Genomic DNA, 138,425 nt, shown 5'->3' with positions numbered 1-138,425 from the left:
CCTCAAAGAATAACTGAGGAAGACACCCACCTCTATGCCCCCCTCAACACACAATGTATATTAATGCACAGCAGTACACTTGTGAACAGGTGTGAACAGGTGTGAACAGGTGTGCACATACTTATACACACATGCACATACACACAAAGGGCTCAGCCTAGAAGACCATATTGCCCTTGAAAAGTCTGCTTGGGGCCATACTTCTTAAATAGATGTAGGAGGAAGCAGTAAGAAAGGGGGCCATTTCTGAGCATGACTCTTAATTCTATAAGCAAACACCCATAACACTAGGGTCATAATGGTGGGGGTGCTTTCCTAGGACACAGAAAGACCCAAGTTCGATTCCCCCAGGATGCTCACAACAACAACAACAAAAATAGTAATAAGTATCAAGAAATACAGAACCTCGCCCTCTACTCATTCCTTCTGTCCATGAAATAGAGTTGACAATGACAGTAGAGATGATCTCATAGCTCCACAGCAAGGGACCCCCCAGGCTGGGCTGGTGGGTCTCATTGGACCGTCCTTTTGTGCAATATCCAGGCCCACTCTGTGTGGGTAGAGGAAGGAGGCAGGACAAGGATCATGGCAGGCACACAGTGAGCTCCAACTCTGTTAGTCATGTAGAAAGGGTTTATTTAGAAAGGACGGTGTGGGTGGTTCAGAAGATGACATCTGCATAATGGCCTCCTCCCTTTCCAGGATGTCCAGGGGACTCTGCACCCAGGATCCCACCTTCTATACGGCACTATACCCTACCTACCTGCGGGTACGTCCCCTCCAGCTTCCCACCCAGTCTTGCTCTGATTTTTAGAAAACCAGTAACAACAGAAAACGGAGGAAAGTCTCTCATGAGTAACAAGATAAAAGTTGGACATTAAACATCCATTGACGGAAAGTTGATGCTGTTCTTGTAAAGTCACCCACAGAGTCCCCAGGCCCAAGTGGGTCTTCAGTGGACACCACTTTCTTCTTCTTGGCCCACATCCCTAAAGCAGAGAAGAGAGAGTAGGGCTGCAGTGGAGGAAACAACAAACCGCAGGATCAGGTGGTGAAGGCCTTTATCATTATAGCTTCTCAGGAGACTGAGGTAAAGCAGTAATATTAATAATAAATAATAATAAAATAAAAATCCAAAGTTCGAGGTCTGCCTTGGTTACCAGATGAGTTCAAGGTCAATTAATGAGACCCTGAATCAAAATTAAAAAGTGAACAGAGGGCTGGGCATGTAGCTCAGTAGAGTACTTGTCTAGCAGGCCCAAGACCCTAGGTTCCATATTCAGTAGTAAATAACAAATAAATAGAATTGAAATTACAATCTACCTAATTATATTCACTTCTGGGAAGCCCAGGTGTATTTTCTCAAAAGCCAGCATCAACGAGAGAAAATTGCTGTTTCAACTGCATACAAATGCCCCCAAAGCACACTCCAGGCCAGCCCCAAGTCCTAAAACCAGCCAGCGCTTGAGTCTCCTCAGAGGAGACTACTCAGATCCCAGGGTCTTAGTGGCAAGGAAGTGGGCAGGTAGAGGAAGTCTGCAGGGAAGTGGGACTCCCCTAAGGTCACAGGGTGGGTGAGGAAGAAGTGATGAGCTCCTGGCTGGTACCTAACCAGTCGGAGCCCTATAAACAAGATGGCTCTGGGGACTTGAACAAAGAAACTGGGTCATAAATCTACTTTGTGAGCTGCTGTGTCTGCTCTTCTGAAAATGCAAATTGCAGGCTTCGGGAAAGGAGGAAGGAGCCCTGCAGTGCTCTTCAGAGGTACCCTGGTGCCCTCAGAGAAGAGCCCTGGTCCTTAAGCGGGCCTCAGAGGCAGATGGTACCGGCCTGGCCTGAGACGTCTTGACCCCACACCCAGCCCGGTGTCCGGAACTCCACCCTCAGCCTATGCCTGCACAAGAGGTCCAAGGCCTCTCTGTTTCTCTGTGTGTCTGTCTCTCCCTTTTAACTTCCAGTTTCATGAATGCCTTGAACCTTGGCCAGGGCTGAGCACCAGGCACACAGTAACCATGCTTTTCCTGGTGAGGTGAAGGAGACAGGGGTCACACACAGAATCACACAGCCTTTAAAATATTTGTGTGTGTTCATATTAGGGATGTGTATGTGTGTCCTTGCATATGAATGTGCAACAATGCCAGAAGAGGGACTTGGAGCCCCTGGAGCTAGAGTTACATGTGACCCTGGGAGCCTAAGCAATGAGATCCCTAGCGTGCCGAGACATCTCTCCAGCTCCTCAGTCGGCTGTTTAAAGTTTACATGTGCTCACGATACATAGAATATAGGGCACAACATGAGGGTTGTCCAGGCAAATGAGAAGTGACCCTTGCCTAGAGAGGAGCTAGTGTATGGCTAGCACGGGGGCATGAGGGACAGGTGAGTTCAAACCCAGAGCTGAGAGGGAGGCCTCCATGCAAGGGTGGCCGAACAGACCAAGGTAGACAAACCTCTCGGAGTCAGGATCCTAGCTTTGAGCCCTCAGGCTTGCTTTACCTGCTGCCCTGTCACTTCGTGTGGGGGGTGACAGGCACCCAGGCCTGAGTCGGCATTGCCACTCCCCACCAATAACATGTAACATGTCATGTGTTTGCTGTCCTCCTGCCACCTGCTTCATTCCCTCACCAGTATCACTGGGTCTCCCAAGACTGCTCCCCTCACACTTCTTGTCTGCCTCAGACACACCCCTTGGCACCTGGCATGTCAGGGCAGGCTCAGATAGATCTTAAAGAGAACTGGAGAGGGATAAAGACAGACTAGCCATATGCAGCTTGCCCACGCTTCTCTGGTGATGGTTGGACCTTTGTTCAACCATGCATGCTATATCTCTAGGCCCTGTGCTGGGAACATTCCTGGAGGGAAAGAGAAGGAGCTAGCTCACATCAAAGCTGAAAAAGAAACACTACACTGACTGCTTCTGCTAAGGACCAGTCATAAGAGGAACTGTAAGGCCAAGCATACACTCTAAGAACAAGTGGCATCAGTGACTGTGGACCAGAAGGGACACCTTGAACTCTCCCACCTGGGTGTGAACTACTGCCCATCATGAGTTACCTGTGATTGGAGAAATGGACATTGTAAGTCCAGGAGCAGAACCCACAGACAACATTTGACACTTTGTCCCCTTGAGAGCCATTGAGGGGATCTGCCTTCCAGCTGGGCTGACCAGACAAGCTGGGAACAGAGGCTGCAAACAGAGGCACTGTGTCAGAGTTTAAATAGGTAAGCCACGGTTCTAGGCTCACCTTGGCTTTCTTAGTATTATTGGATGTACACCTAATGGATAGTTTTTAGTTTTGCTTTTTACATTTTGTTGGTGGTGGTTTTTTTGTTTTGTTTTGTTTTTTTGTTTTTGGACACGATGTTTTACTACATAGCCAAATCTAGCCTAGAGCTCTATAGGTAGTCCAGGCTATCCTTGAACTAGGGTGGCAATCTTCCTGTCCTAAGTTCCCAAGTGCTGGCATTATGATCCTGTGCCATCATGCCTTGCTTCTAACAGTCACTTTAGCACCTTTGCTAATTCCATCATCTTTGTTATGTCTTGGGTAGTCTCTATGACACTATTTTCCAGATTATAGGTCACATGGTCCACCTGGGTGTTTTTTTCCCCCTACAAAATGATTTACTCACATGGCTTACAACTGGTGGGAGCTGGTAGCCAACACCAGCAGCCTGTACTGCACTGGAGAGATGAAATCTGGTAGTTCCTCTGTCCTTGAGGCTGAAACATGGTCCAACTTTCAACATGTCCAGAGATTTTTGATAAATGATGAACTTCACAGCAAAAAAAAAAAAAAAGGGGTCTCTTCTGGGTTCTACTGGGCGTCTCAGTGATAGATCAGTTGAGGGCTCTTCATCACCGCTAATACGGCCTTAAGTGCCTCCTATTCCTGTGTTAGTCCAGGGAGCCAATTAGCTCCTCAGCTGCTGTTGCCATGGCTACCTGAAATTCTTTCTGCGCACTTGCATCTTGGTGCTAATATTCAATTTCTAGACTTCTTTCATTCTACGACGTCTCCACTTAGTATAAGTCTATCCCCCCAAGTTCTAGCTTCCTTGGTCTCCCCGAGTTTTTATATGTACCTCTTAAGCATCCAAGACTGCTATGTTTTGCCTTATAGCCCCCACCCCACCCCCTTTCTTACTTCCTAGATGGGGACAGGGCTCCAGGCAGAAGCCCCAATGCCTTGGAGCCTCCCAGTCTTTGTACTCAGAAGCCCAGGCTGCGCTATATCCAATGTTTGATGATTATTTAACAAAACCTTGCCTGGTTTCCTAGTTATTGTATTTGGCTCCTGTTATTTGCCAAATTAATCTTTCATAAATTAAAATCATGTCATGTTTAAAATTCTTGCTGGGAACCTTATTGTTCTTAGTGGAAGTGCCTCTCTGCAGCACTCTCCCTAAGGGTCTGGTCCAGCCGGTCACATTATCACTCTCTGCCCCTCCTCCTCCTTCTCTCCCTCCACCTGTGTGAACTTTGTACCCAATGCTTCATCTATCTAGAATGTTCTTTTGCTCTCTCAGTCCCCAAGGACTCTTGTTCTTCAGCTCCAGGTCAACTGCCTTTTTTTGGGGGGGGGGCAAAGTTTCTAAGCTGTGGTTCTGTCTGTATGAAGCCATGTCTCTGATGAGCACCTGTCGGTACTTTTCCATCTGCTAGGACTGGATTTTGCTTATTGCCCTTGAAGGCACACAGGGGGCCCAGGATGGGTATTCAGAGAGGATTTATTGAAGAAGCGGGCAGGAGGCCTTTCTCAATTTGCAGCTAGCTGGGACACAAGGAGGGGAAAACCATCTAGTAAAGTCAGTGTCTGGACAGGCTCTGAGGGCAGACATTGAGGGGCAAGCAAACCCATAAGCCACTATGGTATCTTTGTGCCAGGGAGAAGACAGACACTTTGAAACTTCTGGCCTTCAGCGACAAGGAAAGGAGTGGGAGTGGGTGCGTCTGAAGCGGACCCCTGCCCCTGGAAGCAGGATAGAATAGGGCTCAACATTACCAAGTGCACCCTGAGAACAGTCTCCTGGAAGCAGATAAGGATGCAAATACTTGGATGGTTGGCAGATTCTGACCCAGTCCCCAGAGTCTCTTGACTAGCCAAGGGCCCCTGCCAGCAGAGCCTGTGTGGGTCACTGGTGCAGGTATCGATGCCCACGCCCAGCTGCTTCCACATCCGGGCTTCAGAAGAGCTGCCCAGTGTTTACCATGGGGACCAGTGGCAGAGGCAGATTTCACCTAAGTGATGGCAACAACCGGCCACATGGCTGAGACTCGAGCCCAAGTCTCCCCCTATTTTTCTCATCTTGGATAAGCTCCACATAGGTGACACCAGAGTGATTACTCTGCTGTCGTTGGAGGCATGGTGACATATAATAAGCCACTCAAACCATAAGTCAACATTTATCTGCAGGGAGCCACCTTCTGCACAGTCTCTGGAATGAGACTGTCCTGGGAGCTTTTCTACTTGAATGGTTTGCATCCACACAGCCCAGGGCCGTCTTTCTTCTTCCTCTTGCCAGGCCTTGTGTTTTGCAAAGATTCTGTCGTCCAAACCGCCTCCATTAAGCGATAATTAATTTGTTTCCCAATTGTTCAATTAATCAAAGACATAAACAATGGCCATCCTGAGCTTTTAATCAGTGCCTGTGCTGGGGAGGCAAAAGCTGGTGTTTGCTCGGCAGCTGCCAAAGGGCCCTTGAATTGCATCTTGTCCTCACACAACCCATTGAAAAGGGATGGGGAGGGATGGAGAGGTGTGCCTGCTTAACCAAGGTCACTCAGCAGCCAGAAGCAAAGCTCAGGCTACTTCCTGTGCTTCCCTGATGCTAAAGGCACTCCAGTGCCTTCCTTTTACCAGCTCTTGCTTTGCCACTCTGAGATGAGGTAATTCTGGCCCAAAACAAAAACTCAAACCTCTGCAAATGTCCCCTGGCTGGTCAAGATTTGTCGAACTAGGACCAGCTTGACTTAAACAGGAGACACAGGTGTGGAGGCTGGCTGCCTCGGGTAGAGTCCATACTGGGCACGCCCAGGCAGTTAGCATGCTGTGCACCCCATCACACCCCACCACCTCCAGACTCTGACCACTTCACTTCCCACTTCCTGCCTCCTGCCCAGTCTCCTCTACCGCATGCAGATGTGCATGCTGTGCATGCGGGACTGTCTCCTCAACAGCTCAGTGCATCTTTTCTTCCAGTGGGACTACAGCACAGCTCTCTGACATCCTGTCCCTAGACCTGTTTCTTCCACCCTCTCCACCTCTGATGTCACATCCTGGCCACGCACCCAAAGTTCGTCTATCTCCTGTCTCCTACGCCATGTCCAGTTCTTCCTCCCATCATGCCTGCTCTGACCGGACAACAGACTACCTTTTTTTTTTTTTTTGCTGACACCTCATCTTATCCTATGAGACACATCCCCTGGTGTATGAAGGCTGCGTCGGTACCTCACTGGTTTAAGGTTCTCTCCTATCCTCAGAACTTTCTCCCCGTTTAGTGAACAGGAGAAAGATGTCCAAGTGTGGTAGAGTCACTCACCCTTGTCCTAGCTTCATTTCTCTTGCTGTGACAAAGTACTCAGGCAAAAAAAAAAAAAAGAAAAGAAAAAAAGAAAAGAAAAGAAAAGAACTCAAAGGGGAAAGGGTTTGTTTCAGCTTACGGATCCAGGCTACAATCTATCACTGTGGGGAAGTCAAGGCAGGGACTTGAAGCAGCTAGCCATGTCCACAGCCAAGAGCAGAGAAGTAAACTCGTGCTTAATGTTCTATTCACTTTCTCCACTCTTTTACAGCTCAGGACCCATACCCAGGGAATGGCACCATCCACAGTGGGCTGAGCTCCAGGCAATGGCACTGCCCACGGTGGGCTGAGCTCCAGGGAATGACACTGCCCACGGTGGGCTGAGCTCCAGGGAATGGCACTGCCCACGGTGGGCTGAGCTCTGCTGCGTCAATTAGTAATGGAAATCCACCCCAGACACTGCCACAGCCAGCCTGATCTAGCAACCCCTCATCAAGAGCCTCTTCCCACCCCTTTCTACACCAGAATCCTCTAAAGGATTTATCCATACAGCACTTCAGACAGAATTTTCCTTCCCATGGCCCCAGCCTTGCGGGATTTGGTCTCTCTTGCTCACCTTATGAGAGTTTCTAACACCATTCCCCCACTGTCATTTATGGCCTGCAGCCACAGCGACCTTTCTGCTGTTCAAATCTGCCTCAGACCCTTTGCACTGACTATCCCTCTGGCTTCGTCTTACCACTTGTGTCTCAGCTCAGATGTCACTCCCTTGAAGAGCTGTCCCTGTCTACACATTCTTAAATTGTAGTCCTTTGAACCTGCTTCCTGACTCTTGGCTCTGATTACTTCCTCTGAGCCTTGGTCACAGCACAGAATATCTTATTAGTGAGTTGGTAGCTCATTGTCTGCTTTCCCTGATTAGAGCAGACCCTGTAGGGGCCACGTGCCTGACTGTGCAGCCCACCTCTGTATCCACACTCAAGGACACGACCCTCCAGCTTTGCCTACACCTGGGCAAATGGCTTTTGTGGCTTCGCTGCAGGCAGTGGGAAGTTTGACTCCCTCTAGGGGTGTCTGGGGATCTGATCAACTATGTTGGCCCATGGTAGAATGTTCTGGAAAATCAGCGTCTGGGGTTCAAGTGAAAGGTGTATCACACCGGATATGGCTCACCCTGTGTGAAGCTGAAGTAGGTTTCAGGGGGTCTAGTCTGTGGATGTGGTGATCAAAAACACATTTCAGCCTCCGAATCTAATGGGACTAGGTACCTCTGAAGCCATCACCAAAGGAAAGGCATGCGGTGGGAGAATTAGGCCTCGTTAGCCACGGTCTTGTCAGTAATGAGGCAGCTGCGCAGCAGCTCCTTATCCTGCTGTAGTCATGACTGCCAAGCACACACAGGGAAGGAGGGGGAGGCAGTAGGGCTCTCAGCCTCTGCTGTCAAACCCTGGCCTGTTAGGATCCCTGGCTCCACTTCCAGCTCTTCACAGGCAGATCCAACACCAGGTCAAATGCCCTTTCCTCCACAAAAGCCCCAGGGTCCCCAAAGGAGAGGTGTTTTTTCCCTTTCAAAGCTTATAGGCGTTCCCACAAGGACAAAAATCCTTTTTCAATCAGAATCTGGTTATCTGTACTGGGGAGGTGGCCTTAACAGTTCCCCCAAAGTCTCTTCAAAGATCTGCTAAAGTCTGAGTACCGTTCCCTGGCATGGAACTCTCCATCTGGTCACTGCTGTCCTGGCGGCCACTTGCTTGGATATACAGATGACAAATAAATGGGCAGGTAAATGGGAAGATAGATAGAGGGAGGGTGGCCATATGGGTAGATAAAGAGTAGACCGACAAAACGTACATGCTGGGTAGGTTGGTGGGTGAAGTGGTAGGTGGATGAGTGAGTGAGTAAATAGGTAGATGGGTACACGGGTGGGTAGATGGGTACACGGGTGGGTAGATGGATGCACATGGGGTAGATGGATACACAGGTGGGTAGATGGGTACACAGGTGGGTAGATGGGTACACAGGTGGGTAGATGGGTACACAGGTGGGTAGATGGATACACAGGTGGGTAGATGGGTACACGGGTGGGTAGATGGGTACACGGGTGGGTAGATGGATACACAGGTGGGTAGATGGGTACACGGGTGGGTAGATGGATACATGGGTTGGTAGATGGATACACGGGTGGGTAGATGGTTACACGGGTGGGTAGATGGATGCACAGGTGGGTAGATGAATACATGGATTGGTAGATGGGTACACGGGTGGGTAGATGGATACACGGGTTGGTAGATGGATACACGGGTGGGTAGATGGGTACACGGGTGGGTAGATGGGTACACAGGTGGGTAGATGGGTACACGGGTGGGTAGATGGATACACGGGTGGGTAGATGGGTACACGGGTGGGTAGATGGGTACACAGGTGGGTAGATGGGTACACGGGTGGGTAGATGGATACACGGGTGGGTAGATGGATACATGGGTTGGTAGATGGGTACACGGGTGAGTAGATGGGTACACGGGTGGGTAGATGGGTACACAGGTGGGTAGATGGGTACACAGGTGGGTAGATGGGTACACGGGTGGGTAGATGGATACACGGGTTGGTAGATGGATATACAGGTGGGTAGATGGATACACGGATTGGTAGATGGATACACGGATTGGTAGATGGGTACATGGGTGGGTAGATGGGTACACAGGTGGATAGATTGGTACACGGGTGGGTAGATGGACACACAGGTGGGTAGAAGGGTACACAGGTGGGTAGATGGGTACACAGGTGGGTAGATGGACACACGGGTGGGTAGATGGATACACATAGGGTAGGTGGATACACAGGTGGGTAGATAGATAGGAAGACAGATGATGGATAGATGAATAAATAGATGAGAATGAATGAATAAATGGGGGAATGAGAGGATGGAGATGGATAGACACGAGGAGACTGCGTAGGTGTAGAGTCGGCTGGACAAGTGTTTATGTGGATAGTTGAGTGGATGGTAGTTCACTGTCATCTTATAAAGTTATTCTTGATAATAGGGTAATAAATGTCAGATTGAGTCAGTGTATCTCAGACTGAGTTCCACAAAAGCCTCATCCCACAGTCTTATGAGAGGTGTATTTTAAAACACTCCTACTTGAGTTTGAGATGCACTGTACACTACAACCTGCTCATGGAGGGCTCGTTACCATGTTAGCCTGAGAATTCCCATGGTGACACATGTGTTCTGCTCATCAGATAGAGTTCGTTGTTGTGGTAGCCCAGCAGAGCGTCCCCCATCTGAGAGTGGGTGAGTGTCCCTGGAAACAGATAAGCAAGTGGAGTAAGGGGCTTGCTGGCCCAAAGTCTGCTAAATGGGGTCTAAACAGGACCCTGGGAGGCGCCAGCGCCTAGTAGTCCTTTTTCACTCCCAAGCTGAGGGGCTGGGAGGGGGGTGCCATCTCACTTCTCCCCAGCCTTTCACTACCCAAGACTGAGTCATCCCACTTTATCTTCCCTTTGTCATCCTGGCAAGCACTCAGATGGCTTTTATGCAATGCCGCAGTGATAAAAAACTGCCTCTTCTCCTCAGAACCAAGGGTCAAAAGGAATCTAATCATTCTCCCGGTGGAAGTCAGCTTGCATTTCAAAGCAGAGGCTCTCCAACCTTTCTTTCTTTTTCTTCCCCATCCCCTCTCCAACCTTTCTAACAGCTTCAGGACACAAAAACCTCAGACAAGAAAAGATGCAGGAGGGAGAAGCCTGCTGGGATGCCCCTCCCCCACTCCCATTCAGGGTAGAAGGCGAGCTGCACAGACCCTCTGGGGGCTCTCTGGACTCTCTCTGCCACCCCTACCCCCTACCTCCACATTGCCCCCCCCCATCTCTCCAGCTCTGGGGACCTGTGCAGTTTCTTAGACACCCCCATTGTCTGGTTTCTGCATCCTTCCTGCTAAGAACATACCATGGCTTCCTCCGAAGGCAGCACAGCCACCCTTAAACTCTGCCAGCACTGGCAAATGTCCCCTCTTTCCAGTCTTTAATTCCTACATTTGTCCATATCTTTCCCTTAGTAGGGTACACCTTATGGTGGCTGGACCTGTGCTTATAGCCCTCCCCTGTCCATGGTACAGGGTCTGGCACAGCAGATGTGCATAGCTGATGTCTTCCCTAAGTGGCATGTCCAGGCGTGACAAGAGGGCACTGTCCCCCAAACAGCACCTCTCACCTCTGGAGGGCCACTCTGAGAACAGGCTTCTATTCTCAGGATAGGCTAACGCTTGCCTTGCATAGACGCTAAGGGCACCTACCACAAGGTGTTGCCACTTCCTAGCAGCTCTTCTGCTCATGATGGGATGGGTTGCTCCCCCTGGGGCTGACCCAGCTCACAGCATGACACACTCCCCGCCCCTAGGTCTCACTTACTTCATGTGACCACACCCCACACTTGACACCCCCCCCCCCACTGATTCGACACTGGATTCCATTTTGGAATCACTCTGTTTCTAAGGCCCACGATATTTTTCCCCTTTGGTGGACAAGAATCAGAAATGGAGACCTCAGCATAAGATACAAGAATCCCTCTGCCTTTTGAGTAAGGTCTGTAGTCAGATCACTTCCTTCCTTTCTCTCCCTCCCCTTCTGGATCCTTCCTGAAGGGTGCATAGCACAAATAACCCCTGGGGAGGATCCCACTTTCCACCTGGAGAAGCCCCAGCTTGAAAGGCCCAGGTCACAGGCCACATGGCCCTGACACCTCAGCTGTGGGCCTCCTACACAGATACCTCACTGAAACTTATTTTGCAATTCCAAACTCGGTCAAGACGCAGTCGATCGATCGCTCAGCAAAAAACTCCTGCAACAGCAAAACTGGCCAACACATTCTAGAAGGATTAATCACCTACTCCCTCCAAGACATACAGTTAAGCAAAAGGTGTGCAGAGTACCTCCTCTTCTGCCCTGGAATGACAGCCCCACCTCAGGGGAGTATCTTTTGTGCCTTCCCGGTCCCCACGCCCCCATAGCCAGTCTTGCTAGCCCCTGTTATTTGTGTCTCTGTTTCTAGGGTGTCTGGGTGGCAAGTGGCAGCGCTCTGAGCTTGAAGAGCCTAGTGTAGTGTCTTCAAGCCGACACAGGTCACATATGGTTGGATCATTCAAGCTCATAGTCGTGTGTGATGGCTGATGCCTGTCACCGTAGCATTCTCATGGCGGCGGCGGGCGGGGGGGGGGGCTGATGAAAGTTTAAGATCAGAGTAAGACTTGAAGGGAGGGAGGGAGGGAGGGAGGGAGGGAGGGAGGGAAGGAGGAAGCTAATTTAAGCCCATACAAAACCATGCCAAGCACATACAGGAAAACTAACATTTCCTCCATTTTCTCCCTTTCAGCCTGTTTTCTCAGCCACTAAATTGGGCCTGTGATGTCCCACCTCACAGTGGCACCAGGAACTGCTATAGATAAACTCAAGTACAGGGCCCGGCTCTTCAGGACAAGTGTGGCTACTGCTATTACCATCCTTGTCAGGACAGACAGGTACACCTCATGGGCAAGACGGGTCTATTTGTGTGTGCATGAGTGGGGTGCACACACACACACAGAGGCCAGAGGTTGATACTGGATGCCTTCCTCAGTCACTCCACCTTATTTTTTTGAGACAGAGGCTCTCACTGAACTCAGAACTCAGTGACAAGGCTGCCCATCACCTCCTGCCTCTACCTCCCGAGCTCAGTGGTTTCAGGTGTACACCGTCGTGCCCAGCTACCTTCGTGGTTGCTGGGGATCCTCCAGACCCTCATGATTATGCAGTAAGTGCTTCACTCATGGAGCCATCTTCTCGGCCAGGTGGAATTTATTTTGATGAATACCATGCTGGAGCCTTCCACTATGGCCCTTGTTTTTGGAGGAGCAGCCATAAAGAAACACCTGTGGCTCGGGGAGACAGGCCACGGCCAGTTCCCACTCACACCAGATGCTTTTCACCACAGTGAGACTAAGATCAGGCCTGTGCAGCTGTTGTGAGTTCCAGTCAGTCTAGAGTCTGATGGCTTTGAAGAACCTGAGGCTCCTCACAGGCAGCACCGTTCATGGATGATGTCAAAAATACATCACGGGATGGGCAGCAAACCCAGGGCCTTACAGCGCTCATAGAAAGGTGAGAATGGGCAAGCCTCTAGAGACGGAACATGGCTAGAAGTTACTTCAGGTAGGGAGATGGGAGTAGGGGTCAGGGATGGTAGCTGAGTTTTGTGGGGTTTCTCTAGGCCTGGTGGTACACACCTGTAATCCCAGAACTTGAGGAGCTGTGGCAGGGAGAATCACAAGTTCAAGATCAGCCTAGTCTACATAGGGAAACCTTTCTCAAAAGAGTAACAGAGTTTCCTTTGAAGATAATAACAAGAACGTTCTAGAATGGACTGGGTGAAGGCCACACACCGAACACAAGTTTTAAAAACCAAATGTTTTCACTTTAAACAGCTGAGCTGCCTGTTATGTGCCTTGCATGTCAACAAGGGCTAGAGGATGAGAAAAAGAGAGGACTGAGGGAAGGACAGAGAGAGGTGGGGGAGAGGAGGCACCTGGCTTAAGTCTGTCTGTCTTGCAAGCCCTATGCTATGACACCAACGCCATTCTTACCATCAGCTCTGGGGTCTCAGAACTTGGAGAGCACAGATGCTTCCAGATTGAATCAACAACGTAAGACTGCATTCCTAATGGATGATTCCTTCAACCACCTCTCCCCCTCCTTCTCTCCCTCCCCGTCCTCTCTCTGTCACAAACACACACACACACACACACACACACACCCTTCCTCTCTCTATCACACACACACACATGCACGCACCTCCTCTCTGTATCTCTCTTACACACACACATATACACACACCTCCTCTCTCTATCACACACACACACACACACACCTCCTCTCTGTATCCTCTCTCTAACACACACACACACACACACACACACTTCCTCTCTGTATCACACACACACATACACACTTCCTCTCTGTATCACACACATACACACACACACCTTCTCTCTGTATCCTCTCTCTACTACACACACACACACACACACACACACACTTCCTCTCTGTATCACACACACACACCTCCTCTATCACACACACACACACACACACACACACACACACACACACACACACACTGCTTAACTGACGTGGCCGGCACCCACAGATGAGCCGTTTCAGGCTGATCCATCTCGATGAGCCACTTCTGAGGTCATGTTAAATGTGCCTCTAAACCCCAGCCATTCCCACCCTGGTCGTTATGAGGCACTAGCTTCAAAACCACCCACTTTCAGCAAGAGTCCAGTTCTGAACAGATCCCATTTTCATTCCCACTGATGTTTTGGACACAGTGACCAGGGCAGTATCTGCCTGTATGGGGAAGAACGCATTCAAAGCATCATGTTTCAGTGTGTTGCTTTCTGGCAGGCAGGTAAACCAAGAATAAAAAAATGTGTTTTTCATTGGTCATGGCCCTAGAGATTGTCAACGGAGCTTAAGCATTTACACTTTGTTAGTGTATACAGGCATTCCAGGACAATGTTGATTAGTGATAGGGGCTTAGCCAGCAGCCAACATCAGGCTTGTAGCCTCCCTAGAGAGGCCTATTAACCTCCCAAAGAGGAAGATTCAGCTTAGGTGAAACTTCCTGCAGCCCACCATTGATGTGCTCCCTGCTCCAGCCATCATCTGGCCACTGGCTGGAACTCACTGGTGGATGAAGTGCCATGGGCCAGCATGCAAAGAGTGTGCCCTTTGTAGACTATCTATGGGGCGTGCATGCAGCATCTGATCCCATTAGAAGCCCGCTCTCTGAGACAAACAGCAGGGACATAGAGGCCTCAGCACCGGTGCCTGGCTTGGGAGAGTGGGAAAGGCTGACCAAGCTCTTGCTGTTTCATGAGAGCAGGCCTTGATCCTGTCCAAAGCTCTGGGAGAAGCTTGACAGACACAGGGCTCTCAGGCCACATGGGGCCCAGCCAGAAGGTTCAGGGCGTGGCAGCCACAGACCGCAGTGGGGCTAATTAACACGTTCCCAAGATAGCACATGAATACTGAATATCTTTTTAAAGGATTGATATGAATTGGGAAGCATTTCTCAGAAACTGTCTGCTTAGCACATCCCCCTTCTGAGCCCTCCCCCATCTCCCAGGTTTGAATACACCCTCATTAATTTCATAAACATTTTTTGCAGAAACCTATCGTTCTTCAAGCTACACAGGAAGAAAGAAAATGCGAAAGATGCAGTCTGAGCCTCAGGGGCTTCTACAGGTCCAGGGGGTGGGGTGGGGGGAAGCAAATGCTGGTAAGAAGCCAGACAAGCAATGTCCAGCAGGTGCCAACAGCAAGCCCAGAGGAAGGCAAACTACTTTGGGAGTGACAACTATGAGAGCTATGGGAGCACGGACTGTAATTCAACATCCAGGGTCCACTGCCGTTCACAGGCCAAGAGAAAAAGGCTCAGCCAGAGAGAGTGGCTAAGTAAGTGAGGAGTGGATGTAGAAACAGCGCCATGGCAGCAAAGAGCTCTGGAGGTGGCAGGGGGAGGGGGTCCGCTAGGCTGCTTACAGGCTGTCTGCAGCTTCTCACCACATGATTCCTCACTAGTTCACACTGTAATGTGTGTGCGTGTGTGTCCTGGAGCTAAAGTTACAAGTGGCTGTGAGCCACTATATGGGTACTGGGAATCAAACCCTGGTCCTCTGGAAGAGCAACTGGTGCTTTGAACCTCTGTGTCATCTCTCTGGCCCCCACGTGGCAGTTCTTAAAAGTAACTTGGGACTGGAGATGGAGCTCAATTGGTAGAGTGTTGGCCTGGCATGCAGGAAGGCCTGGTTCGATCCCGGGCAACTCGTAAACCAGGGGTGAAGGTGCATGCCCATCATGCCAGCACCTGGGAGGGAAGGCTGCCAGGTCACAAGTTCTAGGTCATTCCTGAGTTCCAGGCCGGCCCTTAGGATGCAGATGCAGTTCTCTCTACCTGCTTGCTGTGTGCCTGCCCAACACACCCTCCCAACTGGACTTCTTAGAGACGTAGCTTTTGCAGTGCAGTGCTGACAGGCAGGGAACAAGGTCACTACTACTTAAAAAAATTAAACTCCTCAGCCATCAGGTTGCAATGAAAGTCTTGATTCTGCCAACAACAACTTCAAAGCCAAGCTTACAGGGTGTTCTTAAGACTCAAAGGCATGGCCTGGGTAGCTTTGGGTTGTAGCCCTGCTCTCCAAACAGGTTACGATAACAACACACTCTGTGCTCGAAGGTCTCTGGGTGACAAAGTGGGTGGGAATGAGCTGTTTCCAGCCCCTGGTTCACTAAGACAGACCATTTAACCCAGTAGACCATGGGTAAGGATGTTTGGTTGTCTGTGAATTCATTTCTAGTGAGGGGTGCCAGTAGCTAATACAGTGTTTTGGTGGGGAGGTGTGGCCAGAAATCCAGATGTTCATAGGGATGTGTTATCACTGTTTATATTATCCCAGTGGGCTAAGGAGCCAGCTGGAATGCCCTCTGGGGTTAATGGACATTTTGGAAGATGGGTGATTGCAGCCTTGACAAGTGGAAGGTGCTGGAGGTATCTGTTTCCACGCAGAGGAGACTGAGAAAAACTGGCCCGACTCATCCTCAGGCCCGCTCCATCATTTCCGAGTGAGCAGCCGCGTTCCATCTACCTGTTTCCTCACTAGCAGAGCCTGGTTCTTTTTTTTTTTTTTTTTTTTTTAACTCCTAAGAGAGTTTTCTTCCTGGTCACAGCACTTTCAGCCTCAGATCTTCCTCAGTGGAGAGGCTGGAGTCAGGGCCGCATCGGTCCAGCAGCTGCCGTGGTAATCCACGGTTTCTCTACAGCAGGATGAGGTAGCACACAGATGCCTGTCATCTCTTGGGTAGATTAGGCACTCCTCACAATAAGGCATGCAGGACTATGCAAATAAACTCACTGGGCTTCTGTATGTCTCCCCCAGCCTATTTTTCCTTTCTCTTCAGTTGCACAACACCCCTAGGAAATTATTAACACGATGTTTCATTTAAGTAGGGAACAATCTAGATGTTGAATAGGAGGCACCAGCCCCAGATGCAAGAAAGCTTGAAATTAATGGGACAGAGCCACAGAAAGCAGAAGATTGATTTCATTTTCTTATCTTACGCTCTCTTTTTATGTCTTTCCCGACGTTAAAGGGAGATTAATTAATCCGGGCGCCATCTTTCTGCTGGCAATTTTATATTATGTTTGACTTACTTAATAGAAATCGGAGTCATAGCCAGGAGACACCGAAAGCGTGTCCCAGAGGACCAGAGAAGTCGGTGTGTCATGGTGGCAAGCTTCATGGCTACTGTCAAAGCCAGGAGGCAGAAGGTAAAGTACACTCCTACAAGCCTTCACTCACTCACCGGTTCCCCTGAAACCACCACAGAGCCAGGCCGAGGCATCTCCTCACACTGCCCTCTCCTTGAGAGAACTTCAGGCTGCTCCTGCTTGTATATTTTAGGGTGATTTGGAACCAAAGTAAAATTTAGTAAATATTTATTGAACAGCAGCCATGTGTTCAGTACCATGCTGGCTGTAGGGGGGAATACCAAGAGGGGTTCAGCCACAGCCACTGTCACTGAAGACCTTGCATCTAATTGAGAAGAGGAGATGCACGCCTGCAATTCGAGGCGATTATGGTAATGGTGTGCATTTAAACACTGTGTGCCTGTTTACCCACGTTTTTGTATGACTCTCTCTGACACTGTTGGGATCTCTCAACAGCTCAGGGAGGGAAGATGGGGGAGGGGGCTGTGATGAGACTTGCTTTGCAGATGATAAACACAGGCTTGGTGGGTTGGGACAGGTGCCCTCTGTCAGGAGGGCAGCAGGGGCCTCAAATGCGCAGTCTGTGATATGTTTCCATGAGGCAGCTGTGCAAACCAAAAATGTTCAGAGGTTAGGGGCTCCCTCAGCAGCCCAGGTGGAAGCTGAGCAACAGACCCATAATGTCAGTCTTGCTGGTGGTCTCCCCCAAGTCTTCCAGCAAAGGGCCCTGTCAGTTACCTGGAGGAGGGTCCCTGCCCCCTACCAATCTCTGTGAGAACTCAGAGCAACCCAGAGAGAAGAGACAGAGCATAAAACCCACTGGCCACCTTTGAGGCCACAGAGCCCTCAGCCCACTCAGGGCCCATGTATTCAGTGTTGACCAATAATTTCACATTGGTGCAAGGCAGGTTTTAGGGTCCCTTGGCTCTGACTGCACTGTGGTCAAGCCCTCGAGCAAGGATGTGAACCATCCAGATCTCCAAAAGGAAGCCTCTGGGGCTCAGCCACCCTGTACAGCTTCTCCTCTGTCCTCTTGTTCCAAGCTCAAAGGACAGATGACATCATTTCTCCTCGAGCCCATTAGAGACACAGATCGATGGCAAGAAATAAAGTTTAGATTTTTCAAAACTCTTTGCAGCAAATGGTCTCGGGAGACCAATTGCAGGCAAAAAAAAAAAAAAGAAAGACAAGATTCCTAATTAAATATAATTAAATAAACATTAAGAAGGAGGCTGCCGCCACTCTCCCATATCAACCGTGATGTGCCAGAGGACCAAACTAAGAGTGTCATCCCTCGGGAAAAGCCATGCAAGCCCTTGGTGACTAAGCCAGGAAAACAGAGCAAGACTAAGAATTGAGCTGGTCTGCAGGGATATAAGTCCAACACTAGAAAGATGATGAATTAGACAGACCCACACAGAAATGTCCACTTGGGGGGCCATATTGAGCACCCAAAAGGACCTGCCACTCATGCTGTGTGACATTAGATGGGTTGTTTTACATCCCTGTGCCTCTTTTCTTCCTGTAGACCAGTGTCTTATAACAAAAATTCAAAACAAGCCACACATGTTGTATTTTAAATGTTTCAACACTTTTTAAAAAGCAAAAGCAAAACCTACAGAGTAAAAAACAAAACTGTAATTTTACTCATGTATTAAATGAAACCTGAAATAGTATTCCAAAATGCAGTCTATATGAAATGATGAGTAAATAGATGTCATTCTTTCATTAATTAATTAATTAATTAATTGACCAGAAGCCTGGAATCTGGCGCTTGTACCCTGGCAGCTCCTCTCCACATGGACCAACTATACTCTCTGTGTGCAGGAAAGTAACTAACATTTTGGCTGGCCAGAACTAACCCAAAATCTAGATTTAAGAAGAGGATCTGGCTGGGCGTGGTGGCGCACGCCTTTAATCCTAGTACTCGGGAGGCAGAGGCAGGTGGATCACTGTGTGTTCGAGGCCAGCCTGGTCTACAAAGTGAGTTCAGGATAGCCAAGGCTACACAGAGAAACCCTGTCTCGAAAAACAAAACAAAACAAAAAAAAAGGGGGGGGGGAATCTGCGGGCAGGCAGGCTGGGGTATAGCTCAGTGGAACAGTGCTCAGCTTACATGCTCAAGGCTAAAGGCACTGTGCCTCTTTGTGTCATTAGCACCCAGGAAATAAGCCATTAATAGTAAGCACTCCATCTAGAAAGAAGAATGGCTCTCTGGAGCCTCTAGCTCCTGTGCCTTCCCTTTCATGCCTCTTGCATTAGAACAACCTGGGGTGTTGGAGGGATGGTCCATGGGGACCCACCCATAGACAAGAACAATGGTCAACTGCTGGGGGGGGGATGGGGGGAGGAGCCATTTATCTTCAGCAACGTAGCTACTGGTGAGTTGTTCATGCCCCAGTAATGATCTTCCTCTCCCTTGCTCATGCAAACATCCCCCATCTAACTCAGTAGGTCACAGAAGGGGGAGAAGAGTAGACATGGCAGTGGAGGGAGGGTCGTTAAGTAGAAAGGAGTGCACGAGGAAGGGATAAGACAGGGCAACGGGGATGAACTGACCAAAATACATCACATCCGTGCAAAAGACAAATAATAGAAAACAACAAAAGTAGGAGAGTGGAAGTGAGGGGTATGTTTTAGCGCTCAGTAGTGCTCCGGGAACAAAGACCGGCTCGGCCCTAAAGCAATCAGTAGCTCCCAAGATTAAAATTCACCCATGGCCAAATTCTGTTATAAACAGTTGCACTCCACCTGGAGCCTGGAAGCCGGCAGATGCAGCCCTCTCCTGGGCATACAATGATGGAAACTCCTTCTCACCCGGACGCCCCGCCCCCAGCCTTTAAATCAGCCGTGATTCCGGCCTGACATCGAGTTACGACAACGAGGCACGGGCACACGTTTACAGAGCCTCTGCAGGGCTCTCTAAATTTTGTGGCCGTGGCTCATTTTCACCCAGCAATCCAAATAAAAATAGCGCTATTGATCATGCAGCCATCGATAATGGCAGGCCCACGTGTGCAGCTTTAATTGCCTCGTCCCTTTTATGTCTTCAGATGCTATCATACATGTCTGGAGGCCAATGGCCTCTGGTTGTGGTGAAGAGAGCCCTGAGCCAGGCATGCAGCGGGTAGGGCTTCCGTTTGGGGCTCTGTGTTAGAGCCTGTCAGGAAATGCCACCCAATTATGCTTAATTTCTCATTGTTCGCCCGCACACCCCACCCCTTCCTTCTGCTCCAAGCAATTAAGCTTCGTTTGCTGTAACAGAGAAGCAAAGCGGCGATGCCCAATAAATTAATCAAGAAGTAAGGAATGATGCCCCGGTGAAGCTGGGTGTTTGCACACCACACATGTGGGGCTCCAGATGTTGAGACTTAATTTTTACCGCTATAAAAACTAAGAAAGAGGAACCTAGAAGCTGTTCCAGCCGACAGCCAGCCCTCCCTGCAGCACAGAGATAGATGGTCCTGGAGCTTCCGGAATCTTCCTCCCTCCCCTCCAGGCCCGGGGAGCACAGAAAGGCTCCCCCGCCAGGGTCTCAAACATGGGTTTTTCTGGGGTCCATGCAACTGTGTGCAGTGTGAAGTGAAGTGATTGGCTCTGCAATTCAACAAGAAAGCTGCAAAATCAAAATTAACACACGCTTCATTAAACACCTGCCAAACGCGGCAATGCAGCTTCCTGATAGAGGAATCATAAAGTTTCTTACATTGAGAAAACAGGCACGGGGATCGTGAAGATGCCTGTTGGTTATGAGGTAAATCACGGGTAATTGAGACTATGATGAATTACCCAGAGCCAGATAATTTAAAAAGAGAAATCATTAAACGTCTTTCAAATATCTTTACTGAAAACAAATTTTCGTTAAAGTGTGGCTGTGAGTTAATTTGTTTGGTGTGTTGGGGAATGGCAGGCGCTAAGGAGGGGCAGGGAACAAGTGTAAATTTGCATCCTCCATAGGCAGCCCCCCCCCCACCCCAGGGACTAGAGGATGTAGCTCAGTTGGTAGGGCGCGTGCCTAGCATTCATGAGGTCCTGAGTTCAATCCCCAGCAGTGCACAAAGCAGGGCATGGTAGCCCACACCTGTATTCCCAGCATTGGAGGGAGGACCAGAAGCTCAGGGTCAGCCTGGGCTACTTGAGAATCCATCTTAAAAGAAAAGCCTCCCACCCACCCCCATCCCACCCCACCCACTCTACCCCCCTTGGCCCCCCCCCATGCCGTTCCTGTAGCACACAGAGCTCCCAACACTTGAGATGGTGTGGCATTCTAATGAACACCAATTATAAGGCCCACAGACTCCAAAGGCAGCAGCAATACCAAGTTCCATCATGCCCCAAGGCCAGCGACGTGCTGTGTGTCCTGCAGCAGCCTTCTCCATGCCTGCCGGTAGCGGAGGGCACAAGCTAGAATTGACACTGGCCTAGATGCTGGCTCGCGGGTGTGCTGGGGAGCTGATAATTGATGTTTTGGTTTGTTTGCAGGCCACTCCAATGGCCACCTAGGAGCGGAGCATGGGGACACATGCAAGCAAAGATAGACTTTCAGGAGAGGTCTACCACCAACAATACGCCTTGGGAGGTACTTTTTTTTTTCCTTCCTGCCGTATGTCACACTCTTGCAGCATGAGGGAAGTAACTGTTCCTTGCATCTGGGGCCAAGAGGTCAGCAGGTCTGCTGGGCACCCCACGGTGTCCAGGAGACCCTACCATAGTGACTGTCTCAGAGAACGTCAGACCAGCCTGCCACTGAAGGGCCTTCCTTACAACTCAAGGAAGGCTGAGCAACCTGGCAAACTGGAAAACCAGCATGCCCAGACCTTGGGACACAGAAACAGTGAGGGTTGTCCCAAGTGAGAGAGAATTGAGGGGTTAGGTACCTCTTGGTGACTGAATCAGACTCCAATTATAACTTGAAAGATGAGAGTGATTTCTGTTAATCACCCTTCTTTAAGGACCAGGCCTGACCCATCTCCAAAATGGCTACCCCAAAACCTTCGCTTCTGTCATAGAAGTTTCCTGTACATTTCTCTTTTAAGGAGACTTGACTCTGTCTGGGGAGGGCTTTAGACTATTCTTTCAAATAAAATGACATCAGAAGACATTAATGACAGCTTGGATGGAAAGGGATGAAGCCATGCTCTGCGTGACCCTCTCATTTGCATCGCAATCGCCTGACCATCCTGGGAGGCGCCAGAATGGGAGATGTTCTCCAAGTAGCCCTGGGCTCTGTAACTGCAGGACTGTGACAGCATCTGGATTTATGAATTAAGTGGTGACCTTGTAAGCATTGGTTTGGAGCCTTGCGATGGAGGCTGTGACAATGAGCATTGCGACACCTATGCTATCCGATGTAATTTCGGGGCCACGGGTGAAATTGCCCTGTGCTAGCTCAGGTTTGAGATTAGCTCACTGCAGAGCAAATGGCTGATTTGTGTGTCCCTGTGAGCAGAGGGGACATTGGCTTTATCTTCCAGGAGAATAACAAAAAAGGTTAGACAAGGCTTGCCCTGACCCCCTGGGACCTGCTCCTGGCACCACGTGAGAGCTAAGAGCCTCATCCGCATGAAAAATTGCAGCCTGAAAAAATCCTTCTGTGCTCAGACTTGAGAGAGCGACAAGACCAGGGACTGCAACAAAAACAGGAGGGGGAGGGGCGGCCGCCCACACAGCCAGAGCCAGCACACCAAAGCCTGGTGACAAGCCTAGCTGCACCCTGGGCTGCTTCCCTAATTCCAAATACTTGATGTGCTGAGATGAGCCATGGAAAGGCGTGCTGAGAGGTGAAACTGCTCAGCCAGTGTCCAGCGGTCCTCAGCCTCAGACACAAAGTGCATGGAAGATGACCCAATGTGGCCACTTCTGCGTGGTGAAGGGCAGAGCTCTGAAAAAAACAAAAATAAAAACAACACACACACACACACCACCCCTTGTGGCCTTCATGCCTTTCCAGGAAACACTACAATTAGCCTTTCTTTTCCTTCACTTAAAAGTTGATCTGAAATTAATTTTATTTTCAAATCAGTCAGTTATAAGAGAATGCCACCGTGCTTTGCTTGTGAGTGATCTCTTCTTCATTAAAGGAGTGGGGACCAATGATAAAATGTATGCCCAGTTAGCTGAGGAAAGAGGACTGGGTCTGATGTCCCTTGGGGGATTCCCAGGTGACTCATGGTTTTTCAGGCAAGAAATGGGCTTCCCAGTATGAGAGCTTTCTGGAACAAAGCCGACAGAAGAAAGGTAACTAGCCAAGCCGGGACCACAGATGAGGGAAAAGGGGATGTGTTCGTCTTCTCCAGAATAATAGTGGCATGTCAACCTAGTGCTTTGATGGCCACTGTCAGCATCTTGCTCAATGTCCATCAAGAAGAGCTGAGGACAGCATAGTTCAGAGGGACCCAAACCCGGGGAGCAAAGTAGCCAGCTTTGGGGATGGAGCACATGATGGCTCAGTCGGTGCAGAGCTTGCCACCCAGGCATGAGAATTCCAGTTCAGTCCTCAGAACGCATATTTTAAAAGCCAGGTGTGGTGGTGTGTGTGTTTGCAATCTCAGGACCAGGGAGGTGGAGACAGGAAGACCCCTGGAAATCAGCAGTGCATCAGCCTAGCATAGCCAGCAAGTCCCAAGCCAATGAGAGATCCTGTCTGAAAATCAACAAGGTGGACAGCACCTGAGGAACAACACTAGAGATCAGCCTCTGGCTCGTACATGAATGAACACACATGCGGCACACACACACACACACACATACACCTACACACACACACTTGCACCTACATACACATATGCACACACACGCACGCACCTACATACACACACGCGCGCGCGCACACGCACCTACACACACACACATATATACAAACACACACACACAGCAGTGCAAACACATACAGCTAAAGAGTGTGCACTGTACAAGGTCATGAAACTAAAGGGACAAGTGGGACAAAAGGTCAATTCCAGCTCTGCTCGTGAAGCCACACTCCTGAAAGAACACTGCTTTTTACTTTGCAGGAGGACGTAAGCTGTTCACCAAGAGGGGAGACCCTGCAAAGGCTCTTGGCCCAGAGGGCATGCCACCCTCCAGCGCACACAAAAGCACTGCATGGGTTGGTGTTGGCCTCGACATACAAGATTTGGCAGCATCTTGACTCAGGTGCCCCAGTTAAACACACCAATAAGCGGTTAGTGGATCGCTCAGGTTAAACAAATGCAGAAGGGACAAGAATTGGTGTGGAGTACCTTGGCCCTCCGACTACAAAGCAGGAGCGTGCCTGAAGGCTTCTGGGAAAGAGAGGTGCCTGCTGGGACAACAGCAAGCAGGCTTTAAGTCCAACCAGAAAGTGGATGGTTGGTCCAATAACGTTTGTGTCACTTCTCCCAATGGACATATCTTGCCAGGCTACTGACTACTGTAGCTCTTGAGGTTCAGTGTTACTGTTGTGTCCTTTTCTCCCCTAATAGAATACATAGCACCTGCCAGAAGTCTGAAAGCTAGCTAGTAGCTGGGTCAATACCAATGTGATTTCTTGGTGTCCTATGGTTCAAGTGTGTGATGTCTTCAACCATAGGGTCTTACCCTCAACTTCTGGAGGGTAGCCAAGGGGAGAATTTCTTTTGAGACAGGATATCTTCCTAAACCTGGAGTTGGCTGACTGAGCTGTGTAGCTGGCCTGTGAGACCCAGGGACCCACTGGCTCCACCTTTGCAGTGCCGGCCACCCTGTACCGCTGCACCTAGCTTTCTATGTGAGTGTTGTGCATCCAAACTCAGGTCTTTACACTTCTACAGCAAGCACGTAATTGACTGAGCCATCTCTCTAGCCCTCCACCCCTTGCTTTTTGAGGGGTTGTTGCTGTTGTTTGTTTGTTGTTGTTGCTGGTTTTGTTGTTGTTTTGTTTTTTGGATTTTTTTTTTTTTTGGTCATTTTTTTTTCCAAAATAGGGTCACTCTATGTAGCCTTGGCTATCCTGGACTCGCTTTGTAGACCAGGCTGGCCTCAAACTCACAGCGATCCACATGCCTCTGCCTCCCGATGTTTGGGTTTTTTAAAACAATGTTTTACTGGGATGTGGGAAAGTCCTTCCTCACCCTGAGTAGCTCCACCAGTAAAAGAAGAGTTCACACAAGTGAGCCTGTGGGGACATTTCATATTCAAACCACAAGAGCACCGAACTCCGAGGGTCTCTGTGTCTTCCCCCACACCTCACAACTGTGCTGAAGGCGACTATGCAGTGACGATGGCGAGCTTAGCAACAGTGCCCAGGCACAGCTACAGCTGCACAGAGGAGGGCTCCACGCCTAAGAGTGCCTGCTGCTCTTGCAGAGGAAATGAGTTCAGCTCCCAGAACACACATTGGGTGGCCAACAGCTGCCTGAAACTCCAGCTCCAGGGGGCCTCCTGGCCCCCCAGGCACATAAGCACTCGTGTGCATGCACTCACATGCAGATACACACATACATGCAAAATTTTATAAATAAATCTTTTTTTTTTTTAACACAATAGCTAGGACAATGATGCAACCTACCATAACAACACCGGCAGCGTGTCCTCTCTTGTGCCTTGGGTTATTATTGGGTGTAAGAAGGACCGATTTGAACCAAAGCCTGTGACTCTGGGACAGTTGGTCTGATAATGGTGACAGAAACTATGGGACTAGAAGCTATGCAGGGCAGGTGTGTGTGGACAGGGACTCCTCACCATGGCGGGGCCAGCCACACAAGTGCCCATCTTGCTGCAGCCGAAAAGCAAATGCTTTACCTGTGCAACCCTCCCCCCAATATCAGACCATAATCGTCCACGAATTGCTGAAACCGAGGAAGGAGAAAGAAGAAATGTCAGATGCCCCATCCCATAAACAATTCCCTCACATACATCTCTTTACTTACACATAACAATGGGTTTTATTATGACATTTTCATGTGTAATATGTCTGGGGATACGTGAGTGTGCGTGCGTGCGTGTGTGTGTGTGTGTGTGTGTGTGTGTGTGTAGATATCTTCCTCCACTTTGTTTTGAAACAGAGTATCATGACTCTAGAGCTCATCAACTAGGCAAGAGGTTACAATGAGCCCCAGGGATCCTCCTGTTTCCCCACAGTGGGATTACAAACATGTGCCAATGTGCCTGTGTCTTTCATGGGTGCTGGGGACCCCAGCTCAGGCCCTCACACTGGCCCAGCGTTAAGCAGTCCCCTTAGCCTATTTTGGTTGTATTTACCCCTTGTCTTCCTTCAGCTTCTGTTGATGGCCCTCCTCCTCCCAACTAGGCCCCCTACTGTTTTCAAGTCTTTCAAAACAAATCTCTTTCCACTCAGTCCTTTCCTTTGGTTTGCCCCTTATCAGGGCACCGACTAGGGTGACAAATGAGAAGCCTGCCACAGAGGAGCCAGGCCCCAACATGCTCCTGCACCCCCTGGCCTCTGTGGTCCCTGACTATGGCAGGAAGCCTTTCTTCTAACATCTTCTGTGGCCATCGAGGAGTCTGGGGAGAGAGAAAGGATGGGTGTGGAAGCAGCAGCACTGTCCTCTCCAACAAGAGTCCACTTAGAAATTCCAGCCACGGTTGGATATGGGTTGAGTTGGGTCAGGGATTCACAAAGCATAACTTGATTTTTATTCCCCGTGTTGATGGATGAGGCCTTTGAAGGAGCTGGCGGAGGCCTCACCCTATGCATCTGGGGAAGATTTGTGAGCGCATTTAGATGAGGGATCTCTTGCAACTCCCATGAGCGCTTGAGTTGACTTGCTTCGAACCAAGATCAAAGAACAGGCTAGAGAGATGGTGTCACTGATTTGAATAAATCAGCCAGACAAACCGTGGCCTCGACAACCTACTGATGTTTCTCCAGTCGGAGGTAGCTAGTTAAGGACTGCGGCAGGCAGCTTCGGGAAAGAAGCGCGGGGCAACATCGATCACCCAGTGCCCGGCTTCACCGTGACCGTGTCTGGAGCCGTAATTGAAGAGGCTCCGAGGTCTATTTCTTCTGCATCCTTCAACCTTTCAAACTGGATTTGAGTGATTATTTTGAACACGAAAGCCATATATATGTGTCGAGCTTTCAACTGGTCACAGGCATGGTCTTGTTTCAACTTCATAAGAATCAGATGAGATGATGGGGGCATCCGAGATCCCTGTCATCCTGCTGAGGAGAAATGGAGGCTCAGGGCCATCAGATATATGGCTGACAAAAGCAGGGTAAGGCTTGAGTGCCATCTCCCAGATGCATAGCTCTCCTGTCTTGCCTGGACTTTGAATGGCTCTGGGCATGCCTGCCCCCGCCTGGGCATGCTCACCACCTCTTGCTGCCTGCCCCCCCCCTGCTGGGCATGCTCACCACCTCTCGCTGCCTGCCACCCCCATACTGGGCATGCTCACCACCTCTTGCTGCCCGCCCCCACACTGGGCATGCTCACCACCTCTCGCTTCCTGCTCTCGTACTGGGCATGCTCACCATCTCCTTAAATGCCCCCTGCTCTATATCCTGAGCTTTGTCAATGCTTCGGATGGTGGAGAGCACAGCAGAACGGCCTTAGAGAATTCCATCGGTGCTTTCTACACACATGTACCCGTGAGGACACCTGCCAACTAGCAGCCAGAGACCTCATAACCCCAAGTCTTGTTTCTGACCCAAGCTTCCCGTACTGTCGAGAAGATCTTCAGATTCTTGCCTGAATCTGCGTCTCGGGAGCCCTGTCCTCTGCCAAGAAGCTGCTGAGAGACCAGCTGTTTTAATTCTCTAGGCCAGTGCTTCTCAACCTCCCTAATGCTACCGCCCTTTAATACAGTTCCTCCTGTTGTGCTGAGCCCCCCAACCATAAAATTATTTTTGTTGCCACTTCATAACTGTAATCTCGCTACTGTTATGAACTGTAATGCAAATAGCTGGTGTGCAGGAGATCTGATAGGCGAGTCCTAAAGGAGCCTCAGCCCACAGGATGAGAACCACTGCTCTAGTGCAACATGTGGCCTCCACCGTACAGGAAGAAACAAAGGGAGAGCCAGAGAGTTCAAGCCACATAGTAAGGATGAGACAGAAGCTGACTCCAAGGGTCTGTGTCTAACCTGGCAATCCCTAGGTCACTTCTCCATCTTGCTGACCCCTGTGGAAGATGCTTTGGGCTGCTTTGTGTCACAGTATTCACTGTATCCCATGGGATTAGTTACTTAGGCACACGTTGCTTTTACTAGGAAATCTTAATTTTTAAAAGAAATTTTACTGGAGCCAAGTCTGGAGCTAGCTATACGCTTGTCATCCTAACTAGTCAGGAAGTTGAGTGTAAATTTAAGGGCTTTACATACATGCAAACATACATACATATATACATACATACATACATACATACGAAATCTAAATGGAATCAACATATATCAAGGGACACAAAGACCCAACTAGATATCCCTCAACACCAAAGAAAGCTCCAGATTCAGAATGGCGTTGCATCTTATAGGGTTGTTGACCAAGAGGCACTGTAGACACCCACAAAATACCTCAGCTAATTGGCAAGGCCCTCGGTTGCTCTGCACACAGTTCTACAAATGCCCTACGGCTAAAGACATCAGCTACACGACTCAGTAAAAAGGGAGACACTGAGCTGATGCCGACCTGCAACCTTCACACCTACTGACACGGTCACAGTGCTGAAAGACGCTCTGCACCCCACAGCACGGGATGGAACAATGGCAACCCAGACGGGAAAACCTCTGACATTCTGTGGTGACCTGCCTGCATGATGCACGGTGCAGTAGAGAAACACGGAGGGCAGGAGTTGACCAAGCACAACCACAGCCACAACCACAGGTGGGACTTAAGACGCACAACAGGAACACACCAATAAAACGACTCCTGAAGACATGCTGCTGTCCTCACGGAACAGTGTCTTACTCTGCTGCCACCAGAGAAGCTTTCTCTCAGCCGGTGGGAACACATACAAAGACCCACGGCTGGACAGTGCACAGAGAGTAAGGGGTCTCGGGACACTCTGTCCTACATGGGGAGTCTCCCTCAAACCCCTCCCTCAGTGCTCAGGGAAATTTGCAGAAGAGGAGACAGAAAGCTTGTGAGAGCCAGAGGGAAAGAAGGAAACCAGGGAAGCAAGCCCCTGGAGACACAGCAGGGCTGAGGCACAGAGGAACTCACAAAGGCTGTGGCAGCAGCACAGGGCCTGCACAGGTCCAAGGCAGAAGAGGTCCCAGCTCTGGGACAGGAAGTGGGCATGGTCACCTGTAAGACAGAGGCTGTCTGCAATAGACTAGCACTTCCAGTGAGGACTTAGCCTTCTGCATGGAGTCTCACTGCATGTGCACTCCACACTTACTGGCAGGCCCTCTGCCCACACATGAGGAACCCACTAGCATTTTGGAGGGTTTCTGCCTCATGATGCTTGGGGTGGGCATGTTTTCCCCCTTGCAGGTATTTCCTTAATAATGACAGTTTCCAGTTTCAAGGGATCCCTGCGTGTGCAGGTTTATGGGTGGTCGTGTGAATGTGTTTCACACACTTAGTACTTGGCTGTTCTTCTGTTTTTGTATGTTTTGTCCTATGCTGGCTTGTTTCTCGGTTTGGGATTGGTTTGGTCTTAGTGGTCAGTCTGTTTTGTAATGATGGAGAGGGTACTAATTGAAGGGAGGGAAGATGTAGAAAGATTTCAAGGAGGGGAAGCAAGATCTGAATATACTCTATGTGAAAAAAAAAATCTACTTTCAATAAACATTAAAATGAAAAAATAAAATAGGCTTTGCCACCATCACTGCCAACAGAAAGGAGAGAATGACTAATAAGCGACTATAAAAGAGAAGTCTCATTCTCTGTTAAAGTGGCTCTTAGCACTTACATGTCTTCATGAATAAAGTTTTCTTGGGGCAGCCAGGCTGGGTTGTTACACCTGTGTCTTCTGCAGGACTGTTTGAGTTTGAAGAGCAGACTTTCTATGTCCTGTAGAAGATGCACTTCATGGCCACAGGAAAGCAATAAGCATTTGATAGAGAGTTGTGGTTTAAATCTCAATTATTTTGTTCTTTTCCAAGTCAGCAGCACAAGCTGACTTTTGCCTGCTGATTCTGGATGTAGAAAGTGGAGTGACCTACAGCTCCCTCTAAGCCATGTGATCCAGAAACAGCCCAAGTGTGCTGAGCTCCCGGGGTTTGGGGTGTCCTGACTAGTCTTTTCCCACTTCCTTGGAGTTACAAAAAAGTCCAATTTAGCTTCTTCTTTGTTCTTCCTATTAGATGCTCTACTTATTATTTCTAATGTGTCATGGGCCCGGGGTTCCACTCCTGAGGATTTGAAGCCACCCTACCCACCACCACAGGCACTGGCATCATTTTGGGGACATGGCTGAGAGGTGTCCATGACCTCTGGCCACTTCCTGATTCCAAGCAGAGCTCTGGGACCAACTGACATTGCTCTTCAGATCTTGTTTGGACTTGCTTCGTGACAGCAGGCACCTACTCCAAAAAATAAAGATTTTTACATCTCAGGCAAGGTGCTGGGGAAGGAAGGCTCAAGCCAGGACATGAACAGTGTGTGCAGGCCAAATTCACCTCTGGAATACCTCAGGACACCATGCAGTGATCACAACCTTAATCCCCTTCATGCAGATAGCTTCTCATAAGGAAATAACTGTTTCTTAATAGTTTTGTTTAAAATTCAGCTCCAATCTGACATTTTCTTAGATGTCCTTCTATTGTGCCAGGGACTAACCCATGCATTTATCCTTAACCTCCTCTAGCCGTCCATCCTTCATACATACATGCATACATACATAAACATATACACACATACGTACATATATACACGCGTCCATCCATCATATGTACATACATATACCCACATATACATACACTCACACATACATACATACACTCATCCATGCAATTATCCATATCTTCATTTAATCAACCATCCATCATACATAAATACATACATACATACATACATACATACATGCTACATGTTTATACATTCATCCATACCTACATAGATACACAAATACATAGATGCATAGATACATATGCACATCCACACAAACATACATACATCCATATATCCATACATACAAACATACATACGTTCATCCATCCATACATACGTACACCAATACATTCACGTATACATACATGTCTTTTCCTTCCCACATATGCACCATCCACCCTCGGCTAGAGAAGCTTCTCTCCACAGTGGGCAGCACAGCACAGAGATTAAGAAACCGAGTCTCCGCCCTCAGTGAGAATGTTTAGCACTTGCACCCACTAAGGCTCAGAGAACACTGAGGGAGACAGAGGTGAGAGGCTGGTAGTGAGGAGGAGTGCTGTGCGCAGTCTACTGCAGGACATGGATAGTGTCCTCATGAGCTCACAGCAGTTGGCCTTCCCTGCACTAGACCTGCTCAAGGTCAAGACAGCCAAACTCCAGCCGATGCTGGGCAGGTGGTCACCCTTACTGAGGAGCTATGGCCAGTTGAGAGTTCCTGGGCGAGGAGAATATTTTTTTTGAAGATGAAGCATCTATTAATTTTCCTGTGGTGTAGTCAGTGGCCCACACCGCACACATATTTGCAGCACTAACAGGACTTTTTAAATTAAAAGACACACACACATGCATATACATACTTACATACATGTATAGGCACATGCACACAAACATACACACACTAACAGAAAAATCTATCATTAGCACCACTAGCAACAGAAAAGAAAAAAAAAAACTTAATTGGTTACAAAAGAAAACCTTCATTGTCCCTTCATGGACCACTTGGCTCTCATCTTAATCAATAAAGTTTTATTGGCACAGCCACACTCATTCACTTATGTCTGTGTCTCTTCATGGCTATGTTGGGCAACACCAGCAGACCCAGTAGGTTCTGTGTTGATCTTTTTATGATGATGTGGAAGCAATAAAACATTCAATGGAAATCATTCTTTAAATTATTTTTTAATTTTTTTCCTGTTTTCAAATTATCAGTATGAGGTGAATTTTCTCTTGGAGGGCTGGTCGTGGAAAGTGGAGTGACCTGCAGCTCCCTCTAACACATGTGATTCCCCTAAAACCACTTGCTGCAGGGTCCAGGATATCCGGACTTATGTTTTCCCATCTGTAGTTACAAGAAAGTCCATCTCAAGTCCCCTGCTTCTAGTTAAAAGTAGATTTGCCCTGGATTTTCCACTTTCCCTTTTATACTGTTTCATGGTCTTGGTCTCTACATTTTGTGGACGTTAAGCAGCCTGAGCAACCACACAGACCTGAAACCATTGTGACACATGAGAAGTCTGTGAGCTCCGGCCTCTTCCTGATCCCTGGCAGAGCCTCTGGGGCTGGCTTGACTTTGCTCTTCAGCTCCTTCCTGCTTGTAACTGCCTCATGAGCAAAGATTTTTTTTCCTTTGTTTGTTTGTTTGTTTGTTTGTTTTGAGACAGGGTTTCTCTGTGTAGCCTTGGCTGTCCTGGACTTACTTTGTAGGCCAGGCTGGCCTCAAACTCACAGAGGTCTACCTGTCTCTGCTTTGCAGAGTGCTGGGATTACAGGCTTATGCCATAGCACCCAGATTTTTTTTCTAATGTAAACTAGTATTTTGATTGCATGTATGTTTGTGTGAGGGGGTCAGATCTCCTGCAACAGGAGTTACAGACAGTTGTGAGTTGCATTTGGGTGCTGGGAATTGGACCTGGGTCCTCTGGAAGAGCAGCCAGTGCTCTTAACCACTGGGCAACTCTCTAGCCCCAGACCTTTCCTTTCTTCTCAGCACCATGCTTGACCATGTATTCAGCTCATGTTTCTCTGGTGAGATGCCTGTGTTTACCTGGTTTCCAGTGCTGCTCTTTCTTGGGTGGAGAGAGAGAGAGAGAGAGAGAGAGAGAGAGAGAGAGAGAGAGAGAGAGAGAGAGAGAGAGAGCACTCATGCTTACACAGAGTGATGCTTAGCGCTGACGTGACAAACCTAACGTCATCTGGGTAGAGTCTCAGTGAAGGACTGTTGTCTACATTGGGTTGGCCCATGGGAATGTCTGTGGGGAATTGTCCTAATTGTGTTCATTGAGTTTGCAAGGCTGCCCACGTGAGCAGCCCCGTTCCTTGGGCAGGAGGTCCTGAACAGGACAGTGGGCAAACTGAGCTGGGCACATGCAAGCAAGTGCAATTATTCTCTCTGCTTTGGGTAGCAGCTGTGCTGTGAGTGACTGTCGCAATCTCCTAGTGTTGTGGCTGCCCTGACGTGAAAGGCAGTCACCTGGCACTGTGAGCTAAAGTGTCCCCTTTCTCCTCTAAGTTGCTTTTGGTCAGAACCTGGGGGTTTTTTGAGAGGGGGGTAGGATATTTCCTCACAGCAACAAAAATGAAACATGCAGTGAGTGCTTTACCTACTTTGCCATCCCTCTAGCCTGTGACGTCCATCGTGCAGGCTCCTAGCTCTCCAGCTCTGAGCCTGAGGACTTGTTACTGAAGAAGAACTTAGCTAGCGTTGAGCCATTCTGGAGCACACTGTCACTCAGAGGGTCTCTCTTAGGCAATGCCCCTGAGAGAGGGGTCGAGGAGACTTCCCACCTTGTCCACAGCATATCTGACGTCATCTCAGCTACTCTGAGTAGACAATAACACCTGCTGCTGGCCCAAGGGGTAGAGCCTTGATGGCCTTCTATCAGAGTTTCCTAGAGCATGCGTGCACCGCTGTGTTCGTCCCTGGCCTCCATCCTGAAGGCTGTGCACCTCCCGTGTGGAAGCATCACAGCCTATGGGTCTCCTATAGGACTCTGCACTTTCTCTGGAGTCTGACCCAAAGGGACCCATCCTCTTCTGGCAGATTCAGAGTCTGGGATGCTCAGCATCCCTCTTCAGTGCTCACTGCACTAAGAGAAAAGCCCATTGGAACCCGTTCTTACTTTGGTCCCCACAAGTCTTTGTTGATAAATGGTAGAGCAGTTCGGGTTCCGGTGTTCTGTGGATCCCTGGAGTAGGAATATGATTTCATTGTAATCCATGAAGAGAAGAGAGTCCTCACGGCCAAGCCTGATCCCTCTTACCCTTCCTCCAGCCTACCTTACTGTTTGATGGAGGAATACAGAGACCAGATGTGCGTAGAGACTGTCCAAGGTGCCACTGGTGAGCAGAGTAAGGCTGGGGCCACCTAGCCTACCCACAACTATATCTCATCACTAGGTGCCAACATCAGCAAGAACTCCATCTGTCATCCACATTTCCCCTATTTTCCTAACGGAACAGTTCCCCAACACAGGCTGGTATGATCTAACAAATATTCAAGTTAAACCCCAAAACACTATTGATGGAGGACCACAGTGCTGGCAGAGGCCCGTGGTGTGCTCCCAAGGAACAGCGGGGACTATAGCTCTTCTCCCCTTTGTTCTGGAATAGGACGGCAAGGACTGCTTCCCTTCCCCTCCCCCCTCCTGCACAGTCTGTGTAGGAGACACATGGTTAAAATCCACAGTCCTTTGGGCCCAGCAGGACCTTCTGCAATTAGGTGCTTGGGCTCTGCAAGTGGGTCTGTCAGAGCACACACATAGACACATACCAGCCTTCCTTCAGACACCTCTCTGTCTCCATTTCACCAGAGCCATCCTGACAAGCCTCTGAGCCGGAAGGAGCACTGTCTGTGTGTATCGACCACAGACCTCTGCACGTCCTCTGCCTCACAACGCCTAAAGGGAAAGCCATCACCACAAACTAAGACAGAAGAGCATCCACCCTCGGGGACATGGGCAGATCTTTTAATTTGTTTAAATTGTTTGCGAAAACTAATGGTGTGGTTCTTAATTTCCTGGGGCTCGGGGAAACAAACCAGGCAGTGTATGCATGTGTGTGTGTGTGTGTGTGTGTGTGTGTGTGTGTGTGTGTGTGTGTGTGTGTGTGTGTCTGTGTGTGTGTGTGTCCTGTTCATTTTCTCCCCACCTCCTCCCAAGAAAGAAAGAAGGTGAATTGATGCCCAGAGATGACAAATACTGGTGGTTTCGATCAAAGCCCTGTGTCCCCCCTGTGATGAGATGCAGTGGCATACCTCCCAGCAGCCTCAGAAGCCAGCAGCTTCCACCAGGTCTCAACGAGAGTCTGTGCCAACCATAGGCTCAAGCGCATCTCAACCACATCAAAGCCAAGTGTTTGTCACCTGGAAGATTCTGGGGGCAAGTGGAAGACTAGAGAAACAATATCCTGTTAACCTTTTTTTTTTCCCCTAGGGGCTTTTTGCCCTCTCACCAACACCTCACATTGCATTTTACCTCATCCTTAAAGAACTGAGATTCTCTGCAGCACCGAATATAAATCTTGTTTTTTTTTTTTTTTTTTTTCAAAGCTAGCAAGAGCAAAACATAACAGGTAGCTGTCCAGACTTGTTTTAAAAGAATAAACCTCAGCTCCTGCTAAGAAAGAACTCCCGACTGGCTTTTACCACATGAACAAGAGCACGAAGGAGCCAAATCTCAGGTTCTTGTTGGTGTCATACAAGGTCCATTAAGTATGTAGGGAAGAAAACGTCTTCACATTTGGGGCCTGGTTGAAACTATCAGGGATCAGATTAGAGTTAATTAATGCTCTAAACCTGTAGCCGGCAGCCAGGGAGGCTCCAGATAGAAGCCAAGTTCACACCTGTCAGAGGTCTGAGTCTAGAGAGCCAAGGTGGACACTGACAGCCCCTGCCTCCCCTGCACTGCCTCTAAGGCTGCCTAATCTGTAGCTCACGCAACTGGATCAAGAGATAAGCCGTGCCTTGCACAGCCTCGCTCTCCGCTCTCCGAGCAGGACCCGAAGGGCCCTGGTACTCCGGAAATTGCTGGGGGGCTCCAGGCCTCAAGGCGAGACTGCTAAGTTGCTTCTGGCTAGTTGGAAAGCGCTTATCAATTATTCATGTGACTGGATAAACAGGGATCTTATCTTGTAGCATGAATCAAGAGATAAAAATTCCATTTCAAGAGGGGTTGGGTGTGGAAACTAATCCCTGAATGTTAATTGTAAACTGAAAGAGGAGGAATGTGGAGACCTGTAAAGCATGTTTGCCTGAGCCCTGTTTGGAACATTCCAGATATTTCTTCTACCCTGACCCCAGAACTTTGTTTCTATCATTCCTAAGACCCCACCCACCCACCCACCCCCCAAAAACCAGGCAGCCAGATGATTGGGAAACCACACATTCCCCTCGCTGAGTTCAGACCACCACCCAGCTGACAGGATCCAGCCGTGACCCCTGATAGCGGAGGATAAGTTTATGGACAACAGTCTTCTCCTACAGCGTGACCTGCCAGGGCTTTAGCACTGCACTTGGTGTTCTACCCTAGATTAAAATCCTAAGCAGAAGAGAGTTTTAGATAGCTGCCTGACGAGGCTGCAAACAAAACTAGCAGCAAGCCTGAGACAACAGGCCTCGGTCTGCCCCCACTTCTGTGATCCCAGGAAAATAGTATCCAACCTAAAAGCTACTTGGGGCAGAGAGAGAGAGAGAGAGAGAGAGAGAGAGAGAGAGAGAGAGAGAGAGAGAGAGAGAGAGAGCGAGGAGAGAGAGAGAGAGAGAAGAAGAAGAAGAAGAAGAAGAAGAAAGAAGAAGAAGAAGAAGAAAAGAAGAAGAAGAAGAAGAAGAAGAAGAAGAAGAAGAAGAAGAAGAAGAAGAAGAAGAAGAAGAAGAAGAAGAAGGAGATTTCTCCAGGTCCAAGTACATGAGCATGTCATCCCATCTACCCAGGAGGCTGAGCGAGAAGGGTTGAAAGTTCAAGGATTGTCTGGGCTATAGCACAAGCTCAAGACCAGCTTGGGCAACTTAAGGGGGCCCTGTCTCTGGATAAAAACTAAAAAGAGGAGCCTGGTGTGGGGGCGGGGGGATGGTTCATCAGCTAAGAGCACTGCTGCTCTTCCAGAGGTCCTGGACTAGGTTCCCAGCATCTGCGTGGTGGTTCACGACCACCTATAACTCCAGTTCCAGGGGATCCGACATCCTTTTCTGACCTCTGGGAGTATAAAGCAAACATATGGTGCACACACGTACATCACACAGAACCTTATACACATAAGTAAACATAGGTAAAAGGAAGATGGGGGTGGGGCTAGGACTCACCAATAATGTGCTTCCCTGGTGTGGACGCACCCCCAGATTACATGTCTGGTACCAAAAATATCTTATGTGTCCAGTGAGGTGGCTCAGTAGGTAAAGATCCTTGCCACCAAGTCTGACCACTTGAGTTGGATCCCCAGGACCTACATGATGGAAGAAGAAAACCAAATTCCAGTGGTTATCCACCAACCTTCAGAGGGACCCCATGGCATGTGCTCACCCCTCATATGCAAAATAGATAAATACAACAAATCTTAAAGCACATGATTTTATTTTGCCCTGCACCCTATGCTGAGAAAGTGACCCAGAGACAAAGTGCAGGGGGTGGGAGTGGGCATTAGCAGTTTATTTTGGAATGAGATTTGACCACAGCTTGGAGATAGATACATGGTTATAGGAGGATGTAGAGGCTACAGGAGCAGTTGGATCGAGAGAGATTAGCACCCAGGCAGGGAAACCTCAAGAAGAGACTCCAGTATCCAGAGCTGACTGTGGCTGTCCCTGGCTAGTAGGAGTACAGATGACTGCCAATTTCACCTCTATTCTACTTTCTCTGTATTTTTCCAAACAGTATATTGGGAGCACTGCTAATTTCATAATGGAACAGAAATAATAAACTATGTGCTTTTAAGGTAGTGTGTTAGGAGTCTGTATTGATTTTCACATGGGAGGGTAACAGCACATTTTATAGCCACTGTACACAGGACACTAACTGACTTGGCTTTGTTTTTCCCCTCCTACAAGGCAGGCAGAAGATTGTGTCTCATTGGGTGTGTCCTCTCTTGGCACCAGCTGGCCTGGAGCAGGCACTCTGTAAGCATGTGAAGGTCTGAGAATATGGGGCCTGGCCTGTGTTCTGAGGTCTAGGCAGAGTGGCATCCAAGGAGAACCTCGACGGGTCAGGAGCTCCAACTCTATAGAAACATCATCCATCTCCTTGGACCTGCTGCTGCTGCTACGAGGAACATACGGTGTGCCCTTGTGGAAAAGTTTCCCTTGAGGACCAGGCCTGCACAGTGTCTCCACAGTTTAGGGGATGGTAATTCAAGAGTAAGTTAATGAATCAGAGGGTTCGTTAATGACTTGTTAGTAATAAATTAGGAATTTGAGGGGGAAATAACACTGTTCAGGCATCAATTGTGACAACTACAATGCTAGATGATTCCCACTCTTTCACTCACCACCCATCTACCCATCCATCCATGTATCCATCCATCCATCCACCCATCCACCCATCCATCTAAGCCCCAGTCTGTCCATCCATCCATCCATCTAAGCCCCAGTCCATCCACCCACTCATCCATCCATCCACCCATCCATTTAAACCTCAATCTATCCATCCACTCATCCACCCACCCATCCCTTGATCCATCTAAGCCCCCATCTATCCATCACACACCTCTCCTTCTAGGCACTCCACATGCCTATCTAAGCCCCAGTCCGTCCATCCATCCATCCACTCTGTCATCCCTCCACCCAGCAATCCATCTATTCACTCAGACAAATCCGCAAAGCTAAGCCAACCAACACCATCCCCTCCCCACAGCATCCAGATGAAGTGAGAAGAAAAAAAAAATGCCTAAGATAGGTACAAAGGTTGGTGAGGGAGGTCCCAGGAAGCTCAGGAGGTTTCCACATGCTGCCTCCCAGCAATCAGGGAGGCGAGAAGCCACTCACGATCCATAAGCATAGAGGAAAGCAGACTTCCAAGCCCTGGTCAGACCTTTCCCAGCTAGGCTCCACTGCACACCAGCCATGTGACTTTCCACTCCTCTCTAGAGAGTTTTTGGGTCTGAGAGGTCTGGCTCTTGCTCTGATCTCGCCCTCACTCATCCAGAGCAGCCCAGGAGGCCACCTGGATGTTTATTTGGTCGTTAGATAACTAAGCCAGGCCCTGTTTCTTTGATCAGACACCCTGATAGCGAGCAGAACAGAGCGTTTCGCAGCAAGGTTCTGGTCCATCTTATCTTCCCTCAGTGCTTTTAAACATAGCAAGGGTGGAAAAGTGGGTATTCAGCAGGGCGGGAAGAAACAAAGGGCTTCACTTGTGGTGGACGCCGAGCACCCCTGGGTCTGTCAAGACCCCTCTATATCTACCCCCAATTCCCCAAAAATTCTGACCCCCCCCCAGGAGGTCCTCTGTGATCACCAGGTCAGAAAGCAGAGTTCTGCAGACACAAAAGCAATGGTGCCCTGGGAGGCAGCACACATTAGCATGGGGTGGGCTTCTCCCCCAGAAAAATTCATGGCACAGTTACTCTGGATCTTCCAGAGGGATTGTTCTAGAGGTAAGAAAGAGGCCAGGAGCCAAGTGCGTCGTACTTCTGCCTACAAAACAGAAGGTTAAGGTGATGCAGCTTTTCCTGGCTTCTCTCCCTCCCTCTCTTCTTCTTTCCATCCCTTTCATTCTTTCCTTCCGTCCATCTTTCCTCTCCCCTCTCTCTTCTCGCTTCTCTTCCCTCTTCCTTTGACTCTCTCCTTCCTTTCTTTATTTTCAGAAGTAAAATCACCAGGCATCGTGGTACACACCTGTAATCCCAACACTTGAGAGGCATAGGCAAGCAGATCTCTGTGAGTTCGAGGCCAGCCTGGTCTATAGAGCGAGTCCAGGACAGCCAGTGTCACACACAGAGACCCTGTCTGGAAAACAAAACAAAACAAGAAGTAAACTCAAGTTTCAAGCCATAACTCTAGCCCACCCCTCCCTTCTCACTTGGTCTCCTCACATCTGCAGGAGAATCTTGCTCAAATGCTGTGTTGCCCGGTTGTCTTCTGGGCGAGACATGGAGAGCAACAGCGACCACCAGCACGATGCTCTCAGGAGGTCTCCACTGTGGACATTCACCAGTGTAGGTGGGGGTGAACCTCACAAACCCTCCCTTTCCCAACAGTTGGCTGGGGTGGGGAGACGGTTTGCTAGGATGGCTGCCCATAGCCAGCCAAGACACTTTTCAGAGGTACAGCTTCATGTGAGCTGTTCCTGCTGTGGGTGGGACTCTTCAGTGACGCACACAAGCCACCCAAGGGTGGTGTGGCCAGCTGTGAGTCGGGCAAGCTCCTTTAACTCCCATTAGCTCATTGGTTGCCCCAAGCTGGAGCTGGATGGAGTGTTTTGTGTTTGTTTGTTTGTTTGTTTGTTGTGCTTTTCAAGACAGGGTTTCTTTGTGTATTCCTGGCTGTTCTGGACTTGCTTTGTACACCAGGCTGGCCTCTAACTCAGGAAGATCCGCCCACCTCTGCCTCCCAAGTGCTGGGATTAAAGGCATGCGCCGCCACCACCTGACATGGATGGAGTTTTCGTTTTTGTCAGTAGTCTCTCATGGAAAATGCCTGTGACATCTACAGAGGTCAGATAACAACTGTGTGCTGTCAGCTCACTCCTTCCAGCTTTACGTGGGCTCTGAAGATCAAAGGCAAGTCACCAGGTTTGCACAGCACGCACTTTACCACGGAGCCTCCCCTCTCCAGGGCCCTTCCTTATTTCATTTTTGCTGTAAACTATGTTGACACGAGGCATCCGTTGTCTCCAAGCAGCTAAGTTCTAGGGCACCCACCCACCCCGTGCTGCCTCTTCATTGCCTGGGCACCTCGGCGTTTCCAGCTTCCCCTCCTGTCCTGAGTACGGTTCCTCTCACATCCTGATACCCACCTGTGTGGCCCGGGGACAATGGTCCAAACCCAAAGCTCATTTTCCTCATGCTGGGACTGGAGCTCATTTGGATGTGAGGGACACACCAGGTGGCCCACCCTGTGTTCTCAGCAATCAACAGTTCTGGCAGAGAAATCAGCCAGTACAGCCTTGTGCCCGCTGCCCTCTGTGGGGGAGCTTCTACTTTTAACAGCAGTGTGGTAAGTTCAGAAAGATCACATTTAACCCTACCTGGGACAGCCATGCAAAACCCCCTTTCCAAAAAACAAACAAAAAAAGCCACTAATGTTTGAACTTCTTTCTACATCCTAGATTTGGTAGTGCTTGAATTCGGAAGGCCCAGAAAGGCCAGTCACCCAGTGGTGAGCAGAAGCCTACACCATCTTAATTTGCAACAACAAATTTCACAAATTTATGGACACATAATTGCCACAAATCATCACAATTATGCAAATTATAAATAATGGTCATGCAAGGCTCCAGTCCAGCCCCGTAAGCCAACGCTCTCCTGCAAATTTCCTGTGACAGGGACTCCTGTTGGCCAACCCCTGTATGGGGTTCAGAAATCCACCATGGGCCTCATGCTGTGCTCAGGAACCCACTGACACCAAAAGAAATGTCACCCTCAGAAAGGAGGTCCATAGGTCCCCTCACACCTTCCTGTGTGGAAAATCTATGAGAGCCCACTAGGCACTTTGCCTTCCCTTCTTGCCTCTGCAGAGGGAAGTAATAGGGACAGCCAGGGGTCCTAGGGTCTTAGGGTTCCAGAGTCCTTCACCCACTTCCTCCTAAGCAAGACAGAAGATGTATCTTGGGTCCCTTCTGGGATGCTCAGTGGGATAGGTGGACCTCTGAAGCCTTCTGACCGCCAAGCTGATGCTCAAACAGGTATCTGGACACAGATCTGCCTTAGGAAGATAGTGTTCCTCCTCTTCCTCTTCCTCCTTTGTCTTTCTTGACACCCCTTCCTCCATTCCTCCTTCCTTCCTTTCTTCCTCTATCCCTTCTAATCTCTCCCTTCTCTCTTTTCTTCCTGTCTCTGCTCTCCTCTCTGCTACTCTCTCTCTCTCTCTCTCTCTCTCTCTCTCTCTCTCTCTCTCTCTCTCTCTCTCTCTTTCCTCTTCTTAAATCTCTTCCTTGGGATGCACACCTCACCGGCATGGTGCCCACCTCTGGTTCTATCTGGATAGCCCCACTGCTCCCTGTAGAAAGGAACAGTCCAGAGCCACTTTCCCCAGCTACCTCTCTCTTCCCTTATAAAATCATAACTTTTGATGTCTCCTTTCTTGTTTTGCCACACAGGGTGCCCCTTTCAATACACGACTGGGGTGGGGGGGGGCGCTCCGGGAACCTCTCAGGAGGCATTCTTCCTGAATTCACAGCTGCTTTGCCTCTGTGCTGACACCCAAAACTGACTCAGTTGGATGAGTCCAGTGGGGTAGTGGCTGGAGGAGGAGTTGGGATGGAGGAAACCGGTCCCAGCCAGCTCCAGGCTTTGCCTAATTACAAAGAGCGGGCGCGGGCTGCTAAATATCTGCAAGACCTCAATAGAAATTTCTGGGGTCCACGGCCCATAAAGGATAACAACTTTCGGCATCCCTAGGCCCCTTCCTTTCCCAGGAATAGCTCTGACCTCTGGCTTTGTGAGGAGGCCTCCTTGCCTTGGGCTAGGGCTCTTGGGGAGGCAAGGACCCTGGAAGCAGGGCGCAGGAGGGTCGCCTGAGAATGTGAGAGGCAGGAGCTGCGGTGCCCCCACCCCCACCCCCGAGGCTGTGCACTGCCTCCACCTCTTCTGGCAAGTTAAACCTGCTCTGCTGATCAGCTCTCCAGTAGCCCCAGTCCAGGAACAGGAGTACAGCTCAGGCGAGGGGCTTACGAGCCACCCTGGCCCAGCCAACTACAGCCTCTTCTCAGTGCCTCTTCCTCCAGCGGATGTCTGCAGTCATCTTCCCTATACATGGTGCTCTTGGGAGGTAGGTGCCACTCTCCCCCCACCCAAGGTCAGCTCACCTTCTAATGTTCCCAGGGGTCCCTGGAAACAGTTACACCGGGGCTGGATACCTGCCAGGTGCTGCTGGGCTGTGCATCTCTTTTCCATTCTCGCCTGGGCACCTGTGGCTTCTCCAAGATTTTTCTAGGCCATGATGGAGGAGCTGGGCTACTAGGCAATGTGTGGATTTTGCCCCTGGAGCCTGATTTCCAGGGCATCCCTTTGTGTTGGGGCTCCAAGAAAGAGCAAGATTATCCCAAGGCCACTGAGTTACCCAGGTAAGGGAGAAACAAACCCCAGGCGACTCAGACTAAGCCATTGGGTTGGTCTTGCCTTCCAAGCCCAAAGACGCGTGAGCCTTGCTGCGTTCTACTGCAGTGTTGAAAGGGGGTGGGGGTGGGAGGGAGGGGACGATCCATTTTGCTTCTCACTGATGAAACCCAGCAGACCTGACAGTGGGGGTGATCGAGGGCCTCGGGAACTCCTGGTAGAGATGTCCTTCTGTATAATGAATGCCTTCCTGGTGGCTTGTGCTACGGGCTCTACAAATGCCAACTGTGGCAGTCCCAGGTACCAGTGGTAAAAAACCAAGGTAACTGCAGTCATTGAAGTGTGGCAAAGCCAGGGCTCACCCCCTGCACAAGTGATTAATTCTGGACTTGGTCTAATTTTTTTTTCTCAGAAGTCCAGATTAACTTTGGATATCACTGTGTGCCTACCCTTCAGGACTCTTGGCCTCAACTTTCTCCCCTGGGAGATGGGCACAAAAACCCCACCTTTGTCTAGGATCCCTCTGAGGTACAGAGGGTGAGCCACATGTCCCCAGATCACTGCCAGGCACTGGCTAACCCCCTAGCAACTCTCCAGGGCGCAGTGGCCCTGTGGGAGAATATGTAACATGCTCAGCTCCTTTCACAGTTGGCTTGGGCACCATAACTTTTCAGCAAGCCTCGCCTTCCCAGTCCCAAATTTCTACACAAGACGCTCTGAGAACAGATGAAGGGGTCTGGAGAGAGGTCAAGGGTGGGGAGTGCTCTCAGTTTGAAGACTTACAGATGCATGCATCCATCAGAGCCTGCTTTCTCTGACTGAGCCTCAGTACTGAGCAATCCTAGAAAAAAAAATCGACTAAGTCCTTCTTGTTGACTCCTGGCAAGTAAGAACAGGAGGTACATCAAGGGGCAGATGACAGAGCTGATGGCGGTTGTGGTGGGCACTCTGCAGCTTCTCCACTCCTGTGGTTCTTCTGGGGCTCAGGGCAGGTCAGAGCAGAGAACACATCACTCTAGAAACCTCTAGTCTTGGCCGCAGTGTGGGGTTGCTAACTTTGGCAAGCCTCAAGTTCCCCACTATGCCAATAAAATCAGTGAAGTTTAGCACCAAGCTTGCTCACGGAGAATCTTGCTGCTTCACTCCTTTCACCACAGCAAGTGAAACTCCACAAAAGAGAAGAGTGCCCAGTGGGGTGACTGGCAGGGATCTGCTCTATGACAAGAGCAGCCCTTGGGTCAGACCTAAGCTCAAGAGGGTGACAACACCACTCAGCTAACGCTTCCTTCAAGGCTCCCAGTGCTAACTCTATGCCAGGCACCATGTTCTACACAGTGCTCTGATCAAAGTCCACCCTACCATTGGCACTGTCACCAGATGGCAAGGTCCTTTGCATCCCCGAAAGAGAAAAGAACCCAGTTAATCGTTCAATTGCTTAACACAGCTCAGTACCTGAGCTGGAGCATGCCTGAGGACCATCTCCAGGTTCAGAAACTTTGAATTGAATGGCCAGCCCCTCTGCCAAGGATGTTCAGATTGTGCACGTGACCAACGTGTGTCCACACACCCACCCCACACCCTAGGTTTCTCAGCCTCAGCACTCTTAACATTTGGAACAATTTTGCTTGCCAGAGGATGAGCTATACTGCACATAGTGGCTGCTAGCAGCCCTGTGGGTACCCTCCCTCCAACACACAAAACTCCAGAAGGGTCTTCCAAACTGCTAGATGTCTCCTAGAGGCAAAACAGCTCCGTGTTAAGAACCACTGGTCTACCTAGATCAACCCCATTGGGTAGGTTTTCACAGGAATATTTGTCCAAATTGCTGGGTTGGATGGATTTTGTTATTCTTGCTCTGAGCAGTCAGGAAATCAAGGGCACAGTGGGGGCTCAAGAAAAACAACGCAGCCTCGGTGGTTTCTAATAGGGACGTTGATTTTTTCCCGTTTGTTCTTCCTGGGTCTGTATTTGAAAATGTCTTTGCCAGAGGATGACAGGCATGAGGGTATGACACACATGGTGCCAGATGTGTCCTGGGCCAGCCCTCTAGCTTCTAGGAACAGTTCCCTCTACAGCAATTTCTGGCTTGAAAAAAAAAAAAAAAAACAGTCTCCTTATTCAACAGTTTATGCCTGAGGTGGGCAATGAGAAACCACTGCCTTAGGGTTTGGTTTTTGGTTCTCTGGTTTTTTTTTTTTTTTTTTTCACTCTTATATTTCTTTGTGTGTAAGGGTTATCTAATTTAGGTCTTGCATTTCTCTATAGATGTCTACTTTGTGATGGCAATTTACCATTTAGACACAGATTAACCAGGAAAAAATTACAGCTATTCCCAAACAGATTAGCTTTGATGGAGAGAGCACCATTTTGTAAAATCCAGGAAGGAGAAGAAGAGATGGCCCAGCCATGCAAGCAGGAAGATTTGAGTTCCGACTGCAAATTCAGTGGTATATGACCTACCCCAGTACTGGAGAAGTAGAGAGAGGAGGCTCATTGGGACTTGGTGGCCAGTCTTACCAAATCAGTAAGTGCCAGGTCAGTAAGAGATCCTGTCTCAAAGAAAAGGGTAGAGAGTGACTGAAGAAGACGGATGTCAACATTTGGCTCCATGGGAATGTGCACACGTATGCAGCACATGCCCGAACCTGAATACTGTACACACACACACACACACACACACACACACACACACACACACACACACCACAAGTCAGGGAGGAAATTGACTTAAATACACTTCTGCGGCATTCCAAGGGGGATAGAAATTGGTAATTGAGTTAATTATTTAAACAAAGGAAATTATCAACAGAGACTTCATTCTGTACTTGGCGAGTCGCAGGCAAATCATCCCAGCCAGCTGCTTCGCTTGTCTTCTGAGTGAAGCCGCAATCTTGAAATTCAAAATAACCAGCCTGAGGCGAACACAGCAGCTTCCTTGATTTTTAAAACCATCTGGACTGCAAGCCAGAAAGAGGCTACATGTGAAGAAATATGTGTGAGACATACAGGACGTTAACTGTGCTCATGGAAGCTGTAAGCCCAAATGCGACCCTGATAAGCCTTCCAAGACACAGTGCTTCCCAGCCAAAGTCAGTCTGCTAAATGAAGATCAATAGCCCAATACAAAGGGGAAGGGAGGCTATTAAAACCAACTTGAACTTGGGAGCGCCTACGCTGAGCTAGGGGGGACTCTAGGGCAAGAATGAAATTCTAAAGTTGGCACAAGCAATAGATATAGGTTGGCCTGCGCAGCTGGGGTCTGCCTGTTCTTGACCCGAGTGAGCTCTTTGTGCAAAACCCACCCTTGACCATACCCCTTGAGTCTTTAGACTGTTTCCAAAAGACCCTGGGACGGGAAGCCACATCTGGAAACATGAGATGCCAGCAAGGAAGGGACAGTCAAAGTGTCACTTGGGAAACCAAATGCTGAATCTGTTGGTTGGAGGGGTGACTAATGGTCCAGTGGGCCTGGGGACCCACCATGACATCTGCCTATGTACCACTTTTAGATATTGACCTGTACCTCACCCTGGCTTTATTAATTGCTTTGTTGTCACCGTCACAGGACCCTTCAGGTTCTTTAGACCCATGTCTCCATCTGGGACCTCAGGATGCTGGAACCCCATAGGATAACAGGATGTATACTTAGCACCTAGTCTAAACCCCCACTGACTGGGGAGCCGCCCTGCAGAGCCAAGGCTTTGGCCCTGTTGCCAGTCCAATACCACTGGGTAATGTTTTCCTCCCACCCTGATGCCCATCAGAGCCCTGAAACTCCCAAATGGCCAGCATACCCTCGCATTATACAGCTGCGCCCAGCCTTTGCTACACTCTGTCTCCGAGATCGTCCCTGACCCCCACAAAGGGAGCCTCATCAGTGTTCTTTTTTGTTCAGCGGGGATGTGGGTGGCTATTAAACTAATTGTCATGGCTGAAGAAATGGCTCAGCAGTTAAGAGTGCAATGCTACTCCTTAGGGTTCAGTTCCAGGGCCCCATGTGGAGCAGCTGCCTGTAACGCCAGTCCCAGGGAGGTCTGATTCCTCTGGCCTCCAGCGCTCACTGGCACATTCCCTCATACAAACACATAATTGAAAATAAAATAAATGTTTAAAAAGAGATAATTGTCTAGCAGAATGGTGCCCAGTGGGTGGTGAGCCAGTGACCATATGCTTGGTCCCTCATTTGTGTAGGTGCCTTTACTGGGGTGAGATGGAGGGACTAAGCAGGGAAGTGACAGACAGTCAAGGAGGAAGAAATCACTAGAGTGATGAGAGCCAGACACAGGTCTAAGGGCACCTAGTTAAAAGGCAAAAGGACATTTCCCTAAACGGCAACAGGGGACCAGAACTGGAAATAAGAGCTGCTATTGGCTGGAAGAGCGTGAGGAATGGGACACCAGACCGGAAGGCTGGAATGAGCTAAGACCTGCTTGCCACAGAAGGCAGCGGTGAGGGTAGGGAGCAGGTGAGGAAAGGATGAGAGGTCAAAGGCTGGATGAGGTTAGAAGTCAACAGGACTCAAATCCCAAAGGTTCACAGGTGTCAGGAAGGGGTCAGACCTCAGCTCTTCACCTTCACTTGACAGATGAGGAAAGCATACACAGAACAGCTGCGCAAAAATGCAGGTGAACCAACACCAAACCCGAGGCCCATCCTCGGCAGGCAAGGTGGCTGTGGTTTGTTGCAGTGTTGACCTCAGCCTTCTTGTCTGAGGAGTGGGAAAATCACAGTACCTCACAGGCACAATTCAAAGGTCTCAGTGACCTGGCTCTGCCTACGAACTTGGCTTCACCCACTCAAAGTACACATGACCATGTGCGGAGGTCAGAGGGCAGCTCAGGGTTCTGTCCTTGCCTTCTACCAAGTGGGTCTGAGAGAGTGAACTCAGGTTTTCAAGTTCAGTCACAAGTTCCTTTACCACCTGAGCCATCCTATCTCCAGATCCTCATTTGCCTGTAGGTTGTAGCGTAAATTCCTCGCAATGGAATTGCTGTAACAAAAGGTGTGTGTTAGCTGGGCACAGTGGTGCACACCTGTAATCCCAGCACTCAGGGAGGCAGAGGCAGGCTCTGTGAGTTCGAGGCCAGCCTGGTCTACAAAGCCAGTCCAAGACAGCCAAGGCTACGCAAAAGAAACCCTGTCTCAAAAAACAAAAAAGCAAATAAACAAAAACAAAACAGAAGTGTGTGTTAAATATGTCCCCTGTCTTCCTCCCAACAAGTTGTGCAGATGCCTCCCACAGGTGCCCCGTGACAGCAGCAGCCCTCCTCCTCACCCACTCCTGCCACCAGCACTCTTCGTGAGTCTTGCTAGCACCAGTATTCTTGCCATGAGTATGGAGGGGTGTCCTACTGGGTCAGGGATGTGTATTTGCCATTTGCCTTGTTGCTGTGATGAAAGACCTAACAGAGGCAGCAGCTTCGGGTCAGTAGGGTTGATTCTGGTTCACAGTTGACAGTCAGTCAGTCCAGTCTGTCATGAGGAGAAAGTCACAGCAGCAGGAGGATTAGGCAGTTACATCATGTCTGCGGTCAACAATCTCTCTCTCTCTCTCTCTCTCTCTCTCTCTCTCTCTCTCTCTCTCTCTCTCTCTCTCATTAGTGAACTACTTCGTGGCTTTCTCGTGTACCAGGGAGGGCTATACTTTTGCCTGCCCACCCTTAAACTATTTTTTTTTTTCGATGCAGGGTTTCTCCATGTAGCCTTGGCTGTCCTGGACTCACTTTGTAGACCAGGCTGGCCTCAAACTCACAGCCATCCTCCTGCCTCTGCCTCCCAGAGTGCTGGGATTAAAGGTGTGTGCCGCCACGCCTGGCTCAGCCCCAAACATTTCATTGTTACTTCCACTTCACAATCTATCTGTGGACTTTTGAAGACACTACAGCCAGGAAAACTCTAAGCTGTGTTCCTTTAAACACTGCCCCCCCCCCCTTATGTACAGAACTCACTTTCACACCTGCAGTGAAAATCACACTAGAGCTTATAACTGATTGTATGTCTCCCCATCTTAAACGTCTTTACTGCATACCTCCAGGACCCCAGTGATTTCTTGCTCTTAATTTCTCTGCAGATACAGTGCCTTGATCCTTTGAGTCTTCTGAATCTTTCCTGGCCCTCTGAGTTAACTCTCAGCTTAGGTTTGCTATCCAAAGTGTTCCAGAGTTTCTGGATCCTAAACACTCAACATCTGAGTCTGCAGAGACTCCTTGTCTTGCTGAGCCTTCGCTGGGATTTCCCCCCTCCCCTACACACCCCCTACCCACTTCCACCCACCCCCACCCCCTGCCCCCCCACCCTGTTTCTTCCTCTGCTACATGAGGCAAGATGATCCCACTGTCCTCCATGCCTCACACGTTCCCAGTGAGTGTTGACTTGTGGGATCCCTCGTCTGGGTTCTGCAGCCCAGTTTTGGGCTGGGGGCGGTCCTTGTGGCCTTCTCCCCCTTCCTGTCTCCTTTATTCAACCTTAGGTGTTGATGTCCTTCCTTTGGGTATCAGGAGCTCAGGAGAACTCCCATTCCCGTCACCTGCTCGGGAGTGGCTGGGTAGTCTACTTTGGGTTTCATATCTCTCGTATTCACGGGATTGATGCTCTGCTGTTACATGGGTTGATTCTGCTTGCCACGGTCCTCGGCCCTTCCATCTGCAAAGGCTTGGGCTCTATGTAGCTCTGCTCCTGGGGGTTGAGGGGGTGGGGGGAGGGGGCAAGTCTCTCATCCGTTGCTTCCTGCGCTAGAGTCATACAGCATCCTGGATCTTAGCTCTCCATCTCCTTCAGACTTCCTGGATGGAAGGGGTCCTACCCTTGTTCTGTGGCACCCGGGGTCTCTGGTGTCCACCAAGGTTTCCGTGGGGTTGTCAGCAGTTCTAAAAGGCAAGTTCATAGCACTAAGTGCCTTCATTTAAAAACAACAACAACTGGCAAGATCTCATACTAGCAACTTAATAGCTCACATGAAAGATCTAGAACAAAAAGAAATAACACCCAAAAGGAGTAGATGGTGGGAAATAACCAAACTCAGAAATGAAATCAATAGAATAGAAATAAAGAGAAAAATATAAAGAGTCAATGAAATAAAGAGTTGATTCTTTGAGAGGATCAAGAGGCTAAACAAACCCTTATCCAAAACAACTAAAATGCAGAGAAAAAAACGTCCAAATAAATAAAATCAGAAATGAAAAGGGGAAACATAACAACCGACACTGAGGAAATGCAGAGACTCATAAGAACATGGGTGAAAAGCCTGTACTCCACCAAATTGGAAAATCTAAAAAAAATGGATAATTTTTTCAATAGATAACACTTACCAAAATTAAATCAAGATCAGATAAGCAATGTAAACAGACCTGTAACTCCTGGTGACATAGAAGCAGTCATTAAAAGTCTCCCAACCAGAAAAAGCCCAGAGCCACATGGCTTTAGCCAAGAATTCTACCAGACTTGCAAAAAAGAGTTAATACCAATACTCCTTAAATTATTTCACAAAGCCAGGCATGGTGGCTGACACCTGTAATCCCAGCTCTCAGGGAGGCAGAGGCAAGTGGGTTGACAAAACAAGTCCAGGACAGCCAAGGCTACATAGAAAAATGCTGTCTTGAAAATAACAACAACAAAAACACTTCTTCACAAAATAGAAACAGAAGAAACATCATCCAAATCATTCTGAGGCCACAGTTTCTCTGATACACAAACCATACCAAGACCCAACAAAGAATGAAAATTACAGACCAAATTCCCTTATGAACATAGACACAAAAATACCCAACAAAATACTTGCAAACTGAGTCTAAGAATACATCAAAAAGATTATTCACCATGATCAAGTAGGCTTCATCCCAGAAATGCATGGATGGTTTAATATATGAAAATTAATAAATGCAATCCATCATATAAACAAACTGAAAGAAAAAAACCACATGACCATTTTGTTAAATGTATAAAAGGCCTTTGACAAAATTCAACAACACCACTTCATGATAAAAGAATACAGGGGACATACCTAAAAATAATAAAAAGCCATTTACAGTAAGCCTATAGACAGTGGAGAGAAACTCAAAGCAATTCCACTAAAATCAGGGACAAGAAAAGGCTGTTCATTCTCTCAGTATCTATTCAATATAGCACTTGAAGTCTCAACTAGAGCAACAAGACAACTGAAGGAGATCAAGAGGATAAAAGGGAAAAAAATCAAAGTATCTTTATTTACAAATGATATTATAGTATACATAAGTGACCCTAAAAATTCCACTGTGGAACTCCTATAGCTGATAATATTTTCAGCAAAGTAGCTGGATACAAAATTAATTCACAAAAACCAGTAGCCCTCCTATATACAAATGACAAACAGACTGAGAAATCAACCAGGAAAACACATTCATAATAGGCTCAAATAATATAAAATATCTTGGGGAAACTCTAACCAAGTGAATGAAAGACCTTCATGATAAAAAGTTCAGGTCTTTGAAGAAAGAAGTTGAAGAAGAATCAGAAGATGGACAGATGTCCCATGTTCATGGATTGGTAGGATTAGCATAGTAAATATGGACATCCTACCAAAAGCAATGTACAGATTCAACGCAATCCCCATCAAAATTCCAACACAATTCTTTACATACCTTGAAAGGACAATTTCCAGCTTCACATGAAGTCACACACACACACACACACACACACACACACACACACACACACACACACACAAAACCAGGATAACTAAAACAATCCTAAATAATGAAATAACTGCAGGAGATCTGACCGTTCCTGGTCATCTTATACTACAAAGCTGCAGTGATAAAAACATATGGTAACTGGCATAAAAACAGACACAGTGATCAGTGGAATTGAACTGAAGATCCATATAGAAACCACTTTGTTTAATGAGTATCAGATGAACGGATCTGGCCATGGTAGACCCAACATAAAAATATTTCTTTCTTTTGTTGAATGGTCCAGTTGGGGCTGGAAGGATTGCCCTGTCAGTAGAGTGCTTGCCTTACAAGCATGAGGACCCGAGTCCCATCAGAACCTAGGCATGATGGCATACACTTGTAATCTCAGCACTGGGGAGCAAAGGCAGTTCTGGGCCTTCCTGGCCAGCCAGCCTGGTCTAGGTGGCAATTACCAGGCCAATGAGAGACACTGTCTCCAAAAAAAAAAAAAAAAAAAAAGTGATGGACAAGGCATGAGGGCATGAGGAATAACATCTGATGTTTTCCTCTCTCTCTCTCTCTCTCTCTCTCTCTCTCTCTCTCTTTATCACACACACACACACACACACACACACACACACAGAGAGAGAGAGAGAGAGAGAGAGAACAAACAGAGGAACAGAGGACCAGAGGGCTAGAACCTGAGAGCTGAGACAGAGCAAAAGTAAGGGGCTGGGGAGCAAAAAGTCCCATGGAAATTCTCACCCTCCATAGTCTGACACCAAGATGATGGAAATCATTGTTAGTGATGGAGTAGGAGGCAGGTGACTACACCAGCCTGTTCCTCCACATGGTAAGGAGACAGGAAGCACCTAAGGAGCGGCAGCCTATCCTAGGGTCATCATGGTCCAGGCATAAGGTAGAGCTGTAGAGCTTCTCTTGAGATAGGCTCTTCTGGACACAGGTTAAAGGCATGGAAACTGAGGGACACCTCCCAGTGTCTGCTTCCCTCCTCTCCTAGGGTTCTAGAAGCCCCATGCTTAGTTACAAAGAGGCCATGGATGATGTCTAACCACCTGCGCAACTAGAGGCCCAGTAGTACAGTCAACTAGAGGGCCTATATGTTCCTTCTCCTCCCTGAGAGAAGTGTGAACCCAGTGTGAGCCCAGCTGGACCACAGCAGAGATAAAGGTCGGCTCCAAGGACTGAGACTGAGCAGAGCCACACACAGAAGGCTCCTGGAGAAAGAAGAATGCTGCTTGCACCCTCGGTAAGAGTCAGAGTCATTCTTAATGAAGGAAGTGGGGAATTGGAGAGCCATGAAGCCAAAGTGGTGACAGGACACTCAGGTGGTGGTAGGTGGACGCAAGACTCCAAGAAACAAAGCAAGGGAGAGGGGCCTCTACAGGCTCTGAGTAACGAGCAGTGGGCTGGACATGTTTAAGATGAGGGCTAGTGTAAGGGAGCTTGGAGGAGTAGGGCTTATGACGTAAGGCAAGAACAGTTACCGTGCAGACGCTGTAACTTAGCTGCCTTGCCATGGAGGCTGGTGTGCCACTGGAAATTATGGTTTCCAAGGCAGAGTTTAGGACCCAACAGAACTCAGTGGCCATTTTAGACACACCTTCTTAGCTCGACCTACACCTCCACACCCCATTTTCCACCATATCCATCCCCGTCAGCTTCCCCCTAAGCCAGCAGCATTTCTTTTTGCACAAGAGCCAGCTCAAGAGAGCCAAGGATAGAAGGAAAACTCCTTCTTTCCTGCTTTAAGGAAATTATATCCTTGTTAATTAGGAAACATGACATCAAACCCACCCCCACCCCCAGTGAAGCATCCTCTCCTGGCTGCCCAGTGCCCAGAGGGTCAGGTCCTGGAGGCTAGCAGTTCAGCATCAGACCAGCAGCTCACCCGCGGCCCCGGCTGCAACTGCAACGCAACTCTTGAACAAACTTCTTCACTGAGTGAAGCGCATTTGAGGCTGGCTTACATTGTCTTTGCTTGGCTGACCTTGTATGCTATTGAGTTGGAAAATAGGGTTCGTATTGTAAGGTCTCTTTATAATGTATTTTTTAAAAAAGAAAACAAGAGACTTTTCCATTGCAAATGAGACACAGAGCACACAGTATTTAGCATGGAGACTGCCTCAGTCTGTTTTGAAACATATTTTTCATTAGCTAGACTTTTCACCGTAACAGAGATTTGAATTTTATTTTTAAAAAACAGCCTGCCATTCCCCTGCCTGCACATGTATTTATGTGCATCCTTTCAAAGAAAACTATTTAGAAAGATATACACACCAACAGTGGTGGTGGCAGCAAAGAAAGAAAAACATCCCGTTCCAGTGTGTCGGCTCATTTTTCAGTATTAGAATTAGCCCTGGGTCTTGCAGCACCAATCCTAATACGTGAGAGGGTGAGACAGGAGGAGGGTAGGAGTTCAAGATCTCATAAGCTACAGACTGAAGTGAATTCAAGGCCACGCTGGTCTACAGAGTGGGAAGTTGTCTCAGAGAGAGGAGAAGCAGAGAGGTGGGGGAGATTACTACTTAATAATGGTGACACATTTTGAGGTGATACCATTGTCGATTAAAAAAAAAAAAAAGCTCAATAGACCTTCCCAAGCTAGCAGGGTGTGATTTCACTAGACTTTACAATCTCATGGCACTACCATGGTGTATGTGGTCCTTTGTTCACCAAAGACATTGTGTGTGTGTGTGTTTGTGTGACTGTGTGACAAGAGAGGCTGCCTGGAGCCTGCTCCCCTCCAGCTCTGTGACCTTCACTGTGTGCTGTGATCTGAGTTGTCCCAGAGCTAGAACTTACGGGTTAAGGTTCTGACTCCTAGGACTACAGGGAATGACAGAGTTAAAAGATAGGGGTCTCTGAGGATATCAGTTAATGTGAGGTCATTAGGATCCCTAATCTGAGGTGACTGCTGTGCTCATAAAGAGGTGACATTTGGACAAGGACATGCAAACAGGATACCTATGAGAAGGCATACAGAGAGGGCGTGGCCTTGCTCAAGCCACAGCTGTGCTGGATGGAACTCAAGAATTCAGACTGATTCTGGCCCACTGACCCCTTGATCTCACCTTTCACCTCTGGTCTCCAGAACATGAATAAAAGATCTTTCCATTTTTCTGGGGACACCAGGTAAAATACTGATTCCCAGAGTCTAGCTGGCCCATCCCTAGCTGTGGGTTAACTCAGGGCTAGGGCAGGCATCCCAAAGTGGTCCCGAGGCTCCAGCATCCCTCAGCCACACTACCTTCTACCTCCATCCTTCACCCAGGTGGTCCAGGTGCCTCTGATCACCCCAACTGCACTTACCGGTTTCCTTCTCCCTCTGGCCTTTGCCTTCTAGCTCCCGCTCCTGGGATCTATTTGCTCCAGTTTCCTGCCTCCTGGGTCTCCCGTCTCTAGTGGGACACTTGAGAGCAGGTTCACTCCTGTGAGTTCAGGTACCTAAGTAGAGATAATGGACTTCCTCTCTGGTCTGGTTTAGGAACCTGGCTCTGAATTTTACTTAACGTAGGCACAAGGCTCCTTCCTCAGTGCTGCCAAGTTCTTCCTCCTCGGATCCCTCAGACCCATGCGTGGCCACAAGGAACCTCCAAGGGTCCCTGACCCTATATTCCTCTTTCTGTGTCTTTTCACAGTTTCAATACTCCCAGAATCTCCCTGAATAAAGTCTAAACTTCCCTCACAATCTCTGGGACCCAGGCTTGCATACTGTACTACTGAGCTCTGTTCACCTGGGACCTTTATAGCAGCTGCTTCTTGCCACCAGACCCATCACGATGACTCTCCCTCCTAACTGTGTGTGTGTGTGTGTGTGTGTGTGTGTGTGTGTGTGTGTGTGTGTGTGTGTTAAGTATATTGCATGCTAAGGCCAGAGGTGAGCATCAGTGGCTTCTTCAATTGCTCTCCACATTATTTTTTAGGGACAGAGTCTCTCATTGAACCTGGAGCTTACAGACCAAGCAAGACTGCCTGACCAACGAGCTCCAGGGATGCCCTGTCTTCACCTCCCAATATTGGCATTACAGATGCACACTGCCATGTCTGGCTTCTTTGTGGGGGGCAGAGGGAGGCATAAGTGTTACAGATCAACCTCATGCTGGCATAGTCTCTGAACTGTCTCCCCAGCCCGGAGTGAAGCTCAGTACCCTCACCTGTCACTACATCAGTTCCCCGAGCTCCCTACCCTAGGAAATTACCTCGCACGTTGGCTCAAAGGATTCATTCCATTCTCGAGATGCTAGACTGAGGTCAGACACTAGGCTTGCTTGCCTGGCAGCATCTTCACACTCAACGGGATGCCTACCCATGACAGGGGGCTGCCCTGGCATGTGATAAACAGAGAACCCGCTGCTCTGTGACTGTGCACTTGGAGCCCTGAAACCAGCCTGGGCTGTAGTCTACCTGTGGCCACACTCACACTGCCTCTTTGTGTCCCTCCCACACCTGCCCTGGGCTCTGCAGAGGTTACTGCTGAATAAAAGCGCTAATTGCATCTACTGGAGTTCTCTTTCAGGATTCAGAAAACCAGCCTGCACTCATTAACCCTGGGGAAGCCAGGCTAATAAAAGTGTGCCCTACCCGCCTCTGCTCATACAAATGATGTGAGCACAGCGAGAAACCCTGACCTCTCCAAGTGCAGAAGTCTACACTTCTGAGGTGCTAGGCAGGCAAGCCTGGTGCATCAGCCATATCCAAGGCTGAGGAGCCAGAAGCCTGGAGAGGTGAAAGGTCGGGGCCATGGTGATGCAGCCATGACCTCCAACCCAGGCTGGTGAGGGCCCAGGGAGCTGGTCACCTGCTCTGTCAGTGGCAGGAGACTAGGGTGTGGGAACCCCAACTAAGGCAACAACATGCCCCATGTAAGATAATGGATGCCCCTGTTTCTCATCCGAAGTCATTACGTAGGAAAGGATGTGGGATTTTCTGTTACTTGCTGCCTCTTCTTACACCAAACCTATGACCTTTACTCTACAGAGAAGGAAACTGAGTCTCCATGGGGGTCGGGGGGGGGGTGCACACTGGCACATTACCCAGAGTTCTTCAAAACAGCTTCCCACTTGGATTAAGGCAGTCACAGGACCCTATAGCCAATGCCCATGTCCTAAAGAAGCCTGGGGCACAGAAAGGGTGGCAAGAGGAGAGAGAGAGAGGCATGGAGAGTTAGCAAGCCTTGAACCTGGAAGCTTATGCCTTCTCAGTCAGGCTATGTGCACCCGCACTCCACTCATCCTGTCTCTATCGCCCAAGAAGGGCCCTGTGCTACTGCCATGATATTCCTGACACATCCTGAGCCGAGGTCAGGTTGTCTGTGTATCCTGGCTTCCTGAAGTGTGCAGTTGGCCCTAGTAATCACTGTGGTCACACATTTCTAGAGAGGGGATGCTAAGTATGGGGTACCATGAGTGACAGGTGAAGAGTGTCCCATCAGCACTGGTAGCTAGAGGGAAGGTGGAAAGTGACCAGACCCTCAGTAGTCTCTGCAGAGGAGACAACAGGCTCTATAGGGAATGCCAGGGTGCCCACCTCCTATGTACAAGGCCTTGAGAATGCTCCCTAAATAAGTAACACTTGAGCCCCAAGGATGAGAATGAACTAGAACGTTTTAAAAAAAATACTGGCTGAAGGGAACACAAGTGCCATCTGCACATGAATCTAAAGTGACAGCAGTCCTCAGGTCCCCAGATGCGAAGGGCACAGGACAAGAGAGGAGTTGAAAAATCAAATAACCTTTCCTATTCCTTCTTTGAGAATTTTATACATGTATATAACGTGCTGTGACCATATTATACGTCCCCAACCCCTGTCTCCGACTCTCCCTGCATCCCACTCTAGAGCCCCTCACTTCCAACTTCGTGTCCTCTTTTTCTGCTTCCTTTTTTAAATAACACATGGAGTCTACTTAATGCTGCCCTCAAGCATGAGTGTGTCATGTGAATTATGCAACAACAACAACAACAAAAAGTTTGCTGGGACTAGAGAGATAGCTCAGCGGTTTAGATCATCTGCCCAGACGGGGTGATTCACAGCCACCTCACGTTCCAGTTCCAGGGGATCTGGCACCTTCCTCTGTCCTCTACGGACACCAGACCCACATGTGGCACACAGATACACACACAGGCAGAACGACCATACCCACAGAGAAAAATAAATCTAAGTGTACATGTGTATTTGTGAACTGCTGCAATACACACAGTGTACACAGGGTAATACAATGCAACACAGTGTGGAAAGGCACTGCAAATCCACCATTCTCCCTCAGACCCCCAACTCTGCCTGGGCTCTGTCCCCCCCCCCCGGCTACAGCCTTCCTGAACTCCTGTCGCCCCCTCCCTCCCTTTCTTTTTTCAGGTCTAGTGCAGTGTTTGAGGTTTTTCTTTCTTTCTTTCTTTCTTTCTTTCTTTCTTTCTTTCTTTCTTTCTTTTTTCTTCTTTCTTTCTTTCTCTTTTCTTTCTTCTTTCTTTTTGCTTTCTCTCTTCTTTCTTTCTTTTTTTTTTCTTTCCTTTTCTTTCTTCTTTCTTCTTTTTGGTTTTCTTTCTCTCGGTTGTACATGTTCTTGAGCTTTGAACCCATAGAAACTTTGTTGCTTACAGCATGTGCTGCCTTCCTGAGTTGGATCTTGCCCGAAATGCCTAAGAGGTAAACCGCCACTGGGTGTGACTGCATCTATCCACTTTTCGCCTCTGAGTAATATTCCAAATTGTGAGATCGCCTTCTGGTTTTCTGTCTACAATCCTTCTGTGTCCTTCTAATTTCTGCTGTGATTAAAAGGAAGGTCATTAGGACCTCCTCATACTGGACACAGGGTGCACATGGGCAACTTACCACAATTTGAATCACTGTCTACTAAGGAGGCAGGAAATTACATTAACAGGGCCAAGGCTCCTTTTTTTTTTTTTTTTTTAAGTAGAAGACTAGTAGAGTACTTGAGCACGGTTAGCTAGCTCCTGGTGAGAGATAATAGTGTTTTCTGAGCCTTCTGCTCCTATCTTATGCATGTCTCTGTGTGTGTGTGTGTGTGTGTGTGTGTGTGTGTGTGTGTGTGTGTGTGTGCGCGCGCGCACGCGCGCATGGGTGTGCAAGAGCATGCCCATATGGTATGTGTATATGTGAGCACACAAAGTGTGCCTACATGGCATGTGTGTGTGCACACACGTGTGCTTATGCTCACATGAGAGTGTACCTGTACATGTTAATACAGCATGTGACACGGAACCTACTCGCAGCTGAGTGACAGCAGGTACTTGCAAGCTGCTAGTCTCACACTGTGAATGAACATAAAGTTAATTGACGGAAGTTGTTTATCAATGCCTTTGTCCCAACTTAGGCTCTCATCAGCAGGGCTCCACATCCACGCTCCACACACATGCCGCTTGGGGGAATTCTGAAATTTTATCTCTCCAATGAACATGAAGCACTACCTCACTGAGTCTTAATTTGCATCTATTAATGAGCACAACCTTAACTGCACTCTAGCCTCTGACTTCCTTTCCCGTGACGTAGGAGACAGCTTGGTCTTTTCCTTCAGATCTGGAGGGCTCCTGCCTACGTTCTGTACGGCATCCATTCTCTTTGTGCTGTAGAAATCCTGTAGTTTGGGGCTGAGTGTGTGTGTGTGTGTGTGTGTGTGTGTGTGTGTGTGTGTGTGTGTGTGTGTGTGTGTAGCAGAATCAGTTGGCTGAGTGCTTAGCCAGCAGGCATGAAACCCTGGGCTGGGTCCCCAGTGCCACAGAAACCAAGCTAGGTGTGGTGGCTCGCCTCTGAATTCCCAGCTCTCAGGAGGTAGAAGCAGGGGATCGGGAACTCAAGGTCATCCCCAGCTACATAGAGAGTCCAAGATCGGGCTGGAATACTTCAGATCTTGTCTTTTAAAAAATAGCAATAGGGCTGGGGGTGGTGGCCCATGCCTTTAATCCCAGCACTCGGGAGGCAGAGGCAAGTGGACCACTGTGAGTTGGAGGCCAGCCTGGTCTACAAAGTGAGTCCAGGACAGTCAAGGCTACACAGAGAAACCTTGTCTCAAAAAACCAAAATATAAAAAATAAAATAAATATATATATCAATATATCAATAATAAAAAAGCAAGTTTGAAGTTTAGCAGCTCAGGTTTATACTTAGGCACTTGGTGCACTGTGTTTATGGACTCTGCCATCCTGAGGTCAGAAAGACTCTGTCGGCTTCAGTGGTTTGTCTTTTACATTATGTAATTTCTTCCTCCCTTTCTTTCTTCTCTGGATAGCCAGGTGGATAGCCAGGTATCCTGGCCCTCCTCGGTGGGCACCCACCCTCTCCCAGTCCCCTGCCACAGAAGCTGCGTGGGTCTGGGAGCCATGAATCTGCCCCTCTGGTTCCTTTGTTTCTGGCTTTGCAGAATCCGCACTCTTAGAATCACCGCATTTTCCAGATGCTCTTGGTCAGCCGAGCAACAGGCCCTGCATCTTATTTCCCCTCCATTTTTTGCATCTTTGCTCTTTTCTGTTTTATAATCATCTTGTCAGAACCCTAAAAAAATAATAATAATAAAACAAGACAATCTTTTGGGGTTTTTTTTTTTTTTACTGGAATCTATTGTATCTTGGTAGAGAGCAGACATGTCTCTTGATATGTTATTTTCTATCCATGAATATATCTCCATTCATTTATTTATATCTTCTTTAATGTCTTTCAATAAATTTTTATAATCTCCTCTAACTATGTCTTACATATTTCCCTACGATGTATTCCTAGGTGTCTGATACTGTTTACTGCAGCAGTAAATGTCTTTTCCCCCCCTAACTATTTGTTGCTGTTGCGGAACGTAATTGATTTTTGTACACTGCTCTTTTTCATTCGTCTATCTTGCTAAACTCCTATTATTTCTAATAATTTGTCTATAGATACTGAATTTTTACACAGACAATCATACCATCCCCAAATCGTGCCAATTCCGCTCTCCTCTAATCTTTATGCCTCTGCTTTTTTTTCCTCGCTCTACTGCAGAGACTGTCCCTAAGACGTCTAATGTAATTGGCATTCATTTTGGCGATATAGCAGCCCCCGTCTTACTCCTGCTCTCCAAAGTCCAGAATTTCACCATTAAAAAACAGCATTCAGTGTGGGGATTTTTGATAATGTCCCTAATCAGCCTAAGGACACGGCGAACTCTTTCTGTGACAAGGGCTTTTGATTGTGAATGCGTGTGGAATTTTACCAGCCACTCTCTCTGCATCCGTGAAGGAGCCTTTGAGTCTGGGCATGTGGTGAGTGCTCTGTCAGCCTCCTCTGTCGCCACCACTTAAATCCGACACAGACTCGGCACGCTGTCTTTGCTATATAGAACTGCTCTCTACTAGCTGGTGCTTTATGAAAGATCTTGGCAGCCTCATCCATGCAGAAAACCTTTCTCTCAGACCCTCCTTATGCCTCTCTGCCACTGACCCTGTCCTCTCGTGGCTTTGGGGTCTTTCTTTTTCAAGTGTCCCTTTCAAAAGAGCAGGGTCCCCTGAGAAAACCCTAGCAGCCTGTTCACTTCGGTAACACAGGAATGTTCAACCTATGGAGTGTCATTTACTTCAAAAATATCATGAAACTCTTTTGAAATGTGTGTGTATGTGTGTGTGCATGTGTGTGTGCATGTGTGTGCGTGCATGTGTGTGCGTGTGTGTGTCTGTGTGCGTGCATGCACACTCATGCCATAGTTCACATGCAGAAATCAAAGGATAATACAAGAGTCAGTATTCTCCTTCTATCTTGTTTCTGAGGCAGAGTCTCTCTTGTTTTTGCTGCATGCTGTATACCCAGCCTAGCTGCCCCCTGCCCTTCAGGCCAACTCTTAGCTGCTTGTGTCATCACATTGGAAAACCCCATCTTAGGCTGCTGGAACTACAGGTGCTCACCACCACATCCAGCTCTTAAAAATATGTTTTTGAGGATTTAATGCACGGGTGCACTTTCTTTGCCTCATTTCCTCCCCTTTTGTCCCCCTCCAATTCCTCTGTGTCCTTCCAACCATGCCCTCCAGAGTCCATGATCTCTCCTGCAATATTTTGTTATCTATGTACACATGTATTTCTACGTATGTGTGCATATGTAGAAGACCTTCTGAGTCCAATTACTGTTGTCTTTATCTGCACGTGTTTAGGCCTGACCACCTAGAACTGAGGTCCTGTCTTAAAAACAAAGTAAATCAACGATGACAACAACAAAAACTGGCTCTCCTTCTTTCAGCAGCCATTGACAGTCAGCAGCTCTTCACAGCAGCACACCAAATGGCAGGATGTTCCTTCCTCTAGACTTTGGGAAGAGGTCACGCCAAACCAGGGAAGAGTGGCTCTGTATCTGCAGTTTGCCAGAGGTCATCTGTAAAACATTCCTTGGCCTAGCTGGGTGGCGGTGGCGCACACCTCTGATCCCAGGACTCGGGAGACAGAGGTATCTGTATGTCTGAGCCCAAGGCCAGCGTGGTCTACAGAGTGAGTTCCAGATCAGCCAGAGCTACACAGAGAAACCCTGTCTCAAAAGTAAGCAAACAATAAAGCACATCCCTTGGCCTGGTCTTTTGTTTGTCTGTGTTTTGTGGGCTGGAAGGGATATTTGAAAGCACTTTTCTTACTCTTTAACAGTGATCAAACGACTTAGAAGAGAGCTGGACAGATATTACTTAGAAGCTGCACATTTGGTCCCGTTTGACGGCAGTACAGTGCCTCTTTCGCCCAGTAGTACTGCCCTCTTCCCCTCTGCCCCCACTCTGTGTTCCTTCTGTTTGTTTTGGTGAATCTCACCTGAGCTTGGTCTAATTTCTCAGCTTGTCAGAGAACCAACATAGACCCCATTCCTTCGCTCTTCAAAAATGTGTTTTCTATTTTATTGATATCTGATTTTTCTCTTAGTATCTTTTTCATTTCCACTTTCTTTGGGTGTACTCTCTTTTCCCAACTCTTTATATTGACAGTAATTGTCCTGCTATCTCCTTCTGAACATAAGTGCCTCAGCCCACAGGCTCACTTGAAAACGCAGCTCTCTTCATCCTACATGTGTTTGTGAGCCCTGAGCTCTTTCAGACTTCCAGAATATGCCCTTACCTCCTTCAAATTTTGATTTCTTCATTGATGTTCTTTGTGTTTTGAACATTTTTTTCATCCCAAAGCACATAAAAAATTGTAAGTATTTTAATTTAATTTTTGTTATTGTACGTATATTTGTGTTTTGCCCACGTGTATGTATGTATATACACCATATGTGTGCCTGGTGCCCATGGAGACCAGAAAAGAGTGTCTGATCCCCTGAAACTAGAGTTACTGGTGGTTGTGAGCTGCCATATTGGTTCTAGAAAAACAATCAGTGTCTTCAGAAAGAGAAGCCAATGAGCCATCTCTCCTGTATATTAACATATATATGTATATATTATTGCCTTGTACTGTGACCAGAAACATATCCTAAGTGAGTCTACCAAGTCTTCGAGTCTGTTGAGACTTATTTTATGGCCTTTTGTAGAGTTGGTAGTTGTAAATGTTGCACAGTTTCAAATGTAGAAAATGTATGCATGCTCTGAGTAATGGGCACTAAGGCACATGGACATGCCTGTACATATTGTCTTTTTTTTTCTGTTGCTGTGATAAGATAGCCTGACACGAGCAAACTAAGGAGGGAAGGAAGGACTTATTCGGGATAACAGAGCCAGGTCACCGTCTGTCATGGTGAGAAGGACTGGCAGCAGGAGCGTGAGGCGGCTGGTCCACCTGCAGCAGGAGCGTGAGGCGGCTGGTCCACCTGCAGCAGGAGCGTGAGGCGGCTGGTCCACCTGCAGCAGGAGCGTGAGGCGGCTGGTCCAGCTGCAGCAGGAGCGTGAGGCGCTGGTCCAGCTTGCTTTCTCCTTCATGTACAGCCTGATGCTCAGCCTAGGGAACGGTCCCTGCCCACAGTGGGAGGGTCTTCTCACCTCAGTTACCCTACTCGAGATAGTCCCACACAGACAATGAGTCTCACTTGTCTCTCATGGTGTGCTGCAGGCTTATGTGCTAAGTGACTCGATATGCTGTCAAATTGATAACTGGCACCAACCATCACAAATGCACAACATATAGAGGCCTATACGCAGACACACATGAAGCCAATTTTCTCTCCTTGTGTGCTAATGCCTTTTATATTGTTGTCAATCTTTTGTCTACTTGGCATGTAATTGAGAAGCCAGCCTTGCAATTCTGTGGTAAGTGGATGCCTGGCTTGTGTGAAACCCCATATTAAATCTCTGGTACCCCTCTCCCCCTCAAAGTAAAGATTTGTACTAAAACCTTCCTTTACAGGAACAGACTTGTTAGGATCTTCACTGTACCTGTGGTGGTCTTGGCATTGCATGTTCTGGTGCTGTTTTGGCTTTGCCTTCCTGGCACAGTGGCCACCTGATCCCCACTATAGCTTTCAGTTGTACATCTTACTGCCTCTGATGTCAATGCAGTCATCCATGTTCCCATACTAGTATCCAGTGTGTTTCTTTACTTTCTACCATTCTGGTCTCCCTGTCTCACGTGTACCTGTTGTAAATATCACAAAACTGGTGCGAGGAGGGAGGCAGGGGTGGATTTGATTTCATCATCTCATTAATAGGTGACCGAAACCATTTTCATTTATTCAGATGTTTCTTAAACACACTTTATCTTCTACAAATTACAGTTTACATGATTTACATCTTCCTCCTGGTTGTAGGGGCACGAGGCCCCACTAAGTTGTTCCGGCTGGCCTTGAACTCATTCTATACCCGAGGCTGACCATGATCCTTCCTGTATCAGCTACCCAAATAGCTGGACCTTTCAGGCTCAGATCCAGTGGGTTGTTTGTTTGATTGTTTGTTTTGTAGGCCCCCATGCACCCTCAGCAAGTGCCCTGTACCCCTGGACCCTCTTTTTACCTTTTGTTTTGAGACAGGATCTCACCAAGTTGCTCAAGCTGTCGTTGGATGTTCTCTCTCCGTCTGCCCTGCCTCCTAAGCACCAGAGGAGGCAGCCCCAGCTCCCCATAACATTGAAACTATCTTTCCTCTCTTCCTTCTTCTGGTTTGGAGTTGATACAGCGATTGTGTGTACTCTGTGTTTGTTTGTTTTAAACATGGTCTCACTGTACAACCCTGGCTGGCCTAAAGCGTGCTGTGTAGGGCAGGCTGTCCTCGAACTCACAGAGGATTGGAGTCACGTCACTGAAGTCACTTGAGAGTCTTTGGTTTGCTTTGATGGAGGGTGTTGTATCAGCATCAGCATCCTTTTCAAATCGTACCCTAATGACAATAAAGCAGACAGTGATTTCCTTTAAAAAAGAAAAACTAAGGTGAAGAATTATTAAGGAAGGCACCAGATATCAACCAGTGGCCTTCATTGCTGTGTACACATGTGTACATACAAAATAAAATTATAATTAAGGAAGACACTCAACAGCAACCTATGGTTTCCACATGCATGCTCCTACCCCCAACTCAACACACAAACTCAGACCATTCATAACACGCATGGTGTGAAGGCCTGTAATCTCAACATTTGGGAGATGAAGGTAAGAAGAGCATGAGTTCAAGGCCAGTCTCAGTTACATAGCCTAGGGGGGATAGGGAGAGAGAGGAAGGGGGAAGGAGGATTTTTTTTTTTTTTAATCAGACCTTTCTTTTTTTTTTTTGTTTTTTGTTTTTTTGTTTTTGTTTTTGTTTTTTTTTTGTTTTTTGGTTTCTCGAGACAGGGTTTCTTTGTGTATTCTTAGCTGTCCTGGACTCGCTGTGTAGACCAGGCTGACCTCGGACTCACAGCAATCCACCTGCCTCTGCCTCCCGAGTGCTGGGATTAAAGGCGTGCACCACCACGCCCGGCTCAGACCTTTCTTTAAGGTAACTTTTCTTCTTTGTGAATTCCTTTGTCTAGAGCAGTGGTTCTCAACCTGTGGGTTGCGACCTCTTTGATGGTCAAATGACCTTTTCACAGGGGTCACAGATCAGATGTCCTTCATATCAGATATTTACGTTAAGGTTCATAGCAGTAACAAAAGTACAGTTATGAAGTAGCAATGAAAATAATTTTATGGTGGGGGTCCCCACACCATGAAGAACTGCATTAAAGGGGGGCTGGGAACTGGTCTACAGGCAAAGGGGATGACTTCTTACTGATCAGAAATGTTCCATGTGTGGGCCTCTGTCCTTGGGAAGATGGTTTTGGTAGGCATGTAAGTCTGTGAAGATGTCTATTTCTTCCTCCTGTTTTTGGTGTTTTCCAGGTTCAAGTGTTGATTTCTTGTTATTAATCTTTGTGGCACCAGTGGCTTGGTGTCCCTTATCATTTCTGGGAATTCATCAGACTTTCCCCTTCATCTGTTGCTCCTCCGCTTCTCCCTTCCTTCCCTCGTGAGAGGAGTTGTTTAAAAGTTTTTCTTATTACGTATCATATGAACTTCTTTTTTTTTTTTTTTTTTTCTTTTTTCCAGAGCTGAGGACCGAACCCAGGGCCTTGTGCTTGCTAGGCAAGCACTTTACCACTGAGCTAAATCCCCAACCCCTTATGTATCATATGTCTCCATGCCTCTTTGTTTAGTTTTCTGTCCTTCTATTTCTTTACTGACTTACATGTCATTTCTTTATAATCTTCCATTCCAATGATCTCTTTTACAACAGTGTCTAATTTGCTGCAACAGGCAGTTACATTTTTCTTCTGATGATTATACTTCTATTTATTCAAAATAATTAGATGCTTTCCATACTTTCTTGGTAATTTTTATAGTTTTGTGTTGCTTGTACAGCTTTAAATTTTTCATGTCTTATTTCATTAGAAGTTTCTCATATATATACACATATATATATATATATAATCTTATGACACAGAGTTCCATAGCTGGTATTCATTGTTTCTGCTAACCTTTGTTCCACAGTGAGATGCTGACCTGTGTCTTTGGTGATCCCTAATTGAGAATTCACATCTTGATTTTCTTTGAAAATCTTCGACTCTAAAGTGATAGTTCAATTCTAAGAGGCCATTTATCTTTGCTTCTTCCAGGAGCCAAGAGGCAGCAGGAATCTAAGCATAGTCCAGCCCTGTACCCCACCATCCCAACACAGGCAAGGCCAAGATTTCCACTCACCCCCAGGAACATTTACACAGGTTCCATTTCTGTGTTCGTTGGGGTCGTTTAAATTATGTGTAAATGTGTACAATGGAATTCCTCTGAATGTGGAGACCACTGTTGCAGAGATGGAGTGCCAACTCGCCCTTCTTAGCACTCTAAGAGAATGGGTGCCTATGTGCATGCCTATGGAAAAGCAAGAGGCCATTGCTACTGGGACACAGCAGGGGACCGAGTTAGAGTGGTGTCTATGAAGATGCACAGAGGAGTGAGGCCCCCAGAGAGACAAAACAGCTGCCTCTTACTTAGTATTGGACACAGAACAAAATCTACAGTTAACCAGGGGCTATAACTTCTTTCCCACCTTCAACTGTTAGACTGGCAGAAATTAAAGCACTGTTTTCAGAATTCACATGTGACGGCACACACCTGTCATCCTGGTCCCTGAGATACTGAAGCAGGAAGAAAGTGAGTTCAAGGCCCACCTCAGCAACTCACTAAGCTCTCATCTCAAAAAATATGTATGCATCATGTCTACATTTGATACCATCTGGTGTGGCTAGAAGGAGACGAATGTTATTCTCACACACCTCCAGTGGAGAAGACACTGAAGCGGCGTTCCTAGAGGACAGTGTGGCCACACTCACTAGTGTTCGTTGCATGTACGATTTCATTGTTGGGAGTTTCTGATTGGCATATACAAACTTTACAACAAGAAACACCAAAAAGGCCATCTGATGTACTGTTCTTTATAATAGAAAAAAAAAAAAAAAAAGCAAGCCTCAGAGATAAGAATGGCCTACAATCCAATAGTTATCAACAGAGGAACAGTTCATTGACTCAAGATTTGTCTCAGATGTTGCAGTTCTGCCTCTTCCGCGAAGAGGTAAGTCTAAAATGAAAAGCTGTCTCCGATAATTTAAGTATAAAAAGCAAAGGGTGGAACGATGTGTAGGAAAAGATTGCACGCATAAAAATAGTTTAATAGCCAAATAAAAAAACGCATACATATATACAGGCAAGGATGGGCAGAGGGCTGTTTCCTGGGACGATGAATGAGAGGCCATGAATGTGATTCACTGTGCTCAAACCACGAGGGTTTCAGGGGAAGGTACGGCGCTCACTTCACGCCTGCTCCATATGCTTTGAGAGTTCCGCTGCACAGCGCATATTGCTTTTGTTTGGAGAATTCCGTCCAGTTTTTATTGGGCTCTTGATGAGGGTTCCTGCTTCCCTCGGTTGTTCCATCTCCCACTTCTGCTGCCTCATCATCTCAGATTGTCCCCCTACGGATCATAAATAAATACACATCAGTCCCTCAAGCCAGGGAGGAAAAGAAAAAAGACCTTCTGCAAAGATCTTTAAAACCTATTATTAGATTAAAACGGTAGATTTCAGAATGATCCATTTTGTAGAACTAAAATTTTAAAGTGTATTAAATGTGTATGTAAAAGAAAAGTCTAGAAAGCAAATGACTCACATTCCAAGAACATCACAGCTCAGAGGTGGCCCAAGTCCCCCACAACAGTCTCTGGTGAGGGACAGGCCCACATGCTGTTGGTTCCCTGTATTCTGAGTGCCCCTGGTCATCAAATGGCCTCAGTGAAAATAACAATCCACAGAGTACAACATATCTGTCATGCACCTCTGGACCAGAAGATTTTCCAATTTGGCTTAAGTAGGTGCCCAATGTGCCATCTGCAGTCCTACCTACCAAAACACTCTTTGTGACACCCCCCCCCCAACCTCTCTGGACTGTCTTGCCTCCCTTCAGAGTTTTCAGCCTAGTGTAGTCTCAGCTGCGCCCCCCCCCACACACACACACACACACATTTTGTCCTCAGCTCTATATGCCTTGGGGTAAGGTTTGGCACTAGCCTGTGTCTTCTCAAATAGTACACCCCAAAACAGAACTCATTGCCAGTTCATCTCAGGATGTTCCCTGGCTAAGGATCCATGTGCATCCTCATACCATCCCTCAGGTTGTTTTCCAGTCTGCAGCTGCTGACTCTCTGTCCTGTGATGCCCCGGACCTCAAAAGGTAACCACGTCATCACTAACCCAAGCAACGGGGGCTCAGAGCCTTGGCCTCCAACCTCCTGCAGCTGTAGGCCATCAAGCCAATTTGATCCTTTCTACTCACTGCTGTCCTAAAATTGAATTAACATTTCTCTCCCAATCAAAGAACTCATTTTCACTTAACTTATTTTTAAAAATATCTATCGGTCTCCACCTTCACTTCATCCTAACAGCACTCCAGGCTGGATGTGACAGTTATTGAATTGATTCAAAATAGACAGAAAAGTAATCAAAGGTACAATGTCCATCCTGGCCCCCTGGAGTCAGAGGGGTGTGTGTGTGTGGTGTGGTGTGCTCATGTGTGCCCATGACGGGAACACTGTCCTTCAAAACAAGGCATTTGAGAACACGCCGATCTTCCCCTCACATAGCTCCTCTGCCCAAGAGCACTCCAGAGCCTGGACCCCCAGCAGCTGCTCATCTCTGCATCCTCATGACAGCATCTAGAGCTGTGCCAAGCTCAGGGCTAATTACATTGTCCTCCCTTGCCATGTTCTTCACACCTTCCTGCCACCTTCACAGCTCTGCCTAGAGAGCCCATTACCTGGCCCTCCATCTGGCAAGCTGTTTCTGTTTGTGTAAAACCCTGAAGGGACATGCAGTCACTGAATGCAGACCCACAGACTGCACCCCCCCCCCATCTCTACCTCCCTTTGGCAAACTGGGCATACACTCTACAGATCGTGCCAAGACAATGGTCCACCAACTGAGTGAGACCCCTCAACCCTGGCCGAAATATGTCCACAACTTTGTAGACAAACACACAATCAGAACTAAGTAAATGCCAAGTGAAGACCAGGGCAGCTAGAACAGGTAGAAAGAAGCTGTGGTTCCCAATCACTGGGTTTGATTTAGGGCCTCTGTGTTGACATTTACTTAAGAGAAATCAGACGTCATCAGACTGGGTGTCCTGATCTGTAAAACAGTAGCAGGCAGAGTGGATGCGTCAACCTGGGCCGTGTGGAATACAGTGTTCTAAGAACATGCACCGTTTTGTTGTGATGTCCCCCACTCTATCCCTGATGACTAATCTGCCAGGGTCATCCAGTCATTGTATGACGTCCCCTTAGCAACCCTGAGTCTTATTCCACAGGATGACAAACATCCGCGGGTCACAAGGAAAGGCAAAATCAAAAGGCCTGCTTATTGACCATTTAGGAAGCCAACGTATTTCCCAGTACCATACCTGCAACAATTAATCCAATATTTGTGTCTTTAGGGTTTTATGTGTGTGGTAAAACAAGGTTCTGACACTCTCCTGAAATTAAAACACTTACTAATTTTCTAGATGTTAACATAATACCATCATAAAATATTATCATTTCTCTTAAAGTCTGGTAACTCCTAACAGAATGGTTTTCCAAGCATGGAGTAGGGTTCCCCACAAATCCATGCTCCGGGAGAACCTTTATCCTGAATATGAAAGAGATTTAATCTCAACGTGATGCAAGAAAAATTGATTTGATAGACTCACCATAACGTTCTTGCATTTAAAATCTCTGTCCTTCCTGACTCAAAGGCCCCACTCTCAACACATCTTTGCAGAAAGACCAGGGAAGGGGGTGTTTTGTTCATTGTTATGGACCTTCCTAGGTGGCCTTTCTTGTTCCATTTGTGGCTTTTGTTCTGAGTTGACCATGTGTCTGAAAAGAGACAAGGATGGGTAATCCCATTACCCATCCACTTCAACCTCAAAATATGTCTTCAGTGCGGTCTGACATGATGACCCTTAGTGTGGGAGAGAGCAAGAACCCCAAAGCTGGCTTTCTATTGACTCCATCTTGCCCAAAGACAGGGAGGGAAAAGGGGAGGGAAGGAGGAAGGCCTACGGGGCCCTCGGCTGAAGGCCAACTCTGGAAGAGGCCCTTGCTGGGTTTCCACCAAGACGCCCAACCACCCCAACTGAAGCTCAAGAGGTCCCCCTTGTGGGGACTCCCAAGAACAGCCCAGCCTGTGGTGTGTCTCCCCCAACGTCGGGGTGGTTTCCTGTCACCCCCTACATCTTTGAAAGATCTCGAGAGCCAAGATCCCTCATAAAGACCTCCAGTCTCCATGCTCCCATGAAGACCTCCAACCTTCTAAATATCTCTGATAGATGCGAAGGTTCTTGGACCTTCAGAAGAAGACCTGATGGCCACCAAGTTCCCAAGTCTTCAAGAAGAACTAGCTCTTAGAGGCGCTTGCTCAAGGTTCCTTCTCAAGCACCCATCTCAGGATTCATTGGGAATCCTTCACCACTGTTCACTCAGATAGAGGTCTTGTTTCTCACGGAATACCCCCCACAACCTTCTGGCACTGGTGCCAAATTCCTTTTCTATAGAACAATGAAGCTTGGATCTTCTGCCAAGAAATCCAACAAAGATTTGTTGGTGCAGTGGAGACTTCCAGATGTAGATCTGTTCGGCAAATACTGTTCCAGAGCTACTCAGGGACGAGACTGTCCATCAAGCTGGTCCATCCAGACCCTCCAAGCACGCATTGCCATTTCTACCCACCTCTTCCAGTCCATGCTGAGGGTTGATTGGGGCAGCACAGTTTATAGTTGTCTAACATCCTACCTAGAGATCTGGGAATGTGCCACTGATGATGCAGAGGAAGCCAGGTTGACAAAGCCTTGTCCGCTAGACGCCACATCTGGGTGGAGAGGGAAGAGTTCCCATCAATCACCCAGACTCCTGGACTATTTTGAAACAGCTGGGCTCTGGCTAGAATTTTCCAGTTTTCATCTGGGGGGAGGCCTCAGCCCAGAGCTGAGTGATTAGCATTTCCATGGGGGCCCAGAGAGAATTTGGGTGGGAAGTTTCTGTACTGGAACATTCTTAAACAAACAAACAGAAAAACCTGGCGGATGGGCTGGTTGAGTGGGCCAAATCTCCTTCTCCCCGAAGCCCCTCGTTCCTTTCCCATCCCAGAGCAGTGGGCTTCCTCTTCCCTTAGCAGGAAATGCTAAAGTCGGGTCTAGGGAAAGATGTCCCAGCGGCAAACATCCCCTCTTGACAAGGGGCCTTCCCACGCACTGGAGCTCATGGTCACAGAGCAGCACCAATGGCAAGTCCAGACGTCATCACTGATGCCTGGGTCCTGGGGTGCATGGAAAGCTGAGAGGACATTGGGGAGCCATGGTGTTCCTTGCTAGCCTTCCCATGTGGGCTTTCATCTGAAGGCCCCCATGCCTCTTCCATCTGGGAATCAGCTATTGCAGGTGTCCCACCCTTCCCGAGGTCCTCAGGGCAACCGTCCACTCTGAGGTCACCCAGCAGAGAACACATTCCAAAAGGCCTGAGAAACTACCAGGAGTGGGAGGTGGGACATGTTCGCTCACCCTAGAGCATACTATTTCTGAGTTTCCCAGGGTTGAAATGTACACACACACACACTCCCTAAGCACAAAGGCCTTAGATTAGATGTATTACAAGGCTCTAAGATTATGGCCAAATGGAAGACATGTGAGGTGGCTGAAGCTGAGCCAAGCACGGCAGAGGGGCCTACAGGCTCTGGGGCGTCCAATTTTGTCTTCATTCTTGTGTGATTTGTTGGAGTTGTCACTGCATGCCAATATAAGACCTTCTCCAGGGAGAGCTGCTGGACGTTCTCACGGCTGGTGTGGTGATCTCATCCCGAAGCACATGTTTTCTGTAGCGCCGGTGAGGGCGGCCCCAGCTTCCAGGGCTTTCTGAGCACCATCAGCCAGCATAGGCAGGGCCTCTGCTAATCAAGAGCTGTTGTTTGGGTGGGACCTGCTGTTGACACTTTTATTTAAAATGTGCTCAAGGCTCCAGCCCAAGCATTCCAGGTGAATTACCTCAGACTGAGGGTTTGAAATAAACCAGACATGTTCTGATTTTCTGTTTGTTTGTTTCTTTTGTAATCAAGTGCTTTTTTTTTTTTTTTTTTTTTAACCAAGCAGTGCTTAGGAGATAGAGGCAGGAAAATTAACAATTCAAGGTCATCCTTGACTACAAAGTGTGTTCAAGGTCAGCCTGAAATACTTGAGACCCTGCGAAAGAAAGAAAGAAAGAAAGAAAGAAAGAAAGAAAGAAAGAAAGAAAGAAAGAAAGAAAGAAAGAAAGAAAGAAAGAACTCCATGGAAGGAGGCAAGGAAGGAAAGGAAGGGAATCTGGTTTATACACAGGGCATAGGATGGGGCTGCTGAGGCAAAGTCTAAGTAGGAAAGTAGACCCGGTTTGCTGGACCCCTGTTGCCCAAAAAAACATCCACATTCCATTCCTAACCTGGGGTTCTGTCCCATGAAGTGGCCTACCCGTCATTGGAATCTAAATAGAGCTGTGATTGTGGAACATAAACAACCTAACTTGGAAATCACGCTAGGAAATCTATACAAGGGGGTGCATATCAAATGTCTCTGCCATTTGTCTGTAATATCAGGGGCTCAGCAAGAAGATGCTAAGATTCGGTTCACCTACTCCTTTTTAGCTTTTTGACTTTGGCTCCTTGAAGGCTCCAGGCGCCTATGATGTTGCATCTGAGGCCTTGCACATAAGGTGCACAGGGATTTCTATTGACCATACCATAGGGCTACAAGACCTTAATAAGAGAGGTGGGAATCTAGTTGGAGGGTTGTGAGGCCAAGGCACATCCCTGGGTAGAGCGAGCTCTACTGCAAGTAGTGGGCACAGAGCTTGGAGTCTGGATCCAGCCCCCGAGCTGACCCAATGTTCCCATGTCATCTCCGGCCAGCTGCCTCTTTTTGCTCCCCACTTGTCTGGGCCTCCCCAACCCTGGGAATGCCATCACTCTCTGCCTTCCTCAGAAATTCCCAACAGCTACAAATCTACCACTAGTCTGACCCTGACAGCCACTTCCTGAGAGAGGGAAGAGTGTGAACCAGGCAGGGAGGGGTTGCTCATGGTGAGGGGAGGTCCCTCCTGCATCTAAGAGGAGTCAGGAAAGAAGAACTGGTGAGTGTTTGTCTAAGAACCTTCCAGGATTGTTTCTAGGCCATCAACCAGGCATTGTGCTGGGAGGGGCATTAAAAGGAAGAAAGGAGAATCTGGCCATGACAGGTCAGAAGACTAACTAGTAAGGCAGTGCTGTGGAGGAAGGGGGGGGGGGGGGGGGGAGGGTGTAAAGGAAGAAGAGAAAGAATGAGGGGAAAAAAGAAAGGAGGGGCGGGGATCAATAGAAGAAATGAAAAAAAGAAGGAAGCAAAGAGAGGGAGGGGAAAGGGAGGGAGGAGGGGAAAACCCTGAGGACCACCATAGTGGCTCTCACCAGCAGTGAGCATCCAGCTCCTGGCATCTACACACCATTTTCCATTAAAAGAACATAGGGGCTGACTCTCAGAAAAAGCAAAATGATTCCAGAAGATTTTTACCACCTGAGGAAAGTTTTTTTTAAAAAACAAAACAAACAAACAAACAAAACTGGCAAGATCGTGTGAGAAAAAAAGCCTGTAGATGAACTACAGCCACACCCAGAGTCCAACTCGGTGGGGATTTGGTGAACAAAATACTGAAAAGAATGCCCTACAGCCTGAAGTCTAAAGTCCTATCCAGGAGCAGGTATGAGTGGACACAGCAGCCGCGCTGGGTCTTGGAGGAGAAGGCACAAGCCCATCGGGCAAGAGTCACCTAGGGTCGATTGGTAACAAAGGCAAGGATGCTCCCAGGTACCCAGGAGGCCATGAGTAACCACCAAGACAACTGTCCTCACCTTAGTCACAGCCCAACAGTGGGGAGACCCGGCGGACATAGTAATGAAGTCCGACCTGCAGACTGACTGACTCAGGGGCCTCAGTAAACCGAAGTCACTCATTGCTTCTCCAGTGCTCCCCAGAAGGCACAGGTCAGACTCAATCATGAGGAGACACTAGTCTCAGACAAAGGGACTCTATGAACTCCCTGGCCAGTATTCTCCAAAACTGTCAAGCTTGGGAAAGATAAAAACCAAGGACATGTGGAAGAGACAAATGCCTGGACCCTAACCCGCCCGTAAACAAGATGACGAGTGAACGTTGGACAGGCTGTTGACTACCTTCTGCTTCCTGGCTTTGATTATCGTTGGGTGTCAATGGATGGGGCCCTTCTGAGCAGCTAGGCAGAGGCAGACCAGAACCCTACTGCCCATGCAACGTTTCCTAAAATAGTTCCAAAAATGAACAATTCAAATACAAAAGTAAATAGTAGATAAACAACTGCAGGTGTGGAACGGCTGAACAGGGGTAGGGAGTGGGTCAGAGAGCTCAGGGGCTGTGCCAGGGATGGCTCTTCCACTACATTTGGGGAGCCAAGTGCCAGCCTGTGGGCCTGTGGGCCAGCACTAGAGCAGAGAGCGCAGGGCAGCCCTTCGTCTTTGGGAATACCCTGAGAGCAGCCTTATGGGATTTGCTGGGTGAGAAGAAAGGGAGAGTCCACAAGCCTTGTGGGCTAGGAGGAAGGCTGGGCTGGACAGAGGGCACTGGGGAGGCCCGGAATCCTAGAGACTGTCACTTGCTTTTCCTTGAAGACACCCAGGATCATGGTGGCTCAGTGTTACTGCTATCAGCTTCTTTGAGAAGGAATTCTAACCCTCATGGACGGCCTTCTGAATCTAGAGACTGCAACAGGTGTGTGTGTGCATGTCCACAAATGTCAATATACAAATGCACGCATCCGTCCTCATGCAGAGGCCACTCTCTTCCTCAACGACTCTCTGCCATGTTCCCTTGAGACACTGTCTCTCACGAACTTGGAGCTCACTGAAGTTTTACTAGACTGGCTGGCCAGCGAACTCAAGCCAACTTCCTGTCTCCGCCACCCTTCCCCCGAAGCACTGGGTTTACGGAAACACCCCACCACATGTGGCTTTTCACATAGGTGCTGCATATCCAAATTCAGATTTGTGAGTGCACTTAATCCGCTGAGGCCTTTCTTCATCTTCTACTCTTTTGCTTTTCAGAGGATTAGGCAGACGGAACAGAGAGGGTCCCCACCTTCCTACACCCACTGACACACACACACACACACACACACACACACACACACACACACACACACGAACACTCACACACGTGCATACACACATGCATATGCCCATGCACATGCATGCACACGCGCACACACTTACAGGCCTGTTGTCATCATTTGTCATCCCACCCGCCTAGGCCTGCCGTCTGGAAAGGAGTCCAGTCTCCGCCTGGGTATGCAGGCTCTCCAGGCCTCCGTGCATATCTGCAGAGCACTGATAACCTTGTGGTCCTAGGAATGACTTTGGTGAGAAGCAAGCCAGCACAGCAGATTCCATCCATGGGAACTGTATGGATCATGGGAACTATATGGATCATTCATGGGAACTATATGGATCATTCATGGGAACTGTATGGGTCATGGATCATGGAAACTGTACGGATCATGGGAACTTGTGGGAACTGTATGGATGAGTAACACTGAGATCGGAGGTTGAAGGCTCTGAGAAAAGGGTGTGACAGATGTTGAGTGAAAGCTTCCTTAAATGGTTACTGGATATTCAGATTATAGCTGCCTGGTATTGTGATTCTTCTAAACTCCACTAAATTGTGGACTTTGAAATGCCTAAAGGGATAAACTTTGAGTGCAATGGTTGGGTTTTTGTTTGTTCGTTCAAACAGAGTCTAAGTAGTCCAGGCTGGCCTTGAACTTATGATGAGAAGTGTATGCACCACTGTACAGCCCTGATTACTGTATTAGATATGCTTTACTGCATTTTTAAGGCTTTCTAAGTGAGTTTAATTCCTTAGAATCGATGTTTAAAAAAAAAAAAAAAAGAGTGCCTGGATACTTAGTAAGTTCCAAGCTACAAAGAGACTTACCTCAAAAATAAAAGAAAAGAGATGGACAATACCTAAGGAATTACACTCAAGGTGCTCTCTGCCCTCCACATGTATGTCCACACATGTGCACACACAGACATTAAAGACATGGCTTGCTAATAAACATCTACCTACTCAACACTTAGGAGGCTGAAAAAGGAAGATTGTGAGTTCCAGGTCAGCCTGGGCTCCTGGCATGTGTAAACTGGTACAGCGGCTCAGTCCTTGATACCACAAACAAACAAGGTTCTTTAGGAGACAGCAGGCTGGCAATAACAGCAGCTGAATCCCTTTTTCATGCTGAGTCTCTGTTTCCTCAGCTGTAGGATGGGGACATGGATGGCTCTGAACTCCAGATGGCATGAAGGCTGCAATTGGCAGTCCCCAGCAACGGCCAAGCAGAAGATGCTATGTCCCCCACTCCACAGCATGACACAGAGATCCAGCCTCCAAACTAGAGAATTCCCAAGAAATGAGCTCTGTAGATGTGGGAACCTCGGTGCCTCTCTAGGGCCCCACGGCAAGTATCCACACTCCCCAAGGCCACAAACATGCCCCATATGGTGTTTGTGCAAGTGGCCTGTCCCTGGTGTTCTAACTCTCGCTAACACATTGGGCCATGGCAGATCATATTTTCAGCTCTGGGAGCCTGGTCCTAGCAGTTGGGTACTCTAAATTTAATTCTGCAGGTAATTTGAACGATGCTATCTAATTTCAAATGTCCCTGCTCTTATGAGTGCAAAAGCAGCATAATTTTTAATTAGTGGGTAAACAGTAAATACTGAACGGCAGTAAAGTGGACACCACTGTTAATTAAAAATCCATGGTTGATAAAAATCAATTTGGTCCTTGCATTCAGGTCCCTGCAAAGAGTTGTATGACCCAGCCATGGCCCCATCTGCCGGTAGTGGTTCATCTAGTTAAGACTTTCCTGTGGGGAAAGAAAGAAAGCGGGGTGAAGAAAGAAAAGAAAATCGAGGTCTGTCCCAGAGCTGTGAGGGCAACAGCGTGAGACTGTTTCTAACTATTAAGTTGAGTTGGTTGTGTTGATTTTTTTTTTTTTTTAACAACCTTTACATTGAGGCTATGGGAAAGCAGTGTTGCAGCCCTCTGGGGCTTTCTGCAAGAAGGTCCCCACTGTGCTGAGGTGTGTGTCTGTGTGTGTGTGTGTGTGTGTGTGTGTGTGTGTGTGTGTGTGTGTGTGTGTGTGTTCTGAAGACAAAGAGGACTGACTATATCTTGTATTCTCCTAACATAATGAAATCCTAATTTCTCATAGAAAAACAACAAACGAAAACACACTTAGGGGGAAATGCCATGTGAGGCTTAGTGACAGAGCACAACATCTCTTCTAGGTGCCTTCAGGGAGGAGTGTGCATGAAACGAAATGATGGCTTCCTTCCCAACAGAGAGATCATCTAGTCAAGAACCAGAGATTCAGGGAGACAGCGTTCTAATTTTCAGCCCATGCGTTATTTCACGGAGAAATACAAGCTTCATTTCCCAACCAGCCAAATAAGGCTGACCCCTCCTGATTCCTGTTCGCTTCTACCTGTTCACTGAGTCAACACTTTGCGACAGGTTTCATTGACACTGTGATGTTCAAGTTAGCCTGCAGAATTGAATCCAGAGGCTCCAGCAGCTTCCGACCACAACGGTGGCTCAGAAGCACCCGAGTGTGGTCGGGCTGACAGCTCAGGCGACTCTGTCCCTGTTCAGGACTCGTGGGCTCAGTACGGATGCCCGTGTGCATCCGTTGTAATGACCTGGCCCGTGTACCTTTGTCATAGTGACATTGTGCCAGGTTATCTCTGAAAACCCCATCTTCTGTCTTGCAAGACTTCCATCAGCCTTGCTTCCCCAAGTGACAGTGTGCCCATGTCAAGGCCATGGTTAGCTGTTAGGTTTTGTTTCTCTTACTTACCGGTGGAACCAGGGGCCACCCTCAGATCTTTGCTCAGTCACCCTTCACATGTGTGTCCTGAACTCCAGGTCTCCAAATCAGCTCTCATTGCTCTCTCTCTCTGGTGGCACGAATGAATAGCAGTCAACCTGACAGACTTGAATGGAACATCCTGACTTCTAGCCCTGGCTTTTCTTGGCCAGTGCTACAAACCCCATGGAGCTGAGCCACCAGGCCACATTCAACTCCTAGGGTGGCTGAAAAATTTGAAGACTATACTATAAAACCACCTGGCTCTTTACTCGATGGACGACACCACTGCCCATCGTCATCAGCTACACCACTCAGCCTTCTCTGGGTCTCAGGGTCCCTGGGGACTCCTGGATCCCAGGAACGTTACATTTTCCTGAGAGATCGCTGGGTACAGAGTTTGGGGGTCCATCTGTATAACAGATAGAGCTCTGTGGGATAAAATGGGGCTCCCCTGGCCTTCCCTCAAGGCCAGCTGGGAACCTGTGAGCATGCATCAGGGAAGGAATGGGAACATGTCGTGGGAGAGGCCCTCTGCTCCGTCCACAGCTTTCCCTGGAGGCCCTGGCTGGCCAAGGCTCTCTGAGCCCCTCCTGACCCACTTCAGCCCCAGGCTCAGTGGGAAAGGCTGGCTTGGCAAGCCTCATGCAGCGGCCAGCAGCTGGGGTCAGAGGCCACTAGGAGGACAGACACTGTGGTAAAGAACTTGGAAGCTGCTCACACTAGCATCCTGCCATCTGGCCTGTGTCAGCTGACCCTCTGAGTGGGGATGACAGCTCCTTAGCCGCTGAAGCTTTGCTACTCAATTTTGAGCAGCAGCTAAGAGCTGTGGGGCGCTATCCCACGCCCTTGCCAGCCTGTCCTGGGGTCACCAGAACGACCCCTGCTCCTTAGTTTATCCTCAGACACCTCCCTTACTGTGGTGCTGTCTCCTGGCCAGGACTTGGGGAAGAGGGCCAATTGGGATGTTAGTCTATGTGTCTGACAGCCTGCTCAGGTGCTAGGCACCCACTATGCACTTAGTGAGCGTGGACTATGCTGGACTCTGGTCTGTGCCCCATGTACAGAGAAGGAGACCCAGTCAACAAGTATCTGGGTGCTCTGGGGCCTGAGGTGAGCTGTGCAGCCGCTGGAATGGGGAGAGCAGATGGGTCAGGCACTATCCGTGGAGCCTGTGGATCTTTGAGCAGGTTCTTTATCCTTTGCACTTGGCATCACAGAAACAGCTGGTACTCTAGGAGGGGCCCACTACACTGGGAGCCCCAGTGTCAGCAGCCAGTGCCTAACGGTATGCCCATTGCTATGGTCCTGCCCGGACACCTCAGTGAGCCCTAGATCTCCACTGGGTAAGACTCCCTTACACTCCCAGCATGCACTGTGACTGGCCTGGATGAGAGAGGCCTCCCTGTGAACCTTAGCATTGACCTCTGTGAAGTTGGTTTCTCCCTGCTTTGGAGATGGCACCTGGAGCAGGGAACTGTCAGGAACCACATCACATCCAACCAGCAAGGTTAAGCTCAACAATACACACGCGGACCCTCCGGCTTCCCTCTGGCAATGTGGCGCACATTGTGCACAGTAGGGTATTGCTAAATAAGCAAACAGGAAGTGTGTAATGCAGATTTAGCATGGCACTGAACTGCACTGCATGGCAATCAGCATCCCAGAAGGTTCCTGGAGATGATGACATCAGAGTGAGGACTCAGAATGAGACAAGCCCGGACTCTGAGAGTCACAGGAAGGGGGTCAGGCAGAGAGCACAACTGGTACAAAGAACCAAGGTAGAAAGTAGCTGGCTGAGGAGGTCTGAGGGTCCCACCCAGTTCATCTAAGCTCACAGGCACACTCATCTCATTGCAGGGGCAACTCTGCAACCCTCATCTGTGGTAACCATCAGACCACCCTTCCTCCCAGGATGGGAGTTGAGGGGGAGTTGTGGCTTCTCCTCCTCAGCCCATTCCATTCTGAAGTCAAGGACTGAACTTTCCTTGTCCTCCATGCGCCTCCTGAGCTCATGAAGAAATCTGCCTGCCAAACATCTGTTAGCGCTTTGGGTGCCGCGAGGGGGCAGGGTGTAAGCTCTCAAAATTGCTTCTAGCACTTTTCCCAGGCTCCAGAGCTGCCGCCCTTCCTCATTCCGCCCAACTGGGACCGAGGCAGCTCCTAGCAGGGTCACTGAGTGCACAGAGAGGGGACGCAGAGCTGCCTCCAGCGACAACACTCCAGAGCAGCTCTAAGAAACTTCTAGAACTTTCTTCCTAGAAGGTCCCCACAGTCTGGGACTGTGCACTATCGCTCTGCACGCCACAGGAAAGTCATTTTGTACTGTAGGTCCCATCTGAGGCCCTCAAGTGTGCAGTGTGACTTTTTTCACTGTAACCATCGCCTGGTCTATTAGCCACTTACTATTTTTCTTCAGACCAACTTACTTTTATTTACTTAAACATATTCACGCATTTTACAGCCTTGTTGGGGTATAATTGGCATACAGTAAACAGCACACATTTATAGTGTAATATAATTATTTTTAAAGAACGCCTAACATCGCTCCAGACGCACAAAACAGTCACTCGCCGTAAATAAGGAGCTGTGAAGAGACTCAGTGAAACAAAACCACATAATTGGGTTCTCTCTCGATTCACGGCCCTTCTCAGGCTCGGCAGCGTCTGCTCACTCTGGGAGGAAAGAGGGAGCTTAGACTCATTAGCTCTCGGCTGAGGCCCTCTCCTTCATCTTAGCAGAAAGCCTGAAGGAAAAATGGGAACCGTTTTCTGCTTGGATGATAACAGCCTAAGTATGAAATACATATTAAGATGGCGATCCAGGTGGGCACCGGGGAATGACAGGGCGTACGTCCCCCGCCACCCACCGCAGTGAGCCCTTGATGGGGATGTTCCATCATTGGCCGTGACTGTGAAACCAGGAGTCACTTCATTCCTTCCCCTTCTGTCCACCCCAGGCATGTTTATACTGCTAACACACTAGAGCCTGGAGACCAGGTCAGCAGCTGACCTCTCTCTGTCTCCCTCTCATTGTGTGTGTGTGTGTGTGTGTGTGTGTGTGTGTGTGTGGTGTGTATGTGTATGTGCATGCATGTGTGTGTTTGTATGTGTGTGGTGTGTATGTGCATGTGTGTGTATGTGTGTGTGGTGTGTGTGTGTGCACATGTGTATGTGTGGTGTGTATGTGTGTACAGATGGTAGATGTGGTTGTCTTTCTCAATTGTTTTCCATCTTAGATTTTTTGAGGTAGAGTCTCTCACAGGGACCAGGGAATCTGCATCAATCTGTAGAGATGTTCCTGTCCCTGCCGCCCCAGGGCTAGGTGCAGGCACACACCACAGTTGGTTCTTATCGTGTGGATAGTGGAGAGCAAACTTGGCAGCAGGGGGCGGGGAGGGTTAAGTTGGGAGGGGGGGGGGTGTCCTGATTGCTATCTCCCTGGTCTTGTTTGCAGCCAGTTTTACCTATAGCAATGGTGAGTGGATACAACAGAACCCCCATCACCCTTCAACCCCAAAAGTGTGCGTTGTCCAACCCCTTCGTGGAAACAGCTTGCTCTTGTGTGAGTGAAGCTAGGGAGAGGAGGCAGTTCACCAAAGAGGAGACACTTGAGAGATGCCCCCTATGTGCTCCTTCTATCCTCTTCACTCGGGAGGATGTGAAGGACAGAAGAGAAAGCCCTGGAACTCGGTGGAAGATGCCAGGGCTCTTGGAAGCTAAGAACCATGGGAAGAAGATGGCGGCAACAGCCCCAGTTAGGGCCATGAGGGTTGAGAAGGGGAACTGGAGATCACAAGATTGAGAAGTCCCCCAGACGAGGAAACTGAGTGAAACAGGCTGCGGACATGGGAGCCCAGTCCAGGGAGGGGGAGCACCAGGTAGGCTTTTATTTCTCTGCCCCACGCCTATCTTCTCCTCAGCAGCTGCAAGGTTCGCCCAGGGCCAGGATTCCTCACCTGCTCCTACGCCTTCTGTTCCAACCGCTTCTTCCGCACTTACCAGTTCCACTACAGGGACCCCTCCTGCCAGGAGCCTGCTCACTCTCTGCTCATCAAGGGCAAAGTCCATCTGTGCCAGGCCTCCTGGGTCACCCAGGGGGGCCACCAAGGCTCACTACCGTCTGCACAAGGTGGGTATAGTCTTCCACAGCCACCACGCCCTGTTTGACATTGTCAGGTGCCTCAACCAGATGCAGGCTGGCCAGGACTGTACGGGACGGCTGCCTCCAGCCCAGGCCTGGCTGCCAGGGACACTATGAGTTACTGAGCTCCCAGGTGCCTGGTGACTGCATGGTGGCACTGGGCTTCAACATGCATGGGCTCAGTCTGCTGTGTTTGCAGTGTCACATGCAACAGCAGCCTGGGCTGGCACCGCATTTAGTCGAGGAGTTGTTCCTTGGTGATGTCCACACCAACTGGGCAGAGAGGCAGCACTACCATCCCACTGGATACCAGTGGCCCCTGCAAAGTGCTCTGGTGAGCACGGAGCCCCCTGGTGATGTCCTGGGCCCCAGCCCGGCAGGTCCTATAGGATGTGGTCCTGCTGAGGGGACTCTGCCCCACTCTTCCCACTGCCCTCACCTCTGGTCAGCTAACCTGAGGGCATCAGCACGTTCAATTGGCTCTGCTTGAGCTTCTTCTCCCAGCTTTTGCCAGGCTAGGTGGTATTTCATAGAGAAGCATCGTTCACTCTCCCCAGCTGGTCATTCTCGGCATGCATCTCCTGGGTTTGGTCTTCATGCTTCTTGCAGGACCCTATATGTGCCCCAGCAGCACACGGTGGCTCAGGCAGGTTTCTACCTGTTTGGTTCTATTTCCCTGGTCTCTCTAATCCCATGCTACACATATGCTGCTGTTATAGAGAGCCTGCCTGTCACCTCCTCACTCAGGCACTAGGCACTTCATCGGGGGAGGTCTGTGGCACCACCCAACATGGGGTCTGGCATCTAGCTAAAGGCAGAATAGTGTTGGCACATGCACTGAAAACACTCTACGAGTTTGAGACCACTCTGGTCTACAGAGTGAGTTTCAGGACAGCTAGAGTTACACAGACAAACACTGTCTCAAAAAAAAAAAAAAAAAAGGATTCTGGATTAGGGCATGGGCCTCTCTGAACATGTGGGTCCAGAGTGAAGCCTATGAACCTCATTTCTTTTTGTTTGTTTGTTTGTTGTTTGTGACAGAGTTTCCCTGTGTAGCCCTGGCTGTCCTGGAACTGACTCTGTAAACCAGGCTGGCCTCAAACTCAGAGATCCACCTGCCTCTGCCTCCCAACGGCTGGGATTAAAGGCGTGTGCCACCACTGCCAAGCTGCTCCTTCTCCTCCTCCTCCTCCTCCTCCTCCTCCTCCTCCTCCTCCTCCTCCTCCTTCTTCTTCTTCTTCTTCTTCTTCTTCTTCTTCTTCTTCTTCTTCTTTAAATGTGGTCTTCATTTCTAACACATGCCCTGGTCATCTATGAGCTGATCCCCAGGGTAAGGAGGCTCTCACTACAGTGATCTGCCCCTCCACAAGACTCCAAAGTGACACTCACGGAAGCCACACAACCTCAACTATAAGAAAGCCAGCATGCTGTCCCAACAGAGGCTGGTAATGCCTGAGCACCCTTCCTCAGAAAAACGTTGAGAAAAGTCTTTTTGAAAATACAAAAGGCATTGTCTTTAAATGGAAGCCAGTCTTACTAAAATAGCATTAAGATGCGAAGCTGTGACACAGGATGGCTAAGAACAGGAATTCTTTCTTTACCATCAAGTCCAAGAAGTGGTAAGTGCAAACCATGTTCAGGGCACTGACAGAAGGATGGGGGTGACACATGGGGACATTTGATGATGCTGGGACTTGCTGCTTATTGTGAATGGAGATGAAAGTATGTTAGGACTCTGGGTTAGTAACTCCTGACCAGTGTACCCCATATTTATTTCCTGATAATCAAATTAAGCATGGCGGATCACATCTGTAATCCTAGCACATTGGGGGCAAAGGCAGAGAGCTCGCTGTGAGTTTGAGGCCAGTCTTAAAAACCAACAAAGTACAAAAAAAGCAAATGGAGAGAGAGCGAGAGGAATAAGTTCAGCCATCTTTATCAAGTGCTGCTTGAACCTTGGGGCCATTTGCCCATCGTGCAGCGTATAGTGAGTGCCTACTACATACTACTGTACAAACAAAGCCAACTGGGGCAACTTCTGATCTCCTATAGCACCTGCTTGTCAGAGTCCTGGGGTGGGGGGGCACTAGTGATGACAGACAGATCAAGCACATCTACCAACTGCTCCCAAAACCCAGGATCTAGGAGGCAGAGAAGGAAGACACCAAGGTTCTCCTGAGCAGAAAGGTAGCCTTGAGGCTCTTTTTAAATGACTTCAAAATGAATTCCTTTTATTGCCTGTTTATGCTGCTTAGGCCCTTAATCTTCCTTGTTCCAAAGGGCACTATGACGGCTGACAGCACTCAGGTCGCCTGGGAAGGTCTCAGGGGCCACTATTGGTTCCCTCCCTGCTACCTGGCCAGCCCTGGTGGCTTGCGTGGGCTGCAAAAGTGATTGAGAAACAAGACACACAGAAACATGTCATTGCAGCCCAGCGCCAGATGCAGAGACATTAAATTAAAGGGCTGCATGGCAAGCCCCCTCCTTGGGAAGGGGAGGAAGATGGTTGGACGGAAGGAAATGCTGCAGTCAGTCAAATGTCCAAATGGCGGCTTACTCGTTACCTTCTGCTATCAGGCTGGGGGTTCGGGTGGGGGCCCAAGCCTTGCCCACAACCCAAACCAGATGGTAAATACCAACAGTTTTAGAAGTTAATTTAAAACCAATTTGATGCCAAAATTTATCACCTGGATATAGAATGCTAATCAATCAGTCTGTGTCCCACCACAGTCGTCCAGACGGGCATCACCTCTAGGGTTGATTAGTAATTAGTACATGCTATAGGAGAAGTAGGTAGTGGAGTGGGCTCCCAACAGTATGAGGTTGGTGGGTGTGAGGCTGAGTGCTCTGTTTGTAAACTCATTGCTCTCTGTCCTCTATTGAGGACACCCTGGATGGGTCTGATGGGTACAGGGACTTGTGTCATCTTCTTTAACTGGCCCTGAGCAGAAATTGCCTTTTCTGTCCCCTCACCCACCTGCTATGTCCCAAACCACTTGCCCCAAATGACCAGTCAGCTCCTGCAATGTCCCTCTATACATGTAAGGCCATGAGTGTGCCTCTCTCTGTGTGTGTGTGGCAGGAAAGAGCCACTCTAGGACTATTTCAATGCTGTGCATTTGGTCCTGTCAATACACATTAGTGCGAACATAGTTCAGAATGTGGGTTAAAAGGCGTAAATTAGAGGGAACTCTTATCAGCTGGCCTCCCAATTACCGACACTCCGGCTAACTGCCACTGCTTCCTCCATCACAAACAAGTCTGTCGCCATTTACCGGGGTTTCAAAGTGACTTCGCCTCCTCCAGGCCTGAGTCCCCCAAATAGCAGCTAGACATGATGGTACTCCCCTGATATCTGTGCCCTTTGGAAACTGAGGCAGAAAGGCTTGCCTGGAGTTCGAACCCAGCCTCTGCTATATAGTGAGTGTCTCTCTCTGTCTCTCTGTCTCTGTCTCTGTCTCTCTCTGTCTCTTTCTCTCTGTCTCTCTCTCTGTCTCTCTCTCTCTGTCTCTCTCTCTCTCTCTCTCTCTCTCTCTCTCTCTCTCTCTCTCTCTCTCTCTCTCACTTTCTCTCTCAAAATAATGATGTAAGAATAATATCCAGAAATAAAACATGATATAGGGTCATGTGTTGTAGTAATAGAAGTTCAGCTTCCTCACAGGAATAAATATTAATAGTAAAAGCTTTGAAAATGTGGCAATCCAAACAAAAGAAAAATATGCCCTCCCCCTTGCCTTTCCCGCTTGGGCCTCAGTCCTGGTGCCCCAGGAACAACGGGAACAGGGTTGTCTACTGGCTCTCAGGTCGCGCTGAGCAGTGGCTATTCCAAGGTCATCACGTTTGCAGAGAAGGCTTTACATTGACTTGTGGGCAGCATCTCCCTTTAAGGAAGAAAGGAGAAGCAGGGAAGCAGAAGTCGGGGGAGGAAGGGGTGCGGGAGATGGGAGTCTCTGGTTTCTTTTCGGCTCTACTAAACTTTTTCACTGCAAAATGTAGACACACCACTTCCACCTGGTTAGGTTGAGTGTCTGTTTCCTGTTCATGGGTGGCACCTCAGCCGAGCCTGGGATGCCAGGCAAGACCCAAAGCAAGAAGAAATCAGATGCATCTGGGGGCTGGGTTTGTCTTTTATAATAAGGCTGGAGGCTGGGCATGGTGGTGTTTCCTCACAGTTGCAGTAAAAGGAGAGCCGTGAGTATAAGGCCAGCCAGAGCTACAAAGCCAGTTCAAGGTTCACTTGGGCTACATAGAACTTTATCTCAAAAGAGGCCAGGGCAGGAGAGGGTTGGGGGGGGGGTGGGTAGGGGCAGCAGGAAGGGGCTCATTGCTTCATGCAGACTGGAATCTGGATCTCCAGATCTCAACTCAACACTGGGCATCCGACCTGCAATTTCAGCAGCCAGAAAGTAGAGGCAAGGAAGCCTGGGGCCAGTGGGCCAGGGAGATGAGTCCTATTGATAACTTTGGGATCAACTGAAAAGACTGTACCTCAGAATAAAGTGAAGAATAGTTAGCAGAAGACCCTCTGTCAACCTCAAGCCTCCACATGTGCCTGCACACACAGGAACCTCCGCCCACACCCACATACAAAACAAAGCTAACATGGCAGCCTTGGCCATCCCCCCTTGCAGAGGGTATACAAACTGCAGCAAGGCTTTGCATCAGGTCCTGCAGGACCATGAACAACTGTGGCAGGCCACCTGGGCTCTGAGTTTCACTCTCCTCTGTCAGACAGTTTCAGGAGGGGCTCAGCATAGATGCCCCGCCCCCCACCCCACCCCCACCCCCGGCATTCCAGGAAGCTGAAAATGTGAAGAGGCAACGGTGGCGAGTCAGGAAGGCTAACTGGGCAGGACATCTAAATCCAGGGACCTAAGCCACCTAGACTTCAACTAGTTTCTCATCCATTCAACCAGTGTGTGTTTACAGGGAGCCTAGGGGTTAAGGGGGGTCAGAGCCCCGACCTAGAGACCTTTTGCAACTCCCTGCCTACTGCAGAAGGAAGTGGGGGGGGGGGGGCGGCGGCGAGGGTGTCTATGAGGAGGTGACAGGACAGGTCTTGAGGCTGCTTTATAAATGTCAGGCCTTTGCTGGCCTGAGGCCCAGGAAGGAGGGTGCCTTTGCCTTCTAAGCCCAAAGACATCAAGGAGGCCAACCTGTTGGAGGCTGGGAGGACAAAGAGAGCTGAGAAACCAGGCACTGGAAGAGCATTCCAGTCGATGTGGGCATCTTCTTGCTGCCTGACCGCTCTGTTTCAACTTCCCTGCAGCACCACACTTGTTTCTGCCTGGCCTGTGGACTCATCACCTGCTCTGAGGAGCACCACCCTCCCATGCTGCCTTCCTAGCCAGCCCTGCCACTGCGCCTGGATGGCCACTGTGTCAGCATGGGCTGTGGGGCGAGGCCTGCTGTTCCTCGTGCGGCTCTTTATCTTTGATGACCACAAAAGTTCCTGGGAAGGGCATTACTATCACTTCTCCGACCCTGCCTGCCGCCAGCCCACCTTCACTGTGTTTGCGGCCTGCCACTACTCCAGAGGTGCCCCGTCCCTCAGGGTCCATGGTAGCACTGAGCTGATGTTTGAGGTTACAAGAGCCCATGTGACACACACACACACACACACACACACACACCAAGGACCAGGTCACTACAGCCATACTCCTCCAAGCCAAGCAGCTATGGAGGCCCAGAGACCTGGTCGGTAGGCACGGAGAGGGATGTTACAGCTACCAATGGGTGCCTAACCTTGGGCATCTGGCTCCCACATGTAGAATGTGAGCTGTTCAAAACAGAACAAGACGTCCACAAGTAGAGCCTGCTTTTCACTGGACAGAGGCCCACAGATGGATGGGTCCAGTCTCAACACACCTGAGAAACGCCCTACCGCCTTCCAGGCACAGGGCCTCTCAGCACAGGCCTCCAATGCAGAAACTCTCCATTGGGTGGGCACCATATCTTTCTGTCATCCTTCTCCCAATGCTACTCCTGGTACAAGGACTGGCCCTCTTTAAATGGCTATGACATCAGCCTTTGACTTCCAGGTGGCCCCTTGGACAACTGTGTGGCTCTGCAGATGCCCACTTGGCTCTGTGCTGTCAGAGCACTATGGGGGGGGGGGGCAGGGACAGAGCCCTTTCCTGCTGCTATTTCTCAGATGAACAAATGGCCCAGCCACCTTTGGTTCATCCTGTACCCTAAAGGGTTCAACAGCACTGCAAAGCCAGGGGCATAGACCGCAGGCCTGGATGTGGCTGCCAAGTCTGTTGTGTTTCTAAAACCCTACTGTTCGTTTTAATCCTGTCGTTGTGCCTGGTGTTAGTCTGCCTGCTCTTCCTTGCCTGGGATTCTGGGACAGAGAGAACAGCCTATGATGGTGCCCAAGGATGCTTCGGGCCACTTAGCCTGGTTCTGGGCTGTGGTGTAGAGATCATTAATTTGAATTTAGCAATACAAACTCAGCCAGGGCATGAATTAAAGATGCCACTTGGGGCTTTCAGTACTTCTCAGCTCTCTGGCAGAGGGCTTATCTCTCAGGGGCCAGTCGGCTTCCTTGACTTCTGCCTATTGGCGTCTTTGGGCATCTGCCTATGCTTCTGTAAGTCAGACCTCAAGCTGGCAACACAGCACATGGATTTATCCGGTCCTCAAGGGCCACAGAGCACGAAAAGCGCTAGGTCTGAGCTGAGACCTTGGCCTCTCCCCGCAGGCCACGGCCTCTAAGTCTCCCGCGCCCACACGTAGAGCCCGCAAGCTTAGGGCTAGCCAAGAGGGGCACAGTCCACAGAGGCGAGCACACTGCTGCCTTTGGAAACTAATTAATACTAATGACAGCTGTAGCAAGAGGTGCTCTGCAATTAGCCCTGCATCTTCTCCTAGAATCCGCTGCTGTCAACAGCTGGGGAGGAGGAACACGGCAAGCATCTTTGGGACTGCCCCAGGGGGAGGACAGGGCCACCAGGCTGCACAGCAACATCTGGAGGCAGGGCCCAGCAAGCCTGGCCTTCCCAAGTCCCCACACTGCGAAGCTGATATGTTCTCATCCGCTCAGGGGAGCTGTCATCACGGTAGGGACCCTGCTCATAGGCCTAGGGCCTCATCTGCACACTGCGAGATTAACTGTTGTCCTGGTGGCTCAAGGGCTTTCAGGACTGGGAGCCACTTGTTCCCAACTCCTTCCACCTCCTCTCTCCTCACAGATCTTGAACAATCCTGTATGAGGCTAATGATGCATGTGGAGGAAGCCCTTGGCCTCCCTGAGACTGTGTGGGGTTCAATCAGTCCAAGGAGATTGCTCTAACTTATTATCCATTCTTCTCAAAAAAAAAAAAAAAAAGGCACCAAGTTAATATTCTCTGTGGGTCTCAGACAGCTACGAGTGTTCCTGGCATATTTACCAAAGTACAAGAAATAATTAGATTATCTACAGGCTTGGACTACATGGCAGTGGGGAGGGAGGTTAGCACTGTGGAGATGACAGTAGGTGTCGAGAACACAGCCATGGCTGAGCAAGCCTGTATCTGAGGCTTGAAGCAGCCATGCCACGTTCATCATCAAATTCAAATCTTTTAATAAAGTTAAACAGCCTGAAAAAAATGTTCTCACTGGTTATTAAAGTCAACCAACGGGATTACAGTTCCAAAGAGCAGACACACGTGAGGAGAACACAGCGGGGAGAGGTAGCCCCAGCCTGTGTGTTGCGTCCTCCCCCCCCGTGCCCTGTTCCCTCGTTCCATCCCACTGTGCTCAGATCACCCAGCTCTGTTGTCAGTAGAGTTCAGCCAGAGCTCCCCACACCACGGATGCATCTGCCTTTCTGCCTTGGTCACACTGAGGAGGGCTGGCTGGGGATCTTTTGGCACATGTCCTCCTCGAGGCAACAGTCTCAGTCTGAACATCATCGCCTCAAGAAGGCCAACCATTAGTACCTACCCCCCCACCCCCAAAGATCATTTTACTTTTGCTCTTCCATCCACCAGTGTTGCATATTGATCTGTGTTTGAAAGGCTTCCCCCCCCCTCATGTTTATCATCTGGCCCCTCTAGGGAATATAAGCTCTCAAGGAAAAGACAGGGCTCCCCTCAGCATCTTCCCATGGGGTCAGAAGTGCCGGGTACCTGGTGGAAAGGGGGCCTCAGCAGACGGATGACTCTTGAGGGTATGGAAACTGGTGAGATCCATAGGCCACTTGCACCTCTCCTGCTGGGGAAGACTGAACCAATTTCTCTATAGCTTCCATACAGAGAGGGGGCTGGCATGAGGTCACCCAGTAAGCAAAGGCCTGGCTCAGCTGGATCCTGAGGCTAGAGATCAGGGTTTTCTGGGGGGGGGGGGTGGAAATGTGTATGGGGGGTCATTTGGAGTTTCTCAGCAGGTCGTGAGCCACCTGGTTAGGTGAGTCAGAGAGTGCTTCTGGGCTGTGTTAGCTGGCTGAACTATGTCCCTTTGGAGGCAGCTGATGGAAGAAAGCTAGCTTTCAGTGAGGACAGGAGGGGTGGGCTGAGGTCAATGCCTCAGAACCCCCAGGCCCTGCCGCCCTAGCAGAGACCCAGAGTGCTCCCCTTGGCAGAAGAGAAGAGCCTAGTGTTGGCTGTGAACAAAACAAAACAAAACTAATGTTCTTCACTGTGTGTGCAGTCACGTTGAAAAGGGGGGCAAAGCCTGTGCGGTTGATAATTTCACAGTGCAAGTCCCAGGAGAGCAAACGAGCTTTTCTCTTTTTAATAAAAAGTTTAGATTGTACACAGCTCTCGGAGGCCCATTAGCTACCAGACTCTGCCTAGCAGAAGAGGTTGCTTCTTTGCTTTTCCCTAAGCGAGGGTGTCTAATCTCCCAGCGGTACCACTGCGCTGAGTAGCAGCGTGTGCTGGTGACGCGGGCGGGCGCTCGGTGTGTCCTCTCCTGGGAGCCAGGGTGACTCAGCCGCTGGCTGGAGTCTCTGACGCAGGTGGAATTGCATTAGGGCCCTAGCAGGGGCCGATGCACAGCCATGAGTGTCACTGATGAGGGCTGGGGATGGGGCGGGCAGTGTTCCCACTTACAGAAGTGAGCTTTGGGCAGCAGCCACCCACCTCCCATCTGCTCAGACCCAGTCACCTGAAGATATGGAAGACCCTCTTCCACAAAGGACAGATAACATCTGTCCACACTGGAAAACTCTCCCACTGTCCAGGCAGCCCTCTCCTCCCTGCCAGCCACTCCGTGGTCATTCCTGCTTTCCCCACAGTCAGTGTTCAGCCCACTCCTCCTGCCTCCTCCAGGCCCTGCCCAACTGAGCATCTGCCCCCCATATCTTCATCACACATTTATCAGCAACTTCCTGGTTTTTTTTTTTTTCACATTCTCTTTACAACCAGCTTCAGAACAGCAGTCCTCCTGTCAGGGCCCCTGCTGGGCCTCCATGTACAATGTCACCTGGCCCTACAGGAGCTTACCAAACACTGGCTGAGAGGGTAAATGCTGTGCCCATTCTGGGGCCTCCGGATGCAGCCATTAGCGTCAGAAGGTGCCCCTACGCTGGCTTCAAGCACTCAACGGTCAGAGCCAGACCCAGATGTGGGAACTGAAAGACACTTTGCTTTCTTGGATAGTTGTTTCTAGGGCATCGAGAGTAACTCCTGCCTCTGATCGGGAGGTTATGGAGCCTGTCACTGTCCCAGACACCCCAAACTTCTCATTCTACAAAAGCCAAGGAACTGAGAGGCCCTGAGCCCCATGAAGGAGCCTTAAGCCAAGCCCCCTGCCCTGGCCTTGAAGCCCTGCCCCTGGGCCTGAAGCCCTGCCCCACAGCTTCTCAAAGGTGGTGAATCTATCCAGCCGGAGCTGACGCCCTAAAAAGCAGCCACTATACACATAGTCTTTGAGGGCGGTCTCCTTGCAGTGCGGAGGCACTTCCTAGAGGCATTTAGGGATCGACAGATACCTCTTAGTCCCATATACCTTGGTATCTTTTAAATCTCTTAGATTAAGAAAAAAAAATAACACATGACAGAGGTCACCTTGTCTTTTAAAACCAATTGTGACGTAAATAAAGTTCTTATAAATTATGGGGAAATAATTACAAGGGACAGAGTTTCAGGGCTAAGCAGAAACAGAGAAGAGAATGTTGCTAGCAAACTGGGGGTAAGACCGAGCCTGGTAGACTTCGCTCATCCCTGGCGGGAGACCTTGTGGTCAGAGTGAGGCTCAAAAGCAAACTCAGGTGTCACAGGTCTGAGCTCAGAGAACTGGCTGCCTGGCCAGCTCAGGAGATGGAAGAGCAGATGGGCTGAACACTGGGCATCTTTGCAGTGCCTCTAAGTGTGTAAAAGGAGCTGCACCCAGTAAGCCCTACCTGACCCAGTGAGGAAGTAAAAGTTCAACTGGGGATCTTTGAGTTCAGTGACAGCCAGGAGCATGGTATCACACTGAAAAAAACTTGGGCTGTGAATAAAACCCTAGTGTTAAGTGGTGAGTGCACAGTGTCCTGCTGTCCTTGGCTTCCACAGAGGCAGTGGCCAAGAGCAAGCTGCCAGGTGGCACATGTAAGATTTTAACCTTTTATATACTGCACAGGTCTGCTAGACCACACTAAGTCCCATGTTCAACCCTTAGCACCACAGAAAACAAAAACTTCTACCTTCCCCAGCTCCTTTGGCGGGAAAAAACAATTTAACAAAGGGGGGTAATCTGTATCTGCTAAATATGATGATGAGACAGGAGGGGCAGGAGCGCATGGCCAGCCTTAGCCAGGTAATAAAGCTGGAGATTAGCCTGGATCATAGGAGACCCTAGCTCCAAAAATCATTCCCAATATCACATATACAGAAACAGAGAAACACTCTCTCTCTCTCTCTCTCACACACACACACACACACACTAAACTCAAATGTATATACATATAGCTAATGGGGTGTGTGTGTGTGTTTGTGTGTGTGTGTGTGTTCAAGAAGTGCTCACAAATACAAACTTGGAAAGAAAGAAATCTTGAAAATTACACATGCATGAGGCAGAGGCAGGTAGATCTCTGTGACTTTGATACCAATCTGGTCTATATAGAGAGTTCTAGGCCAGTCATGGCTATATAATGAGACTTGTCTCAAGCAAACAAACAAACAAAAATGCAGAAAAGCCAAAAGATTGTAAATTAAAGTTGAAAAATTCCCCAGAAATAAACACCAAAGTTTGGGGTGACATTAGATTTTTAAAGGGACCGCTAGAAGTAGAATGATGTTTTCAGAATCTTCACAGGCACTTTTATACCCAGCACAATTACCAAGTGGGAGGACAGAATGGGACAGTTTGAGGTATTTTTCTCAGAAAAATTATGTCCCACACAAGCCTTTCTCAAAGACCTGCTAATGGATGTGCTTTTACAAAAGAAGTAAAATAAGAAAGACCTAGCTATTCCACTCCTTGGCATTTACCCAAAGAATTCCATATCCTACCATGGGGACATTTGCATAGCCATGTTTATTGCTGCTCTATTTACTACAGCAAAACCATGGAGCCAACTTAGATGTCCACCAACAGAAGAACAGATGATACAAACATGGTGTACATATACAATGGAATGCTATTTAGCTGTAAAGAAAAATGAAATTGTGAAACCTGCAGGGAAATGTATGGACCTGGAAAGCATATTAAACAAGGTGAAAGAAAAGAACTGCATGTTCTCCCTCATGTATAAATCATAACCTAAGTTGTACAGATGTATATAAATGTGTGTAGGTATGGACATGGTACACAATTCAGGAAGGAGAGCACTGGGCTAATAATAAAGAAGAATGGAATGTAGACAAAAGGACACATGAGTCATGACAGGGGCTCTAAAACTATTTTTTTCTAGTTTCAATTCATTGTGTGTGTGTGTGTTGCATAAATGAGTAAAATGCAATTGATACTGAACGTGTGAAGCCATTAAATGAAGCTCCTGGCTTCAGAACAAGAAGCAGAACTGTTCAGCAGCTCACTGAGGAGCGTGGGGCTTGGGGAAGTGTGTGAGAGTGTTCCTTCGAACTTGCCGGGCACTGGTTTCATTTCTGTCAATTAGAATAAAGCAATTTCCTTTTTCTGCTTGCTTTCTTTTTGGTTTTTCGAGACAGGGTTTCTCTGTGTAGCCTTGGCTGTCAGACTTGCTTTGTAAACCAGGCTGGCCTCGAACTCAAGAGATCCGCCTGCTTCTGCCCCACAAGTGCTGGGATTACAGGCATTCCCTACTGCCGGGCTGCAATTTTATTTTTCAAAAAAATACCATAAGGACATAACTAATCAGAAGAGGAAAATAGAGCCCTAAAAAAGAGAAGATCCAATTCATAAGGGAGCCAAGAAGACATAACAACAACGGTAAATAAAGCACCTGGGTGGCTGCCAGCAGAGGGGGCGGGGCAGGGCGGGATCCCTAAAAGACACCAGTGAAAGTCAGTGTGTGTGAGTGCAGACTTACCTGCTCAGGTTTGGTGCCAGATTCCCTATGCAGAAACCTAAACCAGAAAGATACTCAGGTTCCGTGACTCCAGTGAAAAGTGTGGGTTGTGAGGAAAAGGTGAAGCGTGTCCGAAGCACAGTTGTCAGCAGCACTATCAGTGCTCAGTCTCGAAGACAACACCGATACGGCCAAAGTCTGTGGCATAATCCTTTAAAAGGAAGGAGGAGGAAAGCTGTGCTTGGGACAGGGCGGGAAGACTATCCAACCCCTTCCCTTTCATAGAAGAAAAGCGATCGATAATCTCTGCATTCCAAAGCCAGGCATGTATGTATGATAGCTGGAACTGGAAGCCCAGGTGATGCCACCTGCTGATTTTCATTGCGAGGTCACCAGGAAACATCAGCTGTTTGTATTGTACACACAGAAGGCATTGGCATAATCCAAAGGCAATCACACACCTACATAGCTACCCACACATGTATGCGTAGCCCCAGTGGCTTCTAATGAGGGAAAGGGCAGGTCCTGATGAGAGGGATTTTGAATGCTTTGAGGAAGCCACACCGTGGACTTGTGCTCTGCAGAGAAAGAACATGGCTACCAGGGGACGAGAACATAGGACAATCTGCAAATGGGACTCAGGCTCCACCCTGAGTTTATGGGAAACACAGGAGAAAGGGAAAATGGGCTGATGACAGGGGCTTGGCCCTGGGCCACCAGCCCTTTCCTCACACATTGGCTGGCTTAGTATTGGTGGCTGGTTTTATCATTACCGATGGAAACAATTCTCCTGGTCAGGAGCCACTCTTCAGAGCAGCACATGACCACAGGGAGGGTAAAAACACAGTGGGACTTGGCTTTGAAAGCCTCCTGCCTTCCTACACATTTTCTTAACGTTTTTGAAGTAGCAAAAAGGTCCATTTTTCAAAGTCTGTAAGCACGGATTTTGTGTTTCTTCAAATTTTTACTCTTTCTTTTCTTCTTTGAAGTGATTTTAGTGGTCAAATGTTGCTGAGAAAACAGAAACAGAAGTTCTACTTGAAAAAAGAAAGCTCGGATTTAAGTGCAATTCTGGGGTATTTTCAGAGTCTGATGGGCACCCCCCCTACCATTATAGCACCTGGCAAGTTCACAGAGGGCAGCTTCATCCCCTAATGCACTAACAGAAGACCCTGGAAGTCTGCAGGCTAGCTCTACCCCCAAGCTCCCATCCTGGCCATCAGGGGCCCCCCTCATTCTTCAGCCCCCCACAAGCAGCAGGGATGTGAGTCTCCCTTTGATTTGCAACCTTAGTGAACACCATGGGGAGAAAGACTCAAAAGGATTTGGGGGACATATGCTTGGACCAGTACAGTCATCAAATTGTGGGTACAAGTAGAGGTCCACTGAGCATCACCATGGATGGGGGGGGAGAGGAAGAGGAGGAGGAGGGAATGAAGAGGGGGGAGAAGGGTCACCCTTCTAGGCCCTTGGCTGCAGAATAGGGAATAGCCATTTCTGCAAGCACAAGCATCCCTGCAACCCTGCATCCCTTCTGTAAGGCAGTGCTGCTACCCTATGCAGTTGGCATCTATTCTCCTCCCTCAACCTGGCTTTACCTTAGGTCCTCATGGGCTTTCAAGTATTGTTTACTCATGGCACAGCTGCTCACTGCAGGGGGAAAAAAAGAAAAAACAAACAAAAACAACAACAACCCAGGACACATGTACAGAGAGGCATATGCACAGCTGTATTAACCTGTGTCCTAATTTGCATGCGCATATGTGTCTGCCAGACAGCGTGAACCCGCCTGGTTGGTGACAACCAGCCACTGTCGGGTTATGACAGCAAAACCTATGTGCACTTTTCAGATGAGCAAAGGCTAGAATAAGAGGGTGACCTGCCACTGAAGGGACAAAGTGGCTCAGGAGTGAGACAGCGGTGCTAGCCTGGAGAAGTGGGACGAGCTGCTCCACTTCAAAATGCAGAAGTCCTTGTCCGTTTACCTTCTAGGGGTCAATCCCATGATGCCAGGGCTCATTTGTACAGCTATGCATGGCAGCAAGAGCAGAAGTCGCTTCAAAACATCTCAGCTGGCTGAGCTCCAGGTGCACTGGACAGAGAAAGTACCATGTAACAAAAGCAATGCTGTGACACAATTTCTAAGAGGCCAGCTGCACGGCTGGGCAGGGGGAAAATCTTACACTGCCTCCAGAGGAAGGCGGCTAGTGGAGAACTAGCTTGGCACTGTGTCCTCTGGTCTTGTATGACATCTTTGCTTTTCCGGAAGAGGTTAAACCTGTCTTGGTGAATACTTTCACTTAACACCGTGAAACAGAACTGTCAGGATTTAAGACAGAGGCAGTGACCCCTGCCTCCACCACCAGTAAGATCCGAGGATGCAGAGGACCCCATGAGGAGAGGCACCCTGGCCCTGGTGAGTTCCTCAGAGGCAAAATGAGGACGATAATCTAAACTATCTTTAAATCCGGGTTCTGGTGCAAGGGCCTATGGTTCTCATCTAATCCGAGCCCCTCCCCGTAAGCAGCAGGGCGAGTGTCAGCAACGGCTCTCGGTACATTCTCTGCAGCACACCACTTTCAAGCCATCCATTCAAAATAAATTTACACAAAATCATCATGTAAATATATTCACAGCACAGAATTTATTGAACATTATGTGGAGACAGCTCGTACGGAAGTTTATACCTCGGCAGGGCAGGTTCCATCAGACCAACACACAACATGTGGAAACTCTTGCTGAATGGCTCTTTGGGTCTGGACGGTGTAGAAATACGTCTCCTTCCCTCTGGGAAATGTACAGTCATCCACAAAACTGTGGATTTATCACACACCAGATAACGGAAGCACATGACGTTGAAGAGTCCTTTCCTGCTTTGATTTTGTGAATGAGTTCCACGTCAGAACAGGAAATACGGCTTAAATGCATGAAGGAGAGGTTGTGAAGACAGCAGCATTCTAAAACATCTCTTGAGATACTCAGCCCCTAAGATGCTGGTGTATACTGAAGTCACAATCAACACACAGTCACAGGCTGCATAGATCTTTGAGATGAGAGGATGTGAAGCCGGATAGGACCGGTTTCTCTCCTCAGACGGGGAGGGAGGGAACAGTGATGGGAACATTATCTCGTGTTTATTACAGGAAGTTCTAAATGCCAGCAGTTCATATATTTTATTCAAAAGACAAAACAGAACAAAAGAAACACCAGCCACAAAAATAAGGCCCAATGCATTTTACATTTTTCTACATAAGAACACAACTCTTAGGCAGCTTACCAGTGAGACACACAAACGCCCAATGACTCCTGCTGATGAGTTTCTCAGCCTCTCACCCACCGTGGAAAATAAAGAACCCGCTTTAGAAACGTCTGCTACACGGATCGTGAACAGAAGGCAGTTTGTACACATGGTTTCGCTATCACAGACAATAAATTCTGACCTATGAAGCCATATACGAGACTCAAAGAGAAAGGGCTTTTAAGAAAAGACATAAATAAATGCTGCACCAGAGGACTAGCAGCTGAGTTTAGTTTACTTCTAAAAAGCAGAGAGATGGGAATGCAGGCAGCCGGGCCATAAGAAAACATGGAGGGCCTTTCTGTGTTACAGGGAGAGCTGGCAAGCCGACGTGTGGAGCATGCACACTAATTCACCATCTTCCTAAGTCACAGAAGCTCTGCTTTCTTGTTAGCAGGGAGACTTAATGAGACTGTGTTAAAAGATCTGATTTGTCTCCTATACTTGGTGTCTTTTGAAGGGAGACAGAAAGTAACAGGTAATGTTTTATTTTGGCTAGACATGGCTTTTGAGCATCAGGGAAACGGAACTGCGGCTGCAGCTCCACCATGCAAAGGCCCTGCCGGCCGGCTCCTGAGGCTCATCAGGATGCAGGCAGGCAGAGCACCACATCCATTAGCTAGATGATTAAGCCTGCATCAGCCCCTCACTGCAACACAGCAACTATACCAGGGCACGGTTACAGGCCCAGTGCGTCCTGGTTCAAGCCAAGCGCCAGCACCTCACTGCAGCAGTCTTCTTCCCACTGACATCTTTTTTCGTCAGCGTGAGCCACACCGTGGCAACACTCCAAGGTATTATAGCTGCACATTTCTGTGGCAAGTTGGATAACAGATATGTTTTTGTTGCTACTTTTCCCTTCCTCTTCTACAGAGCAGAAGCACACATATCCTAATAAATTAACCCCATTAAGGGGGGAAAAAACCTAAGGCAATTATTATATTCATCAAACCACCTTTCCTCCACCTTCCCGTATCTCTCTTAAACACAATCACAGATGTTCATGTGTGCTGTGCCTTTGACATTTTTACACATAGCTCTGTAATGGGAATAAATGAACTGGGGCGGAAACTGCAAACACTGTGCTGTGGAACCGGCTCCTGTCCCCACCCTTAGGGCTCTGGTTCCCTTGTTCATCCCAAGTAGCAAATACTCTTAGTGGCTGAGCCTAGTGTGACCACCGGAGGCCTGGGAGGCAGGTGGCAATGCACTCCCAGTGTCCAGGCTGCCTGCACTCGATGCTCCTGTTACGGTCGTCTGTCACTTGCTCATGTGTTTCTTTTCCTCAGGTTCAGAGAGAGCCCAGACACCATGAGCTCAGCTGCTTTCAAACCCCACTAGACCATTTCTATAATGCCAATTTTAATGAACTTCTCTTATTCACAGTTAATTGACAAGTTATGAGCAGCCTCCAGACAGGGCAGCCTCACCTCGCTGAGAGACAGTGGTAATTTTCTTTCTAAAGCTCCCATAATTCCCCAGGCACATATGCAGTGAGAGAAATGAAAACAGCCACATGCATTTATCATGTGGGATATGTTCAGGCCACACCAGAGCCCTGGCTCTTCCTGCTCAGCCTGGAACACTGGGTCAGAGTGGTAGACATGACACCGCAAGTAAGCTAAAGTGCCCGGCAGCAAATACCTCCCGCCACCTTGTCCCCCCTTTTGATCCGCAGATCTCAAGCACGCACCGCCTTAGAATGTACACACAGACTAAAAGGCTGCCCACCTTAACGCACGGGAGCTGTCATTTCCCTGCGCACAGGGCAGAGCCTAGTGTGAGGTTTTGTGGAGGAGCTCTGCAGCCAGGATGGCATTGACAACTGTTCCTGTGGTGGTAGCTGTCTGAGGAGGGAGAGGGCCTTCTCCACATCCAATCAGGCCAGGGAGGCCCGAGGGAGCCAGCCGGCCATGATCCCAGAGAGCGGTGGCAGGGCCTTGCTGTGCTGCAAACGGCTCCCATCCATCTACGCTCTGCAGGGCACTTTGAAACACAATTGCATTTCTGCTTGACTTTGAAAAGCATTCATTCTCAGTAACAGCAAACATGGCCAAGTGTAATTAGGATGAGTCTAGTGCCTTCCAGGTACTTGCAAAATTTTACTCATCCCTTCCTCACAGCAGACAGGCTCCACAGGAGACATGGCTACCACTGTAAGCAAGGGGATGCGGGCCTTTATCCCGGAGAATGTCTTATACAGGATGACCTACATCATGGGACCAACTCCCCTGTGCCTCCATCTTGCCCTTACAATTAGGATTTTGCAAACCGTAACTAGAAATTTGCACTTGGGCCAGTTAATTTTGAGGAGCTGAAAAATGACAAATGACACTGCATTTTGGCATGGACTCTGAGTTTGAAAACAACCAAGATTTGTGTGAAAAAAAAAAAAAAAAACACAGGCACCATTTGGGAACCGTCAAGCTACTTACATACGGCGCATATGCTACACACAAACACACTCGTGCACACACAGACTTGTTTTCAAGTTAATCTGAAGGGTTATTTAGCTCTGAGCTCTCACTGCACTCAGCTCTGTCTGACTCAACAGAGCCTGCAGGCTGGGCACTGCTATCTTCACACAGCAATGCTGTTCCTAGGATTTGTTTGAAAGCAGTTAGGTTTTCACGGCTCACTGGAGGTTCTTCATTCCCCCTTCTGTGTTGCGTAGGTATAAGCCGCCTCTCTAGGCATAAACTGTCCACTGGTAAAAATCAATTTTGATTTTATCAGTATTTATTACTGCTGGTGCCAGCAGTTTAAAAGACCAGAGAGGGAAAACATGCAAACTAGGAGAAGAAAAAAATTAAAGCCAGGGCTTCCAACCGACAGATAATAGCGCCTGCTGTCTAAGAGGTGCTCTGTATCTTTCCAAGCTTAAATTATCAACTTAGAAATCCAATCAATAGCAGTTGATGGGACTCTGCCCTTGTGTTCATCTGTGAGTACTGTGGTTGATGCTTCCGAAGCCAGCACAGCCAGTGAGCAGGGGGCAGTGGGCCCAGGACATGGAAGACTTGCCCAGGCTGCTGCCATAGCAGGGTCCAGCTTTATACCTTTCAGAGCATCTGACAGTCTTCTCTGGAGAGAACAGATTTCTGAGACAGAGCCACGCTCACTTTCTCTTTGTCTTACTCAGGTTTTGTTTACTCTGAAATATTCAGAAAAGACACCCCTAGCGTGTACAACTCTCTTCAGAGCCCCACATGTAAGTATTCTTCCTGCCAACACCTCTCTTCCAGCACATTCTTTACTGGCTGGGGTGACTCAGAGAATTACCCACTCCGCCGTGCTAACCTGAGTCAAGAAGCCCCAGGCACTACCATGCTCAGCCTGTCATCTCTCCAAGAAGGGTTTCTAAGGCCTGGATAGACAAGGGTCTTTGTATCTGGAGGTTTTGTTCTTCTTGTTGTTGCTGCTGCGGCAGCAGCAAAAGTGCCTTCAACCTCTGGCCTACTAAGTCATTCTCAACACACACAATCACCATCCTCGGCTCAAGCCGCGGCAGCTCCCAGACACGCTTTAATCTCGGCAGCTGGCTATGCTTCTCAACGGCTTTTGTGGCACACACAGACACCCCTTAACACTTGCAGACCCTGGCTCGGTTGTTAGAGAGCTAGATGGCACCCCACGTCCTGCTGGAGGCCCTGAGTTACTCCATTCTCAAAGCCTGGAAAAGGCTGCACAAGGGTTACCGGCAACACTTGTGACTGTCAAACCTCAGTCCACTGTGGAAAGCCAGGTGGCAAAAGGTCAGCACTCTCGGCTCAATTTTTACCCTCCATTTCTCAGGTAAAAGGAAGGATCCAGTAACTGACTTATGAAGGGGGAGGACAGGGCTGCTCAGCATTCATTCCCTGAGAGCCCCTGGGGCTGCTTACCGCCCAGACGCCCGTCGCACCCGGCTCAGGGTTCCAGATGGCAAGTCAGGCACGGCAGCAGTGTGGCTCCAGGTGTCCAGGCCTGTCACTGAAGGGCCAAGGTCATGGAAGGGAAAGGACAGCGGGTCTGAGATGGCAGCAGCTTTATTTTCTGTGCTGTTAGCTGAAGCCAACCAAAAATATAATAATAAAAGTAATAGTAATATATGTGTGTATGTGTGTACACAGATGTGTGTAGAATCAAATCATTAAACATGTGTTTCCCACTGATAGAGCTCATTTTAAAATCAACCTTCCATAGCACACTAACGATGATTGATAATAATAATCCCACACACAGCAAATGTGACAAAATGACAAAAGGACTCTTAATTTGGGGCTTTATTTTAATCTCTTCCTTTAAGATGCTACATAGTTGAGCAGAACTGGATCGGTCTTTTACGGCATGAATTAATTCACAGTCAAGACTCTTCATCAGCAGCAGATGGATTTGCTCAGGAGCTCTCCCCACGACCTCTGTGCCCCTCGCCCTCTGCAGCCTGACTCATTCATCCTGAGAAGGCCAGCCAGTCAGCACTGGCCTGTGCTCTGAAGGATGAGCAGTAGGGAGAATGGAGAAAGAACAGTCCAGAAGGCCGGGTAATCCAGAGCTGACTGCCTCAGGGCAGCTGTTACCGACCTACAACAAAACACTTCCTGGCAGCCGTCTCCTGACTCAGACCCTCCCCATCCCTCAGACCTCCAGACACAGAGACACAGTGCGCACATGGCAGCAGCCCCTCACTGGTGGCCTGTAGCACGCATGACATGCGGGCTGCAGCACTGCCTGTACTCTGGTGACAGTAGGAACACATGAGATGAAATACATTAAATAAGTTAAATATGCATTACACATCTCTGATTAACATCTCACTTTCACTACACGAACCAACAGTAATTTAGCTTGGTCCCTATAAGAGAACAGAGCACAGACTTGGATTTCCAAGTGTTGGGTCAGTCAATCTACTCGTGTCCCTCTCTCTCTCATGACCTACAGGTACAAAAGATATGGCCACTGTTCAATGCGTTCCAGCTTCTGTACTTCTGTAGGCCTGAGGAGCTGATGCTTAGACAGAACAGCAGGCCTGGGAGGCTGCCTGGGTGTGAGAGGACAGCACACCCCACCTTCAGGACTCCGGCTCCCACAGACTAGCCCCAACATGTGAGGAAGAGCTTCTCGCTTTAAGAGAGGTGATCTAGCAACATGTGTCAAGGCCCACCCAAGTCTAAGGTGACAGCTACAATATGCCACTGTGGCTGATCACAGCATCTCAGCAACAGACCATTCTTTCCCCATCTGTTTACTATACGTTTAACTTTCTAAAAGATCATTATATTATGCTATATTTGTGTGTGCATTTGTGTGTGCATGGGGAGGGGTATTTAAAGGCAAGACCTGTGAGATGTCATCATACATTAATTTCTTTTTACGCATGGTTATGATAAATTTAAATCCCATGATGTGGTAGATCCATCAATCCAATCTGCCATCCCTCGCATGCGGCCTCTACAAGGCTACCTTCCCTATAATGACCCCAACGATAAAGAACAAAACCACCAGAGCCAGCAGTCGGGCGCTGAGACCTTCCTCCTTCCCGGGGGCAGCCAGAGCTGCCATGGGGCTGTTGCTCTGCAGCGTCTTCCTCATCCGAAGCCCGTCTTCTTCCTAGGGGCACAAGGACACATTTCAAAAGCAGCTCATGGCTCAGCCAAGCTGAAAAAGACACACACGGGAGCCGACAGAGGAAGGCACTGCCAGGACTCTCCTGGCCTCAGTGTTCCTGGCAGAGCTGCTAGCTGTCTTTTGCTCTCTAACACCCACCCCTCAGCTCCCTGTGAACTAAGGAAAATCTCTTCATGGGGTAGGCAGCCTTTTTGGCCTCACCTCTGCCCTGTCTTGAACCTGCAGTTTGTTCAGTCAACTCAATCTCAGGCACTTCCCACCACACAAATCTCAGCCATCTATCCAGGGGAGACCTGTATAACCTGCAGGGCTGCTGTGTGCTTAAGAGGTCTTCGTAGAGCGCCGAGTCAGACCTGCCTTGGAATTGTAGACACACTATGTCCACCTTTTGCCATAGCAGGCGGAGGGAAACCTTCACTTATCTACCACAGATACCTCTGACTGGCTTTTCACTTTCAGGCAGATGCCGGAGCACACTCACCATGCCCCAAAGATCGGGAAGGAATGAAGGGTCTGTCTTCCACTTACCACCACCCCCCCCCCCAACTCAGATGAAGGGCTGCAGGTTCCCCCATTGCCTTTTCCTAGGCACCACTGATGCTTGTGGCCAGCGCCAGGCTGCTCCCACCCTGAAGCCTCCCACACTGGTGACACTCTCCATCCTTTTCCTCTGATTCTTTCGTATCTGCCAAGTGCAGTCGCCGGATGATCTGCAGCTCTCCATGGGCCCACTAAAGACATGGGTTGTAACCATCACTGTCTCCTTTCTCCCTCAACCCCACTAACTGGGAGCTCTCCAGGGTAGCCTACTCATAGCTGAGCCCACTAAGCATGACACACAGCAGAACTCAATAAACAGAATCCATTGTCTGGCAGGATAAAACACACACACACACACACACACACATACACACACACATTCTGCCCGTAGGTAAGGCCAGCACCACAGCACAGTGATGAATGAGCCACAGTGTTCGATTAACTTTAAAAAAATGGGCACAGCGAAATCCAGCACTTATTTTATTGGGTTTACATAGACGCTAGCCCTACCTATAGATCACTTTAAATGGTGCAGAACTCTGCTTCTGAAGAGAAACTCTCCTCTGATGCTCAGGCTGCTTCCAAGCTGCCGTCTTGCACATCCACCTCAGAGCTGAAGTGGGGGAGCCAGCTTAAGGGAGTGTGTTATGTGCACCTGCTGCCACAGCAGGTAAAGAGGAGAACCTATTACACGCTTGGGTGGCGTCATCAAGATTGAGAACAAATAGGTCTCAAAATTTAAGTTGCAACAAAAGTTCCTATACTCAGATGTTCAGGTTTACCCACATCTGAGGCAGACAGACTCAAAGCTCCCTAGCTAGAAGTCAGGCAGAGAGACACTCAGCAAATAGGCCTGCAGTGGACCAGCCCTCACGCAAACTGTATAGACAGCAACACGGGCTGCTAGGCCAAGGGAACCTCTGGCCTGTTGCAGTGCAGCCTGACACAGCCTAGCTGGGTACCCCGAGCTGTAGCCTTGGTTTCTCCTGTGCACCTCCACCCACCCTAACCGGGCTAGCACTGTGCTTTCTCCTCACCACCATACAGCAGCCTGAGGAGTTCTACTGCCCAGACCCACTTAGACTTCAAACCTCACTTGCCCAAGGTAAAACAGTAGGGCAGGATTTGGTCTCCAGCCAAGTTTGGCCCAGGGATGGGCCACAGTGGGATCTCACAGTGCATAAGCAAAGAAACAGCTCAATTTAGACCAATGGAGGTGGGATTGGGTTTGCTTCCTCAGGGAGACAACGGTTTGGCAGGTATAGTCCAAAGACCCTTTTGAGAGCTGGAAGAAAGCTTTGCAAATGTGTCCCCTTGGGAAGAAAAAGTAACAAATGCAAAAAACCAACCAAACGCACTAGGTCCAGGGACTTTCACGGTGCCCACCTATGCGGCCAGTGTACCCAACAAGTGTGTTACCTTGAGCTGCCTGCTCTCTTCCCGCAGCCTCTGCACCTCCCCCTGCAACCGCTTGCATTCTTCCATCACTTTCTTCACTTCGGTGTCATCGAGAGACGACGTCAGGGACTTAGTGGCTGCCGGTGCTTCTGTCTTGGATGCACTTGTGGGTATAATTTTATTTATTTCTACATCATGCTGTTCAGAAATAAATGAAAGCCCAAGTGTCACCAACTATGTAAGAAAGGATTTTATGCAAAGTAGTTCTCAGCACACAATACACGAGGTAGCATTTCATCCGCACTGTAAAATGTCACATTTATTTTTTAAATGGATCACTTTATCTAATATCTTGATAATCTAAAGCTACCAGGCCCTAGAAATTATGAATAAGGGCAAATAATGAAGTTGGGCTGAGGCTAATACTTCAAGGAGGAGAAAAAGGGCCGTGCATATTGCACTATCAAATTCCTGCCATGCAAAAATTAGCATACTGCAATTGTGCAAGCTCAGGAATTATCAGCTGCAAATTACCTTTGCAGGAGAGCTGAAAATCCCAGGCCACTCGGGGTAGGGATAGGGGTGGGGAGGTAGAGGGTCCCCCGTGAGTGCTACACATGGGCTACCTACAAGCAGGGATGAGGGCAAACAAGCTTCGAGTCGGTCTGTCTGGGGAGGCCACATACTCCTCTGTTCCCCTGTGTAAAAGGGACCAGTGTACCCTCAGTAAGCAGGGGCAGGAAGCACGCAGGATGATCAATCACCTGAGATTCTGGGTAGCAATCTGAAATCTGGGTGGGCATCCAGCTCCACCCCCTTCACACACACACCCCACATCCCCTACCCCCGCATAGCAGGGGAACCTTGGAAAGCAGAGCCCAGGCCACTTATCACGGGGCTGGGGTTGGGATCCATGTCCCCTGCTTCTATGTTAACTTTCCTGCAACAGGATGCTACTCTCTTTCCATTCAAAGAACTAAGACGGCAGTAGCTGATTACAGAGCTGAAGAAAACATGACACTGTTCTGACCCCAATCAACAGCATTCTTGGCGCTCGTTAGCTCACGGGAAGAAACACCACAGAGCGCTTCTCCTTCCCAGCTCCCACCATCACTGGCAGGGGCCTGCAGACCACGCACAGCTTTTACTTCTTAACACAATTTCAACTTTTCTGGCCAGTGTACATCAGTATTTGAGATGCCATCTCCTACATTCCATTGGTCCACAGTAAGGGCCCAGGTGAAGTCAGCACAGGGAGAGAGGGGGCAGCCAGGGAAGCAAGGGGCAAGGAGGGCTCCCAATGGGCCAGTGGGTATACCACAGCTGACATGAAAAACTGGAAGTACTGTTGGTGTCTACAGTGCAGGGCTGGTTCAACACCCCACAGTGCACAGGATGCTGCTCCCAGTATTAAAAAAAAAAAAAAAGCTGATCTAATACAAAATGGCAAGACACCAAAGCCAAGAGAGTCTCTCAAGCAGACTTGTACTGAAGGAGTCCGTGGGGAAAGGGGAAGGGGAGTGGATGCTGAGGGGGACACTGGCAAAGATGCTCTGAGACTTCATCACCTGCCCAAGCACCATGGAAAAAGGCAAATTATACTATTTTGGTTTCCCCACTTTGCCACACAGGAGCCAAGAGGTTGTACTTCTCAGGGATAAACTGTCTCCATTAGCCACATCCCCAAGCCTTCCCCGCCAAGGTGGACTTTATAAAGCCTGCATATCCGTTGACTTCAGCTTATTTTTTCCTTCGTACATTAGAAGGAAGAAAATAATTTGCCAGCTTAAATCTTGGTTTCACCGGAGATGGCATGCAGATCAGTATCAGCTTGCAACATTCGATCACTGTTAACTGGAGACATACTTACTGGTTTAGCGTTTTCTGCTGGCAATTCAAACACACATCTAAGTTTTGAATCCATAAGGTCTTCCGGTTTTGCCTCCTTCCACTAAAACAATTTAAATTTAATAATCAGGGTATTATCAAGCTGCTGGAAGAATAATTCTCCTCCTATAACTGACAATTTCAGAAAAATACTCTTAATGAGAAAGCCCTGATGTATATCAAATAAAGAACTTAAGTCTGCTGAGATTTCAATATTTTTAACATGACAAGATTAAATGCACTAGCTCTCCTGCATATTTATCACACTTTGCAAACCCTGCAGTCCTGCTGCCTGCCTCCTTAGGGTCTGCCCATTGCTGCTTCACAGGTAACAGAGGCTGGGGGAGCATAGCTGAACAAGGTTGCCCTCCCTCTAAAGACAATTCCAGCTCTCCTTAAGATACTGGAATTAAACTGGCAGGGCATACACTACCTACAGAGCTGCAGGACTGAGTATTTAGTGCCACCCTGTCAACCATCAGTGGGCACATCCACCATAGAGTCGCTCTCCTCCGTGGCTACATCAGGATGGCCCTGCCCAAGCCACCACCCACCAGTGAGGGGCTTTTCTGGGGTATGCCCCTTGCTAATGTGCCCTTTCAGATGTGGAGGATGGGAATCCAGGGAGAGTTGAAAATGACAGGCCAGTAGATTAGCAAGGTGACAACTCAGAAAAGGGAGATCCCAATTCGCACCCTCCCAGCCATGCATATCAGCTGGGGAAATCAGTTTGTCTGGTACCAGAGCACTGCCACCCCAGCTATGGCACAAGCAGTCAATGCATTGGATAGCACACCACCACTAACAGGATACCCGGGAGCACTGAGCTACATAGGAAGACACCAACACATGTTTGTTGCGCTATGCGAGGCCCATGATCATGTGGCCACCTGTGAGTCATAAAGAATCATGTAAGGGTGACAGAGTGGTGATGAGTATGGCTCAAGAAGTCTCAGAGAACTGCCTACAAACCACAGGGAAGTGAGGCTTCCACACCTGAGCTGACCACTCAAGCTGGCAACAACACCACCTAAGTATGGGCCATTCTTACCCCCAAATTTGAATCTAAATTCAATGATGAGGAAATAATCAGATGATCCTGGATTTAAGGCTTTCCCTCCAAGCCCACTGACCTGGACCCTAGAGCCACAAAAGCCAAGGCCCTGTGGAAACAGCCAGAGGCCACCTGCAGCACTAGAGAGCACTGGGTGGGATCATCTCCATTAGGCCCCTGATAACTAGTTCACGGTGCTGACTGCATGCAGCCCGATGCCAGGGAAGAATGTACTCCTCTGCAGGGCTCAGGGACAGTCAACAACTAGCACAAGGAAGCCCATGACAGCTCAGGTAGCAGAATGTTCACAAGGAGACCATCGAGGCAAAGGTAATCAGGCACTGCTCTGTTTGCTGTCACTGTCAGTTCAAGAGCAACACAGGTTTTCCTAGCAGTCAGGCCTGGTGCAGAACCAGCAGCTGCCTCCATCCAACTTGGCTTTCACTCAGGCAGGCTTGTCCACAGTGCCCTACAGAATGTGCTACCCAAACACTTAAAACAGTTATTAAAAACAACCCACTGAGAAAGAAAAAGCCCCTTTATCAGCCTGCAACACCCGGACCCCTAATTGCCCAGGTGACATTTGGGACGTGGGCACAGTCTCCTCAAAATCCTGTGGGCTGCATTTTTGTTCCCAATTCACAAGTGGCCAAAACCTCATCAACAAAGCCTACTCAAGACAGACCCAGCACTGGTAAAGGAAGGTGCCTCCGAACAGGACAGCCAAGTACCCACCCTTCCAGCTACAGCAGTGGAAGCCAGAGCAAAGGCACAGACTGTGGAAGGTTCACCTCTGGTGCCTGTCACATGTGCACTTCATCACAGAGACTAGCACAGCACAAGGCAAAAAAGGGCAGAGATATGCCTCCAGGGTCAGTCTTCACTCCAGATCAGTACTTGACTTAACCTTCCCTTTCTGCCCCAAGGCAGGCACCACTGCCAACAGCTGGTTCTGCTCTCCCAAGCCCAAAGTAAAGACTGAGTGGTGACACTGGGGCAGGAGACGTCCCCCGGGGTACAGCTCAGAAACAGAAACAACTGCTGATGTGACATCAACTGGCAGCATCCAGGTCCTCATCAGTTCCCTGAGGTAGGTAAAGAGCCACCTTTGGAGAGAACTGCCATTCTAATTTCTCTTCTTCCAGAAAAAAACAATACTATAAAATAACTGCTTATTCATAAAAACAAAGGTATCTTAATTTTACTAAAATTAGGTACACTGTTAAATGTACTCACATGGGGGAGGTGGGATAGAAATGAAGGAAATAGAAGAACAAAGAAGCTCAAGGTGCAGCTCAGATGCAGAGCACCTGTTTACTGTGAACAAGCCTCAGCCAAGAACAGGAAGAACCATGCTGGCGGGAGCCAGGTGAAAGAGGAAAGCAGCGTCAGTGTGGAGGAGGGGCATTTAGCGTCAACACAAACACGCCCTTCTGGGCTTGAGGGGCTGGAGACACGAAAGAAGCATCCAGACAATGGAGAACACGCTCTCATGTGGTGCAGGAGAGGGAGGTAGGGGTCCACGAGAGCACAGAATTGAAGCAAGCTCAGTTCATTGAAGAAACCACCATGTAAAATGTTCAATTCTAGCTAGTCATCCAAGTTAGGAAAGACACACAGGGACTAGTGCATGCCTCACAGCATGGTGCCCTGTCCACAGCGGAAAGGCATGCACCCGCCACAGCTGCCCTAGCAGACTGGAGAGAAGAAGAAGTGTTCGTACTTACTACGGCCTCCATATCAGAAGTGTCAGGCGGAGCAAACATAGACTGAACCATAAACTTGTGTTTACTTTTCTCATTGGGATCATAATCGAAAGGCTGTAACATCACTGAGAAAGAAAATATTTCATTAGGAGGGTCAGAATGTGGCTATCAGAGTCATTTGTCATGCTAACACTTAGCCTGTGGAGTAAAGCAACGTCCCAGCTCTCCCATCTGGACCCTGAGGAAGGACATGAGCCAGAGGGGACAAACAGCCTTCCATCCCCCATTCTGCAGGTCAGCAACAAGGCCAGGAAGCTGAGGCCTGTCACAGTCTGGCTAGCACAGAGTAGGTGCTAGCTGAACCGCAGACTGAGTTTAGAAGCAGGGTGCCTGATTTCTGAAACACTGGTCCTGCTCTCCCACAAAGCTGCCCTAACCTGTCTTACAGCTCTTACTGAAGACATAAAATGGGAGAAACACCAAAGGCCTATTTTTCTCAAGAAAACATTGCCAAATGATCCTTTTGAGAAGAAAGACAGAATAACTCAAATCGTTTCAGGATGGTTTTCGCTTCTCTCCACCCCATTTCCCACGCAGCTCATCAAGGTAAGGCTTGAAATATGATTTTGCCAATAGAATTCTGGAGACAGCTTATAAGCTGGATTTTCCACAGAGGAAAAAAACAATTCCAACACCGGCCCCTCCCCCACCCAGAACACTCACCCAGGGCACCTGCTGTATTGAGGGGGTCTCCTGGTCCTACTCGCTTCCTTGGACCCATTTCCGAGATGACCCAGGCCAAAGCCTGTTGTTACACAGGGTTGCTTCCCAACACACTCCTCGCGGCACAGCTTCAATAGGCTTCACCCCTAGTGACCTTCCCTGAAACCTAAATTCATGAGCAGAGTCCACGGGGGCCTAGTGTTTCCATGGGCCAGAAGCTGGGCTCTGCTTCTCAGCACCACCATTACCCACTGGATCCTCCAAGAGACAAGGTCTGCGGGAAGGGAGGGGGAGGGGGAGACAGGAAGGGCTGCTACTCTGTGGCCTGCTTTTCTGCAGCTAACTTTCCTTGCTTCCCAAAGACATTCATTCAAACCCCAGTAGTCTGCTTCATAATCCCTGTTCTCCATTCAAAGGACATCAGGCCTGCCCTCCCAGTCGGCCCCACAAAAGGCTTCCACTTCCTAGCTGGCTCTGACTCAGGGTCACATTCCCACACTAGGATGGCCCAGACCTGTAATCCTAGCACTCTGGAGGCAGAGGCAGGTGGATCTCAACTTGAGGCCAGCCTGGTCTACATAGCTTGTACAAGGCCTGGGTCAACCCTAGCTCTGGAAAACAATGAAGCAAAACAAAGAAAATACTGCTTGTCAGCCACAGAGCTGTCTACAGATGCTATTAATGCTGCCTGGGTAACACACCCACCAAGACAGCATCACACACACTGAGTGAAGCGGACGTGAGAGCTAGTCTATTAAGATGTCAAATTTGCAGAAGCTGTCAACAATGCCAGCCTTTTAATTTCTTGAGACTAGCTATTTTCATAAAAATATTATCACTAACATGTAATTGATGGATTTTAATTTTTAAAGAAATTAGTCATTTAAAAATGTCTAATATAATAACTATCACTATAGCTCACAAAGACCCACATTCTTTGGGGTCTTCAACTGTCAGTAGCACAAGAAACTCAGAGACTACACAGGAGCATGGCTAGCACGTACACTGCCCTCTTGGCCCTTTCCAAGGAAAACTGATCCGACTAGTGCCTGTGGACAGCTCTTCTTGAGACAATCTAAAGAGAAAGGAGCTAACTAAGGCCTTGCCGGAGGCACAGGAGCAACCACTGCAGACGGAGGAACCCAAGGCCCTGGGCTGCTCTGAGCAACCACACTTCAAGGCCCACTTCAGCTCTGCCTCCAGCCTTCACTAGCCCCACTCCTGGGCTACAGCTTCCTATCTGCTCAGCCCCACAGTGCAAAGCCCAGAAAACCACTGATGGCAAGGCACACAGAGTAGGGCCAGTGGTGGCTGGTTACACCTCCTGAGTCAACACACATCAATGTCCAGGGACCTGGTGAGGCTGACCAGAGAACGCTCACTGGCCAGGAAGGGGAACCAGGGCCTGCGGAGTGGTCTTCTGGAAAGCTCTAGGAAGAAGGTGGGGACTTGCCCACCCCCCATTGCAGAGCCGAGTAGAGAAGCAGCTGCCTGCCTCCCACTGGCTGTCCTTTGTGTGGATAGTACACCTTAGTACCCACACTCTGCTTCACACGGCCCTTCACGTATAGCCAAGCTCCTGTTCCTCAGCTGTCACCGTCTCATATCAAATCCCGTTTCTGCTGAGAGTTTATAAGAACATGACTGAATAAATAAATGTTGGTCAGTGCTAGTTCGTTGCAAATTGCGGCACAAATTATGTACTTTTTCCATGACAGGCTATAGAAGAGCTTCCCATTAACTTAATTTATTTCATTTAAATACCAGAGACACTGATGATAAAAACCCTAAGTGAGCCGTCCCTCCTTTCAGAACACATCTGCTGACAGAACATTAAAAGAAGCCTGTTACCAGGAGACAACCTGGGCCCAGTCACCCCTCACCCACAGTGCTGGGGACATACAGCCTGCTGCATTAGACACCAGAGTGGGACCCTTGTGAAGAGCCTTCCGGGTCATGAGGTACTGGATCAATCAGGCCAGACTTCCTTCAAAAGAGAAGAAACCAGGCAAATGAAAACACACCCTGGCTTAAAAAATGATGACCCATTAAATGCAGCATAAAAGCTGCTTCCGGGAAGCCTGGCAGCCATAGGCAATTTTCACGTGCACCACAGTGGGACAGAGCAAACAATGACGGTCTGAACAGCACCACTGCTCAGTCTCTGAAGGTCTGTCTCCACGGTCAGCCAGGCACAACCAACTCTGGGCCCCACTCACTCACTCTCTTCTTCCCAACCAGGGGCCCTGCCAACTCTCTCCCTATTTCTTTCCCACCAAGTAGGGCCTTGCATCCCTTCCAGACCCAGGAAGAACCCCCAAACCCTCACAGCACTCAGACTGACAACTCCTGTAACAACAGCAGAGGCTCCCTCTGGGCCTCCTCCCTCACATGCCCTGGTCTTTGCAGGCCAACAGACCTGTTTCTGAACCAGCAGGTGTGCACCAAGCCCTGTGTCCTACACTTAGCGATGTTCTCCACCGTTCCCAAAACCCACCCTCATTCCTGTGGTGTCTCTCACCATACTCATCCCAGCAAGCCCTTTAAAGAGAAGAGGTCAGTCATTTTCAGCATATACCAGAATTGCAAAGGAGCCAACTAAACAGGATCTGCTGGAGGGGTCAGGCTGTTCCTGGAGAACTGGGCCGCCCTTTTCTGAGAGCCACAGCCACTGTCTACAGACCCCACATGCACCTTCCTGCCAACCCACTCCCCTAGCTAAGCTGGACATTTGTGGAACTTACTCAGGTGCTCACTGCATTCGTCCCCACTGGCTGGTGGGGTGCACTCTCTTCCCTTCCTTACTTCAATGCCCTATAGCATTCTCCCTTCAGAAATGCTCAAGGGAGAGATGTGCCTGCCCTCACCCAGAAGGCTCTCCTCTCTGCTCTCTCCCCAGCGGCCAATGTGCTCTTCCTCCCACCCACTTCTTGCTGGCTGCGCCCACCTGTCGTAGCTCACATGTCAGAAGACCACCATCTATCTACCAACCTGCAGCACCACTGCTCTCTTTTTAGACAAAGACAAACCTGAGCTTCTTATCAGCTAAGGGCAACCAACACAGCGAAACAAAGGAGTGGGCTTTGCAGTTGACCCTGGGCCCTCACCATGAGAGAGTTCATTACTTCCTTCAGGGGCCAGCCACTGTGACTACCTTCCTGGGCCTCCACTACTCAAGCAGAGCAGATAAATAATTAACTCTGCCTGCTTCTAAGAACTTTGCTGACCTGCCTCTGTGTTCTCGGTGGCCTCTGGCTCATGCGTTCAGTTCATTCCACTTGTTTGTGTGGAGGCCACAGTGCACACCTCACCCTTTCTTCAGGATCAACAGAAGGGAGGCATCAATAGGCTGCAGAGGCCAAGCACCAAGGCTCACAAGTCCTTCATCATGAAGGCTCTCTCAGTACGACTACCCACACCATAACTAACAGCAGAACACAGCCTGGCCTCTCTCAGGGCCTCTCAGGGTAACTGTGCACCCTGCGCCCCCATCTAGTGTTTTGTGGACTGTAGTTCTGGCTCACCTTGAAGAGCCAAAAGGTACCTTTCAGCTAAGTATCTGAGCCTTACCCTTGGCTCATATTCATAAATGGTGGGAACAGTCTTCCTAAGAAATCTGCAGCCTGCAGCAAGCTCTAAAAGGCTGTAAGCATGATTAAGCTGAGTTTTTGTTGGTAAAATATTTTAACCCATAATCTAACCTGGTGAGATCAAGACATATCTTACGCAGCAGCACCAGCTGCTCTTAGCTGGGAGCAGTGAGCATGGCTCATGGAGACCATGCAGTTAGAAGGCTGATAAGCTTCACTTAACAGAGCCTTCCAAAGCAAGGGTCGGATCCAAGAAGGCCACTGCTGGTAAAGCCATGGCAGCCCCTCTGTCCACACCAGAAGACACATGCCAGACTTCTTTGTCAGCAGGTTAGGGTGCACTACTACCTTGAGGTTCAGCACCTGAATGCTGCCGCCCACAGCTGGCTGGTCTAATGCCAGTCAACAGTAACATCCACCTCCACCGAGCCAACACCATCTTATTATCAATTCACAATACTACCCAATTATATTAATTGACCAACATCTCCATCCCAGGGGCTGCTGGTGTCCGTTCTGTCCTCAGCAGTTTACTGGAAGAACTTTATGGTTTAAACATGACTAAAAAGAGTCTAGAAGGGACCGTCAGAGACCAACATGGCCCTCTCTGCTCCAAGCTCCAGTTTAAAATACAGATTTGGAGACTCGGCAAGCTCTGTTTGGCTTTAAGCCATTTTCAATCCCAGGGCACACTAAGGAAGTGAATCTGTAGCTAAACACCGGTGTCTCACGTGATTCTGCCTATGCCCCCTATGGAGACTCGCCATGTACAAAGCACTTGGCACAGGCGCAGGCAACGTGCAAAACTGAACTGCAAGGAAACCGCTAGCCACTTCATGGGATTAGAATTCACAGAGGTTATACAAATACTAACTTAATGTCATATTACAAGAAGCCTAAGTATTTTTGATGGGCCCATAATTCTACCACTTCACCTGCTCTACGTGCTGGCAAACACAGCTTGGAATATTAATGGGAAAGTCCCTCATTATTAAACCATAGCATTAAAAATGCAATCTGCCACCACTAACAGCCTTCTACAAAGACATCTTCAGAAATTACATACCTTAAAAATATTTCTCTACCATACAGAAAGATATCTAACTCTGGGAAGCTAGACTACTCCCCACCACCACCACCACCACCAAGCGATAAAAGGGTCTTCCCCCTATGTGTCCACACCTCCGGGAACTCAGCTTCCCTCCTGCAGGTTCAACTCCACACGCCTGTGCTGCCAAGGTGCAGATCCACTTGTGGAGGCCCAGTGTGGAAACCTGGTGCTCATTGGGAGCATGAGCCTAAACCCTGGCACTCTGGGAGTGACTATTAGCTGCACTGTGTCTTACATGGAGCAGGCTGCTCAAGGGACACAGGAACCAGATGATAAATACTAAGGGAAGGCCCAGGGCACCTCTACCTGGGACTGTTCACATGTCACACTTCAGTGACACAAAACCTTAGGCTATGCCTCTCTCTATCCAGCTGTGACTGGACTGCCTAGGGTAAGGAAAGGAGCCCCTGCACACAGATTCCTTGTGCTCTGAAGGCAACAGCATGACAGGCCAGAGTCTGGGCTTTTGAAGCATCAAGTAAGGTGCCCTGAAGGTCAGGCTCATTGGAAAGGCAGCCAGAGCAGCACAGGGTGTGGCTGAGGATCAACGCTGACACCTGTTGAAGCCAAGATGCAAGACACAGTGCCTGTGAAGCCAGCCTGATCCTCACCTCACCATTCCCAAGCCCCTCACTCTCACTCCTTTCCCCTCCTCCCCTCATCCTCTCGGCAAATGATTTATAGCCTCGTCTAATAGCTAGCACCTCCCAAGGGTCTTTGGAAATGAGAGATGCACTAGCCCTGCCTTCCCAGGTGCCCTGTGGCGCTGCAGGTGCTAAGCGGTACCATGCTGAGAAGACTTTAAGTTCACTGTATGGTCAGTAACCATTTTGTAAATTACATCCGAAAATTCACTCATAAACATGTGCTCTATAGGAATTCATGAGGGCCACACATTCACAAAAATGTATAGGATTCCTTTGCTTTGTTTAAGGTAATGCAAACAGTACACGGCTTGTCTCTGCCCTAGTCTGGCAACACTAGAATGTGCACGGGTGACCAGGTTGGCAGATGTCAGCCAATGGGCCCAAGAACAGATTTGGCTTCACACCCAGGTTTCCTAACCTCAAAGCTGGTCATCTGTGGACAGTGTAAAGCAACAAGTGGGCATGAGCACACTGAAGACAGTGTGTACGCCTCCCTGCTCCAGGGGCCCTAGCTCATCGAGTTCCTGCACTCCTTGAAGAAACAAACCTGGACAAGAATACCACATCCCCACCCAAGAGGTGTGTGTCTAAAACATGACACCTAGCACCTATGGTGGAGTAGGCTGCGCCACTCTCCTGGCCCCTCCTAGGCCACCACCAACAGACAGGGGCTTCTCATGCTCCCTCAGCAAGGGAAAGCTGCAAGCATGTTTCTTGATTCAATCATTCCTCCTGTCTCCCCATCCCCTACGATGGATTACATTTCAGACTCCTCCTGGGGCAGCCACCCCCTAACCTGGCCAGGGCAGCAGCATGGACTGATCATAGGAGGCACATCTGCCTCTAACCCAAGCTGTCTAAGAGTCATGTGACAGAGAACTCATAGCAGGGATGGAGCACATCCATGCTGGCTCCTCGTTTTCTGAGCTGCAAAGGGAAAATACAACACAAAAGCTGCCTTTGCCAAGGAGCCACTCAGAACATTCCTGATACAGAAAAGGACTTGTTCCTGGTGAAAGACACACATGCACATGCGCATGCACACACACACTCAGACACAAACATACATGCAGACATGTACCCACACACATAGGCACGCACATACACAAGTCATATAATCATCTGTGCTGTTTGAAGGCACACCTACACCACACAACTACCTGCTGAGATTCTTTTACTCAGGAAACCAGTATGCTTGTTTCCTATGAAAATTGGTGATTTTCATCTGCTGGTAAACTCAAATTTTCTGAAATGTGTTAATGATAGGGAAATTGGGGGATGGGGGTTAAAGAAAGGAGCAGGGCTTAGACAGTTCAACACAAGCCTGGCCCTCTGGCACCACAGAAAAGGGAGACATGATAGAAGAAACCAGCTGCCCTAATCTTGGCAAAACCCTAAGACAACAGAGAAACCAGAAATCACAGCCTGACCGCTCCCTCCTTCCAGCTGCCAGTCACAGAGCTCTGGCTCTGTCAAACACCGGCTCTGTGACTCGAAATGGACACAGAACAGATAAGACGATGCATCCTTTACAGTGCAAATGATAGAGTGTGGGGAGCCCAGCAGTGGGAACCCTTCTGTCAGTGCTAGCTTCCAGCTAACTGCTCCTGACTAAAAATCTGATTCAAGGAGTCCAAACCAGGCCTTGCAGACTCAGAGAGGAGCACACAGGGGGAGCTGGGGTGGGTGCTCCATAATGAGAGACGCCAACAGAGGTGAGGAATCAGAGTCTGAGATAATGAAACACCTTGTATCTTCCAAAGAGGTGAGTCATTTTCTTTTAGGTGTCAAGTGAATAGCCAAATGTATCACAATCAAAATCCATCAAGGAAAAGGCCAGATGAGAAGTGGCCTCTAACGATGCCGACGCTGGGGACACTGAGTCACTGGTGTCTAAAGGACACACACTCCCCCACAGCTCCTCTGAGCATCGTGAGTTCTAATGAGCTGCTAGTTCCCCGGTTTCTAGGTTCGTTTAAACGCTAACATATCACTCATACCTCCTTAATTCTGAAACCCAGTTCTCAGTGTGGGCCCTTTATCAGCCTCTTTTCAGAAGTTGAGCTTTGGAAAATATATGTACCCTCATGGAGATAGGGGGCATCAGGACACACAGGGCCCACAAACTTGCTGTGCACCTCCAAGCCCCAGCTCCTCAGCTTTCAGTGTGCAAAGTGCACCTTCAACCGCCATATGACACAAGCAACATCAGAAGTCATTTAGCTTAAAGAAAATAGCTCTATTTAGCATTATCCCACAAAGTAAAATTGTTTATTCAGCCCCTTCCTATTTGTCAGCATGCAGATTTAATTCCTAAAGAACAGAGGTGCCTGCTCTACAGCCAAATCTAAAGTCACCACTTTTATTTTTGCTCTGGCTACTAAGGTATAGAAACTGCAAGCAAGCCTTAAGACAAAGAGACATGAGTTATGGAAAGCTAAAGGTGATAAGCCACCTAGGCTTTTCCCCAGGGAGGTAAGGGGTGGGATGGGAAAGGTGGAGTCTGTACCCTCCTGTACTGCTCTCAGCATGCCTGCTCTGACAAGGCCCTGTGGCTCTAAGGCCTTCAGCACCCACTGAGGACTTACCAGACACATTGAGAGAGGCCCCGGCATCGATGACCCCACTGTTGGGCCGCACGCAGTACCTGCGTGGTGCTGTGGTCTTCACTTTAAAACACACATTTCGATCTGTTGGGTTGCCAAGCTTTAGGTTGGTGGTAACAACATCAGTGAAGGGACCTATGTGGAGAGAGAGACAACTGGTTGGGGTCCTGTGAGGAAAGTGCAAGAGACAGACTGAGGTTTGGTATGAGAGACATAGATACAGTCTCAGGAGGAGCTGAAATTCACTGTGCCATTACTGCTATCTTATAGATAAGAATGTTGCTCAGGATGACAGGAGATCTATGTGAAGGGTGAAAAGACCTAGAACCGGATGGTCCACATGCAACAACAGTTACCTGTGGTCAATACTCACTTCTATAGAACCCCAGTCAAATCTGGCAGAAACTATACAAAGAACCCGGCATGGGTCCCTAGTGACTATTAAGAGGGGTGTGCCAGAGTGGCAGGCGGCAGGTGGCCTCTGGGAGGGTAGGATTCTGTAGACTGTAAGACCCCTAAGTGTGTCTACAACGCCAGCTGGCCTCGCTCAGAGCCCTGCTATCCCTCCAAGCACTGGGGCTCAGGGAGCCTCGAGCAGGGCTCTGTGGCCCGAGGTCACTGTTTATTACTATTACTTATTCATTTCCTATTTTATTAGATTTTTTTAATTAAAAAAGTAAAACATGCTTCTTAAAACAAACCAAACAATGAAAGATTTATAAAGAGAAGTTAATGAGCTTTCCTCTGTGCCTGAGGTGACTAATATTAACATGTGGGAGCTTGTCCAACCATCTAGACTTAGTAGCAACATACAAGGGTATATACCCACATGACTGCCTCTCATTGGCTAATCTACATTGGATCAAGTGGACACCTGATCACTAGGCTTATGAGGGGGTCAGGTAGGGACAGGTGAACTGCAAGACTGCTTTTTCTTGTCATGTGAAAGTGTGTGTGTTGATGTGTGTGTGTTACTATGGGGCAACCCAGGGACCTGTTTATGTACCCAGACCCTGAGCCACATGCCCGGCCTAGATCCACTTCAGGTGTTACCTATCATCACCTGGGTGCTATCTTTGTTTCTTACAGCCAGGTTCACTGTTATAAGGAAGCAGGGGAGGGAATGTGTTTCCCTGGTTACAGAAACATGTGGGGGCTCACCTGTCACATCTCAGAAGACCCAACAGACACTTGGGCATGCTCTGAAATGCTCACTGTGAGTCTCAGCTGCTGAGGTGGGGCTACCCTTTGCCCATCTCAGTCCCCACCACTATGTCTGGACTCACTGAGGTCTCAAGACATGTGCGCCAAGATGAAAACTACTCCCAGATTGTTTCCAGAAAAACAAGTGCCTCAGGCAAGCTTCCTCTGAGGTCCTGGAAGGATGAGAGATCCACTGAATAAAAAGTTCAGCTTAAACACAAATGGCAGCTGAGGGGAAGCTTGAGTTGATATCAGGCACCCTGAAGCCAGTGTAATCTGTCCAAGTGTACATCAGGGGCTAATCTGGGCGCAAGACAGTTTTCACACTTGCTAATGCACAATCTTAGCTGTAAGATGCCCAAAACAGTCTGCAAAACACACACCCTCCTGACACAGCTACACACTCTTGCTCAGCTCCCTTCACACAGTGGTCACCAGCATGCGCCTGTAAGCCAGGCCCCTTCCATCTTCCTCTTATCACAACAGTTACTTCGGGCTGGAAGCTGAGTGCCATCTCAACACAGGAACCCTGAGGGAAGGTGCTGACTCAGTGATAGTACCTGCTGTTCCATTAGTCCCTCCCCAACTGGCCCACCAGTGTGCGAGGCTGCAGGGGTGTATGCACACACCGCAGCACATGCGGCAAGATAACTGCATCACCTAATTGCCTGAGGATCATTGACCATAAAAGCCCTTCTCATCTCAGGGACAGTACCCTGAAGACCTAAACACCTGAAGAGAACTTCTCCAGCTGCCTGCCTTTCTAGAAGCCCTGACTCTGATCCTCTAGGGACCAGGCTGAAGCCAGGAGAGGACAGACCTCCTGTAGAACATCTCCAGATCTGACTCCACTGCAAACCATACCTCTTCCCCACTGGGAGAGCAAAGGAGACAGTTAACGTGTGGCCCAAAGGCTTTTCAGTTACAGGGAGGGAGAGCTGCATGCTGACAAGGCACCACCCTTGCAACAAGTTCTTGGCCTGAAGAGAGAAATGTGACACTTGCTGTTGGGACTGCCTGGGGCTTATGGGATTGTAACGCTCTGGAATTCTATCCTATCCCACCTCCCCTGCATGCAGGCTGACTCATGGGAAGATGGGGAGGCTGATCCCCCTTTACTTTAGGTGGGGATCACTTCAGTAAGCACAGTCTATAAAAAGGAGAGCTAAAAACAGCTCTGGTTTTCTAGGGCCAAAGAAAGTGGTAAGCCCTACAAGCCTAAGCCTGCATGGGTACAATCTGCCAGGCATGTGCTTTACAAAACACACCAAACCCCACTCTGCAAGTGCAGGTGTTCGGTAGCCAAGGGAGCTTGGGGTAAAGTCATTCTTGAAAGGGCCCATTTCCAGCATCAATAAGCCTATGGGAAAAGGTCCAGGCATAGTGGGCCATGCCTGTCATCCCAGCATTAGTGAAGGTGGAGGCAGGAGGATCAGAAGTTGAAGGTCATCTTTTGGTACATGGCAACTTCTAAGCCAATCTGGGATACAAAGATGATCCCTGTTTGTTTAAAACAGACAAACACAGAACAGAAAACATACAGAATGAGTGTTTGAGCATAGCCCAAAGCTTTCTAGAGAGATCTGCCTCGAGATCATGGACACACGCTCAGATCAGACACATAATATAGCTACCACAGAGCACGCCTTGCATGTGTGCGCGTGCACGCGCACACACACACACACACACCCCTCATCATGGGGACAGCACAATACTCACCAATACCCACTCCCATTTCCAGTGTCTCCTCTTCTGATCCCCATACAGCTGGAGACCTCTCCAACATCTTCTGGGACTCTATGAACATAAACTAGATTCCACTGAGCAAGTTCCCCAGGTCTGCCTATTATGTGGCAATCTAAATGGTGTTTCAATTTACATGAATCACATAAAAGATGGTCTAAATTATTAAAAGACAAGCAATATTGGTAACAGTGAGTGGGATAAAATAAGCTGTATTTCTCCCTGAGTACTTTGCCTTGGGTCTAGGCACTAATTTATAAAACTCTGGAGGGAGCCATGCTGGAAAATGTATGCATCACAGACATCACTGGTAGAACAGCAAAGTCTCATGGGTAAAACTCAAAGCATTTTGTAAAAACAGGCCAATCTTCCTCACCCCACTCTGGGCAATTTACTCCAAGAATTTTATTGAAAATAAATTTGATTTGAGTAATTACAGGAGATAAACCATGTTAGTGCTCTCTTTCCCCTTGTTCTAATGAATTAGAACATACAAACCTCAATAAAAATGATGTGAAGGCTTATGAGCGTCATTCAGACTTTTCTTAGTCACTTTCATTTCATAAAACTGCCATTTCCATTAAAGCATTATGTAAAAAATGGGATTTTATCCCACAAACATGCATATTTATTACCAATGAACTTAAACATTGTTTATAAAATACAAAGTCAATTTTTAAAATGAAATCTTCAAAAATTAAGGTTTTTTTTTCCTTTCAAGAGATGAAAAAAAAAATGATTTGTGTCTCCAGAGTGGGAACACATCACATCCTTAATCACTTTCCTTCGTGTCGTCTATCCCTGAGTCCAGGTGCCTGTCTGAAATTAGAAACTCCACATCTCCTGCAAGATGCAAGAGTGAGCACAGAGAAGCAGCCCCACCCTGGAGCAAAATTCTCTCTTCTATGAACAGGCTGACTGGGTTCTTTCCTCTCCTTGTGTGCACCTGCAATCATTTATTAAAGTTGATAAAGATGCTCATAAAACAGCATTAACTAACACAACATAAACTCCTCCACTTGTTCTTGGAGGGATGGGCTCCAGCGTGACACGGCATAAACCACCTGTATCCTTCCTAGACCCTGGGGCTCACCTCTCTGTCTTTTTAAAATTACTTTTGAGAAAGAAAAGAACACAGACCCAGGAGAAATGTGTGTGTCCATCAAAGTAAGCAGCATGGACAATTCTTGTGTTGCAGATCACAGGACACAAGGCAGACTTAAGTAAAGCACTATCTTGAAGTCCAATGAAGGTCTGGTTTCAGGTCCCAAACAAAGATGTCTCCAGAGACAGACTCTAGCCAGGTACTGGTGGCTCACCTGTGTGATCCCAAAAGCTGAAGAAGGAAGACTGTGAGTTCAAGGTCAGCCTGAGCTACACAATGCACACCAGGAAATTCCAGGCTTCAGAGTGAGATCCTTTCCCAAACAAAACAAAACAAGACAAGATGAAGGCTGGATGAGTTAACCAATCAGCAAACATCTAGGTAATATCTAAGTGTTTCTTTAACCTCTGCAAGGTCTGAATATTCTATGGTGACTGTTGCCCAGAGAGCATCATTTATGTAGAGCTCCTCCTGTCAGGAAACCCAAACAACAACTTCACAAGATAGCAACTTACAAGTCCCCATCTGCCAACTACAAAGACCACAGTGATAAGTCCAGGCACGCAGACTCAGCCTGGGCCTCTCTCATCTGCAGACTTGTCTAATACAGCTACACATGATGGCACACATCTTCAATCCCAGCACTTGGGAGGCAGAAGCTGGAAGATCTCTGTGAGTGAGTTCAGGGCCAGCAAGTATGAAGTCAGTCAAGGTACACAGTGAGACCCTGTTTCACAATAAGTAAATAAATAACTCCTAAGTGAGACTCCTGGAAGGTAACCAGGAAGAAAAATCTAAATGACATGGGTGACTTTTTAGGAAAAACAAGCAAGGCAGAATACACAGAAGAAAGCAGAGATGAGCTGGACCTCATTGAAATCCAAAGCCTGGATGAGGCTGGGCTCTGCAGAAGAGGGCTGTCTGACACTCAGGGAGCCCTGGATCCAGCCCCAGAACTGAAAAATCAAGTAAATAAAAACAAAAACACCTGCTCTGCAAAGGGATATTGTCAACAGAATGGAAGGCCAGCAGCTCCAGCCAGGAGGTGATCTGTAGAAGATACATGTGATAAGGGATCATCTGCCAAATGTTATGGAAAACTCTTAAAATTCGACAGAAATCTATCACCTGGTTTAAAAGCAGACAAAGGAGTTGAAGACATTTTACCAAAGATGGGTAGAAGGCAGGGGCACATGGGACAATGGTCACCACTTATTCTTAGAAAGATGCAAGTTGGAACACGAGTGCCTAATTTGCTTCTCAGCACTGCTAAAGTAGAACTCTGAGCAGCAAGCGTGGGGAGGAATCAGGCCAGGAGACTTCTATTGGCGCCACTGGACACATAATCTATGCAGCCACTTTGAGAGACAGCCAGGTATTTCTTTTTCTTTTTTCATTTTTGTGGTGCTATTCAAAATTGAACTGAGGGTCTCACACATGCTAGGCAAGAAGGACTCTAGCTCTGAGCTGTACTCCCAGCCCAGCTGGGCACCATTCTCTCTGGTACTTCCCACTAGACGTGGAGGTGTAACAGCCTCACCAGAACAACATTCACCACGGAGGCCAAACAAAGTCTTTCAGAAAGAGGACACAATAAACTGGAACATCCAGATGGGGATAATACACATACACACACACACACACACACACACACACACACACACACACACACACTTGATGAACCCATATTCTAAGTGATAGTCACCATGTGGCAAAACTATAGAGGTAGAAACCAGGCCCTGTCAGCTTCCGGCAGACACCAGGGCCTCAGTGAGTTTAGGCTCCTGTTGGAGCAGTACAGCCAGCACCAGGATGGTCATCAGTAGGCATCCATTTTGTTGAGGGCTCCTCTTTCTGCACAATCTCTCTTGAGCCATCACTCATAAATAAGTAAATTAAAATGCAAGAATTTAATTTTGTAAAAGAGGAGCTCTTGGCATGCTGCACCCGTGTGTCAAGTTCCGGCCAGCACTAGGATTCTGAATGTGAATGCACACAGGAGCAGACCAACAAGGGGTCACTGACCCTCTGTTTTGCATTCAAATCCCTTCTCTTCCTCTTCTGGAGCTTAAGAAATCCTAGTTTATGAATATGTATCCTTCCTGTGTAATCTATCTCCCGGGTGTGGCTGCCAGCCTTTGAAAATCACACTGCATGTGTCACCACACAAGTTACATACCAAGATAACACATACCCTACCAGGTCTCAGCCTTCTAGACAGAAGCTTAAGTTATTATCTTCACTACAGCTCGAATCTATATGAACAGGCTGCATCAGTTTGCTCTCTTGCAAACACTTCCCTCTCCATGACCCTCCAAACAATAAGCAACCACATTCTTTTTATGCCTACAGAGAGCCTTCGGGCAGAAGCAAAGCCTTTTGATGACTGCTGCTGGGACAATAAAACAGTCCTTGAGGTCTCAATATGACAGACTCGGTACATGGGAAAATATATTAAAATTGGGAGACATGGGCCTTCTAAAGTCAAATCTGCTATTTACACTTATTCTGCCACAGCCTGTTCTCACCGAGTACCAAGCCCCAGCTTTCTGCCTTCCCTGCCTGACTGCAATGCCCATATTTGTTCCTCTAGAATGGAAATCACAAATCACATGATTCTCCCTGTTGCTCACCAAGGTGGTCAGCACCGAGAACAGTTCCAGGAGCAGTAGAGCAGCTCAGCAGGGCTGGAAGAGGAGAGCCAGGCAGAGGACTAAGGCTGGGCTCTTTCCCACTCATCCCCTGGAGTGTGGCTCCTCCTTCAGCCTCACCATCTTCCCTATGGACCTATTCTGCGTGTCTGTTTCCGTTTCCATGGACTGGCCCGATTCATCATCACATCCAGGCTAGAACAGGGCACCAACAATGGCAAAAGGGCTGGATGAATGACAGGCCAGTGTGAGCTTTCCTATGTTGTTGAGTGTACCAAACAAATATGAAGCCCTTTTAGTGTGTGTTGTTCTCACAAACGGGTTTGTCAAAAACAATCTTGTTAGAGCTGTTCAGGGTTTTACAGTTTCCTTCCTTCTAAAAAACAAAGAAAGAGCAGGCTTAGCAGCACATGCCTGCGATCATAGCATGAGAGAAGCCGAGGCGGAACAACCAGGAGCGTGAGGTCAGCCTGGGCTACATGCCTAACACAATTCCGAGTGGAAGATCATGGAAGGGAGACAGAGAGGCCATGTAACATGTTCAGAAAGGATCAGCTCTTCAACAACCATCAAGTCTCCAGTTGTTTTTCCTAAATCTACCCTCTTGATTAAATATTAGCTTACACATTAACTCAATGCTTTGGAAACAAAATCCCATTGCAGCTGGGTGGTGAAGAGGCACACCTTTAATCCTAGCACTTGGGAGGCAGAGGCAGACAGATCTCTTGAGTTTACGGCCAGCCTGGACTACAGAGTGAGTTCCAAAACAGCCAGGGCTACACAGAGAAACCTTGTCTCAAAAAACCAAAACAAACAAACAAACAAACAAACAAGCAGAGCAACCAGTATGTTTTTAACAGCACAGGTTGAAGCCTAATCCTTCAGTCTTATTTTGAAATAATCACATAAGGGACCCACATATAGACAAAATTGTTTCAAAGAAATTTTAGACCCAAAGTATCCTAAAGTAATAAAGTACCGTCCCCGACATCCTCATGAAAGAGGTGCTGCCAAGCGACATCACACCCATTATGTTATTACAGCCAAGGAATCAAGGAATCAACACCCAGAGCTGTCACTGACAGCAATATCAAAGGGACCTTGGGCCAGCTTGGCAGAAGTAGATGACAACCCCCGACTGGAGGCTCACTTGATTCCTAGCTCCCTAGCCCCTTAAACCTCCTGCCCCTGGGTCCTTCACAGGTGGGAAGGCTGGGGTACAGCCAGCACTCTCTTAGCTAATGATCCAAAGTGCTAGAAAAGGCCCTGACAACAGACTTGGGAAGCGACCTAGAAAACAGAGTGTTAGGCAGGAGGGGCAGCCCAGGAAACAAAGGAGCTGAGGCTCTGGGCTTGGGAGACTCCTCAGGAGCAACATAGGTACTACACTTCTCTGAAGGACATGGCACAGCAGTGTGAAAGAATGAACTGATCTGTACACATGATCTGAAAAGCATGTTGAAGAACATGTGGATAAGAGACTATATTAAACTCCTCTGGTGAGTGAGGAAAAGTAGGAAGTGTAGGCCAGCAACCAGGAGCAAAGACATACCTAAACTACTCACTAAGTTTCACTTATCTCATTAAAGAGAGGTCTAAATTAAGGTTAGTGCCCCCACTAATGTCTAGCTATGCTATGTCTGCCACTTATTCAATTATCTGGCTATTTCTATGCTTTCTACACAAAGAAAGCTCCTGTAGCCAGACATAATGGCACACACCTTTAATCCCAACACTGGGAAGGGAGAGGCACACGGATCCCTGTAAGTCTGAGGCTAGCCTTGGGTACACAGCGAAACTGAGTCTCAAAGAAAAGCTTGGTAGCAAATGACATTCAGACTAGGGCATACCTCTGTGAGAAGGCTCCTGCCTACAACACTCTATGGGTTCAAAATATTGTCTCAACCCATGACCTAAACCAACAGACCTACAGCAATAGTTGTTATAATATAATTTATAAAAATCAAAGTTATTGCTTAGAACTCAGCACAGCAGTGGTCTCAGTAATTCTAGAAGGACCTAACTTTCAACTCTGACAGAAGTTGTTATCAGTATATGAAATGCCCTCACTTATCTAATGCTAGACACTGTTCAGATGGATGTGGCAGGTCATTCCTGCAACTTCAGCACTTGGAAGGCTGAGGGAGGAGAACTTCTCTGAGTTCCAAGCCAACCTTGCCTACAAATCAGTCAATACACACACACACACACACACACACACACACACACACACACACACACACACACACACACACACACAAAACTCCACCTCATTTCAGTACAGCTTTAGTTCAGACAACACAGCCCATAAAGGGCATAGCTGGCCTTCTGCGTCTCTGCTCAACTGTATTTCTCATTTCACCAGTGTTAGAAAGGGCAGCAGGAAGCTGGTCAGTTAGGGTAGATTATGGTTTGGTTTCCAAGTCACTGAAGAACCTAAGTAACCATTCCAGTAAGAGGAGATCTAAATGAAAACTATTTTCTATTTCCCCCATCTCTGCTTTGGGAAGTGTGCTCATTCTTCAAGGCTCTGATCAAACACCTATTTTAGAAAAGGTTAGGGAACCCCTCCCCCCAGCCAGGAGAGGTCACTCCTTCCTCCTGTGCTCTAAGAACAATCTGTGGACTTCCACTCTTGTGTCTGTAGTCTGGCCCTGGCTTCCAGGCTTTCTGGATCACTATCTATTTCCCATCTCTCCTGACATAATTCCTTACATTTGCACTTGCCACACCTACTCAGCCTGAGACCCACTCTTCCCATGCTGCCCCCTCTATCACTTAGTCACCAAAAGGTTCTAGGGGCTCCACCTTCAACACAGAATCTGAGCACCTCTCACCTTTCATTGTTGCTACTCTGGTCCACCACACATGTCTCCCTTGTCCTGAAGCCTAGATCATCACAAGAGTCCCCACATCACAGAGCTCCCACACCTAGTCCAAATCACCAGATACACTAGCCAGGTCATTTTAAAAACAAATCTCTCCAAACCTTCCTTGTCCCCATCACAGCACAATCCTATCTCTCCAGTAGTCTTCCTGTCTGTGCCCTTAAGAGCTCATCTTACCCCTCTATCACTCAAGGCACAAAGCTGCTGTTCCTTGACCTAGGAGTTCACTGCCACCTGCCTTGCTCTTGCCATGCCCAGGGTTTAGAATATCTTCCCCCAAGCATCTCAGGTTTACACAGGAGTTGTATACAGGTCAACCTCTCAGCTTAAATATCACCACCCACAGTGAAGTGGCTCCCCCAACATCCTATTTAAAATGGAGCCCAGGGGTTGGTTAGGATATAACTCAGTGAAAGGGCACATGCTAAGCATGGGCTAAAATCCCCAAGTTCTGTCCTCAGAGCTACAAAATCTTTTAAATCTATTAAAATGTAAAAATAAAACCTTTTTTTTTTTTTTTAATTTTAAAATAAAACACACGAGTAAAAATAAGTAAAACATAAATAAAAAGAACAGAGCTGTTCCCAAACTCTTTAACCCATACCTGTCTTCACTCAGCATTCACCTCCACAAGACACCAGAAACTGATTTTCCTCACTGGAAGATGAGCTCCATAAAAAAACAAGGATTCCCTGGTTTTCCCTCAATAGGAGCAGTGGCATGGTGCAGGCAGCAGGAGATGGTGACATAAGTACCCTGGCTCTGGGCTAGACTCTCAGGCTAGAGAGAGATAGGCACTACTGCCTCCCATCCAGAAGACAGAGACAGAGCAATTGGTCTCCTGAAATGGAGGGTTATTCTAGGGCCCATCCAGAACTCAGAGCAGTGTCTGTGACTAAGAATGCAACTGAGACCAATATTATCTGTGAAGCTCAAGTGCGGCAGGAGCCTGAGTATTGAGTTCTATTGTATATTCTTCAAACTAACTAACATTATTCTCCCAACACAGCTGGTAAGCAAACCAAGCTTGCAGAAGCCAATGAATTTTTTTAAGCAGAAGTCTCAAGTTCACATTTCAGTTAAGAATTTTCTGAGCCAGGCCTCATGGCACAGACCTGTAATGCCAGCCAACTGAGGAGGCTGAGGTAGAAGGGGGTGGAGCTCAAGGTCTGCCTCACAAAAGAGGGTGGAGGATGCAGCTCAGTAGTAGATCACTTGCCTAGCAGGCATGAGATGCTGTCAATCCCCTAAGAAAAAAAGTCTGTCAATTGTATACACAACAGTTCAACATATGACAGAGGCAGATAGAGTGGGGACACAGTACTACATCAATTCTGAAGGGTGTGTGCAGTTAGCAGGGCAGTAATTTAATAATTTAACTGGTTACACAGACATGAGAATAAGGAAAAAGGAAACAGATGATGTTTACCTAACTGGACATAAGAACATTTCCAAGACACAGGAACACGTTCAGGGGTAAGAGGGTAAATCACTAAGGAAGGCTGGAGCATGTTGAGTCTAAGGTTTTCATGACCAGATCGGCAGGTCTAGCCAGCCAAAATTGCAGAAGAGCCTCCTGGAGCCACAGAGTAAACAGGGTGTTGTGTGGAAAAAGCGGAAGGTATTACTAGTGAGCAGCACAGGAAAGGGCAGGACAGGGAAACCTGAGGCCAGAATCCTGATAAATGGAAACAGGTATCTGGAAAAGTCCAGGAAGAGGCCAGCAAGTCTCCAGGAAAGCCAAGGCCAGGTCAAGTACCACAGAGAGACCTGGTGATGAAGAAGGGGCCACAAAGCAGTAAAGAGTGATGCAAAGGCAATGAGAAGACAGGGAGCCACTTGTCAAACCCACTGCACCCTCAGCTGGTGTGAACGAAGATCAGCCAAGTAAGATGGAGGGAGGCAGGTGCTCTTCAGGGAAGTGTGCCACAGGTCCATCTGGAACAAGGATGGAGGAGACAGGAGAAAGGAGAGGAGAGGCCTGGGAAAATATAGGAGATCAAGGAGCTCTGGGCTTTCCTGAAAACACGGTGCTCAGCCAGTGGGCTGTACACAGCAGGCCCTGGTCAGAACTATGCCAAGCAGGAGGCTTGGGGAGGGGAGAGACAGCCCCAATTAACACAGTGCACCACGGAGCAGAAAGGCTGGAGGGGGACGAGGATGCTGGTCAGATGAGAAGTGATAGCTGTACATCATTTTGTTAAAGGATTTAATCTTTATTCTACTGGCCATGGGGCGACGTTAACAAGCTTAAGCAAGATATGATCAAATTTGCATTTCTGAAAGCTGTACCAATGTGGAGAAAAGGACTGGAAGTTCTGTCAATTAGTCTGCCAGAGGAAAGCAAGCCCACCACAGAGGGAACAAGGCAGAGGGGCCCATGGCAGTCATGGCCTCCCTGGGCTATTCAACTGTGTAAATGTGAGGGCCACTTGATGAGTTAATGGAAAGAGATGAGGGCAAGGAGAATCTAGTACCAAGGGCATGAATGGCACAAAAGGAAGAACATCCAGGTACCACAACTGTGGCTAAGAATCCACCATACATGTGACGTAACAGGGTATACCTCAAGCTTGTCTTGAACTTGCCACATGCTTTCACGTCGTCACTCTGAAGAATGATGGCAACCCAGGGCACACCTCATACAGAATCTTAAGTTGTCCTCTACCCGTAAGAGGGATGTCACAAGGTCACCCACCTTGCCCTGCTTCTCTGGTCAAGGCTAGCACACAGGACCCACAGTTTGGGGCTTGGGAAAAGCTGTGTGGCACCTGAAGTGCCATTTACTTAAGATGGTGCTTTCTGGGCACACACCCACCTCTCCTGAGTCACACTTTGCCAGTCCCTGAAAGCTGAGGAAACCTCTATCAAGCCTGAGCTCTGGTGAGGCACCTAAGAGGTGGGGGGAACCACAGCTTGCTGAGTCCAGAGTTCCTAGGGAGTCGGTTATAAATTCTGACAGAACCTGACAAGGAAGGTGAACTGCACACTGTGCAGTTAACAACCTCTAAAGGGTCAGAAGATGAACCAGCACTAGGAAACTACTCTGGTGTCTTCCCTTGTTAGACATCTGAAGGAGTAACAGGTTGCTAGTTACTCTGCTGGAGTCCTCTCAAAAATCTGAATCCAGTTCTTGCTCTCAATAAAAATGTGGGCAGGATGAATCTGTGCCCACAACTCTCCCATCAGTAATCAAAGGACACCCGCTTCATTAAATCAGACTAAGTGGCCTTTCTTGAATAAATTATTCAAGAGGACCCAGTGAGGGAAGCATGCTCATCTTTGCACATAAAAATTAAACACTGGCAAGGTTGGAGAGGTGGCAGGTAAGAGCACTGCCTACTCTTCCAGATGACCCAGGTTCAATTCCCAGTACCCACATGGCATCTCACAACTGTCTGAAACTACAATTCCAGGGAATCTGGCACCCTCACACATATATACATGCAGGCAAAACACCATACAAAAAAATAGCTTTTTTTTTTTTTTCAAAATAAGAGAAAGAAATTACCCTGGTGGCATTCATACTTCCTTCCAGGCTGTAAACCCTCTCCCTTACTTTGCACAGAATGAACCTGCATGAACTAGCAGTAAGGAGCTATCAGCAGGGAGGCGGGGTGAGGAAATATACATATTAAATGTCCTTTTAATATCCTTTTAGACAATCAATTTTAAACAGTGAATATTTATTTTTAGTATTATATATAAATGACAAAAATTTTTCTTCTGATATATTTAATAGCACTGACTCCAAATACCCCATGCAAGGGAGGGACCCGCAGGTGCCCATGAGGGCCTGTTTCTAGCCAACAACAGCTTCTGTTTAAAGGATGCATTTAACATTTTGAAAAATGGAAATTCTAGGATGTATTTTATTACCACACTGTTACTTTTTAAGGTAATCTTAGAATGCTGCCAGGTTCAGTAACTCTGTTTCCAGAGCAAGGCTCTCTAAGCCACTCTTGTTTCTGAGGCAGCTGCCCAGGTCCCCAGGTAAAGGCTTCAAAGAACCAGTGAACAAGGGCCAAAGCTATCTGGGTATGATGTGCTGACAATGGCCTGAAATGACAGAAAACGAGGGGGCGGCTGAAAACCATAACGCAACTTTGTTTTAGCACAATTCAAGGCTTTTATTTTATGAAAGACTCCACTGTGAGCTCATCCCGCCTAATGGAAGGCGCGCTCTGTGTTCATCTTCTGTCATCTTGCTGACAGCAGTGCTCCTTCCAGACCAGGTCATCCTTCAGATGGCAGAGCTTTTACCAAATGAGGGGACAGATGAAGTTGCCTGGGAGATAACTCTTCATCTTAAAACTGGAGCTTCGAGTTCTAACATTCTCTGGGACTAACTCCCTGGCTCCACCCCTGATTTTCTGCTGCTTAGCTTAAGACTATAGGCGCAAAATACATCTTTCTGGAAGAAAGACACTGCCTAAGTGTAATAAATAAAAGATGGTGTTAACGCTGCTTAAGAGTCAGGCTCTTTAATAAGCATCAGTTCAGACTAATTACTTCAATAAATCAACACAGGGATGAAAAGTTACTAGGGAATTGCCAGGCTGCCCGCCACAAGCCCTCATTTAGAACCAGCCCTGCCTTCCAAGTACAAGGCCAAGGGCTGCACAAACGTTTTTAAGAAAAAGAAGATAAGAAAAAGTTACCTTGTAGTTCATTTTTCTCCTAGGGATAAGATTCAGAAGTAAACAATAGTGTCAGTGAAGATTTAAGTTTGACTCAAGCCCAGTGAACTTAATACCACTTGCTTTTTTGATGAGCAAGCTGGTTAATAATTAAACACATGTAGATAATCTATTCAGGATGGATTTAAACTACAGCCATAAAGAACCATAAGTGTGCTGCTGGCACTTTGCTGTGCTGTACGGCACTCTGCCGACCAGAGCTCTGACCCACTGGGCGAGCAGTGGAATGGAAACTACTGCCAGCGACGACTGTATCCACTGGTTGGGAGGCCGCTTTTATATCACACGTCAAGTTGATGGCCTGTTCTAGCCTGTTCTCTCCATATAAAAAACAATGCTTACTCACAAGCTTGGACTTCAAGTACCCCTGCCCAGGTACTCAACCTGCTCCTGACTTCTCAAATGCCACTTGCTTAGTGCTGGAACAAGGCAAGGAGGCATCAAATCCACAACGGGCTGGTGCCTCAACCCAGTGAGGGATTTAGCTATCAGTCCCAGCAACGACTATGACAGAAACTGTGTGGGGCATAGGGGGTGGACAATGACCCAAAATATACAGGCCACTGCTTACCACAGAGGAGATCTGATGAGAGAGAAAGGAAGGATACAAGTTAGAGCTCCCAGGAAGACCTAAAATGTTGTCAAGCCCTAGAAGGCCTGGCACAGAAAAAAACGAGACCATGAAGAGGACACTCCTTCCACAGGCTTCTGGAGCCTTCCAGTATCTCAGGAAGTGTCCTTGGCTAAAAAACTTGTACTCTGACTCCATAAAGATCAGAAGTCTGGGCAAACCTATGCTGTCTTCCCTTTAGCCTTTCTCCTCTGGGTGTTTATTGATGAGCAATGCAGCGTGGTGCACAGAACTAAACAAAGTCACAGGAGTCTGTGGGCTGTTTTCATCTGTAAGAGTGTGTGTGTGTGTGTGTGTGTGTGTGTGTGTGTGCGCGCGCGCGCGCGTGCGCGTGCGTGTGGTGAGGATCAAACCAAGGGCTCTCTACCACTGACCTACATCATACTAAGCCTTTTTGTGCTTGGTTTTTATTTTATGCTTTCTTGAGATGTAGTCCAATTTGATCTTGAGTTCACAATCTTCTTCCCTGAGTTTACAGACCTGTGTCACCACGTCCAGCCTATAACATATTTACATTTAACACATCATACAAATTTCCAGGATGTGACCAATACTAAATCCCATACCATCATCTTTAACTGTAGTAAAAAACAAAAACCAAACAACCCAGTCATTCCCTGAGTGACAAGCACTTTGATTAGCTACAAGTGGACTTCATTTAGATGAACCCCAGAAATCAGAGTCCTTATTCTAGATAACATTAAAGAGACTGGTTAAATATGAAGGTTCATTCCCTGAAATGAATTTCCTTAACACAATGAGCCAACTTACTGGGTCTCTTATTTTACTGTCTCAGCAGTCAGCTTAAAGCAAACAAACCAAGAAACTAAACACCCCAGTTGGGCTTGGTGGCACCACATACCATCTGAGCACCAGGGAGGTACAGCAGGACCACAATTCACTCCAGACCAGGCTTAAAGGCTTACTAAGACTTCCTCTCCAAGACGACTCCGGGCTAATGAATGAATGGCACTCACAAGACCCCCAGCAGGTATCCACACATCCATGGCCACCTCTCCTAGAGGACATATGGACACCAAACCTCTGGACTACCTTCTTGGCAACCAGTGATGTTGGCTGGAGAAGTGTCACGGTCTTAGCACCACTGTCAACCCAAGGGTAAAAGAGCAAGGTGGCACCCAAGGTCACACACACTTAACCGGAAGAACTAGAACTCCACCTTCTCCTTCCGGGCCCATACACTAGAGATAGTGGGTGTGTGGAGGCTTCAGGGCATCAACCCAAGGGGATCCAGTCAAGTCATCACACCTAGTGGGTGTGTAGACCTAACTCTTGTGTACCAGCCAGTCTGGCCTTCCATTCCATCCCGCATCTCCCACCCATGGCATCCCCAAGGAGCAAGACCCCAGCTTTTGGACCTCTATGCACAGTACTGGCCATGTCCAAAACACTCCCACCCAATTCCACCCAGCTGTCACTGAACCATTTTAACCAGCTTCAGAGACACTCTGTCATGATGTGACGTCCCACGCTCTGGGATGCTCGTTTCACCACACTCTCCAGTCTGGATACCTCATCTGCCCCTCTTTCCCCTGGATGTAAAGGTGGGTGTTGAGGGAGAGCACATGAGTGCAATCAATTGGACTTGAACTTTCCTGGGCTCTGACACACATGGATACGGACCAATAGGCTCAATGTGTGCCACGTCACAAGGAGAACTTCAGGCTACCCCAGTGACATCACTTTGGCTATTTGGCTTCCTTTCCCAGTCTGCTCCTCCAGAGAAGCCACTGAGAACATGACAGAAAGTCAGAGGTGCCCCTCGACGAAGTTAGGTCTTGACAACCCTTTCTAAGCTGAAAATGTTTAAGTAAAAATGCATTTAACCTGCTTCACCTTTCTGAACATCACAGCTGATGTTCCAGCTCCAGACTTCCATCAGCCTACAGGTGCACAGAACCATCTAGCACAAAGCCCATTTGATGATAATCTGCTATTCCGATGTGTGTTGAGCTGGTAATACCAGCACTTGGGAAGCAAAGACAGGAGATTCATCTCAAGTCTTAGGTCAGCCTGAACTACGTCAGAACTACGTTATCTCAAAGAGGGCCAGTGAGACAGCTCCACAGGTAAAAGCGCTTGCTGTGCAAGACTGGAGATCCAAGTTCAATCCCTGGCACCCACATAATGGAAGGAGAGAGAAGTGACTCCTTCAAGTTGTCTTCTGACCTCCATACATCCACTGTGGCATACATACCCCTATACACAATAAAGTAAATGCAAAATAAAATAAATAAAAGCACATGTTGATGAGCTTACACGCATGTGCACACCCACCACAGAGATGGACACTTTGTAGATACGACAGGATGCGAACACACACCCTGTGGCTGTGGGGCTCACTGCTGTGAGCTGAGAGAAGACGGCATGGTGCCACTAACCTGGAAAAGGATCAGAATCCAAAACACCAAATAGTTGCTATCAAATGCATACCAGTTTCTCCCCACCCGCCATCAAGTGGAGTCATGGTAAATAGGGGCCTCTGGCAACTAAGATCTGTATTAAGTGGATGTTTTTATTTGAAAATGTTTGTGAGTGTGTGTGTGTGTGTGTGTGTGTGTGTGTGTGCGCGCGCGCGCGCGCGCGCGCGCGCGTGCACTTGTAGAGTCAGAAAACAACTTGCAGAAGTCCACTTCTCTCCTTTGATCACGTGGGTCTCGGGGATTGAACTCAAGTCTTCAGCCTTGGCAGCCAGCGCTTTTACCTGCTGAGCCATCTCTACAGCCCAATGTTAGGCTTCTTTAGGTTTCTGTTTCCAACTTAAGCGTGCCGCCTTTGCTTCCCTGTGCACTGAGTCGCTGCGCACTCTGAACCTGGGAAGCAAGGTAAACAGCCGCAGCCTGGAAACATTCCCCAAGAGTCTGTGGGTGAAATGGCCAAGTATGTGAAACTTCTGAAATCAGACTTCAACTGTGTCAACGAGGTAAGAGCCGCGACCCTACCCGACTTCCCAGCAGCAGAGAAACAGGTGACTCTCAGGCCCCTTAAGTCGTGGGATACATGTAGGCTATACATGGGCAATCACAGCAGTCAACCTAAAGTACGCCTCCTTTCCTTCATAATACTTACCACCGCCTGCGACCATCTTTGCTCACTAGTCTGAGGAGCTCTATAGGCCTCCAGTGCCCAGTACGGTGACTCAAAACATGCAACAAAGCAAGGAACAGGCTGGACACGGTCCCCGTTGCCTCATGGCCTTTACATTTGATGAAGGGTAACATACATACACCCATACATAAATACGTGTGTACACACATAAATACGAGCATGTATGTATACATGCTATATAGTACATGCATATACTCTGCATACATATTTGTATAAAATGCACCTTTTTATTCACGTGTGCATGCTTGCATGTAAAGTGCACCTTTACACACAAATGTATACAGAAAGTATACTACACAGAAAGTGTGCACAGGCTTCCTGGGCTGTAGCCCCAGCAGCTACAGCAGTAGCAGTCCGGGGGCTACTGAAGAGACGAGGGACTCAGGCAGATTCCATACACTGACTCCACATGCATGCATTAGGCGCCTGGTGCATGCGGGCCTTAGGCGGACAGCGTCCTGCCCTCAGGGCGCGTCTCTTCCGGCGCCGGGAGCGGAGTGACAGCTCCCGGGCCGGCCGCCCGCTTACCTCGGAACTTGAGCTCGTGCTGTGGCTCGAGGCTCAAGACCTGCTCCACCTTCGCCATGGTCCTCCCCGTCGGGGGCGACGGCGCGGGCGGGGGGCGGCGGCCTGGGTAGCGGGGCGCAGGGGCGGAGGGCGAGGCCGCGGTACCCGGCGAGCTCACGGCACGCACGCACGTAGGCACGCACGCCCCGACGCACGCACGCACGTAGGCACGCACGTAGCAGGGGCCGGGCTCCGGCAGCGGCCAGAGACTCCAGCGGCGGAAGGGAGACCGCGCATGCGCGTTGTTTCTGGAGGCTCTGCGCAGACACAGCCCGGGCGGCGGAGGGCGGAGCTTCTGCTGCAGGGGGCGTGGTCTCGCACCGCTTGGGAGGAGGGGCAGTCTCCAGCGAGACTGTTTAGTAAGCGCCTGCGGGTAGAGCTGTTGTTAAGTGCTTTACTTAATAATAATAATTAACAAGAATAAACTTCCACTTTCTTCCCGCACGTGTGGTGCCAGGCTCTGCTGAGCCTGAATATAATAAAGTACTCATTATTCTTACAAACACGATGTTTACGGGTTAGTGATATGTGCCAGGCCTTGTGACAGTTCATAAATAACAATTATAAATATAATAAGCTGGCAATTATTGTTTGCTTATTTCGTGCCACTCTGCTGAATGCTTTCAGTAACTGTCATAAATAAAAGCTATTCCGCATTTAGTGTTTACCAAGCCACAAAGCACTGCACTGAACCATTTGCTAATAGATACCATTACTTGTTTATGCAAAAAATACTTAGAAATACAATAACCAGAAAACGACCCCGCTTCACACCTTGCTAGGACCTCA

General features: G+C 48.4%; 2 protein-coding genes across 2 annotated transcripts; one reads left to right on the top strand and one right to left on the bottom strand.

The window, feature by feature from the left end:
* Positions 1-79,368: 79,368 nt before the first annotated feature.
* Positions 79,369-88,463, top strand: Apcdd1l (APC down-regulated 1 like). Its single transcript, XM_051144855.1, is given in 9 exon segments — positions 79,369-79,655; positions 82,235-82,403; positions 82,405-82,562; positions 82,564-82,786; positions 87,722-87,858; positions 87,860-88,052; positions 88,090-88,112; positions 88,114-88,297; positions 88,299-88,463. Coding segments are annotated over 9 exon segments (1,539 nt in total).
* A 13,934-nt stretch (positions 88,464-102,397) lies between these two features.
* Vapb (VAMP associated protein B and C) lies at positions 102,398-137,765 on the bottom strand. Its single transcript, XM_051143914.1, has 6 exons — positions 137,598-137,765; positions 119,002-119,154; positions 110,364-110,467; positions 107,566-107,646; positions 105,717-105,893; positions 102,398-103,739 (listed from the first exon to the last, which is right to left on the bottom strand). The coding sequence occupies exons 1-6, from the start codon at positions 137,653-137,655 to the stop codon at positions 103,581-103,583; spliced, it is 732 nt and encodes a 243-aa protein (XP_050999871.1). The 5' UTR covers positions 137,656-137,765; the 3' UTR covers positions 102,398-103,580.
* Between the last annotated feature and the right edge of the window lie 660 nt (positions 137,766-138,425).

This window comes from Acomys russatus, chromosome 4 (assembly GCF_903995435.1).
Source record: "Acomys russatus chromosome 4, mAcoRus1.1, whole genome shotgun sequence".
Classification (NCBI taxonomy): Eukaryota; Metazoa; Chordata; class Mammalia; order Rodentia; family Muridae; genus Acomys; species Acomys russatus.
Note: the sequence above shows the minus strand (reverse complement) of the source record. Positions and strands in the feature narration are given on the sequence as shown.

Excerpts from the sequence above, each read along its gene's own strand:
- Vapb (XM_051143914.1), bottom strand. The coding sequence starts at position 137,655 with ATGGCGAAGGTGGAGCAGGTCTTGAGCCTCGAGCCACAGCACGAGCTC. Across the intron at positions 110,468-119,001 it reads GGCCTCTCTCAATGTGTCTG|TGATGTTACAGCCTTTCGAT; the intron begins GTAAGTCCTCAG and ends TTTCTTTCTCAG. Across the intron at positions 107,647-110,363 it reads CTTCTGATATGGAGGCCGTA|TGGAAGGAGGCAAAACCGGA; the intron begins GTAAGTACGAAC and ends AAATTGTTTTAG.